This window comes from Jaculus jaculus, chromosome 4 (assembly GCF_020740685.1).
Source record: "Jaculus jaculus isolate mJacJac1 chromosome 4, mJacJac1.mat.Y.cur, whole genome shotgun sequence".
Lineage (NCBI taxonomy): Eukaryota > Metazoa > Chordata > Mammalia > Rodentia > Dipodidae > Jaculus > Jaculus jaculus.
Window position 1 is genome coordinate 65,219,509 of NC_059105.1, and position 144,179 is coordinate 65,363,687.

Here is a 144,179-nt window from a genome sequence, read left to right on the forward strand (position 1 = left end):
CTTCACAGGCAAGCGCTTAACTGCTAAGCCATCTCTCCAGCCCTAACCCTTGAGTTTTGAATGACTTATCTGTACCAGAAATCTCTTAAAATTAGATAGAGTCACCTCTACTTCTATTATTTGTTACAATTTATATATACCACACATTTTATAATATCACATGGTATATAATAAAAACAAAAATTTCTTTGCAAGTTTTTTATCTTAATCAATTAATAGTTCAGGGTTTCTTTTTATTATTATTTTCAAGGTAGGATCTCTCACTCTAGCCCATGCTGACCTGGACTTCACTATGTAGTTTCAGGCTGGCCTTGAACTCATGATGATCCTCCTACCTCTGCCTCCCAAGTGGTGGGATAAAAGGTGTGTGCCACCATACCCAGTTAGTTGAGGTTTTTAGAAAATCTTTCTATTTATTTATAAGCAGAAAGAGAGAGAGAAGAAAGACAGAGAGAATAGACGTGCCAGAGCCTCCAGCCACTGCAAACAAACTCCAGATGTATGAGTATTTTGTGTATCTGGCTTTACATGGGTCCTGGGGAATACAAACCTGGGTCTTTAAGCTTTGCAGGTAAGTGCCTTAACTGTTGAGCCATCTCGCCAGCCCCTCAGTTTGGTTTCTGAGATAGAGTCTCATTATGCAGCCCAGCCTGGCCTTGAACTTGCAATGCTCTTTCCTTAGCCTCCGTATCTTCAGAACACAGGCTTGTGCTGCCATGCCCAGCTTCTTTATAAATTGACTTGTTCAGCGGGTGATTGCTAGTTTTATAGCCCCTTTCCAATCAATAGGTCATATTACCAACAGTTTCTCCATTAAAATAGGAAGTATGAAGCTTTAATCCTAAAATAACAAACTAATGGTTCATTGAAATCATTGCCTTATTGAAAACATTGTTCAAATGTTACTTATTTATTTATTTAATTTTATTTTTGGATTTTCGAGGTAGGGTCTCATTCTAGCCCAGCCTAACCTGGAATTCACTATGGAGTCTCAGGGTGGCCTTGAACTCACGGATCCTCTTACCTCTGCCTCCCGAGTGCTGGGATTAAAGGCGTGTACCACCACGCCCTGCCCCAAATGTTATTTATTGATTATCTTTTATTTGTTCAACATTATGAAATGTTTGTGGATTTCTTTCATGATAAGGCATTTAAAACTCACATTCTTCCTTTAATATTTGAAATTCAAATAAGTTAAATGTCATAAATTAAAAAAAGTTCCAGTGGGACAAAGAAAGCTGTTTTGTTTCCCTTGAGAGTCACTGTTTAAGGATCACAGGGAGGTAAGATACGCTCATGTGCAAGATGCTTACGGCTAGGTGTGGTCAACAATGCTAAGTCATGGGTTACAAGTGCTATGGAGGAATACACTTGAAGTGTCTGGGAGTTAAAGAAGAGGGAATTACCATTAGCGGAGTTATGGAGTTATGGAAAGACTCAAATTGAGCTTACAGTCATGTCAGATCCCCAAAGGGGGAGGAAAATCCAGGTGGTGGAGAGTGAGAGGAGTTAACTCTGGTAAAAGGGATTAAAACAGAGAGGAATTGGGAGAGAGGCCCTTGTATGGGAATCACTGTTTTTTTTTTTTTTTTTTTTTAGCCAGGAAAGGAACATTAATACGGTGGCCGATGTAGAACACAAAGGGAAGCTAAATCTGGAATCTCATCCAGGGCTATAGAAGTCTGGCTAGGGCAAAGCATGCTTTGATACCTTCTAGAAGCTGCTGACGAAGACCCACTGATTTCTGAATTTGAGACAAGTTCTTTGGCAATGTATTTGGTCAATTTTATTTTACTTTATTTATTTGTGGTTTTTCAAGATAGGGTCTCACTTTAGCCCAGGCTGATCTGGAATTCACTGTGTAGCCCCAGGGGGGCCTCAAATTCATGGCGATCCTCCTACCTCTACCTCCCGGGTGCTGGGACTAAAGGTGTGCGCCCTCACACCTGGCCTTTTACTTTATTTTATGTGGCGTGGCAGAGATTGAATACAGGACCATGTGAATGCTACCACTGTGTATTTTAGACTAATTTCCCATCTCTGCTATTTGAATTTTTATATGTTTAGATTTTATTTCTTACATGGATGACGTGCTATCTGAAGGCAGGGGGCATGCAGTATATTGCAGAATGGGGTTCAGTGAATTTAGTGGTCTTAATGAACATGTCACAGAGAGAGCTTGTGCAGGAAAACTTGCCAACACCGGTAACTGCTGCCTATGGGGAAAAACATGGAGAGATGTGTCAAATGTGACTTCTGAGAGAATGATTGCATCACTGCTGGAGACAGCGCCAGAAAAGAAGGCAGAGATGGGTCTGTAGAGAAGGCAGGAGATCAACTTTGAACATCGGGTGCTTGAGACTGAAGTGAGACATTCAAGAGGAATTTATGGTGCCGGAATGGAGCAGGAACCCAGATGACAGGAGATAACCAGAGATAAGACTTGGGACTGAGCTTAGAGGTGAAGGCTAGAGTTAGAAGAATGCTGAGCTTACAGGGGAAACACCCTAAATGGAGTCGAAGAATTGAGTCTGGAGTAGTGTCCATACTTAGGGGCTGGGAGGAGGGAAAGAGACTCAAAGTGGCAGTTCCAGCAAGACAGCCACTGGCCACATGTAGTCATTTACATTCAGTCGTTAAAATAAAAAGAAAACCGAAGAACTTTTAATTCCTTAGCCATGTTAATCACATTTCAAGTGCCTAAAGGCCCCATGTGTGAGTGGCTGCTGTGATGAGCAGGGAAACAGAACATTTCCACTGTCACAGATGAATTTTTTTTTTAGGACAGCATGGCCAAGATAGAGAAATCTTCACTTGAAAAAGAAAAAAGAAAAACAAGAAAGAGAGCACATTGATGTGGGTATGGGAGAGAGCTCCGAGTGGCATTCATGCTCCCACGCCTGCAGCTCTCAAATCTCAGGGTTTTTTTTAAAAATATCTTTTTTATTTTATATTTTAATGATTTATTTATTTATTTAGAGAGAGATAGGCAGAGGGAGAATGGGCACGCCAAGGCCTCTAGCCGCTGCAAATGTACTCCTGATGCATGCGCCACCCTGTGCTTCTGGCTTACGTGGGTCCTGGGGAATTGAACCAAGGTCCTTTGGCTTTGCAGGCAAGCGCCTTAACCACTAAGCCATCTCTCCAGCCCCCAAAATATATTTTTTTAAAAAATATTTTTATTTATTTGAGAGAGAAAGAGGCAGATAGACAGAATAGGCATGCCAGGGTCCCCAGCCACTGTAAATGAACTCCAGACACATGTGCCACCATGTGCATCTGATTTATGTGAGTACTGGGGAATTGAACCTGAGTTCTTAGGCTTCCCAGGCAAATGCCTCAGCTGCTAAGCCATCTCTCCAGCCCCCAAAATATTTTTATTTATTTGAAAGAGACAGACAAGAGAGTGAGTGTGGGTGTACCAGGGCTGCCTGCCACTGCAAACTCCAGATGCATGTACTACCTTGTGCATTTGGCTTTACATGGTACTAGGTACTGGCAAATTGAACCTGGGCCATAGGATTTGCAACCAAGCACTTTTCACTGCTGAACCATCTATCTAGCCCCAAGTCTCAAGTTCTTAAAAAAAAAAAAGAATTTGGCGGGGGGGGGGGGAACGTTTCAAGGTAGGGTCTCACTCTATAGCCCAGGTGGACCTGGAATTCACTATGTAGTCTCAGGGTGGCCTTGAACTCACGGCAATCCTCCTACCTCTCCCTCCCAAGTGTTGGAATTAAAGGCATGCACCACTATGCCTGGCTTTTAAAAAAAAAATTATTTTATTTTATTTTTATTTATTTGATGGACAAAGTGGGAGAGAGAGAATGAGCCCGCCAGGTCCTCCAGCCACTGCAAATGAGCTCCAGACACATGCATCCCCTTGTGCATCTGGCTAATGTGGGTCCTGGGAAATCAAACCAGGAATCTTTGGTTTTGCAGGGAAACGCCTTAACCACTAAGCCATCAATTTTTTTTTAAGGCTGGAGAGATGGCTTAGCGGTTGAGGTGCATGCCTGCGAAACCTAAGGAGCCTGGTTTGATTGTCCAGGTTCCATGTAAGCCAGATGCACATGGTGGTGCATGCGTCTGGAGTTTGTTTGCAGTGGCTAGAGGCCCTGGCGTGCCCATTCTCTCTCTCTCTTTTTCTCTCTCTCTCTTTCTCTAATAAGTAAATAAAAATAAAAATAAAACCATTAAAAAAAATTTTGCTGCCAGGGGTGGTGGTGCATGCCTTTAATCCCAGCTCTTGGGAGGCAGAGGTAGGAGGATCACCATGAGCTCAAGGCCACCCTCGAGAATACAGAGTGAATTCCAGGTCAACCTGGGCTAGAGTGAGACCCTACCTTGAAAAAAAAATTGTTAAAGATTTTTTGAGGGTTGCTGGAGAGATGGCTTAGCGGTTAAGGCACTTGCCTGTAAAACCAAAGGGCTCAGGTTCAATTCCCAAGGACCCACATAAACCAAATGCACAAGGTAGCACACATGTCTGGGGTTCATTTGCAGTGGCTGGAGGCCCTGGCATGCCCATTCTGTTTCTGTTTCTCTCTCTCTACCTGCCTATTTCTCTATCTCTTTCCTCTCTCTCTCGAATAAATAAAATTTCTTTTTTCTTTTTTTTTTGAGGTAGGGTCTCACTCTGGCCCAGGCTGACCTGGAATTCAGGACGTAGTCACAGGGTGGCCTTGAACTCATGACGATCCTCCTAGCTCTGCCTCCCGAGCGCTGGGATTAAAGGCATGCACCCAGCTAAAATTATTTTTAAAGATTTTTTTTTTTTCCGGGTTGGAGAGATGGCTTAGTGGTTTAGGTGCTTGCCTGTGAAGCCTAAGGACTTAGGTTCAATTCCCCAACACCCATATAAGCCAGATGGATAAGGTGGTGCATACATCTGGAGATTGCAGTGACCAGAGGCCCTGGCATGGCCATTTTCTCTCTCTTGCTCTCTCTGCTTGCAAATAAACAAATAAAATATTTAAAAATTTTTCAAGTTTTTATCCACATTAACAAAGAGTTGAAAATGCAGACTCAGAGAAGGGTAAATTGTGAGATTTATTTTAGGTAGAGTTAAGATATGAGGGAAAGTGAAGCAGAAAAGCTCTGAAGCCAAAACCAGTTCTCCTCCTTTCCAGCTAGACAGGGGATATCTCCCTCCCATAGGGAAAAGCTTCTCTCTGAGGAGGAGGAAAAGAGAAGGGAAGAGGGAACTTCTGCATGGGCTTTAGGGCCCTTCATATGAATCAGACCTTCAATTCCAAGGAGCCTCACCACCAGGCTCAGGTGTATAGGGAGGGGCCTGATTAGATGGCGGGGCCCTGGAGGAACATTGACTCAGGAAGGACCCACCCATGGAGGCGGAAGCCTACTAAACTGAAGAAGAAACAGGAAGCTGTTGCCATTGCTGAGGAGGGATTAGGACTTTGTTGCTTGCAGCCATTTTGGGTGAGACTGGATCAGTCCTGCCTGGGCAGGCAAGGGACATCTGTGTTTCTCATAGCTATCAGGAAAAAGCTACCTTGCTTCTATCTGCATCAAGATGATGGCAGTAGGAAGGCTCGTTCTTGGGACCTTAGACACAAAAAAGGAAGGAACAAAGACGATTACTAGAGGCCACTGCATTGCCACATGGAGAATTTAGTTATTTATTTTACAGCACTAGTGATGTGATTACACCCAGGGGCTCTCACATGCTAGGCTAGTGCACTACAACTGTGCTACACCCCCACTTCTCTCTCTCTATATATACCTATATATAACATATCTAATATATTAATTATATAATATGTATAATATATTTTTTCTGAGATAGGGTCTCACTCTAGCTCAGGCTGACTTGGAATTCACTATATAGTCTCAGGGTGGCCTTGAGCTCATGACGATTCTTCTACATCTGCCTCTGAGTGTTGGGATTAAAGGCGTGCACCACCACACCCAGCTAAAATATTTTATTTTATTTATTTATTTGAGAAAGAGAGAGAGAGAGAGAATGTGTGTGCCAGGGCCTCTAGCCACTGCAAACTCCAGATGTATGTGCCACCTTGTGCATCTGGCTCATGTGGATACTGGGAAATCGAACCTGGGTCCTTAGGCTTCACAGGCAAGTGCCTAACTGCTAAGCCATCTCTCCAGCTCATTATTGACAGGATCTCACACTGTCGCCCGGGCTGTCCTGGAACTTGTGTTCCTTCTGCATTAGTCTGCCAAAGTGCTGGGATTACAAGCATGTACCACCATGCCTGGCCTACATGGAGGCCTTTTAAACCCAAGAGACTTGTTTACAACTGAATGGACAGAGAGGTCTGAGTAGACTGAAAAGACTCCCAAGTCTACCCTCTGTCCTTTCTTCTCATTTTTCTCTCCATGAAAAGTCCCAAGTCGGGCTTAGTGGTTAAGGCAGTTGCCTGCAAAGCCTAAGGACCCAGGTTTGATCCCCCAGGACCCATGTAAAGCCAAATGCACAAAATGGTGCATGCATCTGGTGTTCATTTGCAGTAGCTTGAGGCTCTGGTGCATCCATTCTCTCTCTCTCATAAAATAAATAAGTTTTTTTAAAAAACATGTTCCTAAGTCTATTGATCATGAGTGTTCTGATACACTGAAACCTACTCATGATTATCTCACAACCCCCACTCGCTCTGATTTTTCACATTCCGTTTTTCAGTCCAGTTACAAAGCTAGAACACAGTCATATCCAATAAACTGGCTCCCCCACTTCTACCCCTTGTCAGCCAATTGCCTGGGCACACTTGTTTTACTGTCACTATTGTATACTCTTTTGTTAAAGAAAAATAGTTTAAAGTGACTATGTAGTATTTCAGACAAAGAAGTCAGTATAAAGAACAATAGTGATAAGGGCTGGAAAGATTGCTCAGTAGTTAAAGGGACTTGCTTATAAAACCTGCTGGCTTGGGTTCAATTTTCCAGTACCCATGTAAAGCCAGATACACAAAGTGGTGCAAGAGTCTGAAGTTTAGCCGGGCACGGTGCGCATGCCTTTAATCCCAGCACTCGGGAGGCAGAGGTAGGAGGATCGCCATGAGTTCCAGGCCACTCTCAGACTACATAGTGAATTCCAGGTCAGTCTGGGCTAGAGTGAGACCCTACCTTAAAATAAATAAAAATAAAAAGAAGAAAAATAAATAAATAATAAGAAAAAAAAGCAGTAGTGATAATGTTGGCACACTCAGCCTAACAAGCAAAGCTGGTACATACAAAGGCCCTAGGAAATGCATTCACGTAGGGCGTGGTGGCGCACGCCTTTAATCCCAGCACTTGGGAAGCAGAGGTAGGAGGATCACTGTGAGTTCAAGCTTACTGTAAGAATACAGAATTCCAGGTCAGCCTAGAATAGAGTGAAATGCTACCTCAAAAAAACAAAAACAAAAACAAAAAAAAGAAAAGAAAAAAAAAAAGGAATGCATTCACACTCATTTTCCTCTCCAAACCAAAGATAATCGCCATTTAAAACTGAGTACTTAGCATTCCCTTGCAAGATATGACAGAGTGTATTACTTGTATCCATGTGTAGTTCAGAATTTGGTATGTTTTGAAACTTTGTATAAATTATATTGTTTATCCTTTGGTAACTAGTTTTTCTTACTCCTTTAAAAAAAATTAGCAGCTTAAAAGGTTCTACATAAATTATTACTGAACCAACATGTGTATATCAAGGAAAAGAAACATATTCCTAATTAAATATGTCCAACTGCCCCAAAAGTATAGACATTGTCAGTTTGCTAGGTAAGACTGACTGATGACCACGATTCCCTCTAAACAGGAGAGCCCTCCCAGTCTGTCCCTTACAGACCCAGGTTGGTTCTCCTTCAGTATCTTCTCTTAAAGTTGTACCTGATTTTGTTACCAATTTTCATCCGAATTTCCTGTTAAATGGGGTAATTTGCTTTTGTTTCTTAGCCAAGAATGGCTTGATTGTGAAATTCTTGTGAGAAGACATGGCAAGAAACTGGGCCAACTCAACTCACCATGATGGTAAAGAAAAACAGAAAGAAAAAAACGTTTCAGAACCACTTCAAGCCTGTGTTTTTTCGGCAGTTACTTAGTTTCTAGTTCTCTTGATCCTGTGTAGGTTTGAGAATAATACTTACCCACCAGCGTTGTTGAGGATTAAATAATAAAACAACAATATGTTGAAAAAGAAAAAAAATGTTCAATATTGTTTTTGTGATTTACCCATGATAGCTATCACACTTTTCATTTAAAAAATCTTTTTTAAAAAAAAAACATGAGAGAAGCCGAGCGTGGTGGTGCATGCCTTTACTCCCAGCACTTGGGAGGCAGAGGTAGAAGGATTGCCGAGAGTTCAAGGCCACCCTGAGACTACATGGTGAATTCCAGGTCAGCCTGAGCCAGAATGAGACCCTACCTCAAAAAACCAAAACCCAAAATAAAACAAAACAAAAACATGAGAGGGGGGGGGGAGGGGGAGGGAGAGGGAGGGAGGGAGAATAAGAAGATGGGCACGCCAGGGCCTCTTGCTGCTTCAGAGAAACTCCAGATGCAACACCCACTTTGTGAGTCTGGCTTTATGTAGGTACTGGAGAACTGAACCAGGACCAGCAGGCTTTGTAAGGAAGAAGTACCTTTAAGTGCTGAGACATATCACCAACACTTAAATTTCACTTAATGAACATATCAAAATTTATTAATCCATCATATATACCATGCACACCTATATGCAGTTATCTATTTTGTATATGTGCATTACATAAATATAGGTATTATGGTGTGAGTGTGTCCCCTAAAGGTTTACATGTTGGAAGCTTGATTTCTACTGTGGTAGTGTTAAGAAGCAGGTCATGGAACAATCACTCTTGGAAGAGATTGATATTCTTCAGGGACTTCAGTTTCCCCACGAGAGGATTGTTATAAGTGATACAGCCTAGCCCCTGAAATTTTCTGGCTTCTTGCCTCAGCATGTGACTCCTTCTACACAAAGCCAGCTCCCTATCTGTTCTCTGCTATGTTGTAATGCAGCCAGGGTTCCATCACCAGAGCCTGGAGAGATAAGTTGCCCAATATTGGGCTGACTATTAATCTCCAAAATTGTGGATTAAATAGACTTCTTTACAAAGTAGTCATATGAGGTGGGTTTTTGTTGTGTGTGTGTGTGTGTGACAAAATATCTGACAAGAGCAACTTAAGAAAGGAAGGGTTCATTTGGGCTTACAGTTCATCACGGTGGGGAAGGTGGAGCCATGAGAGCAGCAGGGGCATGAGCCGCAGCTGGCCATGCTGCGCCCACGTCAGGAAGCAGAGAGATGAATGCTGGTGCTCACTTTTCTCATTTCCCCTTTTATTTAGTCTGAGAATCCAGCCCTCGAGTGGTGCCACTCCCAGTCAGAATGGGTCCTCCCTCCTCAGTTAAACCTCTCTGGAAATATCACCACCGACACTCCTGCAGGTGTGTCTCCTAGGTGATTCTCTATCAGGTCAAGTTGATAATGAAGACTAAATACCACAGTACCCAATTTCAGGTATTTTGTTGTCAGTAACTATTGCAGTCGAGTTTGCATTGCTGGCAGAAAACATCCGACCAATAGCAGCTTGTGGGAAAAAAGGGTTTATTGTGGTTTACAGACTCGAGGGGAAGCTCCATGATGGCAGGGGAAACAATAGCATGAGCAGAGAGTGGACATCACCTCCTGGCCAACATCAGATGGGCAACAGCAACAGGAGAGTGTGCCAGACACTGGCAAGAGGAAGCTGGCTATAATGTCCATAAGCCTGCCCCCAGTAATACCCTGCCTCCTGTAGGCTTTAATTCCCAAATTGCCATTGGCTTGGGACCTAGCATTCAGAATACCTGAGTTTATGGGGGACACCTGAATCAAACCACTATAGTAACACAGCAGAAAGACAATATGTGTATATGCATGTGTGTACATGTCTGTGTTCATTTTTATTCCAGTTCTTGTGTTGAAATTGAGCGATAAAATGTGGTGACATAGGCTGTCCTTTCAGCACTTGGAAGGTGGAGTTACAAAGATCAGAAGTTCAAGACCAGTCTTAGCTGAATTCACATAGTGAATTCAAGGACAGCCTGGGCTACATTAGACCCCCTTTTTTTTTCGTTGTTATTATTGCTTTATTTCTTGAAATGTAGACAGAAGAACTTCAATTTGAGTAATCATTTAGGAGAGTGATATTGGAGAAATATAATTTTGAAAAGCATGCAATTCTATGCTAAGGTCATGGTCATGAGGATATCTTTTTTTAAATTTATTTTATTTATTTTTTTTTCAGCCTAAAACTTGCTTTTTTTAATTAAAAATTTTTATTAACATTTTCCATGATTATAAAATATATCCCATGGTAATTCCCTCCCTCCCCACCCCCACACTTTCCCATTTGAAATTCCATTCTCCATCATATTACCTCCCCATTACAATCATTGTAATTACATATATACAATCTGTTTTTTTTTTTTTTTTTTTTAAAGAGAGAGAGAGAGAGAGAGAAGGGAGGGTAATAAGGAGTAGGAGAGAGAGGAAGATGGACTAAGATGGAGGTCACTGGACCTCTTTATTCTTTCCAGTGTGACCACATAGAATACATCTCCTTTTCCTGCTTTACACACACACACACACACACACACACACACTACTTAGAGAGAGAGTCAGAGGGAGGGAGAGGAGAGAAATAGAATGATATGTGATGTAACATTTAAGCCATTTTAGGGGAAATTAGAAAGATTCTTTCCCTTCAAGGCAGGTAAGAAATGCCTTCAATATTTCTCAGTTTTAGCCGATCTTTCTCCTGTTATCTTACCTTCTGCCTTTTCTTTTTACTTTCTCTACCAGGGCTTCAGGCATCATGGGCTATTTTTGGACTAGTTGATGCAGCATGTGTCTGGTTTATATGACTAAAAGAAAGAAACAAATCTTCTATTTTAGCCCCCCATCCCCTGAGGAAGCTCTGGAAGTTGTTGGGACAGGGGACGTCACGTTCTTCAGTGGTGTGGCCACTGATAAGTTGCCCAGGCTCCAGTAACTAACCCCCTACCTGTCCTCATGCAAGGAACCCTACCCGAATTTAGTGAGTCACAGAAGCAGAGCAAAATGAAAGAAAACAAATGCCATACAAAAGTAGCAAGGGGACTAGTTGAAAAGGAATGGGAGTTAGATAAGAGAATAATGGGGGTGAATATGATCAAAATGCATTATGTGCAGTTATTAAATTATAAAAAAATCAAGTGCAATTTTTAAATTTATTGACAACTTCCATAATTATAGACAATAAATCATAATTCCTTTCCCCTTTGCAATTCCACTCTTCATTGTATAACCCCCCTCTCAATCAGTCTTTTATTTTAATGTCTTTATCTTTTTCTCCTACTATGGGGGGGTCTTGTGTAGGTAGTGCCAGGCACTGCAATGTCACAGATATCCAGGCCATTTTGTGTCTGCATTGTAAGGAGTCCTAGCCTCCCGTTGGTGCTTACATTATTTCTGCCACCTCTTCTACAATCAAACTACAACTTAAAAATCTCTACAGACTGAATGATAAAATATGAATATGCTGAAGATTGTTATTCATAATTTAAGGACATCCCATTTTGAGATTGTTAGATTTATTATGATTATTTGTTAAGCAAAGTAACTTTTTTTTTTTTTTTTTTTTTGAGGTAGGGTCTCACTCTAGCTAAGGCTGACCTGGAATTCACTATGTAGTCTCAGGGTGGCCTTGAACTCACAGTGATCCTCCTACCTTTGTCTCCCAAGTGCCACCACACCCAGCTTCAAAGTAACTTCTTAAATTTGCAAATAAGAGTACTTTATGGGGTTGGGGGAGATATCTCAGCTGTTAAAGGCACTTGCTTGCAAAGCCTATAGGCCCAGGGTTCAATTCCCTAGTGCCACACAAATGCTAGACATACAAAGTGGTGCACACGTCTAGAGTTTGTTTGCAGCAACAAGAGGCCCTGGCATACCATTTTCTTTCTCTCTCTCAAATAAATAAAATATTTTAAAAAGTAGTTTAGCTTTCTGTATTCTTCTAAGATATGTTACTAACAAGACAGGGAAAAAAAACACTTTTTTTTTTTTTCTTGGAAAGCTGTCCAGCTTTAGAAAGTTAGTTTCAGTGACTAAGTTTCTGGACTGACATGAAGATAATTTTAGGAGTGTTGTGGATAATGAGAAATTTCTGAGTATCAAGGAATGTCATTGGCCTGGATAAAGAAAATGGGATTCCTTAAATCATAAGAGTATCAGTCCTTTCTGTATCATAGTAATATCCTTGGTGTGGAGCATGACTGAAAATGAAGGTTTAACTCATTTGGGGGACGTGATCTTGAAAGAGGTGAACTATTATAAGGTCAAGGAAATTTTATCATACAGTATTTATCAGTTAATTTTTAATTTTCTATTCACCATTCATTTTCTCACATGGTAATAATAGTCTCAACAATTTTCTGTTTAATATTAAAATAAACATCTACAACATGTCAGGTTATTGGTCACAGCACTTGAAATATATGGTCCCTAACACAATAATCTCATATTCTGAGGAAGACTTGCTTTATGTGCTGGTTTTATCTACTTTATTGTGTCTTTGGTGGGGGGGGGGGTGCTAGAGATTAAGCCCAGGGCTTCTGTCTTATCACTGAGCTAGCTTCTAGCCCCTATTGTGTCTTCTTTTAGTTATTTTTCAGGTAGTGGATAAATGAATCTCTTAAACTGATCATTTAAAAAGCTATATTGACTGAGGAGACTGGGATGTGGGTTTGAATCTTGACTCTCACATATTTTAAAGTGACACTGATCCAGTTCATCTTGCTGAGCCTGTTTCATCTGTAAAATGATATATCCATAAGATTTATTTTGCAGGTTTGTGATGATTAAAACGAAAGGTGTGAAGGGCTCAACACAGTAAAAGCTTAAATTACTTCTACCTTTGGATAGATTTAAAAACAGTTTTCAGGGCTGGAGGGATGGCTTAGCAGTTAAGACGCTTGCCTGCAAGCCAAAGGACGCAGGTTTGATTCCCCAGGACCCACATTAGCCAGATGCACAAGGGGGCACATGTCTGGAGTTCGTTTGCAGTGGTTGGAGGCCCTAGCATGCCCATTCTCTCTCTCTCTTCCTCTTTCTCTGTCAAATGAATAAATAAATAAAAATAAGTATCAAAAAATAAAAAAGTTTTCAAAGTATTTTTGAGAGGACAGGTAAGACATATAAAAGGTAAGCATGTTGAGTTAAAGCTGAATAAACCTCATATGTGGCAGTGACTATGTAAGGACAAAGAACCAATTTAGATTCTTGAAATCCAGTGTAGCCAGGTTAGCTTATGTCCATGAATTACTGATTTAGGTTGAAATTGTACAAAATTTCCACCTTTTTGGATCAAAGCAGTTAGATACTGGCGATTTCATGTGGTCCACTTAGAAGCTGAAGAGGAGAGAAATGTAGAAATAAAAACTATGAAGGAAAGGGCATAGTCCTTCAGGTGTGGTCCATTAAACTCAGGCCATCTTGTTTTTCAAGCAAGCACCTTTAACTGCTGAGCCATCTCCCCAGGCCTGGTCTTGTTCTTAATACAGAATGGCTGTGGTCTTGCAGACAGATGTGGATCAAGCAAAATTTACTATGCTTTTCTCTTTGTAGAGTAGCAAGCATTTGAAGATCCCATGCCAGCATGTGTAGATACCTCTCAGGGTTTTCCAGTTCATCATATTTATAATGGAGTACGAAAACCCACACAGAATAGGGATACTGAAGGTAAGGTGAAATAAAATAGCACTCAGATATTTTTATGTAACACGGCCTGTGGGCAACACAGACCTTCTTCAAATAGTTTTGGAAAGTACATATAAATAATGCCCAAGCCAGGCATGGTGGTTCACACCTATAAACCCAGCCTGAGGTAGAAGGATCACTGAGTTCCAGATCAGAATGGGATAGAGTGAGATCCTGCCTCAATAAAACCAAACCAAACAAAACCCAGTGCTAAGCAATTGGGCTTCTATGCAAATGTTATAGTAGGTGCCATTGAGAGGCAGCTATTCTATGAAGAAAATAAATATCTTTCAATAAACCTCAAGATTTTTTTCATTAAACATTTTTTGTAGGTGATCAAACCCTTATGGAGGCTAAGTAAGGGCTCTACCACTACTGAGAAACACTCCCAGTCCTGCTTTTCAAGATCTGACTACAATACAGCACTAGTTAAGAAAAAATTTTTTCAAGACACTATCTTCATTTTCAGCCATTTTATGATATTCTGTGACTATCACTCAAGTGTGTTCTGAGAAGATTCCCTGAATCTGACCGTGCAGCAGTAATGCATAATACTTTTGCTACTAGAACTTCTTTGCACCAAAAGAATAAATTCAGGTATCCTCCTCCTTGACCAAGATTAGAAGTATTTTTCAAACATCACAATCATCTATGGGCCAAAGAGGGGGGAAAAAAAAAGTCCATGTGATCTTTTAATTATCATCAATGAAGACACAAATTTAATTCTTGTGGCTAAGAACTTTGCTTTCTGTGCATTTATAAAAGGGACATAAGCCCATATTTTTTCTGTCTCTTTTTATCTCTCTCTTCTTGCAAATAAGTAAGAATATTTTTATTTATTTACTTATTATTAGAAAGTCAGATAGATAGAACGGGTGTGCCAGGGTCTCCAGCCACTTCAAATTCCAAAAACATGTACCACTTAGTGCATTTGGCTTATGTGGGTATCGGGGAATTGAATCTGGGTCCTTAGGCTTTGTGGGCAAGCACGTTAGCCACAAAACCACCTCTCCAGCCCAGTAAAAAAAAAATTTTTTTTTAAAACTCTTATCTATTTGAGAGAAAGAGGGAGAGAGGAGAGGGAGAATGGGAATGCCAGGGCCTACAGCCACTGCAAACAAACTCCAAATGCATGTGCCCCCTTGTGCATCTGGCTTACATGGGTCCTGGGGAATCAAACCAAGGTTCTTTGGCATTGCAGGCAAAAGCCTTAACTGCTAAGTCATCTCTCCAGCCCTCAATAAAAACATTTTTAAAAAAGGGGCATAATAGGGCTGGAGAAATGGCTTGGTGGTTAAGTTGCTTGCCTGGAAAGCCCAAGGACCCAAGTTCTGTTCTCCAATACCACGTAACATCAGGTGTACAAGGTGGCACCTGCATCTGGAGTGAGTTTGCAGTGGCTAGAGGCCCTGGTGCACTCATTCTCTCTTAAATACTTTTATTTTTAAGGGACAAAGAACACTGCACTTCTGAAAAAGTACCTGAACTATCCTTTTTAGGGAATGAGCTTTCTACTCAACAGATCCAGGTATGGACCATGTGAGAATACTCTGTCAACCTCTTTCTCACTCTCCTTGTTTTCATCTTGTTCTTCCTTTTCAAGCCATCCATTCTTTTTCTAATTCTGCCCCATCAGCCATCTTGGTACTTTAGCACAATGTTGATACCATTTAGCTTTTAGTGTGATTCTTCTAGTGAAACGAGGGACCGTAAGGAATTACTATTGTAAGAAATGAACACGACTTTTAGACTTAGAATCTCAAATCTTGTTTTTGTATGTTTGTGTTTTTAAAGTCCCTGAAATTATCTTTTGCACAACCATCAGCCAAGTAACCACAGGTTTCCCATCCTATAGGATTATGAAGGACAAATATGTATTTGGGATCTGAGATGCAAGCTTGGTGTTTTGTAAATGGATTAAGACTTTTTTTAGTTAGTGTGAACAAAATCTAGTTCAAGTGCTAGGACTTCACAACCTCATTTATTATAAAAAATATAAGTACAATAATTGGAACATTCACTCGCTTGAAACAGAATTCTAATAAAAATATGTATTGCAACTAGTGTTTCCTCCTCTTGAATTTAACCTTCCTTGGCAACCACACCTAAAGGTAATAGGCAGTGATGGCTCTTGGCTGGCAGAATACACACATAAAACCTGAGCATTCCCCCCAGGATGACAGCTGGGCATCAAGGATGCCAAAGACAGGCTTGTTAACCTAATTTAGTAAGTGAAAAAAAAATTCAAGTGTAACCAGAATGCTCCAAGGAGGTGAGAGTCACTAAAAAAATGTTGGCAATAGTTGACTTGCTTTCTCAAGAGTGTTTGACAGTATCAAGAGGATTAAGTAGAGAACGTGTATGCAACAAAATGATTTTTAAAAAAATCTGCTCCACTGAGCACACACATATAAAATGAAATACATTTTAATTTTTGGCACCACTATCCAGATTTAAGACTTTCCTCCTCAAGTAACTGCCGAGGTTACTTGAAATTCTTTTTAGGTGCCTACTTCTAGTGTACAAGAAAGTGGGAGACAGTTGAAAACCTCGGGCAAAGGGGGATGGGAATGAGATGGATCCCACAGTGAATCAGAGAGCTGAATGTGTGTGCGTGTGAAAAAAAAAAATCCTCCTCCAGCCTCGGAGGGGGTGTCTCCCCCAATACCAGCTCCCTCCCTCCGGACTGGCGGGGCGGGTCTGGTTTGCTCAGTAGCTGCAGCGGCCGCAGCGGCAGCCCCGGGGCTGAGCGCGGTGGCCTTCCGGCAGCGCCGGGAAGCGGCTGCTCCGAGAGCCCGGAGGCCCTGGGGGAGATCCCGACGAGGCTGCTGCTGGGATGGAGGAGACGCCGAGTGGAGCCGGAACCGCCGGGGACAGAGTCCCTTCCCCAGCTCAGCTCCCCGACGAGCCCGGCGGGGCCTGCTTCAGAGGCCAAGCGAGGCGGAAGAGGCCTGCGCCGCGGCAGCCGGCGAGCGAGGCGGGCACAGCGGGGTAACGCGCGAGCCGGAGCCGCTCTCGGGAACCTACGGCGCCACGGCCGCTCATTGTCTCTCCCCCCTCCCTCCTCTCCACCAGGGGAGGGGGGGCAAACAGGAAGCGCGCCCGGCCGAGCGACCGACGGGCCTCCGGACCAATGAGCGCCGCTGACGGAGAACGTAGCGGCAAATGAGCGCGGGGAAGAGGGGCGGAACTTCCGGGCGGGCTGTCACCCTCTTCCCCCCTTTTGGGCTTGGAGGCTCCACCTTTTGTGTTTCCCGCACAGTCAATCAAAATAGGAAAAAAAAAAAATCCCCGGACCGCTCCGGCCGTGTCCGCCGCCGCTTCCCGCATCCTCACCCGCCGCCGCCGCCTTCGCTCCTCACCATGTGTAAGGCGGCGGGGAGCCCCGCCTGAGGTGCCCTAAACACACTATGACCGGTACGTAAAAGCCGAGAGTGAGAGAGAGAGCGCAACCCCCTTTGCTACCGCCGATCACAAGCCCGCCCGGGCCGCCACCGGCTCCGGGCCCCGAGCGTGCGCCCGAGCGTTTGTCTGTGAGAGGCCAGAAAAGCCGCACTCCCCCCCTCTTCGCCTTCCTCCCTTCCCCGCCAGCCGCCGAGCAACCCTCTCTCCCAAAGCAGCCACGCCGCCGTCCGCCCGCCGGGCCCGCGAGGCGGAGGCGAGGCGAGGCGGGCCTGGTCCGCCGGGAGCGCATCCCCCTGTGTGTGCGGACGCGGGCGGCGGGCGGGCGTGTGTGTGAGTGACTGACGGTGCGAGAGGAGCGAGCGGCGCGAAGGGAAAGGGGAGGAGAGGAGGAGAGGAGAGGAGAGGGGGCAGGGGCAGCGCGGGGAGGAGGAGGAGGAGGAGGAGGGTTACAGCCGCGGCGGGCGGGGGCAGCGGCAGCAGCAGGAGGGGAGGAGGGAGGAGGGAGGGAGCCGGGCGCGCCGCCGCGGCTGCGGCCGGGGGGCGGGTGGGGGAGGGGCGGGGGCCGGGGCCGGGCTCCGGAGTCACTGGGCCGCGGGCCCCCTCCCTCCCTCCCTCTTTCTCGCTCTCTCTTCCATCCGTCTTCCTCCCCACCCACCCCCACCCCCCCGCGCTGTGCCTGCAGCTCCCGAAAAGCCCGTGAAACAAGAGGAAATGGCTGCCTTGGACGTGGACAGCGGCAGCAGCAGCGGCGGCGGCGGTAGTGGCGGCGGCGGCGGCGGCCACGGCGAGTATCTGCAGCAGCAACAGCAGCAGCAGCAGCAGCAGCAGCAGCACGGAAACGGCGCGGCGGCGGCGGCCCAGGTGAGGAGCGGCTGAGCGCGGCCCGACACTCTCGCTCTGTTCCCCCCCACCCCCTCGCGCCGCTTTCTCCTCCCCTCGCCTCTCCCCTCCCTCCCGGGCTCGCTCCCTCCCCGCCCCTCCCCCGCCCCGGGAGCTGCTCGCCCGCCCGCCCGAGGCGCCAACGCTCCGACCCCGCCCGCGCTCCCCCGCCCGCCTGTCCTCCCGCGCGCCCGCCCGCCGCCTTTTTTGTGCGTGTGTGAGTGTACGAGGGTGCGCGCCCTCCCGGGGTGGGATCGGGGCGAGCGGGCGGGCGGGCGCGCGGGCGGAGGTGCAGGCCCGGCGCGTGAGCCCTCCGCCGGCGCCACGGCCGCCGCCGCCGCCGCCGCCAGGCCCGAGTGCGGGAGAGCGCGAGGAGAGCCGAGGAAGAGGAGGTGGCGGAGGAGAGCGCGGGCCGCCGGGCGAGCCGCACTTCCTGTGCGAGCGGGCCCGGCCCTAACCGCCACCCCCCTCTCCCTGTCTCCCCTCCTTCTCTGAACCCGCCCATCGGGGGTAGGACGCTCAGCCGTCACCGCTCGCTCTGCTGGCCGCTACCTGCAGCAAGATAGGGCCGCCATCGCCGGGCGACGACGACGACGAGGAGGCGGCCGCCGGAGCCGGGGCCCCCGCCGCCGCCGCCGCCGCCGCCGCCGCAGGAGCGGTAAGTCCCGCGCGCGCGCGCGCGCGCGCGGCCCGCCCCCGCCGAGGCCCGGCGCCCGCCATCCCGGGCCTACGGCGCGCCCGCCAGCCCCACAGGCCTCGCGCGCGGCCGGCCCCGTGCTCTCCGCTGCCTTCTCCGGGGCCTCTCGGGGGCTTGTCAGTGCGGCCCGTCGCCGGGAAGTGGGAGAAGGGGTCGGGCGCGGGGCTCCGCGGTGAACCGAGGGCCCTCCTGGCAAGCGCCGGCCGCCCCCAGACCGAGGCTCGGGTGCGTGCGCTCCGCGGAGCTGGGCCTCCTCCTGCGGGAAGGCGCCGGACCCGAGCGGTACGGGTCGCCTGTTGCGGAAAGAAGCCCCTTTCGTCTGCGTGCATGTAGGCGCGAACGCCGTCCAAGTCCGTTTTCTAGCATGTCGCTCAAAATCGTGGGGTGTTCCTTTTTGTGGACTACAGCTTGGTATAAATTTCCCCTAAGCAGGGTGAGGGTGAAACCTTTACGGACTCTAGGAATTTAGCAGTTACTTAGCACTTCGGCTTTTGAAGTTGACTGTGAGTATCAGTGCTACCAACAAAAGTAAATGTGTAGTTTTAGTTAGGCGCATGTGAACGCATCCTGCACTGACAATTGAATTTGATAGGCAAAACTGTTTTCATTCTATCGTGACTGGTCATCTGATAGGATGTGTTGGGAGTCTGTTGGAAGTGGTTCTAGTGTCTGGGGCAGGTGGGAGGAGGTGGTAGTGTTAGGTGACGGTTTAACACAAAATTAGGAGCGCTGTAGACCATGCATTTTAGATTTACAAGGATTGGTAGGTGTGTTCATCTACTAACAGTCCTTGGTTAACTGTTTTTGTGGTGGATTAATAGGAATTGATTTCTGTGTGTTTAGAATTGTTATTGCAGACAGAAAAGTTTGATATTTGGTACAGAAAATGCTTCATATGTTAAAAGTTAATGATTAAGTTATATTATTGGCAAATAAGTGAATTCAGTGCCTCAAGTTATCCTCTGGGGGATGTGAATAGTTTTAATGCTTTGTGTTTTTGTGAACAGATTAAAGTGTAAGAACAGTTATGTTGGAGAAGTATTGTTACTTTAAAACAAATTTAGGGATTAGTAAACCTATTAAATAAGCTATATCCCTTCAGTACCCAAGTACCAAACTAAATTAACAGGTTATTTTGCCAAACCACAAGAAAAATTAAAAACCTTTGTTACTTTCTCATTTCTTTTTGAGCAAGGTCTCACTCTAGCTCAGACTGACTTGGAACTCTGTTGCAGAGGCTGGCCTTGAACTCAACGCTCCTCCTCTCAACCTACTGAATGCTGGGATTATAGACAGGAGCCCACCAGCCCTGGTTAAATACAACGAATTTTCATGTAACTCCACGAGGTTTAAACATCAGCTTACAGTTAGGGGAAGGGAGAGGAGGAGATGAAACATACAGGGATGAAAATACTACATCTGTTAGGTTGATGCCTAGGGTTAGAGTATGGACATTTTTGTGTAGAGTTGTTTCCTCTAAGTCCTTCTCTGAACTACCAAATCACTATTGGCAACATATTGTCCACCACATGAACATGAGCTAGGATCATTTAAGAAATCTGAAATTTATCAGATAATCATAATTTGTTAATCATAATAAAATGAAAATAAAATTTTGCCAGAGGTCCGGAAAAGTGCAGTTTTTGTATGTTTGGTGTCTGATAAATCTCCTTTCACTTTGAGTCAAGTTGAAACAGGCAGAATTAACAGTTGAGTAAGTTGAAAAAAACTAAACTGACTTGTGTATGGATACTAATAGAAAGTAGTTTTTCTCATTAAAAACTGAATCAGATGTTATTTTCATATTCCAGAAAATGAGTTTGAGGGCTTTTTTTTTTTTCTTGAAACATGGTCTCCGTCTAGCCCAGGCTTGCCTGGAAATGTTGCTGAGGGGAACCTTGAACTCCTGATCCTTCTGCCTGTAACCTGAGGGCTGTAATTACAGATGTTTGCCACTACACTCGCTTTTATCTGGTGCTGGAGAATCTAACCTGAGGCTGCCTATATGCTAGGCATCACTCTACCAACTGATCTACATAGCCTCTGCCCATAATGGACATAGTTTTTCCCCTTAAAAATGTGTTTAAGGGCTGGAGAGATGGCTTAGTGGTTAAGGCACTTGCCTGTGAAGGCTAAGGACCCAGGTTTGGTTCTGCAGGACCCACTTAAGCCAGATGTACAAGGTGGCGCATGTGTCTGGAATTCTTATGTAGTGCCTAGAGACCCTGGTGTGCCCATTCTATCTGCCTCTTTATCAAATAAATAAAGCTTTTAGAAAGTGTGCTTAGATAATATTTTATTTTTTAAAAGGTTGATTCTTATTTGTTAGAGAGAATGGGTGCATTAGGGCCTCTAGTCACTGCAAACGAACAACAGACGCATGAGCCACCTTGTGCATCTAGCTTACATGGTTCCTGGAGAGTCAAACCTAGGTTCTTAGGCTTTGCAGAGCATGTACCTTAACCACTAAGCCATCTCTCCAGCCCAGATAATATTTTAATAACTCAAATTACTGGAAGTCACAAGAGGCTATATAGTTTTTTGTAGCTATGTTTTTTAAAAAAGTTTAGTAATTTTAGATTTATAGCATAGTTGGATATAAAGAATTGTTACTTTATACCCTTCACCCAACTTTCTCTAATGCATAGTTAAAATCAAGTGGAAGTGTTCAAATTCAAGCCAGTTTAGCTTGATAATTTCAAATTAAAAGGGCCTAGGATTGGAGAGATAGTTTAGTGGTTAAAGTGCTTGCTTGTGAAGCCTAAGGACCCAGGTTCTACTCCCCAGTACCCATGTAAGCCAGATGTACAAGGTGGTGCATGCATCTGGAGTTCCTTTCAAGTGGCTAGAGGCCCTAGTGTGATCATTCTCACTTTATCTGCCCCTTCCCCTCCCTCATCCCCCTCACCCCACATGGCGCACTTGCTCTCGTGCTCGCTCGCGCGCTCTCTCTCTCTCTCTCTCTCTCTCTCTCTAGTGAATAAATAAATAGGGCCTAGAAAAGTTAGTTAACTACACTAAGACTTGCTTTACATACTGCTTTGAATTTGGAATTTATTATAAAAGAAGATCCTGGCCAAGGGTGTTTGTATATATAGTGCTGAAGAGTTCCAATCACAAAATGGTTTGACCTGTAATGCCCCATAATATGATAGTGAATGATGCCTTTGTATCTTGTTATTAAAGTTGTGTGTTGTGGTTAATTTTACTATTAAGTTAGGAAATATGTTGATATTTTATGCAAATAATAACATAAAAATTGCATTGTAAACTTGTATGTTATTAATTTCCTTTGTACTTAAGTGAAGTAAATTGTACAGATAAATAGTATAAAAGTCATTTCCTGGTCTTTGGTTAAGTTGTCAATTCAATATTCATTAGTTTAGCAGATAGCTTATTTCAAGAAAAGGACATTTTTACCATTACTTAAGCCTTACATGGCTTTGATGTAGTTCAGTAGTAGACTACTTGCCTAGTATTTACAAAGTTGGATTCCAACCCTAACACTGGAGGGGGGAAGTCCTATGATGTCATTGAAACTGCTATATTGAAGTCTGTCTTAATTCAACTAATACTCCTTGAAATTTTTCTTCAGTATTTGCCTAAGAATGCTTGCTTAATTACATCTTAGCTTCACACTTTTTCTAATTTTCATTAATATGCCTTTCTTACTCATTTCTGTCTTTTATAAAGCCACCTGGGGGGTTGAGAAGTTATTTATTCTTGGAAATGCTATACAATGGTAGTGAATTTTTTCTTTTTCCCTTTCTCTTGAAATCGTATTTTCTCCTAGCCCTAGCCCCACATTTTAATGCTCAGTGGCACTGGAAAATGCCCTTGTAGTGAACTGCTATGGTAATATCATTGCTCCTGTAGGTTGTGATCTGCTTACCTTGTGTGTACATTTGTAGAGCAGAATAAAGAGGGCCTTCAGCTGCAAATTTTAGAACAATTGTCAACAGGTCAGATGATGTTTTCATTGTTAATTATTTCAATAAGAAGTAGAGTTACTGAGAAAAACACTGGTGTTTTTTTTTCTCATTTGGAAAGTTATATGGAGGGTTATCTTGCATCTCAGCCAATAGCAGTTCTCTCCTCGTTGTGTTTTTATGTTTCTTTCTTTGTTCCTAGAGTGTTTCCAGTAGTGTAATGAAATTTTTACAACTTTTTTTATACTCGACAGCTTTCTTATTTATCCTTTTTCATTAGCGTTTAGTATTATCCTTTTTCATTAGTGTTTAGTATGCCTTTCATTGGTATGTTGTTTACAAATGAATGGGCTTAAAACGATTTTAGTTTTTGAAATATTTGGAACTTGTTCATTGTGGGGAAATGGCTTAGCTGTTAAGGTGTTTGCCTGCGAAGCCTAAGGATCCATTTCCCCAAGACCCACGAAAGCCAGATGCACAAGGGGACGCATGTGTCTGGAGTGCACCCAGTCTCTCTTTTGTCTCTTCCTCTGTCTCTTAGATAAACAAAATAAAAAAATAGATTTATAGTGGGTCTTTAGCTTTTTATATTGATTTTGCTTATTTAGTTGAGAGAGAGAGAATGAATATGGGTGCGCCAGTGTCTCTAGCCACTGTAGATGAACCCCAGACACATATGTCACTAAGTGCATCTGGCTTATGTGGGTCCTGGGGTATTGAGCCTGGGTCCTTAGATGTTGCAGGCAAGTTCCTTAACTGCTAAGCCATCTCTCCAGCCCTGGTCTGTAGGATTTTTTTAAGGAGCTCTAGTATTTCAAAGTCAGTTTAATTGATTGATCTCTATCATTCCATTTCTTTCTGTAATTTTCTTTGCAGAGATTTGAAAGTAGATTTGCATATTGGTTTTACTTCATGCCAGGAATTGTTCTAGGTACTTAATGGGTATTTTTCAAATCTGTTCTTAAAGACTTAGTACTAATAATGATACCTTGGGATCACAGCGATACACATATACGTATGCTTATACGTACATACACAAATGTACACATATATTTACTTTTCTACTTTTTCTTTTTATCTTTCAGATTGGGGCTTGATATGCAGACTAGGCTGGCCTTGATCTTGAGATTCCTTTTGCCTTATGTTTAGAATTTTCTTTCCCTTCCTTTCTTTCTTAGAGAATTGGCATGCCAGGACCTTTAGCCACTGCTACCAAACTCCAGACGCATGCTCCATCTTGTGTGCATGTGCTACTACGTGCTTGCGTCACCTTGTGCATCTGGCTTATGTGGGATCTGGAGGGCTAACATGAGAGTCCTTAGGTTTCACAGGCAAGCGCTGTAGCTGCTAAGCCATCCCTCTAGTTATAGATTTTCCTTTATTGAGCTGCTTGTATTGCTTAGAAAAATGATACTATAGTTTATTTAGTTCAGCAGAGTGATGACTTGGCCAATATTTACTCAGACTTTATATTTGAGTAGTTGTATTTTCAAGAAATTTCTTGACTAGAAAGCTGGTTTCTCATGGTTGAATATTAATTGTTGTTTAGCAAAAATAAATAAAAATAAGCTTTAGACACCATAAATTTGACATATTTTTGAAGAAAGGCAAAGGTACAAAATGCCACTGTTTTAAAATTAGTTTCATAGTATGTTATATTTTTGTCTAAAAGTTGAGAATGCTTGTTAAATTAATTCAGGCCAGGAAAAGTTGATTATCCAGTTGAATAATAACCTTAAATGGTTAGTTTTTTTTTTGATATAATTTGTTTAGATTTTAACCTAAAACAGACTTCAAATCAGTCTTCAGCTTACGTAAATGCCAAAAGACTGGAATAAAACAAATTGCTATTGTAGTGTTAGGAAAGGTGTCTTTTGGTTATAATTTCAAATTGAAGTCAAAGAATAACAAGTGTTATTGCCTGGTGCTTCATTTATTTTATTTTTGTTGTACTAGGGCGTTTCTCTCTCTTTAGTCTATTCTGCCTTTATTTCAGTCTCTACTGGACTTGTTTTATATTGATACAAATACCAGTGTGTTTGTACCCTCCACTTGCTTATAAGTCTTTTATAGCTTTCATGAATGCACTATCTGCAGAATAAAGTCTAAACAACTTAGTAGGCTCTAAAAAGCCATTCACAGGCCTATTCACCATTACTTTTGTCTATGAATATGAGCCTTATCTGGATACTCTCTTGAACTCCACACTGCATATTATTCTAGTTTCTTTTTGTTTTGTGACTTTATTGTTGGTATACCTTTATAGAAATTTTATTTTTTATTCTAATTATACTTCAAGTGTTTAATGTGAAATCACTGTCCCCTCCCTCAAATCTTTCATGTTCTCATATATATGGCTGTCTGCTTGAGTAGAGGGTAACCATTTGTTGACAGGGATTGGCAGATATGTTTTAATGTTTGAATTGAGTCAAGAATGAACTGTGGATCATTCTTTGAAATATAAACTCAACTGCATGAAAATTAGTAATGTCCTTAAGAAATAGAAGACATTTAGGTATATAATCTATTCAAAATTTTGTGGAATGGTTTGTCAGGAGAACAATACTTATCTTAATGGTTTTTAGGTCACAGATCCCCTTTAAGAATATAGTGGAACCCTAGGTTATTTCTTCTGTTCTTCAAGTTGTACTTTTCTTTAAAGGTAGATATATTGGTTTGGAAGCTGCAGGGATCCCTTGGAGCCCAATCCTATGTCCTTGGTTAACAATGGTAACTATATACATAAACTATGAGGATGATACTTCAGATTCTTGTATGTTACAGAATACAAGCCATGTGTGCCTGGCATTCTATGGAATCTTAGAATGGCAGGTAAAGCAACAGTCTATATACCAGCTTTTAGGTGAGAAGGAACATTTTTCAGATGGAGCTGTTTTGCTGTGTGATCACAGGACAATTAACCTTGCTCACTTTTTTTTTTTTTTTTTAAGGCAGGGTTTCACTCCACACCTTACTCTGGCCTTGAACTCTTGGTGATCCTCCTACCTCTGCCTTTTCAGTTCTGAGATTGCAGTCATGGGCCACTATTCCTGGATGCCAGGTGTTTTTTATTTTTTAAAATTTTATTCATTTATGTGTAAGCAGAGAGAGAGGGAGAGAGAGAAAGGGAGAGAGACAGACAGACAGACAGAGATATCACCATAGCCTCTAGCTGCTATAGTTGAACTCCAAATGTATGTGTCAGTTTGTGCATCTGGCATTATGTGGGTGTTGGGAATTGAACTTGGGTTGTTAGGCTTTGCAGGCTGGTGCCTTAAATGCCATCTCTCCAGCCTCCCCTTTTGAGGTACAGTAAATTTTTTTTTTTGTAGCAGTAGTTTATGAAAAAAGTAAAGTTTAGTAGCTTGCCCTGTGAGTTTACTCTAGAGTACAGTAATACATGCCATAAAAATTGTGTCTTTCAAGCCAGGCATGGTGACGCACACCTTTAATCCCAGCACTTGGGAGGCAGAGGTAGGAGGATCACCAAGAGTTCGAGGCCACCCTGAGACTCCATAGTGAATTCCAGGTCAGCCTGGGCTAGAGTGAGACCCTACCTCGAAAAACAAAACAAAATATTGTAGCTTTCTTATATTTAAGATATAGCAATAAATTATATACAAATATACTTTCCTAACTCAGATGACTTGATAGCAATGTACTGTTTTGTATTTTTTGATGATGAATAATAGGGTGTGTGTGTGTGTGTATAGAGAGTGAGTGAGCATATACATATATTTGATTATATATGTATGTGTGTGTGTGTGTGTGTGGTCAAGTTTATTTTTTTTTTTTGAGACAGCCTTGCTGTTTTGAACTTGAGGCAGGAGTCCTCCTGCCTCAGCCTTATGAATGTTGGGATTACTGGTATATGCCACAGAGCCTGGGTTGATATATATAATTTATTTAAGAGAGAGAAAGAGGCAGATAGAGAGAAAGAGAATGGACATGTCAGGGCCTCCAGCCACTGCAAAGGAACTCCAGATGCCTGTGCCCCCTTGTGCATCTGGCTTACTTGGGCCTGGGCAATCAAATCGTAGTCCTTAGGCTTCACAAACAGATGTCTTAACTGCTAAGCCATTTATCCAGCCCTTGTTTAGATATTTTTAGTGGGTTATATACTTCATGAATTCTCCAGTAGTTGAAGTATGTTTGGCCTGAACTATTAATAATAATCATGTTTAGCTACTTCCATCTTTTTCTTTTTTAATAAACTGCACAACATTAAAGATAAGGATGAAGGACTAAGAGAACAGTTTTTGTAGCTAGACCTAGTGATGTACACTTATTGTTCGACTTCTTTGGCTGAGACAGAAGGAGCATTTTATGAGTTTAAGATCAGTCTAGGCACTTCCACCAAAATAGTAATGATGATGATTTCTGGTTGTAAAATCTAGATTGTTCTGGTTCACCCCCCCCCCCCACTTAAATAGAAGGGACTATCTTTGCAATAACTAACAACTGAAAGTGATAATTATTATAATTTGTGTAGTATTCTATACTTGAACTGTATTGTGTTATTAAAATGACTTTCATTTTCAGGTAGTAGGGTTTATACTACTTGAGAGTTTGAGAATTAAGAGTAAGCATGCCACCAGTATATCACAGCATTTTTGTTTTCTTTATCCAGACAGGTGATTTGGCTTCTGCACAGTTAGGAGCGCCAAACCGATGGGAGGTTTTGTCAGCCACACCTACAACTATAAAAGATGAAGCTGGTAATCTAGTACAGATTCCAGGTGCTACTTCCAGTGGGCAGTATGTCCTTCCCCTTCAGAACTTGCAGAATCAACAAATATTTTCAGTCACACCAGGATCAGATTCATCAAATGGTACAGTTTCCAATGTTCAATATCAAGTAATACCACAGATTCAGTCAACAGATGGTCAGCAGGTTCAGATTGGCTTCACAGGTTCTTCAGATAATGGGGGTATAAATCAAGAAAGCAGTCAGATTCAGATCATTCCTGGCTCTAATCAAACATTACTTGCTTCTGGAACACCTCCTGCTAATATCCAAAATCTCATACCACAGACTGGTCAAGTCCAGGTTCAGGGAGTTGCAATTGGTGGTTCGTCTTTTCCTGGCCAAACCCAAGTAGTAGCTAATGTGCCTCTTGGTCTGCCAGGAAATATTACCTTTGTACCAATCAATAGTGTCGATCTAGATTCTTTGGGACTCTCGGGAAGTTCTCAGACAATGACTGCAGGCATTAATGCCGATGGACATTTGATAAACACGGGACAAGCTATGGATAGCTCAGACAATTCAGAAAGGACTGGTGAACGGGTTTCTCCTGACATTAATGAAACTAATACTGATACAGATTTATTTGTGCCAACATCCTCTTCATCACAGTTGCCTGTTACGATAGATAGTACAGGTATATTACAACAAAATACAAATAGCTTGACTACTTCTAGTGGGCAAGTCCATTCTTCAGATCTTCAGGGAAATTACATCCAGTCGCCTGTTTCTGAAGAGACACAGGCTCAAAATATTCAGGTTTCTACAGCACAGCCTGTTGTCCAACATCTACAGCTTCAAGATTCTCAACAGCCAACCAGTCAAGCCCAAATTGTGCAAGGCATTACACCACAGACAATCCATGGTGTGCAAGCCAGTGGTCAAAATATATCACAACAGGCTTTGCAAAATCTTCAGTTGCAGCTGAACCCTGGAACCTTTTTAATTCAGGCACAGACAGTGACCCCTTCTGGACAGATAACCTGGCAGACATTTCAAGTACAAGGGGTCCAGAACTTGCAGAACTTGCAAATACAGAATACTGCTGCTCAACAGATAACTTTGACGCCTGTTCAGACGCTCACTCTTGGTCAAGTTGCAGCAGGTGGAGCCTTGACTTCAACTCCAGTTAGTCTAAGCACTGGTCAGTTGCCAAATCTACAGACAGTTACAGTAAATTCTATAGATTCTACTGGTATACAGCTACATCCAGGAGAAAATGCTGACAGTCCTGCAGGTGAGTCACATTGTCATTACATTCAGATACAGTGATAAGAGTAGGAATTTTTTCCTTTAGGTGTTTTATCAGCACCTGGCATTAAGAGTGATATATAATCACTTTTTTATATGTATCATATATACATATGTATCCCTGTTTATATGAATGGAGACATCAAAGTACATTTCAAATCTTTTTTAGGCTTGTAGATTTGACGCTGTTTGTTTTACTATTGTTCCAGTGATGTTCATAGTTTTTCCTTACAACTTTGTAGTTCTTTTGACATCTTACTGGTATTTCCAGACATCATATTTTTATTTGGTAGGTAGAGTGTCTTTAGTTGGCCTTGGCATGATCTAAGTTAAACTTTTTTGGGTGAGTGTGTAAGTGTGGGTGTTTGTATAAAGCAAAGGACAATTTAGGGTGTTGGTTCCACCTTCTCTTTCTAGGGTCATTGGGATTACTGATGTACTACAGCATGTGGCTTGGGTTCTGGGGATCCAAACTCAGCTAGTTAAATTTATGTGGCCAGTGCTCGGTACACTGTGCCGTCTCCCCAGACTCAAACAGTTTATTATATTCGGTTGGGAAATTAGGTGGGCATAGTGAAACATGGTATTGGAGTAAAGAATACTTAATTTAGCTCGTTATTTTTCTTTTGAAAGCTCAGTTTCCTCATTGTATGACATGTAGGTGTTGGACTTTGAAACTATATCTGCATTCTTTATGTGATAGTGGGCATTAAACTTGGCTGAGCCAGAAGTAGCTATTTATAAGTATAAATTGATATTGTAGAAGTCTACTTGAACGTTTGGTAAAAATTAGGTGATAAAGTTTAAAAGGTTAGCATCATTGTTACCCTACAAATGTTATTTCTCTAGATAACATTGAATATTTTGTTGTGCATGAAATCTTAAATTTTATTATTTTAATTCTTCTGCTTTGAGTTTCTGTGGAGATTGTATCAACCTTCTTCTGTGTACTTGATTCCAGACCCAATTGTCTTGGAGTCTCAGATCTGTACTTAGAAAATTTTGAGTTAACATTTGGGTCTTCTGAAGCTATGATTTAGAGTAGATTTATTTTTTCATGACATCTTAGGGCCTCTGTGGAGTCCTGAGATCCTTTGAGAGGTCATTTTCCTACTTAATACTAAGAACTTACTTCACTCTTGCACTGTGCTCACTTTCGCTGATGGTGGATCAAAGTAGCTGAGCACTAGTAGCTGCCGTACTGCTTTCATGATCATAAATGCGCAGTAGAGGAAGAACGTAGGTTCACTGAAAAATTACCTTAGTAAACAGTAAAAATACTAGCTACTTTAGAAAAACAATGTCTTTATTGGAATACACATACTATAAAATTTACCCTTTAAAGTATACGATTCAGTAATTTTAAGATGTAGCTACAGAATTTGTAACTATAATTTCTAATTTTAGAGCAGTTTTGTACCCCTCTCCCCCCAAAGCAACCTATACCTCTATTAGCAGTCATTGCCTTATACTACCCTCCAGTCAGTAATCACTAATCTATTTCTATCTCTGGATATGATTGTCATTTCATAGTAGGATTGTACAGTGTATATGTTCCTTTGTGCCTGGCTTTTTAGATGCAGCAAATGCAGTTCAAATACTGTAGCATGCATCAGTACTTCATTTTTTCATGTGATTGAAAAATGTTCTGTGTATGGCTGGGTATACCAAATTTTATTTTTCTGTTGGTGGATATTGGGTTGTCTATACTTTCTGACCACTATGAATAAATCTGTTTTGAACATTTTTGTATGTATATGTGTATGTATTTATCAATGAATAGAATGCTGGTTTCTGTAGTGATTGTATGTTTGTGTTGAAGGAAGTTTCAGAATTTTCTTTTCAAAGACATTGCACTGTTTCATGTTCAGTAATACATGAGGATTCCAATTTCTCTGCATCCCTACCAGTGCTTAATGGGCTGTAACTCACTGTGCTTTTGATTTGTAGTTCCTGTAGTATGTTTTATGATAATGCTTTGTGGCAAAATGGGATGTATTTTATTTTGTATGTGTGTGGTGTGCACATATGTATGGGTGCATAAGTGTTTAATGAGTGTGTATGGGGCATGTGAAGGTCAGAGGACAACCTTGGGTGTCATTCCTCAGGTTTACCATCCACCTCTTTCAGGGAAGAGTCTCTTATTGGCCTGGAACTGACCAGTTAGGCTAGACTGGCTGGCCAGCAAGCTCCGAGGGTCCTCCTTTATACCTCCCAAGTGTTGGGATTAGAGGTGTGCCACCATGCCTCGCTGTTTTACATGAGTAGCAGACATGGAACTCAGGTTCTTATGCTTATGGGGCAAGTACTTTTTATCGTGTAGAATTTATCTCCTCAGCCTGGAAAGTATGTTTTCATAAGACATTTTGCTGCATACCAAATAAGATAATTGGCTTTGAGAAAAAGTGCTCCCCTCCATGTGTGTTCCAAGATAAACTATACTGTATTTTAAATGAAATTACAGTTTTTGAGACCTCACATATGGATATAATTTTGCTAGAACAAATGAGATGAGCTTGTCACTTAAACTTGATAAAACTTGGACTTTCCAGAGGAAATTAAATTTTTTAATATTTTTGGTTTTTTGAGTTAGGGTCTCACTAGCCCAGGCTGGCCTGGAATTCACTATGTAGTCTCAGGGTAGCCTTGAACTCTTGGTGATCCTCCTACCTCTGCCTCGGAGTACTGGGATTAAAGGCATGTGCTACCACGCCAGGGATCTAGATTTTTCATAGATAAAATTCTTTATTTTTTATTTTTAAATATATTTTTAAAATTTTTGTTTTTAATTTACTTATTTATTTGAGAGAGAGAGAATGGGTACAGCCACTACTAACAAACTCTAGATGCATGCACCACCTTGTGCATCTGGTTTACATGGGTCCTGGGGAATCAAGCCTGGAACTGGGGTCCTTAGACTTCACAGGCAAATGCTTAACTGCTAAGCTATCTCTCCAGACCCATAGATAAAATTCTTGATAATTTCCTAATATTTCAAATTTTCTGATGCCATGAATGGTAAAGGGAAATTATATTTTCAACACTTGGCAGTTGTATATGAAAGCTCTGTGGACCACTTGTGTGTTTTTTTAAAAAAATACTTTATTTGAGAGAAAGTCAGATACAGGAGGGAGAGAGGGAGGGAGGGGATGTGGGTATGCCAGGGTCTCTAGCCACCACACAGGAACTCCAGATTGCATGTGTCTTGCTGTGTATCTGGCTTATGTGGGTACTGAGGACTCTTAACCTGGGTCCTTTGGCTTTGCAGGCAAGTGCTTTAACCATTAAGCCATCTCTCCAGCCCAGAACCAGTTGTTAAATGAGAAACTCATTGTGTTACAAAGTCATACACAAGTTAAAGATCCATTCAAAGTGCAAAGTGGACAAGGAGTATAAAAGTTTATTGATAGAATTTAAGATTCTCGCCTTTAAGATACTGGCCTTTAAGCTGCCTGTTATTTAACTACCAAAGAATACACACAATTAGCCAAAAGGTTCCCTTCATTTCCAGCTACATATCTTTGTGACATTATTCTTCATCTACTTCAGCCCAAGCCACACACAAATAATGCAGCATCAAATTTGAGACTCTAGCAGGCTTCTTTTTTTTTTTTTCCCCCCCCAATGACACTAAAGAGATTTGCAAAAATGTAAAATTTATTTGCCTGGGTCTTGCTGTATAGCCCTAGCTGGCTTGGAATTTGCTATGTAGACCAGACTGCATTAACATGCATATGGCCTTTTGTTTTGTTTTGGGAGGTCTGATCTCAGTCTAGCACTAGCTAACCTGGTATTCACTTTGTAGTCTCAGGCTGGCCTCAAACTCACAGTGATCTTCCTACCTCTGTGTCCCAAGTACGGGGCTTAAAAGGCATGCATCACTACGCCCAGCTGCATATGGGCTTTTAAAAGCAGCAAATTTAACTTTTTCTTTTCTTAGCAAGATCCTTTCATTTCTCCCCTTTCCTTAAAAACAGATCCTTGAGGCATAGTCAACAGAAGGCTGAAAGAGTAATAAAAGGCATGAGAGGAGAATGACTTTGGCTAAGCCACTATAAGGAAAACCTAGGGATAGGTGGGATTAAGAGGAAATTGCGTACCCTGAACTTTGTTAAATTTGAGTGTTCAGTTCTGTGTTCAAGTGTATGGTTTCAGTAAACAATTAAGTATCTGAATCTGTTACTCACATTGGACTTGGCATAAAATATAGAGTGTTTATAACACATAGATATAACCAGATGAAATAATTCAGGTCATAGCCTCTATCTTCTGCTGCCTTGTAGACTCTCACAGAGAACCCTAATATATTTTGACAAATAGTGTTTATCTTCTTTCCAATTCTAATTTAGTTGCTGTGCTTGAGGCCTAGGAAAGAAGACTAAGGAACTTTGAAGTACAGCTGACATCTCAGTTACTTAGTGGGAAAGTAATACATGAGAAAAGGTTGTAAACTAGTGTATATGAGTCATATTGCTTATCCAGATTTTTCAAATACAATGCCTAACCCAGAATCAAAGGTACTCATTCATATATTTAAGGAGATAACGCAAAAAAAGGAATCTGCAGAAACAAATAGAACTACACTAGACTATTAGAACTCCAGATAGCAACATCAAAATGATTTTGTGTCTCAAGGAGGGCCTATGAACCCTAGCTTTTGGGTCCTTATCCATTTTAACAAGGAATTGATAAGATAGACTCTGAGAAGGGTAAATTATAAATTATGGGGTTTATCATAGGTGGAATTAAGATCTAGGGATGAGGCTGACTGAAAGATTCAAACCAGAGACTTCTCCTTACCTGGCTGGAAAGGGAGAGATGGGAGATTCAGAGAAAACCCCATCACAGAAATTTCTGGGGGCAGGAAGGCTCTGGAAGCCTTCCAGAACCTTCTTATCCCCAAAGCATAAGAACCCAAAGATCCCCTTCACATAGAAGAGTGGAGAGGATTAAGAAATAGTTGGATTCTGAGCAAAGAAAAATCATACATGTAACAAAGTACCCCAAACCAAAATACATGTAGAAAACAATTAGGAAAATACCCAGACAGAAGGAAGCCCTTCCCTCCAAGTCAGGCTGGGAAGTGAAGGGGAGGGCTCTTAGACACTGGTGTTTAGGTAGAACAGTAAAGAAGAGAGCTTACACAGGTGGTTAGTTTCCTTTATTTGCATCAGACATCCAACTAGAGTGAGTCTTGTTATCTGACACAGTTAGTAAGGAGAGACCTGCTTGGTTTGTGGACTGAAGGAGCCCACAGGAGCCAGTCCACCTAGGTGTGCTGAGCTGAATATTTTTCATGTATTTAAAAGAGGATACATAAAGGGATAGTAAATGGAAGATGTGTTAGCAAGATAGTGGTTTCAGTGGTGTAATAGGTTCAAGAAAACCTGAGCAAAATGACTTTATAAAGTGGGGAAGAAAGAAAAGAGGAAGTGGTAATAATGGTTATTGTAGACAAGAGCTTTTCTGTTAGGAGGATCATTGAAATAGAAGATGGTACCTGGAGGTGGACTTAGTGCCAGAAAGGCATAATGGAGGAAAGGTTATGAGGAGACAAGCGAGAGAAAGTAGAGGACACAGTGCAGGCTTCGACATTGAAGTGGGATGATGATTCTATAACTGGGGAAGGGTATGATGGATGAAGCTTTATCTTTACAGTTGACTAGAAGCATTTGATAAGAATTATCTTACAGTTTTGTGATAAGAAACAAATTGGGTAAGAAGAGCAGGCGTTAGGAGTTTGAGAAGGGAAAGGCATGAAATGGTCATCTGTAAAAATTGGAAATCAAAAAATCATAATGTGAAATACTTTATTAGTATTGGATGTCCTCTTGATTAATTATTCATAATAGTCCTCACCTCACCTTTAGCCACTGAGGTGCAAGTATACTATTCATTCTTTTTAGTAGAAACTTTGAAGTCCTTTTTTATTTTTATTTATTTTTTTGGTTTTTTTTTTGAGGTAGGGTCTCACTCTGGCCTAGGCTGACCTGGAATTCACCATCTAGTCTCAGGGTAGCCTCGAATTCATGGTGATCCTCCTATCTCTGCCTCCTGAGTGCTGGGATTAAAGACATGCGTCACCGTGTGTGGCTGCATTTACATTTTTTAAAAGTATTCCATGCTGAGGAGATGGCTTAAAGGTTGAGTGTTTACCATGCAAGCACGAGGGCCTGGTTTACCCTGAGTTTGATTCTCTAGCATCTTCATAAACAGTTGGGCATGGCCTTGCATACCTGTAACCCTAGTCCTGTTAGAGTGGAGGAGACAGGAGAATCTGGGATTCACTGGTCAGATAGTCTGACCCCTCCCCCTCAAAAGATGGTTCTGGATTCAGTGACTATCAAGGAAACACAAGTATGAATGATAGAGGAGCATATCCAGTGTTCTCTTCTGGCTTCTGCATGTCTGCACACAGGGCACCTGTACATGCACCAAACATCCCACTTGACATGTATGCTAAAAAGTATTCATATTTTAATAGGTAGTCCCACATAAAGCACAAATTTACAAGTTATAAAAGTGTAATTAATAAAAAGGTTGTTTTTTTTTTTGTAATAGCCCTCCCCCCTTGTTTAAAACAGTCTGTAATTTTGTGGTTTAACTCCCAATCCTGTTTTTACTATAAACATCATGTGGTTATTTACAATAAAAGTTGACTCTTTGAACAGATCAGGGCTGCATTTTGAGATCCCGAACTGTGGGATGCCGACATGGTGTACCAGCTTTCTTCTTTTTCTCTTTTTACCCAATAAAACTTTGCCTTACAAATAAAAAAATAAAAGTTTATTGGCAATTTTTTCAATCTTACTTCAAATACTGCTGCATTGGCAATCTTTATATGTATAGATCTAAAAATTCCTTGGCTAAAAGATACATGGTTTTGATTTGGTAAGATAATACAAGTTGTTTGAGTATATCATCACATCACTTTGGTTTCCTAAACACAAATCATGTCCCTTCCTGCTCTTCCATTGCATTTAACAGCTTCTACTGTGGTACATCAGACACTGCAGATACAAAGTAGACATGATGTTTTATATCCTAGAGGTGCTTATAACCTGACAAGTTAGACCAGGATTCCTTAACTTCTGCATTATTGGTATTTTGGGTCTGAGGATTATTTGTGCTATACCCATCTTCTGCATTCTGGAATATTTAACAACATGCCTGATGTTGCCCACTAGATACTTGCAACACTCTTCTCATTTGTGACAATAAAAAAATGCATCTGACACGAATGTCCCCTGAAGGATACCCTCCTTCTTGACTCTTTCACAATTGGATTAGACAGAAATGCAGATGAGTCTAATTGATATAGTGTTCTAATACTACACATTAGCAACAGAAGGGTAGCCACTAGGTTGGCATCTGTAAAGGATTAGATCATATACCACCTTATTTCATAGCTTTTTCCTTCTTTAAAAATAGCTCTTCTTGGGGCTGAAGAGATTGCTCAGTGGTTTAAGGCATTTACTTGCAAAGCCTGACAGCCTGGGTTTGATTTCCCAGCACCCATGTAAAGCCAAATGTGCAAAATGACATTTGCAGGCAACAGGCCCTAGCATGCTTATTCCTTCCCTCTTTGCAAGTAAATAAATAAACGTAAATAGCACTTTATTTGTTACCAATAATGTATTTGTCCATTTTGGAATTTAGCAATATCTTAATCACTGCTCTAATTTTTTTGGGAATAACTATGTGAAGAACAAATGTCAGTAATAAAAATAAGCACAAATTTGTATGGGGATTTATAATGTACTTGCTTATAAAATAATTAACCATGAAATATGTGAGATAAATGATAATTTGCTTATTTTATGTCACTACTAATTGTGTAGCTTTGCTGGATTTGTAGCTTTCTTTTGCTGGGGTTCCAATCCAGGGAGGGCCCTTACACATGGTAAACATGCAAGGCAAGGTCTTAAATTTATAGTTGCGTCTTAGAATTGTTTCAGAGACCAACTGTTGCTGTTAGCTTCTTGTTGCTGGACAGACACACCTGACCAGAAGCAGCTTATAGGAGGAAAAGGTTTATTTGAGGCTTACAAATTTCAGGGAAACACCATCAATGGCAGAAGAAGATAACTCACTTCCATAGATCCAAGCAGAGAGATCATCAACAACCAGCACCACAAAACCGCTAAAGCTCAAACTGAACGCACCTGGCAGGGCTGGACTACAAGAACCTCCCCCAGTGACATACCTGTCCTCCAGCAGGGCTCTACCCACTGGAGACTCAAGTTGCCAGCTTAGTTGTAATAAAACGTTTGCATCTATAGGGCCATAAATTCAAGCTGCCACACCAACCTATAAACTTGTATAGTTTTTAAAAGCCAGGAGAAACCAAAGGAATTTTAGAAGATCTTACCTGTGATGTATGAGGGAACTGAATTAAATTACTGACCTCAGAGTGAGTCACTCAGTGTCTGTCTGTCTGTCTCTCTCTGTGTGTTGTATACATTTGTGTGGGCAGATATGCATGCCCTGTGTGTACATGTGCAGATGCCAGAGAACAGTTTCAGGTTCTTCCTCTATCACTCATCTATGTTTCCATGATGAAGTCTCTTATTTAACCTGGAGCTGTTGTTTCAGTCAAATTGGCTGACCAAGAAAGGATCCTCAGCGATTCTCAGGTTCCTGGGGTTACAGGTGTGTGTTGCCCAACTGTTGCTGTGGGTGCTAGGGAATTCATGTTAAATCAGTCCCTTATGCTTGAGTAATAAGCATTCTTATCTGCTGATTCATCTCTCCATCCCCTGAGTCCTTTTAATTTTCTTTTTTAAATTTATTAGAACTGGCAAGCATACCCCAGGGCTTTTGCTGCTGCCACTGAACTGCAGATGCATGTACCACACTGTACTTCTGGCTTTACATGGATACTGGGGAATCAAACTCTGCTTTATGTGGGTCCTGGGAATTGTACCTGGGTCTGCAGGCTTTGCCAGGTAAAAAATACTTTTATTTAGTTGTTGAGGAGGAAGGAGGGAGGAAGAGAGAGAAATGGAGTGGGCACATTAGGGTCTCTTGCCACTGCAAATGAAATCCAGATGCATGCACCACTTTGCATCTGGTTTTGCGTGGGTACTGGGGATTTGAACCTGGGTCTGCAGGCTTTGTCAGCTAAAAAATATTTAGTTATTTGAGAGGGAGGGATGGAGGGAGGAAGAGAGAATGGGCACATCAGGGCCTCTTGCCACTGCTAATGAAACCCAAATGCATGAGCCACTTTATATATGTGGGTATGTGCACTGGGGAATCAACTCCAGGCTACCAGGCTTTGTAAGCAAGTGCCTTTAACTGCTGAGTCATCTCCCCAGCCTGCCCCTGAGTATATTTTATGTATTCTAAGAAATGCTGAAAGATTTTTAAATGCAGTTTTATCTTTGAGCAACACATATGAAATATTTGTGGTTGAATTGTTGCATCTGGCATAAAAAAAAAAAAAGAGTAACAATACTATATAAGCAGTTTGGGTTATATATAGATGGGACAGAATTGTCCCTGAGTTGTTTTCTGAAAGCTGGGTGAAGGATAAGTCAGGGTTTGTTGCACGCCCTGAACTTTTGTACATACTTGAGATTTTATGTGACAAATAGCTTTTGAAAACATTTTGTCTTCTCACATTTTGATGGGTGAAAATTTTGATTACTCAAAAGTTATTTAAAAATTAGACATTTATTTTGTTTCCAGAAATTCCCTATGAGGCTTGAGTTAGCCTTACAAGTGAAAGCTTGGATAGTGTTAATATGACATTTTTTTCCCCTCTGCACAGCATGATGCCACCTTGCAGTAGAGAGTGCTATGTGGCCCTGCAGCCCTGGCAACTTTGAAGCAGAACAATACAATGATAGTTAGGTCTGTATGGTAATGGTAATGGTAATGGAGCTGTTGACTCTCCCTAGCAGGAGGATGTAGGGTTCAGGAGGGTCTCACCTGGGATTCCACCTGTTTTTCACCCCTGTCTGTGTTCCCCACATTCCCCATGCAAGTGATCTTGGGAGAAGCTAGAGGATATAGATGAAGGTTAACTGGAAGAGTGCCTTGTGATGCTGCTTCAGTGGAGTGGTTATCCAGGATGGGGTAGGACTTTGCTGGGTTCTGTTACAGTGCTGTCATTTGGTGCCCTAGATGCCTGTTCGCATCTCTCCAGGACAAGCTAAAGCAACAGGCAAGGGTGTGGTTATCTACTTGGCTCACAAGTAGGAAGAAGATTTTAGTGTTGGTGAAAGCCTTGAAGATGGACTTTGACTATAATTTTTGCTTATTTGTCTCTTTTATTATGAAGAAAGTTGATGAATTTCAGAGGAGGGGTAAAACATTCACAGCAGTTAAGTGTTAATGTTTTTTGCATTTTAAGGGGGAAGTTATGTTTTCATAAATACTGTTGGTTCCTTCATTTTGACTTCCTTGTTTGGGTACAGAGAAAAGGCACAACTTGGGAAAAGAGAGGTGAACAGATTTCTTAGAGTGTATCTATTTAGTCAGATCAGTAGTATCTTTTGCCTGTTAGATCATTTATAAGAAAAGAGGTACATGTTCATATTCTCAGGCTTATTGATAGGTTGAGATAAGAAAGGAAGACAGTATAAATCTATGTAATTGAAAGAATAATGTAGTACATTACTAAATTGCATGATACAAGTAATTGTATAAGGTCAAAGATGATCAAGGAGGGCTCCATCAAAGAAAAACTCTGGAGAAGGGAGAACCTGAATGAGGGAGTATAGAGTTGTATAAGTAGAAAGATGAGGGGAGATGTTTACAAGTAATGAGAGAATAGATGCAGTCTAGTGTTCATTTGTATGTTCTCTCCTCTCTCTCTGCTGTACTGAAGGGATAGCCCAGACTGACCGCAAACTCTGCATCTTCTTGTCTTTGCCTTCTGATATTGCAAGTGTGTGTCACTTTGTGTAGTCAAGCAAACAGCTTAATTAACAGCATTTCCACCCCACCTCTGGTTTGTCAGATGTTGATATATACTAACTTATGAAAATGCTCATTAGCATATTAAGGTTTCTGAGAAATCCTGGGAAAAAGACGGCAACATCTTATTTTTTATTCATATCGTACATTTAGAGATGAATACCATGTCATTGGGTTAATTATGAGGAACCACTTTGGGTAATGTTAATAGTATGAGTAGTAATTTGGGCTATTTGCTGACTAGTGGCTTATAGAACACACTTACTTTAGTAAATAGGATAAAATAGTATAAAACCCTGAACCTTAGCAGTGAGAAATTTAGCTTTAAACTTACTTAAGGAATCATTGCAAGTTTTTTTTTTTTTTTAAAGATTTTACTTATATTTATTAATTAAAGAGAGGGAGGGAAAGTGAGAATGAGCACTCCAGGGCTTCTAACCACTGCAAACGAACTCCAGACGCATGCGCCCCTTTGTGCATCTGGCTAATGTGGGACCTGGAGAATCGAACTGGGGTCCTTAGGCTTCACAGGCATGTGCCTTAACAGCTAAGCCATCTTTCCAGCCCCATTGCAAGTTTTTAAGAGGAATAGTAAGAATAAGTCAGTATTGGATTAGCTGTCAGGAGTAAATGGGACCAATCCATTGTTTAGGAAAGGAACTTCATCATTGATGTTTGTTTTGTTTGTTTATTTATTTATTAGAGACCGAGAAAGGGAGAGAGAAGAAAAGTGAGAATGGGCACACCAGGGACTCCAGCCACTGCAAACCAACTCCAGATACATGCACCACCACGTGCATCTGGCTTATGTGGGGCCTGGAGAATTGAGCTGGGTCCTTAGGCTTCACAAGCAGGTGCCTTAACCGCTAAGCCATCTCTCCAACCCCCATCTTTTTTTAGTCATTGATTTTTTCATACACTTTTTTTTGTTTTGTTTTTTTTTTTTTCTTTTCTTTTTTTTTTTTTGGTTTTTCAAGGTAGGGTTTCACTCTAGCCCAGGCTGACCTGGAATTCACTATGGAGTCTCAGGGTGGCCTCGAACTCACAGCGATCCTCCTACCTCTGCCTCCCAAGTGCTGGGATTAAAGGCGTGCGCCACCACACCCGGCTTGTTTTGTTTTTTCGAGGTAGGGTCTCACTCTGGTCCAGGCTGACCTGGAATTAACTCTGTAGTCTCAGGGTGGCCTTGAACTCACGGTGATCCTCCTACCTCTGCCTCCCAAGTGCTGGGATTAAAGGCGTGCACCACCACGCCTGGCATTAGTCATTGATTTTATTTTTATTTTTATTTATTTCTTAGAGAGTGACAGAGAGAGAGGGAGAGAATGGGAACTTCAGGGCCTCTAGCCACTGCTAACAAGCTCCAGATGCATGTACCACATTGTGCACCTGGCTTACATGGTGTGGTGGTTTGATTCAGGTGTCCCCCATAAACTTAGGTATTCTGAATGCTAGGTTCCCAGCTGATGGATATTTGGGAATTAATGCCTTCTGGAGAGAGTATATTATTGGGGGCAGGCTTAAGGGCTTTATGCCAGTGTTTGGCACACCCTCCTGTTGCTGTGGTCCATCTTATGTTGGCCAGGGGGTGATGCTCATGCCATCGTTTTCCCCTGCCATCGTGGAGCTTCCCCTCGAGCCTGTAAGCCAAAATAAACCTCTTTTTCCCAGAAGCTGCTCTTGGTTGGGTGATTTCTACCAGCAATGCGAACTGGACTGCAACACATGGGTATTGGGAAATGGAGTCTGAAACCAGGGTCCTTAAGCTTCACAGGCAAGCGCTTAACTACTAAGCCATCTCTCCAGACCCCTCATTGATATACATGCATATATATATATATATATATTTTTTTTTTCATTTATTTGAGAGAAAGAGAGAGGGGAGGGGCCGGGGCATCCAGCCACTGTAAACAAACTCCAGATGCATGTGCCCCCTTGTGCATCTGGCTTACCTGGGTCCTGGAGAATCAAAATGGGGTCCTTTGCAGGCAAGTACTTTAACTGCCAAGCCATCTCTCCAGCCTATCATTGATATTTTAAGGAGAATCTTACTTAAAGGTGATATGATTTAATAGGTTCAATTTGTAATGTGGATTGAAATGACTTGTTGGTAGTAGAGATAGAGATGGAGCTTAGAATATAAGATGAATTAAATGGATAAGGTTTATAGACACTACTGATGGGGGCGTAAACAAAAGGTATTTAGTGAATTTTGGGGGTTAGGAATTTTGACGATAGAGTTGGGACTATTGTGTTAACTACTATCAATAATAAAACAGGAAAATAATTCTGTTTTCTGTGATTTCCAAGATACTCTTTTAGGGTAATAACAGTGATACATTTCTTTGGATGGTAAGATTTCTTTTTTCCCTGACACCTGGTATTTACAAGTTGAGTTTGGGGCTGGAGAGATGGCTCAGTAGTTAAGGTGCTTACCTGCAAAGCCTAATGACCCAGATTCAATTCCCTAGTAGCCACATGAAGCCAGATGGGCAAAATGGTGCATATATCTGGAGTTCTGTTTGCAGTAGCTAGAGACTCATGTTCCCGTTGTCCCTCTGTCTTTCTCTGCTCGCAAATAAATATAATGTAATAAAAGTTGACTAGGAATCAGTAGATAGCTTTTGTTTGGGCTCTGTTTTGGACTTTTCCTCAGAAAAACACCTGCATGACTGCCTAGGTATCATCATCTCTGCTTTACCTTAAAAAACTTACATCATCTTAAACTTGTAAGTTAAGATTGAGTACCCAGCTTTTTTTTCCCCCAAGGTAGGGTCTCACTTTAGGCCAGGCTGACCTGAAATTCACTATGTAGTCTCAGGGTGGCCTCAAATTCATGGCAATCCTTCTACTTCGGCCTCCTGAGTGCTGGGATTAAAGGTGTGTGCCACTATGCTGGACAAAGAGTATCTAACTTTTTTAAAGATTGTGTAATGAGCTGGAGAAATGGCTTAATGGTTAAGGCACTTGCCTGCAATGCTAAAGACCTAGGTTCAATTCTCCAGGACCCACATAAGCCAGACGCACAAGGTAGTGCACATGTCTGGAGTTCCTTTGCATTGGCTGAAGGCCTTAGTGTGCCCATTCTCTCTCGTGATTGGCCTCTCTCTAAAATAAATAAAGTAAAATAGGGCTGGAGAGATGGCTTAGCAGTTAAGGCACATTCCTGTGAAGCCTAAGGACCCAGGTTTGATTCTCCAGGTCCCACATAAGCCAGATGCACATGGTGGCACATGCGTCTGGAGTTTGCAATGGCTAGAGGCCCTGGCACACCAATTCTCACTCACTCACTCACTCACTTTCCCTTTGTCTCAAGTAAATTTATCTTTAAAAAATTGACAGAAAAATTGTGTAATAAATTCATGGCCCAGGGGTGTCTAACCTATGGTCTACAGTGGCTCAAGATAACTATGAATGTAGCCCAATACAAAATTATAAGCCATGTCATCTTTCTAGCCTCCCTTTTTTGTCTTTGAGCAGGATATTCCTACATAGACAAGGCTGGCCTTAAGCCAGCAGTCCTCCTGTGTCAGCCTCCAAAGTATTATGTACAGGTATTTACCACCATGGTTAGCTATTTCTCTATTTTCCCTTTATCCCACTTTTGAGAAGTTAATTTGATATATTTTTTTTTGGATTTATCGAAGTAGTTGTCTTACTCTAGCCCAGGCTGACCTGGAATTCACTATGGAGTCTCAGGGTGGCCTTGAACTCATGGCAATCCACCTACCTCTGCCTCCCAAGTGCTGGGATTAAAGGCATGCGCCACCATGCCTGGCTAAATTTGATTTTTATTTAATTTTCTTTTAGCCTGCACTTGTTTTCAGCAACTACTCAAGAGTCTTGGTAGGAAAGTTCTAACGAGAACTCAAAGTACTTGTTTGCCAAATAAAGTTTAAAGAACAGGATTTGAGCTCTTTTAACATCTTTCCAGTTGCTTTTTCAAATATTCAGGAACTTTGTAGAAGGGGAAATTTATGTTACATGTTAAGAAAAAAATTGTCTTAGAGTTAGTTGCTGGTTGGTTGAAGAGTCAGTTTATTAAAAATGTAACACCTGGGCTGGAGAGATGGCTTAGCGGTTAAGCTCTTGCCTGTGAAGCCTAAGGACCCCGGTTCGAGGCTCGGTTCCCCAGGTCCCACGTTAGCCAGATGCACAATGGGGCGCACGCGTCTGGAGTTCGTTTGCAGAGGCTGGAAGCCCTGGCGTGCCCATTCTCTCTCTCTCCCTCTATCTGTCTTTCTCTCTGTGTCTGTTGCTCTCAAATAAATAAATAAATAATTAAAAAAAAAAAAAAAAAAAAAAAAAAAAAAAAAAAAAAAAAAAAAAAATGTAACACCTATCGTTCCTCCTTACAGTTTAATTTGTAGTCCTGGAGATTTGGAGATTGTATCCAGACTTGATAAGCAAGCCTTCTGCTACTAGAATGCAGGTTTATATGTTAGAAAGCGGGGGGGGGGGGGGGATCCCATTAGTTTTCTTGAAAACATGATTTGGAAGTTTCAAGTTGTTATTTAAAAAAAAAATGAGTGTGGGGGACTGGGAAAATGCCTTGGCGGTTACAGCATTTGTCTTTGAATCCTAAGGACCCAGGTTCAATTCCCCAGGACCCACATAAGCCAGATGCTCAAGGGGGCATATGTGTCTGGAGTTTGTATGCAGTGGCTAGAGGCTCAGGCATGCCAATACTCTCTTTCTATCTGTCTCATCCCTTCAAATAAATAAACAAATAAATATTTTTAAAAATGAGTGTGCTAACCACATGGGGTGTCTACCTCACATTGTGGTTTTCTTGGGCATACCTAATATAGCTAGATAGCTTGCTTTGGTCATTGAAGTGTGGCACAGTGTCTGCTTCAATATGATTGATACTGTGAAGATAGCTTGTATACCACCAGCTGACGTGATAGATATGAAAATTAAATCTTTATTTTTAGCCACTGTGATTTTTAGGAGCTATTCAAGCTGTATTGTTGTTAAGCACTTGACATGTGGCTAGATTGATTGAGGTAAACTGTAGGTATAAAATTCAAGCTGAAGTTTTGAGATTAGTATAAAAATAGAATGTAACACTTGGGAGTTTGAGGTAGGAGGATCACAGTGAGTTTGAGGCCATCCTGGGCTGAGACCCTGCCTCAAAAATAGTTAAATAAATAGAAAATAAAATATCTCTACTTTTTTCTTTTTTTTTTGAGACAGTCTCATAGTGAGCTCAGGCTGTCCCTAAAAACAGTCTGTAGCAGAGGATGACCCCTGGTCTCTTGTCTCTCCTTCCAACTGCTAGGATTATAGTCCTGAGCCACTATGCCTGGCTCTCAGTTTTTATAGTGATTGTCTTGTTTTGTTTTGTTTTTAATTTTATTTCTTTTTAAAATTTTGTTTATTTGCAATCAGAGAAAGAGTGCTAGGGCGCCTCCAGCCACTGCAAACAAATTCCAGACACATGCGCCACTTGTGCGTCTGTATGTTCTGGGGAATCGAACCTGGGTCCTTTGACTTCGCAAGTAAACGCCTTAACCACTAAGCCATTTCTCCAGCCCAGTATTTTATTGCTTTATTTGAGAGAGAGAGCACGAGAGCAAGAGGAAGAGGCAGAGAGAGAGAGAGAATGGGCACGTCAGGGCTTCCAGCCACTACAAATGAGCTCCAAACGCATGTACCCTTTTGTACATCTGGTTTACATTGGTCCTGAAGAATCAAAGAGTGGTCCTTAGGCTTCATAGGCCAATCAGTGCCTTAATCACTAAGCCATTTCTCCAGCTCCTCTCCCCCTTTTTTATTTTTTTGAGGTAGTGTCTTGCTCTCGCCCAGGCTGACCTGGAATTGGTTTCACATTGGCCTTGAATTCACAGCAGCCCTCCTACCTCTGCTTCCTGAGTACTGGGATTAAAGGTATGTGCCAACATGCCTGCCACTGCCCCCCTTTTTTTAGTGATTGTCATTTGAAACTAATACTTTGGATATTAGATTACATCTAATATAGTATTAAAGTTTACTGCTTATTTTTACCTTTCTTACATGGCTACTTCAAAATTTGAACTTGGATATGTGACTTTCAGTTTGTTTCTATTGGGCTCTCTGTAGTTACAGTTTATTCTGATTGAAATAGTTTGCTTTGGGCTAGAGAGATGGCTTAGCAGTTAAGCACTTGCCTATGAAGCCTAAGGACCTTGGTTTGAGGCTCAATTCCCCAGGACCCATGTTAGCCAGATGCACAAAGGGGTGTACACATCTGAAGTTCGTTTGCAGTGGCTGGTGGCACTGGCATGCCCATTCTCTCTCTCTCTCTCTCTCTCTCTTTCTCTCTGCCTCCTTCTCTGTCTGTTGCTCTCAAATAAATAAATAAAAATAAACAAAAAATTTTTAAAAAATTATTCTTTGGTTTTTCAAGGTGGGGTCTCACTCTAGCCTAGGCTGACCTTAAATTCCCTATGTAGTCTCAGGGTGACCTTGAACTCAACAACATTCCACCTACCTCTGTCTCTCGAGTGCTGGGATGAAAGAGCATGTACTACCACATCCAACTTAAAATAAATTTTGATAACAAGGAATGTGTGCTCTTAATAGAAAACCTTAACCTATAGTATAGTCATTTTCTCAAGATTCAAGCATCATAGAAGTTTCTTTTTTTTCTCAATTTTTATTAACATTTTCCATGATTATAAAAAATATCCCATGGTATTACCCCTCCTCCCAAGTTCCCCTTTGAAATTCCATTCTCCATCATATCCCCTCCCCATCTCACTCAGTCTCTCTTTTATTTTGATGTCATGATCTTTCCCTCCTATTATGATGGTCTTGTGTAGGTAGTGTCAGGCACTGTGAGGTCATGGATATGCAGGCCATTTTATATCTGGAGAATCATGTTGTAAGGAGTCCTACCCTTCCTTTTGCTCTTAACATTCTTTCCACCACCTCTTTCACATTAGACCCTGAGCCTTGGAAGGTGTGATCGAGATGTTACTCAGTACTCCAGTCACTTCTTTCCAGCACTATGATACCCTCTGAGTCATCCCAAGGTCACTGCCATCTGAAAAGAGAAGATTCTCTACCCAAAGTGAGAGTAGCGTTAATATAAGGGTATGAATATTAAGAGAAGTGCTTACTGGGCTGTTTGATATATACACTTACCCAGACATCAGCAGATGTCATCACCCCTAGGGCTCATGACTACCCCTGTTTAAAGTTTTCAGTATCAGGGATGTATTCTCCCCTATGGAGCAGGCCTCCAGTCCAGTTGGAGGGCAGCTGGTTTCCACCATGACAGATGTGCCACTGTTGCACCCGTTGGCTCATTTGGCCTGGCTGGCCAATTATAAGGCTTGCAGTGTCCACTGTTGAGTATCTTCACTGGTGGTATCTCTCTCTCCCATTGAACTACATGTAGAACGGCTTCTTCCAGCGTTCTTTCTTTCTTTTTTTTTTTTTTTTTTGGTTTTTCGAGGTAGGGTCTCACTCTGGCTCAGGCTGACCTGGAATTCACTATGTAGTCTCATGGTGGTCTCGAATTCACGGCGATCCTCCTACCTCTGCCTCCCGAGTGCTGGGATTAAAGGCGTGTGCCACCACGCCCGGCTTTCTTCCAGCTTTTTGTCAGCTGGTCTACATGGAGGAGGTTATCAGCTCAGTTCCAGCAGGATTTTTCAGTGGGCTTGCAGCCCAAGTATGTAGTCTTCAGCAATAGGGTCTTACCATCTATTCCTGGTGGGAAACCAAGGACCTCGGACATCATAGAAGTTTCGTGAGTGTGTGTGTGTGTTTTCAGGTGTGTGAGGGGACATGTGTGCCCCAGGGTATGCTTTTGGGGGGTCAGAGAACATTGGGGGGGGTGTAGGTCCTCAATTTGCACCTCATTTTGAGGCTGTATTTCTCATTCTCATTGTTCACTGTATTCAGCAGTTTAGCTCTGGTCAGTTCCATCTCCCATCTTTTCACTGGCATGCTGGGATTACAGATGCCCACTGTAGCTTTCAGCTCTTTACATGGTGCCTGAGAATCTGAACTTTGGTACTCAGGTTTGTTGGTTAAGCATTTTATCCATTAAGTCATTCATCTCCTTGTCCCTCAGCATTGAAATTTCTGTAGAGGCTGAGAATATGGAAGCAGAGGTAACACCTTTCCTGTAGAAGGAAAGTAACATACCTAATGTCTTTGTATCTTTAGGGGACCAAACTGGAAAACAAACTGTATTTTAGCTGCTATTGGCTCCACTTACCAACATTTTTTGTTTTTTTGCGGGGGAGGGGGGCGGTTTCAAGGTAGGTCTCACTCTACTTCATACTGACCTGGAATTCACTGTGTAGTCTCAGAGTGGCATTGAACTCACAGTGATCCTCCTACCTCTGCTTCTCAAGTACTGGGATTAAAGATTTGCACCACCACACCTGGCTGATGTTTTGTTGTTGTTTTTTTTTTGTTTTTTTTTTTTTTTTTTGAAAAAGAGATTTATTTTGGCTTACAGGCTTAGGGGGGAAGCTCCATGATGGCAGGGAAAAAAAGTGGCATGAACAGAGGGTGGACATCACCCCCAGGCTTCCATAAGGTGGACAATAGCAACAGGAGAGTGTGCCAAACACTGGCGTAGGGAAATTGGTTATAACACCCATAAGCCTGCCCCCAACAATACACTCCCTCCAGGAGGCATTCATTCCCAAATCTCCATCAGCTGGGAACCTAGCATTCAGAACACCTAAGTTTATGGGGGCACCTGAATCAAACCACCACAACTGTCCCCTGGCCCCCATAAACTGATATCCATACATGGTGTAAAATGCAATGCATTCACCTAACTTTACAAGTCCCCATAGTTTTTTTTTTTAATATCAATTCCAATGATGTTATACATCCTTACAGTTCAAGATCTTTTAACTGAGCCATATACCAAAAAATAACCTCAAAAAACCCATAATGGCCCAGAATAAACATTCACACTGCAGAAGATGGCATTGGGCATAGCAAAGAAATGTTCAGCCAATACAAGATTTAAAACAACCAGGGCAAACATCAAACTCTGTAGCTTCAAGTATAGCAACTCTAGCCAGTGACAAATCTCCAAGTCTGATCATTCTAACCAGCAACAAGTCTCTGGCATTCCAGTTCCTCCCCTCCAGCTAGGCTACTCAGTCCTGGAAAATTGCATTGGGGCCTGAGTAGCCATGTTGTGCTCCCAGCGTCTCCACTGGGTCTGCACTGCAATCCTTGGTTCGTCCTCATGGCCCCATGGGGTCTCCATGCAGGCAGCCAGCAAACCTGCTTCACACTGCCCATGGCCATTTCCAAAACAGAAGACCGTGTTGCAAACTCAACTCACAACCCTCTCTTTCCTGCATTTCTTATATTTCACAATACCAGGTAGGGTGCCAATATGTTAATCCAGCGGAGAATAAAGCAGACTTTGAAGATCAGGACACTTCTTGAGTACTCAGGTCCCTTCAAAAAAGTCTACATTCTTTTGTTGCCCAAGTACAGATCAGCTGGCCCAATCTCAAAGGTTGTAATCTCCCAATTGCAGCTGAACGGGCAACAGTTCACCCAAAGATTTTTCTTCCTGTGCCATATCCCTCTGCTTACACCAGTTCATTTCTACACAAAGCAAACCTGCACTACATCTCAGGACATAGGCATAAGAGCAAGCTTCTCACACAAACTGCTAGCCCAGTCCAGGCAAAGCTCTTTCTCACCCTCATAAGCCAAACCTCACAGTCCATAGTTCTTATACATTCAGGTCTTCCAACTCTGACCAGAATAATCCATCAAACTGTACTTACTGCACTGCAATGATTTTTTTTTTTAATGTGCTATGTTACTTGTGTGGAGGTCAGATGACAGTTTTTCAGGTCAGTCTTTGCTTTTCACCTTGTTATTTAAATTTTTTATTTTAATATATTTTATTTATTTTTTTATTTAAGAGAGAGAATGGGTGCTCCTGGGCCTCTGGCCACTGCATATGAATTCCAGGCACATGCATCCCCTTGTACATCTGGCTTACATGGGTCTGGGGTCCTTTGGCTTTGCAGGCAGGTGCCTCAACCACTAAGCCATCTCTCCAGCCCCCACCTTGTATTTTGAGACAATTTGCTCCCTTTGCAAACACCTCGGAATTTCTCCTGTCTCTGCCTCCTCTTTTTTTTTTTTTTTTTTAATGTAGGTCTTCTAAGATTACAGAGGCATGCCATAGTTGCAGCTTTTACAGGGGTCTGATCTGAATTCAGGTACTCAGAGTTGCACTGTAAGCGTTTCATTCACTGACCCATCTCCCCAACCCCCTCAGCAATATCTTATAATAAAGAAATGAGTTAGAAAATGATTGGATTGGTTTCTAAGTAGGGATGAAGAGGAATAGGCCAAGAAATTCGGGCATTTGTATGATTAGAAGCAACAGCTGCTTCTCAGGGAACTAGTCAGTAAGATAGCTGAAAAGACATTTTAGCAAATAATGGAAAGTTAGTCTTTTGGCAAAGATCCTTGTAAGGTTATGAAGTTGTTTTCATTGTTAAAATTGGGAAAGGCAAGCTTGGCCTTGTGGCTCATGTCTTTTAGTCCTGGGAGGCTGAAGTAGGAGGATCATTGTGGTTTGAGGCCAGCCTGGGCTACAGAGTGAGACCCTGCCTCGAAATTTTTTTTTCTTTTTAAGGAAAGGATTAAGGTACTCAGAGTAGAGGTCTGCCAAGAGTTGTTAGTACCTTTCAGATGGGTTGAAGAAAAGACACTAAAAGATATTTCCTCTTAAATCTATGTAAGCTTTACGTACCCACAATTAAATAGAAATAAACACATTCTCATGGGGCAAGAAAGCAAAGAAATGTGGTAAAACTAAGACATAGCTGATGAAAAAATCCAACTGGTTCTAAGGTACTGGCTGGCACTTGGAACTTGCTGGAATCCAATAGATGTTCTAGTTTTTTTGTTCGTTGTTTTGCTTTTTCAAGGTAGGGTTTCACTCTAACTCAGGCTTACCTGGAATTCACTGTGCATTCTCAGGCTGGCCTTGAACTCATGGCAGTCCTACCTCTGCCTCCCAAGTGCTGAGATTAAAGGTGTGCACCACCATGCCCGGCTAGTATTGTCTTTTTAAGATGTATTTACTTGTGCGCTGGTGTGCATGGCTATGGATAATCTTGAGTTGTCTGTGCTCTTCTAGAGACTCTTGAAGCTGCAAAGGAACCCAGTGTAGCTAGTCCCAACACTTCTATTCTTGCTCCATCTCCTGTTGTCCTTGGTGCATTAGGATTACTCTGTGTCCAGCTTTATGTGGGTGCTGGAGAATGTGGGGAGTGGTCTGCAGACTTTGCCAGCAAGCACTTTTAACTGCTGAGCCATCTCCCCAACCCTTCATCCTCCTTTAACCTAGTTGTGTGCTCAGAATTTGACTCAGCAGAAGAGGCACTCTGGTGTTTACTAGTGTTGGAAGAGGACCATATGGGGAAAACCTCCCAGAAGAGGTATAGAAAACAGCAGCAAGAAACCCCTTCCAGCTATACAGAGCAGAGAGACCTTCCTTTCGAACTGTTTTAGCTGGTTTTGTGAATTCCTTATTAATTAGGGATTATTTTGTCTTTTGAATAGTGGTTCTGTCTTTATGCATTTTACAGTATGTATATGTATTTATAAACAGGTAGGTTTGTAATTTAGTTATTAGGTTTCTGAAGAAGGGACTGCATCTCGGCCTGATTCAAGGATATGTCCACGACACCTACATCCTAGCTTGATTCTCTGACTAGGTAGTATTTGATTCCCTTCTGCAATGAGAGAAAACATTTTGCATATGAACGGAGTGAGTTGAATATTAGACCAGCTTAAGAGACAAGATCCTTCATAGTCTACTTCTCTTTGTCCAGCACATTGCTCTTTCCTGTCTGTAATCATGAGTGTTGGGTATGACACCTTCCATTTTATGACCATTAAAATGAGTGAAAAATTTAAGAATGGGGTGACTTGCCATATAGACCCCTTTAGTTTCTTGGCAAGTAGAAACATTCTCAAGTGGAGCCTGTTGCAGGGAAAGAGAGCTTCTCTGTTAACGTGAATTGGATTTGTAAAATTGGTGAGAATTGAACCTTTGAGATTTTGAGATGCTTTCTCATAGAACAATCTCACTAGTGCTTATTTGATGTTTCATCATATAATTTTGAGTTCTCAAAAATGGTTGAATTAAATACTTTGAAATTTGAGGGCAAAAGAAACATGTACAAATTCTAAAACTACCAAGATTAGATTCTGGTTATATTCCTTCTAATAGCCATCCCCACTCATTCACTAAGTGCTCCCTTATTTAGCTAGAAAACACAGGGAGAAACAGCAACTACAAAAAATCCCAAAGACACACACAAAAAAGTGAAACTAATAACCAGAGTAACTACTCAAATCTGTACAGAGGTGTGGTTTAGTGCATTGTTTTCTAACTCTTAAGTCAGATGAAACTGAACTAAGGTTGTTTTCAATCTACAGAAAGTTCTTTAAGTAATCCTGGGAAAAATAATATGCCTTGTAACAAAAGTTTGAGGAAAGGGAATCTTCAGTTTTTTAGGCAGGTTTTTCTTTCACTTAAAATATTTTGATACTTTCACTTTCATACATGTATACAATGTATTTTTATTATACTCACACCCCTATTCCATCTGATTTTTCCCCTTTCACTCCTGTTAAACTCTTTCTCCCAAACTATTTCTCTCTCTCTAGTGTATGTGTGACCCACCAAGTTTAATTATTTTTTTTTTTTTTTTTGCATTAGTAGGGGTGTGGAGTTACTTACTAGAGCAATCTACCAATGAATCCACTGTTAAGACCACTGAAGAAAATGAGTCTGCCTACTTTGGCAACTCTGCATAGCTCCTCAAGGAGTGATTGGGTCTTGTGAACACCTCCCCTGTTTATGATAGAGCATGGATGGGCCCAGTTTTGTACAGGTCTTTGTGAGGAGAAGATAGTGTTTAACCACACTCTTCTTCATCTTTCTTGTAGCTCTTAACATTCTTTCCATTCCCTCTTCCATAGCTTCACCTGGACCTTGGAGGGGGTGATGGAGATATCCCTTAAGACTGAGCATTCAGTAGTTAACTTACTGTCAGCACTTTGACCAGTTGTGAGTCTCTGCATTAATAACTGCTCACTGCAGAAAGAAGCTTCTCTGACCAGGTTGAGAGCATCACTACTAGTCTGTAGTATATTAGCATAAATGTTTAGAAGGTAGTTTTGATAACATGTTCAGTTTGCAAAAACAATAATGGAGCCCCTGTCCTCCCAGGGCCATTGACCTGCCCTCCGATTCAGCCATGGCCTTTTGACCAGGTTTATACTACCAAGCATGAATATAGTGGGCCTCAAATCCAATAAGAAAATGGTCAGTTACTGTCAAAACATTCATACCTACTAATGCTGAATAGTAGGCATATCTTGTGAAGGCATTACTGTTTAGTGTGTAATGGGTGTGCATATGCTGCTGCAGGGGCACATGGAGATGTCACAGGACAGCTACCAGAAGATGGGCCTCACCTTTCTCTTCGAGGCAGGGTCTCGGGTTTACAGCTACTTTTGCCTGGCTGCCTGTCTGCCTCTCTCAGCTTCTTGGGCAGTCTTCATTTTGGTTGGTTAAGTGAAGATTTGGTTCACCTAGTGTTTGTATTTACCTTTAACAGTTCTGGCTGATTGATACCAAGTGTAGAACTGATTAAGAAGTTGTAGATTGAAAGGGGTAGTAATAGGTTTGGTAGCCTGGAAGAGTTGATGTCACTGGAATTGGACAAGAAGACAGAAAAACATGTAAGATATATCAAAAACTCAAGAATTTTAAAAGTTTATGTTGGTGGCTTGGGAATTGAACCTGGGCTGTCAGGCTTGTGGTTTTTTTTTTTTTTTTTTTTTGGTTTTTGTTTTTCGAGGTAGGGTCTCACTTTAGCCCAGGCTGACCTGGAATTCACTATGGAGTCTCAAGGTGGCCTCGAACTCACAGCGATCCTCCTACCTCTGCCTCCCAGTGCTGGGATCAAAGGTGTGCTTCACCATGCCCCTTGGCTGTCAGGCTTTGTAAGCAAGCACCTTTAACTCACCTCCCCAGTCCTGAATTCCAGAAGCTTTTAGTGCAAAGTCTTAAGTCTTGTGCAGTACCATAACAAACTTTTGTTTGTTTGTTTTATTTTGTTTTTTGAGGTAGGATCTCGTTCCGGCCCAGACTGACCTGAATGGAATTTATTATGTAGTCTCAGGGTGGCCTCGAACATATGTGATCCTCCTACCTCTGCCTCCTGAGTGCTGAGTTTAAAGGTGTGCGCCACCACGCTTGGCTTATAACTAACTTTTAGTAATAAGTTAGGGCTGTTATTCAAAGATTAAATAAGATTTTGAGTTGCTTGCTATAGAAGGTAGGTAATACTTGTTTAACTGATTTTGGTGATAAATGTTTGTTCAAAATATTCTAAGCAACCCATGCCTTGAGGATTTTGAATTTGAGAAAAGGATTGCTGTGAGTTCCAGGTCAATCTGGGCTACAGTGAGACCCTGCCTAAAAATTAAAAAAATCCTGGTCATGTGTAATTTGAATTGAGTAGAGGTAATCTAGAATACTTATGAAACAAACAGATTAGTAAAGAATTAGTTTTTGTTGGTAAAAAGAAAGCAGTCATAGAATAATAATCTATATTCAAAGATGGGATTTGGGGAAAGATGCACTAATGTTAAAGCCAAGGTAATATGGCATATGTTTCTATGGTAATGTTTGGAAGTAACAAAATAGAAATTAGTTTGAAAATTTGTCCCCTGGTGCTAGATGGTGGTTGCTCACACCTGAATTTTACCACTTGGAAGGCTGAGGCAGGAGGATTGCTAAGAGTTCAAGGCCAACTCAGGCTTTAGACTGTTAAGAAAACTAAATAAAAATCTGTCCTACAAAACGTTAATTTCTTTTTTAATTTTATATATTTTCAAGCAAAGAGAGAGAGCATGCACACATGTGTGTGCCAGGGCCTCCAGCACTGCAAGTAGAATTCAGATGCGTGGGCCACTTTGTGCATCTGGCTTTATACATGGGTACTGGGGAATCAAACCCAGGTCATTAGGCTTGCGCCGTAACTGCTAAGCCATCTCTCTAGCCCATATTAACTTCTTCTGATTATGCTAGTGAAATATTTTCCTCTTCTAAGAATCGATATCTATAATTTAAAAACTTACCTCCTTAAAAGAAAAACTGAAAAAAATCTTAGCACCGAAATGTCCAATTGAATCTGAATAGTTATAAAAACCTAATTAAACAATGTAAGCTCTTCTAAGACTATACTGTAATTTTATTGAAGTGGTTGTTATGGCAGGTGAAACTGATTAAATGTAAGATGAAAAACCTATCAAATGAAATAATTTCATCAGTGCTTTAAAAAGCTGAAGGCAGAGATATGAAAGACTTTGATAAGAACAACAAAATCCTAATGAAAGAGTATTGCTAAAGGAGAATGCCTCATTTTATCAATAGTGCTATAATTTATATTTATCTTAGTGTTAGCTACTTATATTAAATATGCATATTCTAGGTTTATGAGACAATTAAGAATTTACTGTAAATATTCTGAATGTTATCTCTGCTGATAAATAATAGCTAGTTTTAGGAAAAGATACTAGTTGTTTTTTTTCTGTTACCTTTTGTTTTTGCCTTTTTTTTTTTTAAATGCGAGAGAGTAAGAGAGAATTGGCGTGCCAGGGCCTCCAGCTGCTGCAAATGAACTCCAGATGTGTGTGTATATCACCTATACACATAGGTGACCTTGCACACTTACATCACTTTTTAACATCTGGCTTACGTGGATCCTGGAGAGTCAAACATGGGTCCCTAGGCTTTGCAGGCAAGCACCTTAACTGCTCAGCCATCTCTCCAACCCCGTTTTTGTTTCTTTTGAAACCGAGTCTGACTCTCGCTCAGGCTGACCTGGAACTCACTTTTCTAGCCCAGGTGTCCTTGAACTCATAGTGCTCCTTCTAAATAGAAATTTAGTCAAGCCCTAGGTTATTAATGCTTAATTTATGTTGAAAATTAGTTTTATCTCTAAATCATGTTGTAATGTCTCTTGGTAAGTTTCATCACTTGAATTTTCTGCTTCCTTTTATAAAATTTTCAGTTGTTACCCATACCCAGGAGTGAATGTTTTTACACATGTATACACACACACACATTTCACATTTATTTATTTATTTGCAAAGGGAGCAAGAGGGGGAGAGAGAGAATTTGAATCAGAATGGGTACTCCAGGGCCTCTTGCCACTGCATATGAACTCCAAATACATGTGCAGTTGTGCATCTTGCTTGTATTTGGGTACTGGGGCATTGAACCTAGGCTTTGCAAGCTTCTGAACCATCTCTCCAGGCCCACAAACTTGTGATTTGGATAGACCTTAAAAACAACCATAGTCATAGGACAAAGATTCTATCAATGTTCTGTCACTAGGCCAGATGAAAAGAAGAAAACTTAGGACTTTGAGAAAGAAGATAGAATAAAAAAAACACAGTGCTGTTACTTTAAGTTCTTAAATGCATATAACCTCAAATTTCTCTTTTTTTTATTTAAACTTGTTTTTCCTCAGATACCAAAAGTCAAATTAAATTAGCTTATTTTTATGCAGTTAGTGTATATAGTAAAGATGTTAGTAGTCAATATAATGACTAGTTTTATAGTACTTCAGGAGCTGCTATTTGTTAACTCTTACTTTTGTGGGCTAACCTATAGAATTTACTATCATTTTATGATGTTTCTGAGTCATCTTTTAGTCACTGTGTAATACCTGAGATAATTAACTTTGCAAAGGTTTGTTTGGATTTTAGTTGTGGAGGATTTATTCCTGTGATCAGCATTCTCTGTTGCTTTTGCATTGCCAGTGTGTGGCACACCAAGACTGCTTACTTTATCTTGGTTCTGAGAGGTAAAAAGAAAGAAGTGGTAGCTGGGTTAAACCCCTTCAATGGTATGCCCTCAATGACCTAGACTTGTTTTGTCTTTTGGGACAGAATCTCCTGTAGTCCTGGCTGGCCTTGAACCTCTTGGTTGTTCTGCCTCCCACTTCCCAAGGTCTAGAATGATAGGCGTTTACCATCACACTGACCTTAACCTAAAGACCTTCTGGGTAAGCCTTTCTTCTGACAAGCTTCTCTGCTTCACATTTGTGCCAACTTGTGAGCTAGATTTCACTACATGGACTTTTGAGGGACAAGCACTATATTATTGCTGTGTGTCACCTGTCTGAGAGATCAAGACTATAGTGCCTGCTTTCACATCAAAACTTTTGGAAAGAGTTGGTATACTTTCCATTCTCTTGAATCTGCTCTAGACAGTTTTGCCCTTAATTAATTCATGGAGACCGCTTTTCTCAAGGTAGCTAGTGATTAATTGCTACATCATTACATCTAAGGGTCTTTTTGTTGTTGTTGTTATTGTCGTATTTGACTTATCAAGCATTTGATAGGGCTTAAAATGTTTTGGAGGCTAGGTCTCATTCTAACTAGGCTTACTGGATACCCATTCTATAGCCAGGCTGGCCTATCTCAGCTATGCAAATACAAAGATTATAGGTTTGAGCCCAGCCTAAAATGGTTTCTTCATTTGGCTTCTGGGTACCTGTTTATTCCTCAATGACTGCTTTTGTTTCTGCAAATTAGATTAAACCCAGAGACATTGAATATACTAGGCAAATTCTCTTTACTACTGAATTACATTTGTCAAATACTCACTGGCTAATCATAATATATTAATTTTGCTTTTGGTTTTTCAAGATTGGGTCTCTCTCTAGCCCAGGATGACCTGGAATTCACTATGTAGTCTCAGGCTGGCCTTGAACTCACAGAGATTCTCCAATCTCAGCCTCCCAAATGCTGGGATTAAAGGTGTGTGCCACAATGCCTGGTTTAATCTGTTAATTTTACTTATTTATTTGTCTATTTTTAATTTTTTTATTAACTTCTATGATTATAAAAAATACCCCATGGTAATACCCTCCTCCCTTCCCCTACGTATCCCTTTGAAACTTCACTCTCCATCATACCCTGTTCCCATTTCAATCAGTCTGTCTTTTGCTTTTCTTTTTTTCTTTTTTTTTTTGGTTTTTCGAGGTAGGGTTTCACTCTAGCCCAGGCTGACCTGGAATTCACCATGGAGTCTCAGGGTGGCCTTGAACTCACAGTGATCTTCCTACCTGTGCCTCCCAAGTGCTGGGATTAAAGGCGTGCACCACCACGCCCGGCTGTCTTTTGCTTTTGATGTCATGATCTCTTCCTCCTCTTATGATGGTCTTATGCAGGTAGTGTCAGGCATTGTAAGGCCATGGATATCCAGGCCATTTTGTGTCTGGAAGCAGCATGTATGGAGTCCTGCCCTTCCTTTGGCTCTTACATTCTTTCCGCCACCTCTTCCGCATTAGACCCTGAGCCTTGGAAGGTGTGATAGAGATATTGCAGTACTGAGCACTGTGGCCATTTCTTTTCATCACCATGATACTTTCTGACTCATCCCAAGGTCACTGCCATCTGAGAAGAGAAGATTCTCTACCAAAAGTGAGAGTAGCATTATTATAAGGGTATGAACATTAACAGAAGTGCTTACTGGGCAGTTTGATAAGCATAGCCATAATCTGTTAATTTTTGAGTGCTGTTAAAGATTCCTTCTTGTTGCTAGGACAGCATCTGACCAAAAGCAGCTGATGAGAGGAATGTTTTTTATTTGGGTTTACCATCTCCAGAGGAAACTTCATGGTGGCAAGGAGCATTATAGCATTAGCAGAGGCTGGACACACTTTTGCCAAAGTAGGTGGAAAACAGCAATATGAGAGTAAGCCAGCTAACACTGGCAAGCTAGGGGCTAATAAACCTCAAGGCCCACTCCCAACAACACCTCTTGTAGCAAGGCTCCACTTCCCAAATTGCCATCAGCTGTGAGCCAAGCATTCAAAACAGGAGTTCATGGGGGATACATAATGCTAACCACCACAGTCTACCCCTGGCCCCCATAAACTGATAACTATCCATGATGTAAAGTACAATGCATTCAGTCCAATTTAAAAGTCTCCATCATATTTTCAGTCCCATTACTGTTTAAATATCCCCATCGTCCAAGGTCTCTTTTTTTAAAATTTTTTAATTTTTATTAACATTATCCACGATTATAAAAAAAATCCCATGATAATTCCCTCCCTCCCCCTGACACTTTCCCCTTTGAAACTCCATTCCAAGGTCTCTTAACTATGAATTGTAAAACCAAGACATAATGGCCTGATAAATATTCTCACTGCAAAAGATGGCATTGGGCACAGCAAGGAAAAATTGAACCAATGCAAGATCTAAAACAAACAAGACAAGCATCAAATCCTGTAGCGCCAAGTCTGACATGTGTAACCAGTGACAAAGTCTCAGGGTTTCCACTTCTACCCCTGTAGTTAGGCTGTTTACAGTCCAAGGACCAGTTCATTCCGGGCCACCAGCTCTCCTTGATAGTTGTCTCATAACCCTGGTATCTCCTGAGGTCTCTACTGTAACCCACAGTTACCGCTTCATCAGGTCTCCATACAGAGAACCCTGCCTCACATTACCCAGTGGTCATTTGCAAAATACAAATTGCATTGCAAATCTAATGACCCTTTATTTCCTGCATTTGTTGTACTTCGTAATACTAGGTTGGCTACCAAATTTGTTAATCCAAAGGGGAATAAGGTTGACTTTAAAGAGCAGGACATTCATTTAGTATTCAGGTCCCTTACTCTCAAAAGAGTCAGCACTTTTTCTGCTTTCCCAGTGCAGATCAGCTATCTAATCTCAATGATGGTAATCTCTGAAACTTCCATTTCTTTCTGTGCCATATTGTTCTGCTCGCACCAGTCCTCCCCCCCCCCCCCCCCCCCGAGGTAGGGTCTCACTCTGGTCCAGGCTGACATGTAATTAACTATGTAGTCTCAGGGTGGCCTCGAACTCATCGTGATCCTCCTACCTCTGCCCCCCCACCCTGAGTGCTGGGATTAAAGGTGTGTAGTGTACCACCAGGTGCGGTTTACACCAGTTCATTTCTATGCAGTGCAACCCTGCACAAGTTCTTGGGACACAGGAAGAATGTTGTAAGTCTCTTACATATTTCAAAGCTCCTTCTTATCACTCAAGTCTGCATTGTCTAGTTCTTTATACATTTAGGTTTTTCAGCTTTGGTCAGAATAGTCCATCATACTGTGCTTAGAGTACTATAAGGCATTTTAGATAAGGTTTCAAATCCTTCTACATTCTTCCTACAAATCAGTTCCAAAAGCCAAAAGTTACACAGTCAAATTTCTATCAACAACAACCCCACTCTGCTGGCACCAAATGCTGGGATAGAACATCAAAAGCTGCTGATGGGAGGAAAGTTTATTTGACTTACAGTCTAGAGGAGAAGCTTCTTGATGACAGGGAAAAGATGGCAGAGCATCACCTCCCTGCCAACATGAAAAACAGCAGCAGGAGAGTGAGTCAGCTAACACTTGCAAGCTAGGGGCTAATAAACCTCAAGGTCTGTCTCCCGCAATACACCTCCTTTAGCAAGGCTTCACCTTCCAAACTGCCATCAGCTGGGAGCCAAACATTCAAAACACATGAACTTAGCTGGCGTAGGTGGTGCATGTCTTTAATCCCACCACTGGGGAGGCAGAGGTGGTAAGATCACGGAATTTGAGGCCACCCTGAGACTACATAGTGAATTCCAGGTCAGCATGGGCTAAAGTGAAACCCTACCTTGAAAACAAACAAAACAAAAAATACATGAATTTATAGAGGACACCCAATACAAACTACCACAAGTGTCTTGGCGTTTCTGTCTAAATTGCATTCCATGTAACTCTCAATATAACTGTATATGTTGATGATCAAACAATGGCAAGCTAGCATTCTCCCTTAATTCCACATCTATCACCTTATCACATCTATTTGACTACTTAATAGGTATCTAAACTTTTACCTCTTAGTTTGCTACCTCGAGTTAATGACAACTGTTCATTTTTCTAGTTACTAGTGTAAAAACTTTCAGTATTGTCTACTTTATGTTCTCAATTCCTCATAAAAATAACCTGTTATCAAACCTGTTGATAGCCATCTTTGGCCTTACTTAAAATATTTGACTTGCCGGGTGTGGTGGCGCACACCTTTAATCCCAGCATTTGGGAGGTAGAGGTAGGAGGATTGCCGTGAGTTCGAGGCCACCCTGAGACTCCATACTGAATTACAAGTCAGCCTGGGCTAGAGTGAGACCCTACCTAGAAAAATCAAAAAAGGAAAAAAAAAATTGACACATTCTATAACCCACAACCTCCTCACTAACACTAATTAAAACCATCCTTTTCCTCTTTTTTTTTGGGGGGGGGCGGTTCTCTGAGACAGGCTCTTACTATGTAACACAACTTACTGTGTAGCCCAAGCTGGTTGTGAATGTGGGGTTCTCCTGTTTCAGCCTCTTGAGTGCTAGGATTATAGCTATATATCACCAAAACCAATGACCACTATCATCTTTGTTGTAGTAACTTATATACTATTATTAATGTCTTATTTTCGTTTGTCTCCCAGAAAACTATATAAGACATCCAGGACAATCTTGTTTTAATAAAATGCAATTCAAATTATCTCACTCTTTCATTGCCTTTCAGAATAAGATGTGACGTTCTTATGATGTACTGCAAAGTAATATATATTATTTGTGATTTCTTACCTTTGGTCTCCTCCATTCTTTTATTTTTTTATTTTTTTTCTTCTCGAGGTGGGGTCTCACTGTATCCTAGGGTGGCCTTGAACTCATGGTGATCCTTCTACCTCTGCCTCTCTAGGGCTGTGTTTAAAGGCGTGTGCCACGATGCCCGGCTCTCCTGCATTCTTTAAAACCTCTTTACTTACTCTTCCTCCATATTCATTCTACTCTATCCACTCATGCCCCTTACTTTCTCCTGACCACTCCAGGTACATATTAATTGGTGTTTTTGTTACCTGCCTTTAAGTCTTTTTTTAAAAAACAATATTTTATTGACAACTTCCATACTTATAAACAATATCCCATGGTAATGCTGCCCCCCAACTTTCCCCTTTGAAACTCCACTGTCCATCATATCCCCTCCCCCTCTCACCCAGTCTCTTTTATTTTGATGTCATCATCTTTTCCTCCTATTACGATGGTCTTGTGTAGGTAGTATCAGGCATTGTGAGGTCATGGATATCCAGGCCATTTTGTGTCTGAAGGAGCTTGTTGTAAGGACTCCTACCTTTCCTTTGGGTCTTACATTCTTCCCACTACCTCTTCTGCATGGACCCTGAGCCATGAAAGAAAGGTGTGATTGAGATTTCATTGCTGAGCACTCTTCTGTCAATTCTTCTCAGCACAGTGGTGCCTCCTGAGTCATTCCAAAGTCACTGCCATCTGAAAAGAGAAGGTTCTCTACCAAAAGTCAGAGTAGCATTAATGTATGGGTATGAACATTAAGAGAAGTGCTTACTGGGCAGTTTGTTGAGCATAGTATATACTTTTAGCCAGACAGCAGCAAATGTTAAACCCCTGGTGCTCATGACTACCCCTGTGGTAGGTTATCATTATCATTATATTATTATTATTCCCTCCCATTGAGTGGGCCTCCAGTCAAATTAGGGCTGTTGGTTTCCCCCATAGTAGATGTACCACTGTTGTACCCGTTGGCTCATTTGGCCTGGCTGGCCAGTTATAAGGCTTAAAGTGTCCACTGTTGGTTATCTTCACTGGTGATTTCTCTCTCTCCCATTGAACTGCGTGCAGCATGGCTTTTTTTTTTCCAGCTTTCTATCAGTTGGTCTACATGGAGGAGGTTTTCAGCTCAGTTTCAGCAGGGTTTCTCAGTGACCTTGCAGCCCAAGTATGTGGAGTCTTCAGCAATAGGGTCTTACCATCTATTTCTAGTGGGTAACCAAGGGCCTCAGCAATGGCATGTAAAGTTTGGGGGGCATCAGGGGCCTCCCTGGCCAACAACTCATGGAAGGTATCCCATATCTGGCACTGAAAATTTTCTAGTAACAATCTATGGCTCCTGTGTGTTCCATTGTCTAAAAAAGTAGGTTTCCATATGACTTAATTGATATCCTCTTAGATTTTGATTAGTCTTCCCTCCACCTTTCCTTACTCAAGTCTCTTCCCCTGACCTCACTTAGACCTTTTCACCCACATTAATCTATTCTTCTATTTACATATATAGATTAGTCTTAATAGTTTTTATGTAGATATCTTTCTTCCCTACTCTGCCCCTCTCCTTCCCTTTCTTTCCGACTAGAGACTCAGGGACTCATAAAGCAGTCCTGGCTGGGATGGAACTACTAGTGATCCTTCTGCCTTTGTCTCTGAATGCTGAGATTATAGATGTGTAATTTTCATCTTTTCTTGTTAGTGTCTTGTCACCACTCTCCCCCCACCAACTTACCACATATTAAATAAGTACTCAGAAGTTAAAGAATTAAAAGAAAATGTGGCTCACTTACAAAGGCTTATAAAATTCCTCATGTTGTGTAGTTAAAATTTATCCAGATCTGTGTATGTGACATCCATATACTGTTCTTATTGTGCAGTATTTGTGCTATGTAGAGATTGGTAACTGATTGATAATAAAGGAATGGAAGCTAACAATTACATAATATCTGGAAAGATTGCATTCATATCTGATTCTCACTTCAGTCTCTTTACTGAGAATATAGACACAACAGACTGGATTTCCTGATTTCCTTCAACTTTTCCTGGACATTTGATGAAACTCAGTGCATCTGGCCCATGATAGTGTTTTTTTTTTTTTTTTTTTTTGGTTTTTTTTTGAGGTAGGGTCTTACTCTGGTCCAGGCTGGCCTGAAATTAACTATGTAGTCTCAGGGTAGCCTTGAACTCTTGGTGATACTCCTACCTGTGCCTCCTGAGTGCTGGGATTAAAGGCATGTGCCACTACGCCTGGCCATGATAGTCAATTTTGAAATACCTATTGAATAAGACACCTTGTCCTTCAAGGTGTTTTGGTTTATCAGCTAAACCTCTTAAGTGCTTTGGGTGATTTGTTACTCCTTCCCACATTGTACCTTGTCATAGCATTTAAACATATTTTTTTTAAATGTTGATTGTTTCTTGTAGCTTCTGCTGTCATGTTTGTATCTCTCAATTCCACTTGTTTTTCTATTTTCTTTCCTCCCTTCCCCTCTGCCCTCCCATCTTAATAGTAGTACATTCTTCTGCTTGTTGTCTTCTCAGAGTGCTTTTGTGATTCTCACAGGTAGGCTACCTTCTCTGCTCGTTCTGCTTATAGTCCCTGAGTGGCATAGCCTACTCTTTGGATGGGTGCCGGTACTATGTGTATTCTGAGAATTCCCACTTCTCTGTGTAGCACACCTCATTTCAGAGATTTTGTACTTACGCATCTTAGACTGGTCATGCTCAGTCACTGACCCTGACCACAATAGCGTTCTTTCTCCTTCACCTGGACATTCTTTAGTAGTAGTTCTTATATAATTGAATGGTACTAACATCCACCCTATTGCCCTGGCCAGAAATCTAATCATTTTCCTTGCTTAATTTTTAATGTATGTGATTATTCTGTAAACTACTGTTGACTGAGGTAGTTTTGTTGATTGTTGATTTTAACTTTTGGGTTGTATTACTATAAATTCAAGAACTACTGAGTACATTTTAATTTTTTTCATGGTCCTAGGGATTGAATCTAGGATTTCAACATGCTAAATCTGCACTTCTATTGAGCTATACCCAACACATACTTTAATATTATCTTTGCCCCAAGTATTAGTGACTACTATAAATTTAAAGTAAAATGTTTAGTTTGTTGTCTGTGAAGACAAAGGGCCCAGGTTTGAAATCCCCAGGGCCCACATAAGTCAGATGGACAAGGTGGTACATGCATCTAGAGTTCATTTGCAGTGGCTGGAGACTGTGACACATCCATTCTTTCTCTAATAAAAATGAAATATTTTTTAAAATTAAAAATTTAGTTTGCATTTTTAAAAATTTATTTGCAGAGAGAGAGGGAGGGAGAGAGAGATGAATGAATGAATGAGTGAGAAAGGATGATTGCACCAGGATCTCTAGCCAGTGAAAACCCTAGATACATACAGCACTTTGCATCTACATCTGCCTTTTTATGTGAGTACCAGGGCATTGAACCCAGGTCATCAGGCATTGTTGGAAAGCCCTTAACCACTGTACTATCTCTTTAGCCCTGCATCTATATTTATTCTAAGAGTTTACCATATAGGATTCTGTTCATCATGGCCTATTTTTTCATTTATTATTTTTTAAAATCAGTTTTTTGGATGAGAAAAGTTCTATTCTTTTCCTTTGAAAATGACATATTACTAATATCTATTTAAATAAAAATATTTGTCTCTGCCAAGAAAATGGAACCACTTATCTACTCTTTCATCATTGCATGCTCATTTTGTTTTCCTAGTCTGGTTTATAATAAAACTTCTCAAAAATAGAAGCTGTTTCCTACTTCTTTATGTTCTTCTGCAGTTATGTTGTAGCCATTGCAGGTAATGCTTGGCTTTGAAGCTTAAGTTCGTGAACCGTTTCAACTGAGTGCATTCTTTTATTTTCATGTAGTTACTGCAGGTAGATTGCTTGGTTGGAGATGAAAGATGTTAGAATTTGTTCCTCTGTGAATTAATTGATCACTAGATTTATGGATCAGTTGGCCAAGCCTGATGGCACAGGCTTGTAATCTCAGCTACTTGGGAGTCTGAAGCAGGAGGATTGCAAGTTCAAGGCCAGCCTGGACAATTTAATTAGTTGAGTCTTTCTCAAAATAATAAGTTTAAAACAAGGGATAAGGGACTGGGAATGTATATAGTTCACAGTATAGTGGTGGTTTACCATTTGTGAGGTCCCAGGTTTAATCCTCAGTACCACAATTGACTAATTAAACAGTTGAAATTGTAGCTTCACTTTTGTTATTGAAATCTAAAGTTATAAAGTAAGTCCGTTATTCCTTGTTTTACTTAATCTCAATAATTGTGTTAAAAAGAAAAAGGTACAATAAATAATAATAATTATGTACTGCAAGCAGGTGATTTTCTGACCTACATTACATTCACTTTACCTTAGAAACGTTTGGGTCTCGTGTTGTCTCTCTGGGCCAGTGGGCTGCTTCTCATCTGCACTTTATCTTCTCCTTCTATAGATATTAGGATCAAGGAAGAAGAACCTGATCCTGAAGAGTGGCAGCTCAGTGGTGATTCTACATTGAATACCAATGATCTAACACACTTAAGAGTACAAGTGGTAGATGAAGAAGGGGACCAACAACACCAAGAAGGAAAAAGACTTCGGAGGGTAGCTTGTACCTGTCCCAACTGTAAAGAAGGTGGTGGGAGGTATGCACACACCAACAATGTGCTGTTATGTTTTCTTAAGAGCGCTAATTTCATCACCCTAGCTTTTAAAATACCACATGCCATGTCACTTAATTATGGGAAAATATTCACCACATGATCATTTTGGGTATGTGAGTAGAGGAAGAAACATACAACCAAAATTTGGGATCTGAATGTATTTTTTAAACTAAAATGACTTAGTTTAAAAAAAAAACAAACATAATGCGTTTTATTGGCCCATGTCAAAATTAGCCTGTTTACAAACCAGCCATGCATTTGATCAACAGAAAATTGTTAGCTTGGGAATAAGTGATAAAAACAGTAAGTTGAGAAATAGTTAAGCAATAAGCACTAAATGGACAGGTAGGGTTTTTTTTTTTTTTTAAATTGATAACAGTTAAGTTTCCTTCAAGATTTAATCGTCAGGATACTTTTTTTTTTTTATAGCTTTAAAATACATAGAGCAAAAACAAATGCTAAAGCCATGCTAATCAAATTCCCAGTCATGATGAAAAGTCTAGACACCTTTCTCATATGTACTGTTTAAGTACACAAAACATGCTAAATAATATTAACTGTGTTTATAAATACATAGTTTATAAGCAATCATCTTTCTGTCTTCTGGTTGGTCTTACTAGTTGATTAACATGTTGACTGGCCCATTTGCAATAATAAGTATGGCTAGGGCTATAGCTCTGAGGATCTAGACCACAAAAGGGAGAAGAAAGGGAGAGGCTAATAACTTCTAGTATTTGAAAACTTAACTATTGTTCATTCTCACAAGTGACAAATAGAAGGTGAATGACTTAAGAAAACACATGGACTCAGCTGAATCAGGAGGGTTGCTGTGAGTTTGATACCAGCCTGAATTACAGTGTGAGACCCTGTCTCATACAGAACAAACAGAGTATACATCATTGAGTTTTGGACCCATCTACATACTCTAGAGCTTTAACTATTATGTTGCCACCCAGTTGATTGCTTCTACAGCTTTACAAAGTTGTATTCATTTTAGTTATGTTGTTTAAAGTTTCATTAAATGTGATTCTGAGTAGGCCCTAACTTTTCTGAGATTTACTCCATTTTAGAGGAGCTCTTAAGATAAATTATTTATATAAGTCAAACCTGTTTGGAGGCCCAGGGCCTGACCTTTGTTTTATTTATTCTTTAAAGTAAAAAATAATTAAACATGCTCCTGAAAGTTCAGAGGTAAAGAAAGGGACTAAGGACGTGGCTTTGCGAGTAAGAAGAAAGCTTGCTATGTGAGCATGAGGACCTGAGGAGTTTGATCTCCAGCCCCCACATAAAAAGCTGAGTATGGCTGTGAATGCTGGTAACCCAAGTGCTGGGAAGGGAGCGACACAGAAGGGATGGCTGGGGCTCACTGGTCAGCCACACAAATGCATGGAGCACACACATGTGCATGCACCACACAAATTACACACACTCCCCCCAAAAGTACTTTTTTGAAAACAACAAAATCCTACCCTACTTCACTGTAACATTTTTGTTCCTATGTTTTCTAGACTCTACATACATATTATAAAGTAGACCATCTGTTTGCATGTCTCTTGTTTTGGAATTTTTCATGACCATATTCTTGAGTCTGATCTGCATCATTTTTTGAGTCTCTGTGTAGTATTCTATTGTGTATAGGTCTCTAACTTACCATCTCCCTGTGTTTGGGGTTTGTTGTCATAGTCCTCACACGCATGTTGCACATTGACTTCATTTTCTTGCCAGTATAAGTTGAGAGAAGTAGACTTGCTGGATAAAAGCTATTGTCTGCTAGAGAAGCTATGTGTCTCTTTCCACTTGTACCACAGTGTTTGAGAGAATCTGCTTTTCTATGTGCTGATCAATAATGAATTCTTAACATTTTTTAACCTTCTAAAGTTTTAACAGGCAAGAAATAAAAACAGTTATTTTAGTTAGTGTATGCTTTAATTGCTTGGTGAGTTTGGGTACTTTTACCATTTTGAAATTTACTTTGTGAAATGTTTCTTTGTCTTGTGAATCTGTTACTTTATATGTGAACTGTCTGTAATGTGCAAATACTTTTTCTCACTTCCACATTACCTTTAACTCTGTCAGGGGTTTGCAAAATGTATTGTTGGATAAGTAAAGAAGTTCCATCACTTACAGTTTGCAAACTTTTTCAAGCACAAAAAACTTAAGTTGATCTCTCTTATTAAATACCTTATTATCATACTTTTAATAGTTATCCCATACCAAGAATTATAAAAATAGTTTTCTGCCAGAGTGAAAGTATTCTTTAACTTAGATTTTAAAAAAATAGAGTGTGGCCTCTTTTCTTAACCATTTTCTTTATATTTTGCTTTTTAAAGCAAGGTATAAAAATGTTCCAAAGTTGTATTGAGCTACCCTGTATTTACTGAAAAGAACCAACCTTTAGAGATTTTGCTTTAGAGGAAGAAGCCATTGTAATAAACTAAATGTAAAGGCATTGTTCTGTGGATTTTGTTTAAATTAAATATCAATCAATTTAAAAAATTATTTTGCAAAAATCTATTCTGTTAACATTTCAGCTTCTGTCTTGTTTCTGCCACCCTAAACAAGAGACAAATTTAGTTAACTTCTTAATTCCTCTATCTTGAATTTGCCTTTATTTATTTGATGTTGCTATTTTGTCATTATTAAATTATTGGGAGTAAGTTTAGGCACTTGGTACAAAGGACGTTAGTGGTACGATTATGTGTTAAGAAGAAAACATGATTAAGTATTTCCCTCTCTGAAGTTTGTTGAGCAATTCACTTTAGTTCTTTTCCTCCTTAATTAGGACATGCCATAAATCCACATCTGGCATATCCAGATCTTACCTGGAATCAAGTTTCCTTACTAAATAACAAACTTTTGAACTTCACGAAGTTGAGCATTTTCTTTAAATTATAATAGTATTTGTGTGCACATTTACCTCCATTTTTTTCTTTCTGAGATGCATAGTCCATTTTCAATGAGCATTTCTCTTTTAGCTTATAATTCAATTGAATAAAATCTTTCCCTAATAGTTTTCTTGGTTCTTTGAGAACTCAGGTTTGTTGCTGTTATTTGTTGCAATCTTGTGCTATGTTAGTGCTCTTGGGCTAAAGTTTGCTAAGTTTTTGAAGTAGCACTTTTAAGTTTATAAAAGCACATTATTTCACATGGGTGGTAGTCTTAGAGGATTACTTCTTAGAAGATATGAAGTCATGAGTATATGAGTGATTTAATTGGGTTTCCTGTGAAATTGCTATGGTGAACACAATATTGTAATACCAAGTCACAAACATTGCTCTGTTTCTTAGGGCTATTTAAGAATAAACCAAATTTTCAAAGGCTAAATTAAATGGAAACATGACTTGGTCATTGCAAGTGAGCCAGAAAAACCTGTTTCATTCAACTCAGCTCTTTAAAGAGACTAGTAGAAAATGGGGGTGGATTGGAGCAGAAACTAGAATTGTGTTAGATTATGACATCCATGCCCTTGAGACAACAGCATGACTCCTCCTTGTCTTTACTTATGCTATTCCTCTGCCTGGAATGCCTTCCCTCCTTTCTATCTAAATCCTACCCACCTCCTCCACGAAGCCTTCTCTAACTACTGGAGCCCACATTGATGTCTCCCTGTTCAGAACACCTATGGCATCTAACAGCCCGCACTGCACCGTTTAGCACTGTTTGTCCTATGGCAATTTCACATGCTACTGAGTGTGAGTACATTAAAATATAAATGTGGGGGAATATGCATTTTTCCAGTAAAAATTGAAAAACAATAGGTGTATTATATACAGGAGGATATAGAGGATATGAAGGGTTTATAGGCTACACATGGTTTGTGAGGCTGGGGGAGGAGGGGAATTGGGGCGGGGGCTAATTGTACGCTAATTGTACTTGATTTTAACCTCAGAAACATTGCAAAGCTTATTCAATGTGATTTTGATAATTGTGTCTTAAAATGTCATGCTTTAAAAAAAGTTTCATTCAGTAATGAACTTAATTTTGTTCTCAGAAAAATGTTTTTGTAGTGTTGAGTACTATTCACATCAGTTCTGGAATCAAAAAGTTTTCTTCTTGCTTAAGATGCCTCTGTTCACTCATCTAAGCACGTTTCCCAGACTCTGTCCTTCATATCAAATATTTAAATGTAATATAAATTTAGCAATGTTGTATCTTATGAATAATTTGGTATATTTTGTATGGTTTGTAGCAGAAGTTTAACTGTAATATATAATTTTGATTTGTATTTGTCTCATGGAATGCTAAGGGAGTTAAAACATAGCTTCAGGTAGAGTTTTTAAAACCTCCGAGTCAGTGTATGTTATATGGTGTTACCATTAAAGTATTTGAATAAATATTCTTAAATCATGTTAAAGTCTACTTAAGCTTCCTATCTACCTTTTAATTGCTGCTGTGATGAATTATTTGTGCATTCTTTAGATAATAGTTTTAGCATCTGACATCTTGACTTTGAGTACAACTAGTTTCCAATACTATTAATTGAATTGGTTATATGCCTAGAATTCGAATGGTTCTGATGGAATAGTAAATAGATTTACTGTTTATTCTTTGTGAATTGTCCTTTTAATTACAAAATTCTTGATCATATTTACATCTGGACAGTAATAAATTCTGTAATAAAATTAATATGCAAAAACTTAACGTGTTGGAAATACATAAATTTTCATTTAAATAGAATTAAAATGGTCTTGATTTCTGTTTTCTTCATGGTGACAGTATCTTCTATTTGAAACTCAGATGAGGATGGGTATATGCTATAAATGATTTTGAATACTTTCATATAAGTGTATTCTGTGTGTTTTTTAGAGGTACCAATCTTGGGAAAAAGAAGCAACACATTTGTCATATACCAGGATGTGGTAAAGTCTATGGGAAAACTTCACACCTGAGAGCGCATCTGCGTTGGCATTCTGGAGAGCGCCCTTTTATTTGTAACTGGATGTTCTGTGGTAAAAGATTTACTCGAAGTGATGAGTTGCAGAGGCACAGAAGAACACATACAGGTTACTCATATTTTTATGTTTGACCCCCCCTTCCCTCCCCTCTTTTTGTACTGGTTTATTATCTGTGAGGCAAGAGAGAGATTTTCACTAGGAATTCACTTTGATGTCAGGATTGTATTTTGTTTTTACATAGTGTTACATGATAGTTATATGAGATGGTGTGTGACTGTCCCAAACTACAGTCTAACAATATAATTGATAGAGATACCTTTCTCCTAAAATTTCATGATCAAAGTGTTCATCAGTCTATACTTAAGGCTGAAGACTTGAAAGATGCTGTGTCTAAAAGGGGAGTACTGGATTGGAGAGATGGCTGAGTGGTTAAGGTGCTTGCCTGCAAAGCCTAAGGACCCAGGTTCAATTTCCCCAGTGCCCATGCAAGATGCATAAGGTGACACATGCATCTGGATTTTGTTTGCAGTGGCTGGAGGCCCTGGCATGCCCGATATCTCTCTCTGTTTCTTCTCCTCCTCCTCTGTTTGTCAAATAAAAATTTAAATATGTATGTGTGCATGTGCACATGCTTAGAAGGAAGATGTGAAGGGAGAGCAGCATGGAATATGGAGTCTGATACGTCTGGATTCCAGTCGAAATGTTCTATTTGATGAAGCGATTAAGTTCTCTCTGACAGTATTTGTCACCTCTACTTTGGCTCTGAATACTGTGTATAATAACCTGTGTAGCAACATTAGGCCTGTCTCATAGCTAAAAGGTGAGATTATATAAAACTGCAATAAACAGTATAAAACCTGTAAAAGGTAAAATAAGGTAAAATAAAACTTTGTGTTACAGTTTGTGTTGAATGTGCTGGTGAGAGAGTTTTGCTAAGATGATAGACAGTAAGGCATCACTGGGTGACGAACTAAAGTGTAGAGCCTCAGATGACCCCCTAACAGAATTTTCCTTAGTGGAGTTTGATGTGAAAGGAAATGATGCTTGGAGAAAATAGTCTCTGATCCAGTAAGCATGGGTTATTGGATAGCCTAAATGAGCAATGAGTTAAAGAGGCACAAGAACTTACAAGGCATGCTAAGTGAACATGATGCATCTTTAGGTCAGGAGGTAGCATTTCCCAATATCACTGTAGATCGTGTCATTTGCTGTGGAGCATCTCTAATGGTTGATGCTCCAAGATAAACTTTGGGTAATACTTTTGTAGAAAAAGTGGTATATTGGTAGAAATGTGAACAATTTTGTGGTAATGACATAAGACAAGGTTAGACTTTTCCATTACCCTTATAGGTTAAGTAGAACTGAGGCATTATAGAAGTCCTTGTAAGTTAGATACCACAGCATCAGAGTCATCTGTTCCATTATTTGTAAGCCATCCTTATATCCCAGAATTATTTAATACAATGACAAAGTTTTGTGGTATAATAAAATCTGACTTTAGAAAGATGAGTCTGAAATTGATTTGATAAAATGGAGAAGGGCAATACTTTAAGATGTCCCTAGAGTGAGTGTAGGCATAAGATCTGATATTTACCTGCTTAGTATAAAGGTGTTATAATGAAATAATATTAAAATTAAAATTAGGAGAAAGAAAGAAAATGTTTACTAGGCTTACTGCTATATTTCTCTCTGGATTTCTTTAGTTTGACTTTCTGCCTTCCAGGAATAATCTTGTATATAGTAGGTCTTTATTACATATAGTTGGAAGTTCATTTTGTCTCATTTAAGAGGCAGAGAGAGAAGGTATGTGCCATGGCCTCCAGCTATTGCAAATTAACTCCAGATGCATGCATTACCTTGTACATCTGGCTTATGTTGGTACTTGGGGAATCAAACCTGGGTCCCTATGCTTCACAGGCAAGCACCTTATTCACTAAGCCATCTTTCTAGCCCCTCATATTTTTTAAATGATTTTAAAGCTAAATTATAAACATAGCTATCATGTGTCGGCATTAATATTTTGAGAACCAAATTGAACATTGGGCTTTGATACTATTCTTGCTCATGATTTCCAACTGAAATCAGCTCAGTTAGTTCTCTCCAATATTCTTGAAACTAATAAATTAAGCCTCAAGTTTATGTCTTTGCTTTAGTATAGATGGTATACTGTTATTTGAATTCAGATTTAAGTATTGAAGGCTTATTTTATAAACATGACATGGTAATATCTTTATTAAAAGAGTGTACTTGAATTGTTTAGGCATTTAAAAATGTTACAGATACTTACACTTTTAGAATCTTATAGCAAGTGTTTTAGGTCAGTGCTTCTTGGCACGAAATACTAAAATCTTGTTTGAATAATGTTAGTCCATTGTATAATGTATTTGATGATTGTCATTAAGCCATAAGAATGACAGATATATTTTGAATAGAAGTATTCTGTTAGGGAAATTTTATAGGAGCAGCTCATGAAACCAATTCAATTAAATTTTTTTTTGTTTGTTTGTTTTTACTTATTTGAGAGTGAGAGAGAGAAAGAGGCAGGTAGAGAGAGAATGGGTGTGCCAGGGCCTCCAGCCACTGCAAACTGAACTCCAAATGCGTGCTCCCCTTTGTGCATCTGGCTAATGTGGGTCCTGGAGAATCGAGACTCGAACCAGGGTCCTTAGGCTTCACAGGCAAGGGCTTAACCACTAAGCCCATCTCTCCAGCCCCCAATTCAATTTTAATAGACCCCTGCTCCCCATTCTCAGCTGTTACTATTTGCTTTTTTGTGTGTGTGTGTGGTTGCTGTTGTTTGTTTGTTTTGAGAGAGCTCATCAGTCTCTCTTAAAGCTGAATTTTAAAAACTAAATTTAATGTTTTTTTAACAGGTGAGAAGAAATTTGTTTGTCCAGAATGTTCAAAACGCTTTATGAGGAGTGACCACCTTGCCAAACATATTAAAACACATCAAAATAAAAAAGTTATCCACTCTAGCAGTACAGTGCTAGCATCTGTGGAAGCTGGGCGAGATGATACTTTGATTACTGCAGGAGGAACAACACTTATCCTTGCAAATATCCAACAAGGTTCTGTTTCAGGGATAGGAACTGTTAATACTTCTGCCACCAGCAATCAAGATATCCTTACCAACACTGAAATACCGTTACAGCTTGTCACAGTTTCTGGAAATGAGACAATGGAGTAAATATTACACAAATACTTATTCATTGTGGTTATTTTTATACAGTAGTGAGAAGAATATTGTTCCTAAGTTCTTAGATATCTTTTTATTGATGTGCAAAAATTTTTGGATTGACAGTAACTTGGTTATACATGACACTGAAATGCCTTACTTTGTATGATATTCCATAGTATATTAAAAATGGTAAAATTGCATGGGTTTTGTAGGTACTTTTGGAATCTAGAAGAAATGAAATTTTACCAAGTTATATAAAGAGAAAATTGAATTTAACAATGCGAATGGTAGTCTAACCAAATGCATCAATCCTGTGTGGTTTAGTGTAAAAATGAGAAACTGTTGGTATTTATCTATTGTAAGATAAAAAAAAAGTTGGTGGGTGAAAGAAATCATGTTATGATAAAAAATTTTTGTAATTTTCTTGATGACTGGAATTTTTATTATGCATAACTGACAAATCAAGTTTCCAAGCAAATGTTACATAGTGTAGGCTTTACTTAGCTTATCAATTTGTCATTTTGAAGCTAATTATTTTAATTAGGTTAACTATGTACAATATTTTAAGCATTACTCTTGTAAGATTTTGAAAACTACATTTTAACATGGAACTTTAGGGATAGTCACCTTTTAAATCCTGTTGAAAAGCCATGTTTAAGATTTAATTTGCCAAAACGATGTCTTGTTAATATTATTTCAATAATGAAGTTGGGCAATATTACCAATGTCTAAAAAGTTTAAAATGTATAGGTTGAGGCATTTGGGTGGTAAGAGAATGTTCTAGTGAATTATCCCTTTTCTTGAATTTTGGAGGACCAAAAACAAACAAAAAAGGTGTATTGCGTCTTAGCAGTGATTTTTATCCGATCTTGTTTCCAAAAACATGTCTGCCAGGGCCTTAAAAGCCATCATGTAAATTACCAGTAAAGTATAACATATGCAAACATAACAAAATCACTTCCATAGTGACAATACTCCAACCATATGGATATTAGTCATAGAAACTAGAGGTTTTATGATATTTTTTTAAGGTTTTTTTTTTTTTTTTTTTTTGGTCTAGGTAGTCAGTCTGCACTTAAATATCAACCATTCTCCTCTTTCGCTTCTTCCCTTAAAATTTATATGTATCCAGTACATTTAATTGAGAATTGTATGTTTTTTATTATGCTGTATTTTCTTTTTATTTTTTAATTATTGTTTATATTTTCAATTAAAAATGTACAAAATACAGTTACGTTGCTGGTCTTGTAAGAACTATTCAATTTTCATAAATGTATACCTATAACTGCAGCAGTTCACCAATTTCAAAAATTTGGAATTTTGTTCATTTGTTATCTTTAAGACCACCTCAAATTTAAAGGCTACCTTATTGTACGTTTAAAGTGTATTATAACAGTGTGGTAGTTAATAAAACACTATTTTTTTTCTTTTGAGTTTGTTGTAGTTTTGTGCATTTGAAATATTAGAGTTATATGGATAGAAAGTCTGTGGTTTTATTTTCCTTCATTTAGCCTTTCAGTTTTCATCTTCTTGATCCAGACACTGAACACTGAAATTGTGTGTGTGTGTGTGTGTATTTTAAAAGAAGTAAATAGGGGCACTGGCAATTTTTCCACTAAGAATAAATTTGTTAACTATTACTCCTTATCCTACATTGATTTCCACCAGTCTTATCAAACTATTTTGCAAAAACCGGTTTTTGTTTTTATCCCTTTAAAGCAGTGCAAAATATTTTGATTTATGAATAATAATTTACATAAGCACTCCTAAAGATGTTAAGACAATCATGTAATCATGGCAAGCAGGAGCTATTCAGAAAGGTTGTTTTGAATATGTTTGTGTCTGATCATGATAGAGGCAAATGTTAAGAATGGAAAGAATAGAATATTTGTTTACATGTATATATAGTAGTTGTAAATGTATAGATAACTCAAAGCATATTGAATGGATGATTCTAAAAATATGACACTTAGGTTTATGTAAAAAAGGAATTGTTCCTTAGAATTATAGAAACTATCAGATGTATGATGCACAAATATAAATGCATGATGCTAGGATTAGAACTTGAAATAATTCTTAGCATTATTTTCAGTTAAGATTGTGCAAGGAGGATAATGTAAGGATGTTCTTGCTTGAGCAAAATATCTATTAAGGAGATGGAACTTTTGGTTTTTGGAGTTAGGCTGACCTGGAATTCACCTGTAGTCTCGGAGTGGCCTCCAACTCAAAGCAGTCCTTCTGCCTTAGCCTCCCAAGTGCTGGGATTAAAGGTGTGAACTACCACACCTGGCTCCAAACCTTTTTGGAGTAATAGTAGAGAAGTTTTTAAGTAATTCAAGTTTTACAGTAAGATTTTAAAGAAGTTTTGATCCAAGAACTTTCATGCATATTTTAGAGTTTAAATGTAATGAAAAACAAATGAGAGGTTTTGTAAATGAAGTTTTTAGTGAACTTTAAATCTGTAACAAAAGTATTCAAGTGTAAATGACTTTAAATATTTATATTTTTGTAGTCTTTAAATGTTGAATATATTCTATAAGTGTGATATTTAAAATATACCCTGAAGTTGTTTTATAATTACAAAATAGGTATTTATGTATAGGTGTTTAACTGTAATATTTAATATATTTCTCAGTATATACCCTATAGTAGCTGTGTCAAGTGTAATGGCCAGATTTTTTTTTGTTGTCTAGTTAATTAATTAATGTATTCATTTATTTTTTTGGTTTTCAAGGATTTCGCTTTAGCCCAGGTTGACCTGACATTTACTATATAGTCTCTGGCTGGCCTTGAACTCATGATGATCTTCCTACCTCTGCCTCCTGAGTGCTGGGATTAAAGGTGTGCACCACCACACCCAGCTCATCATATATAGTAATTGCTATTGTAGTATTTATCTAGTGGACTAGACGTCTATGCCTCAAAGAGTATGTTACTTAAACTTTAAAGGAGCTATGCTTATTGTAGAGTCAAATGTGCCTCAAAAATAAGTCTGGCCTTTAAAACTGAAAATTCCTAATGTATTTAAAAATAACATGTGCTGATAAGCTTAAGGCATGTCAGACATTTTTAGTAAGCGGTTCCTTTTTTAAAAATTTGTTTGGTTTATTTTTATTTATTTATTTGAGAGTGACAGAGAGAGAAAAGAGGCAGAGAGAAAGAGAGAGAATGGGCACGCCAGGGCTTCCAGCCACTGAGGACGAATTCCAGATGTGTGCGCCCCCTTGTGCATCTGGCTAATGTGGAATCGAGCCTTGAACTGGGGTCCTTAGGCTTCACAGGTAAGCACTTAACCACTAAGCCATCTCACCAGCCCTAGTAAGCGGTTCTTAATTTGTATTATTCATCAGAAATCCTAAAAAGCATATTTTCAAAGTCATATGCTTAGCCTCATCCTTGACTGCTACTCTGTGTGTGTGTGTGTGTGTGTGTGTGTGTTTTGGGGGGGGGGGGGGCTTTTATGTTTAGTTTGAATCTCAAGTGACTGATAATACATCTTTGTTAGTATCATGTAGAATTTAGCAAGTCTTCCTATTTGGGACTTAGAGTAAACACTGCTTCAAGTTTTCTGGGCTATATAGTAATTCTTATGTATGTGTATATAAACATACATATATTACATATATATATATTTATATTTATTTGCAAACAGGGAGTGAATGAACACACCAGGGTCTCTTGCCACTTTAATCTTGTTTTATGTGGGTACTAGAGAATTGAACCTAGACCATCAGGAGTTGGAAGTAATCACTTTTAACTGCTGAGCCATCTCTATAGCCCTAAACATTAATTTTTAAAATTAATTTATTATAGAGAGGGAGGAGGAGAGAGAGAATGGGAGTGTCAGGGCCTGTAGCCACTGCAAATGTATTCCAGATGCATGTGCCACCTTATGCATCTATCTGGCTTATGTGGGACCTGGAGAATTGAACTTGGATCCTTAGGCTTCTCAGGAAAGCACCTTAACCACTAAGCCATCTCTCCAGCCTGCCCTAAAAATTCTTTTTTGTTTGCTTTTGCTTTTTGAGGTAGGGTCTCGCTTTAGCTCAGGCTGACCTAGAATTCACTATGTAGTCTCAAGGTGGCCTTGAACTCACAGCAATCCTCCTACCTCTGCCTCCCGAGTGCTGGGATTAAAGGTGTGGACCACCACGCCTGGCTCCTAAAAATTCTTATATTCAATATTTGAAATTTGAGATCATAAGTAATTGTGAAATAGTGTTTGGTTGTCAAAGTATTTTTTTAAATTTTTTTTTTCAAGGTTGGGTCATTTTCTAGCCCAGGCTGACCTAGACTTCACTATGTATTCTCAGGCTGGCCTTGAATTCTTAGTGATCCCTCTAGATCTGCCTCCCTAGTGTTGGGATTAAAGGTGTGCATCACCATTCCTGGCTTAAAATTTACTTATTTGAGAGAAAGAGGCAGGTAAAGGGAGAATGGGTATGCCAGGGCCTGTACCCACTGCAAATGAACTCCAGATAGATGTGTGATCTTGTGTGTTTGGCTTTACATGGGTCCTGGAGAATCAGATACTGAATCTGGGACTGTTGGCTTTGCCAGCCAAGCACCTTAACCACTAAGCCTTCTCCCCAGCCCTTCAATACTGTTTTGAACCTTGAGTACTACATCTAAGTGTTGTTTGTGAGCATTAAAAGTTGATTGTTATCTTGGGAACAGAATCTGACAATATTGATTGGCCTTTCACCTTGTTCATGTTTGCATATGCTCAGATATGTGTTAATACATATTTGTAGCATTTGCAGAGTGTTGGAGAGAAAAAGAATTCTGAGCAACAGCAGAGGAAATGACATTAACAAATGGACAGGAAGTGATAGGGAGAATAGAAAAGTTTTTGGAAAACACTGTCAAATTGAAAAAGACTTGAGAATTTAATTTTTATCAGGGATAAGTATTTTTGAGGCATCATGAGCCTTTTCCACAGAAGACTTAAATTTAGTCAAGTCAGAGTTTTCAAATACTGGAACTCATTTTAGCAAAGAACTATGTCTTGGGAAACAGCCACAATTTCCGCAACTAATACTGGACTCAGCGGAGCAAAGGAGACTGCTGTAGAAATCATGGAAAGTGTCTAGGTGATGTACATAAATTGTAATGAGTTAAGTGCAGAGCAAGAAAATTGCTTGGTTTTGGCTAGACTGTTACCTATTGATCTTTGTGAGTGGTTGGAGAATGGGCAAAGACTCGTTAGTTTAGGAAGTGGGAATGGAGTTCAGAAATAACAAGGACAGAACAATGGTATGTTGTGAAAAGATTAATAAGAGGTGATTAGTGAATCAGTGAAAAGATTTTTTAATACTTGTTTATTTGAGTATCCAGAAAGTCATTAAAAATTAAATGACAGCACCTGAGAGATACAGGTTCTCAGAGTACTGTAGTTTGAATTAGTTGGTGACTTGTTCCTATAGAAAACCACCTACAGGGCTGGAGAGATGGTTAGCGGTTAAGTGCTTGCCTCGTTTGCAGTGGCTAGAGGCCCTGGTGTGCCCATTCTCTCTCTCTCTCTCTGTGCCTCTTTCTCTCTGTTGCTCTCAAATAAAAAATTTAAAAAAAAAAACCTACAAAGCCTGGTTAGTGCCAGGTGAGTGAAGATTAGGTGAAGGAGAACTTAGAGCTTAGATGATGAATTAGAAAGAGTAGTTCTTCAAGGGTAGATAGGAAAACTTGATTAAATGACTTTTAAAGATCCCTCTAGTCTTGGTACAGCCTTTTGTTCATGTGTCAGGAATGTTAGCTTTTGTTCACCATCATGATTTTCCTCAAATGTTTTCATTCTGTGGACTCAGTTTGCACATCACTTTAGATTGTATGAACCCACTTATTTAGTCTTGCTGTGATTTTAAAAGAAACCCTAGTATTAGTTGTATCTTCAATTTTACTCTTGCTAACAGTCTTTCATCTTGATTTATAGGAATAGTATAACCTTTCACAGAAAAAAAAAGTTAAGTCCACAGGGTTTTGGATTTTTACACACCTGGACTTGGATCTTGGCTCTGTTGTTTACTAGCTATGTGACCTTGGGCTCTGCCTTTCCACTGTGAGCCTGTTTTCTAATGTGTAGGATGCAGCAGCATCGTTGTAAGCTGATTGTGAAGGTAGATGATACAGTGGTTAACACATGGGCCTGCAATATGTAAAGTAAGTATAAACCTTGGAGAGAGAGTGGTCTTCCTGCATTTGGAAGTACTTGTCCTTATGTGTCAAGTAGTTCACCTTGATAAGCAAACATTAATGAAACGGATAGTTGAGCTGCACTAAATCTCTGCCCATCTTTTATTATTTGTGTATAGGTGTGTGGGTGCCATGCTTCTGGAAGATCAGATGAGCTGTCTACAGGGTTCAGGATTCTCTTGACTATACCTATTGCCATAGGCATGTTAGAATTGCAGGCACATGTGACACTTTGTGTCTGGTTTTAGTGTGTGTTAGGACCTTTAACTACTGAGCCATCTTCCCAATCCCCAGTTTGGCTTTTTAAAAGGTAAATTTCAAATGAGACAGGAGGGAGAACAATGGTGTTAAGCAGCTTTTATAATCTTAACAGTTTTAGATTTGTTTGTAGTTTTGAAAAAGATTATAGCTGTGGTTTAGATCTTTATAGCCCACCTCATTCCCTTTGAGTTCACTTGCCCAGAGGTAAACTGTTCCTCTGAATTTGGTGTTTGTCAGAATAATAGCATAAATAATTTCATATACTTATATATGTGTGTATATTAGTACTTTTCATGTTTTTCAAATCTTCATGTACAAATATCCTGTACATAGCCTTCTGGGACTCCCCCCCCCCTTCAAGGTAGGGTCTTACTGTAGCTCTGGCTGACCTGGAATTAACTCTGTATTCTCATGGTGGCCTCAAACTCACAGCAATCCTCCTATCTCTGCTTCCTTGAGTGCTGGGATTAAAGGTGTGCGCCACCACGCCCGGCTTCTGGGACTTGTTTTATCACTTGTCAGATTTTCTTTTGAGAGAAGGTCTTGCTGTCTTGCCTAAGCTTGCTTTGAGTTTGTTATATGTTCCAAGGTGTCCTCGGGCTTGCAGCAGTCTTCCTGCCTCGGCATCCTAGGTTCTGGGATAACAGGTGTGTGCCACCACACTTGGATACCATGCGTGGTTTTAAGGCATAGCTGTGCTAAAATGTTTCTCTAAATCATTTAATGCTATAGGTCATTGTTCATTAACCATTTTCTTAGTGGCAGGTACTTGAGTTATTCCCAATTTATATCTTACAAACAGCACTATAGGTTTAAAAAAAAAAAAGGCACATGTGTGAGCATTTCTGAGTTACATATCTAAAGTTTAGTCACTGTCCAATAGGATACTTTGAATTTTACAAGATACTACCAAGTTGGTCATTGTACATACCAGGTTATACTACTACCAGTAATTTATGGGAATACACACTTCTTATGTTCTTGCCAATCTAGCCTTGGCAGATAATTTTTCCCAATGAAAAACAATGCAACTTTATTTTGAAGTTTGGCAAAATGATTCTGGAAAAACAAGTTTATTGTAAGAATTTTTAAAGAATCGGAAAAAATCAATAGATATATTAGGCACCACAAAATATTGTAGCAGAAACACGTATTTTTCCACTAGTTTTATCTTTAGCTCATTTAACCACTGCCCAGGGACGGTATTCCCCAGGCTCAGTTGTAGGGATCTTCTTACGTAGTAGACAACCTAGTGGGGTTGAAATTGTGAAGACGACTCAGGCCCAACTAGCTATTTTCCAGAATGGTAATTTCATGGAAGGACTGGAAATGTAGGATACTGCACACTGTGACTTGATGGATGGGAAACAGCTTAGGATTTTAGTTCTCATGTCCCTACGTTCAGTGAGGCTGAGTTTATACAAATTCATAGTCCACATCTCTGAAGGGAAACACTAGCTTGAGTCCTTGACCCTTTTACTATTTTGTGTTTGTAAGTTTGAACTTTTAAGTCGTCTTAATAAATTCTAGAGATAATAGTACAGGTAATCTCCCAGCTTGAGGTTTGTCTTAACACAGTGTTTTGCATGTGTTGTTTGGCAGTTTTATTGCATGTATGTGTGGTGACTTTGATCTTTCCAGAGTTTATTTTGTATGTTTGTTTGCTTTTGCCAGGCAAGCACTGTACCCCTGCCCCAACTTTTTTGTCTATCTTAAAACATTCTCTGATATCGTAGCATTTTCCTCAAAAAAAATTTTTTTTGTGATGTTTGTCTTTCAATTTAGCAGGCTACTTTGAAATGATTTTTATGATGAAATGCACACTTTCTATGAAGAATGAGTTTTCTTAGCATATAATGCCACATCTGACATTTGTCATGATTCCCTTTGTGTGTGAGTCTGTCCTTGCCATCTTTCTGTCCGTCCCTGTGTTGAAACCATATTTTATTTATTTTTTTTTATTTTTTTTTCTTTCTTTGAAACCATATTTTAAATGGCATGATTATAAAGTGTTAACCTGGTAAAGAAGTTTACCCCTTGCTTCTTGTCTGTCCTACAAGATAGTTTTGACTGTTCTCGATCCTCTTTCCGTGAATTTTAGAATTAAATTACAAAGTTCCATTAAGCAATTGTCAGTATTTTTACTAGAATTAAATTCTATTTTTACACTAATTTTCAGGCAGAATGTTATCTTCCTGTCCATGGACATTCTTTTCAAGTTTTTTTAAATATTTAGTGTTCTCTTAATAAATCATGTTTTTTCTTCCAAAGGCTTTATTCCTTCCTTTCCCTCCACCCCCATTTGCTATTCTAACTGTTTTTTGGTCATAGACTTTCTTTTTAAACCCCAGAACCTAGAGCCTTGTTTACCACTAAATAATTTTCCCAACCTTTTTTAAAAAATTTTTATCTTTTTGAGAGCATATCGCTAAGTTGCCTGGGCTGGTCTTGAACTTTCTCTGTAGTCCAGTCTGCTTTGAATTTATAATCCTCTCTTGCTCAGCCTCAATTTGCTGAGGTTATAGGCCTGTACCACCAGGCAAGGCTGTGTAACCTTTATTTTGTTATAGCTACAGAGAATAGGCTTTAAAGTTAAAACGTTTAAATTGATTAATGCTATTGTATGTAATTTTTTTTTCTTTTTTGAGATGGGGTTTCATATAGCCCAGGCTGATCTCAAACTTCCTATGTAGTCGAGGATGACCTTGAACTGACCCTCCTGCATCACCCTCCTGAGTTCTGGGATTCCAGGCCTGCTCTACCATACCAATTACATGTGGTGCTGAAGATCAAACCCCAGAGTTTTGTGCATGCTACACAAGCACTCTACAACTGAATTATATCCCAGCCCAATGCTATTGATTTTTGTAAGGTGATTTTGGTCTCACAATTTTGTGCAATTCTCTTGCTAGTTTTATATCTTTGTCTATAAATTCTCTTGAGATTTTTCCTTATACACAGTCACGCTGTCTTCAAATAAGAAGTTTTCTCAGCTGGACATGGTGGTACATGCCTCTAATTCCAGTACTTTGGAGGTTAAGTCTTAGAGTAATATGAGCTTGAGGCCAGCCTGAGTTAAGAAAAGAAAATGGGGAGAGGGAGTAGGAAGGATAAAAATGTTTGCTCCTCTTCTGAAATATTAGCAGCTTAATCTTAAGTAGAAGTAGTGGCTCTGAGCATTTCTGTCCTGATTCTGACTAACATCTACTTTCCCATATGTAACATTACTTGATTCTCCTAGTACTGTGAGATAAGTGGGCCCAGCATTGTCTCCATTTATAGGTCAGGTGTAGGTACAGCATCATTCAGTCACATAGGTAATGAATGTGGAGTCCAGATTTTCTGACGTCAAGTTCTGAATGATTATTCCAAATATCACAGCTCTCTTCATAGTAGTTGTAAGATTGTTGACATTGATCTTTTTCAGTGGCATCTGAGAACATGTCCACTCGGCATTTGGGATAAAATTATTATTTCAAGATATCTATCCTGTTACTGGTAGAAGGACTAATAACGGCTACAGTTATCTGATTTTCACACAGTTCTCTCTAGTTTCATGTACTTTTCCCATTGTAGCAACATACTCCATTTATTTTAAAGTCAGGAAAAGAGTGGCTTCCTCCTTCTTAAACATGATCCTTTAAGAGCTATAGCATAACCTTGCTAAATGTTCACAGAAGTGGCATTTGTTACATCCTACCCCCAAGCGTGGGAGAGCCTAAGCATAGTCTTTGGCTTCTTTACACAGTTGTCTTTGTTCATGAGGGTACCTAAACATCATTTCATGATGTTCAAAGGAAGCAGACTGCCTGCCTTACTTGTGTTCTAGGATTAAACTTGAGGCTTACTTGATAGGCCAAATTCAGGTAGGAAGAAAGTGCATATGAGATTTATTTTGCTGGCATGCATTTGTTTGTTTATTGAGGCAGCGTCTCACTGTAGCCCAGGCTGACCTGGAACTAATGGTGATCTTCCAGTTTAAGCTTCCTGAGTTCTGGGATTACAGGTATGTGCCACCATCCTTGGTTCCAAAAAATAGACACAGAGTATGCAGCCAGAGCCTCCATCTGCTACAAATGAACTGCAGATGTATGTGCCACTTTGTGCATCTGGTTTTACATAGGTACTGGGAAATTAAACCCTGGGTCACTAGGCTTTGCAAGTCTTACCTGCTGAGCCAGCCCTCCAGAGTCTTTGTAAATCTAACATTGGAGACAACAAATCCAAGCCTGAAGTGGAAAGTAGAAACTACAAAGCTATTGCCATATACACAAAACCAACTTTATTTTTTTGGGGGGGGGAGGCGGGAGGATTTGAGGTAGGGTTTCACTCTAGCCCACGCTGACCTGGAATTCACTACTCTCAGGGTGGCCTCAAACTCATAGCAATCCTCCCACCTCTGCCTCCTGAGTGCTGGGATTAAAGGCACGCGCCACTATGTCTGACTAAACCCAACGTGTTTTTTTGTTTTTTTTTGAGGTAGGGTCTCAACTAGCCCAGGCTGGCCTGAAATTCACTATGTAGTCTCAGGCTGGCCTCAAACAGCAACCCTCCTGCCTCTGCCTCCCTAGTGCTGGGATTAAAGGCGTGTGCCACCACACCCAGCTAAACCCAATTTTTTTAAATTTTAATTTTTTTCTTTATTTTTTTATTAATTAGTTTTGTACTCAGTGAATACAGTCAAGTTGGTACCATTGTTAGGCTCATCCATGTCCTACCCCTTCCCCCTGGCCCCTCCTTGTTGAGGTATATAGGTTATGCATTGTGGAGTTAGCCCACAGCTATGGGTAAGAGAAAATGTCTCTGCGTATCATGACTCAGTGTGTTTTTTCTTTTTTTCTTTTTTCCTTCGAGGTAGCATCTCACTCTGGCCCAGACTGACCTGGAATTCACTATGGAGTCTCAGGGTGGCCTTGAACTCACGGTGATCCTCCTACCTCTGCCTCCTGAGTGCTGGGATTAAAGGTGTGTGCCACCATGCCCGGCCCAGTGGTTTTTTTTTTTTTTTTTAGTAGCACTTTTATTTATTTTTAAAATTTTTATTAGCATTTTCCATGATTATAAAAAAAATCCCATGTTAATTCCCTCCCTCTGCCCCACACTTTGCCCTTTGAAATTCCATTCTCCATCATTCAGTGTGTTTTTTAATCACAGTTGCTAAGGAGGAAGATAATCTACCTTGCACATTACTTAGCTGATGATGCACAGTACAAGGGGATGACTCCTTTCCAGTTGGCAGAGGGCAAAGGGAAAGGTTTGAAGATATTTCTTATGTTCCATACCCTAATCTTAGGATGGGGAGCAGAGCTTGGGAGAAAAGAAGTGAGCAGTTACCAGTGTCTGGAGGAGGCCAGTGGCATAGAAAGTGCTGGAGCTGGGGCTAAGCATGAATGTGGTAGCTGCAAAAGGACCTAGGTCATGCTCATCATTGATTTCTCAGCATCAGCTGTACTAGGTTGCCAATCCTCTGTTTTTAGGCAAGTTTCTTCTCTCTCAGTCTCCATATTGCCCCACCAGAAGTCAGCTAAGTGAGCAGAATCGAGGTTTGGCTTGTCATCTATGCTAATGCCTTCATAACCAGTTCTTGGAAGCATTGCCCATGCTCTCCAGTTCCTCATCTTCCACTCTTTTCCGTCTTCCCATCTGAGTTCTGCCTCAATGAGCAGCCAGCTCAGCAGTGCTCTTATTATTAAACCACGAACCACTTAAACCTCCATATCCTGTTATAGTTCAGGGTGCCCTGGTCAGATAGCTGTTCACCTCTTGGAATAGTCTCTTCCCTTGACATCCAAGACCCACCTGGGGTTCCTTCTACCTCTTTCTGCCTATTTCCTAGGTTTTCTTACGACTGACATTTTAATGTTGGGTTCTTCAAAGCTTGATTCTGAGCTGACTTAACTGCTTGTTTTCACTTAATGACCTAATTCAAATATTCAGGGGCTTCTTTTTACTTGAGATAGAGAGAGAGCCCAACTTTTCCACCTCTTTGCCAGTCCTTTAAGTTGTAGGGAAGATAATTACCTGTTTGCCCCTCTATTAGAAATGTCTGGGCTAGCTGGGTGTGGTGGCACATGCCTTTAATTAACCCCAGCACTTGGGAGGCAGAGGTAGGAGGATCACTGTGAGTTCGAGGCCACCCTGAGACTACAGAGTGAATTCCAGGTCAGCCTGGACTAGAGTGAAACCCTACCTTGAAAAACAATGAAATGTCTGGGCTAGGTATGTACCTCGCTAGTAGAGCACTTGCCTAGCATGTGCAAGATCCTCGGTTTGTTCCCCCCCCCCCACAAAACAATTTCTGAAAGTCTGCTCCTGAATGTGGACCTTTAGTGTTTATCTCCATAAATAGCATCTTTTGCATCTCAAGGCTCAGGTTAGAAATGTGAAAGCTAACATCAACACCCCTTTTTTTTTCTTTTCCTTTACATGGGGTCTGTTGATAGCTTAAGCGTCTCAAAGCCATGCTTCTCTACATCTGTGTGTTCATTTTATTTGCACATGTGTGCACCAGGGTCTCATTTGGGTGACCAGAAAGTTGAACCCCAAGCTGGCAGCCTTTGCAAGCAAGTGCCTTTAACCACTGTGCCATCTCCCCTGCACCTGCATCTTTTTTTTTTTTTAATCTTTTTTAAGCCGGGCATGGTGGCGCATGCCTTAAATTCCAGCACTTGAGGCAGAGGTAGGAGGATCGCCTTGAGTACAAGGCTATCCTGAGACTACATAGTGAATTCCAGGTCAGTCTGAGCTAGAGTGAGACTCTACCTTGGGAAAAAAAAAATTTTTTTTAAACAATTATTTATTTGAGAAAGAGAAAGAGGTAGATAGAGCTGCAAACGAACTACAGACACATGTGCCATCTTCTGCATCTGGCTTACATGAGTACTGGGAAATAGAACCTGGATCCTTAGGCTTCACAGGCAAATTTCCCCAGCCCCTCCATCTTTTCTTTTTTTAATTATTTATTTGCAGAGAAAGAGACAGAGAAAATGGGTGTGCCAGGACCTCTAGCTACTGCACATGAACTCCAAATGCATGCACCACTTTGTGAATCTGGCTTTACATGGGAACTGGGGAATCGAAACCAGGTTGTTAGGCATTGAAGGCAAGTACCTTAACCACTGAGCCATCTCTCCAGCCCTTTGCCTACATCTTAACCAGCAGTCATCACTGCCTGGATTGTAGTTCTGCCCTACAATTTGTTCTCTCTGTACTTATTCCTCTTGATCCCAAGTACTCTTCTCCAAAGAACTGCCTCAGCCAGACGTGGTGGTACACTTTTTTTTAATTTGAGAGTGACAGACACAGAGAGAAAGACAGATAGAGGGAGAGAGAGAATGGGCGCGCCAGGGCTTCCAGCCTCTGCAAACGAACTCCAGACACGTGCACCCCCTTGTGCATCTGGCTAACGTGGGGCCTGGGGAACCGAGCCTCAAACCGGGGTCCTTAGGCTTCACAGGCAAGCACTTAACCACTAAGCCATCTCTCCAGCCCGTGGTACACACTTTTAATCCCAGCACTCCAGAGACAGAGGTAGGAGGATCACTGTGAGTTCGAGGCTATCCTGAGAATACAGAGTGAATTCCAGGTCAGCCTGGACTAAAACGAGACCCTACCTGGAAAAAAACCAAAAAATAAATAACAGCCTATAATCTCTGAAAATCTCCCTAAAACTCTATAGAATTTCATATAAAATCTATGCCATGTTCTGCTTGTGCCTCTGCGGACTTTGTAACATCTCAAGTGGTTAGCCCTCACTTGCTGGACTGAGACACACTGCTGTTCTTACTCCTTGGCTCATGGTCCTTTTTTTTTTTTTTTTTTTTTTTTTTTTTTTGAGGCAGGGTCTCACTCTAGCCCAGGCTGACCTGGAATTCACTATGTAGTGTCAGGGTGGCCTCGAACTCACGGCGGTCCTCCTACCTCTGCCTCCCGAGTGCTACAATTAAAGGCGTGCGCCACCATACCCGGCTCATGGTCCTTCTATCTTACCCTTTGTGTTCTGTGCCTTAGGTCAGGGCTGCAATATGGCTTTTGTGGATGCTAAACACTTTGGCCTTATGGAGTCCATAAATTTTTTTTTTTTTTTTATTAACATTTTCCATGATTATAAAATATATCCCATGGTAATTCCCTCCCTCCCCACCCCCACACTTTCCCGTTTGAAATTCCATTCTCAATCATATTACCTCCCCATTACAATCATTGTAATTACATATATACAATATCAATCTATTAAGTGTCCTCTTCCCTTCCTTTCTCCACCCTTTATGTCTCCTTTTCAACTTACTGGCCTCTGCTACTAAGTATTTTCATTCTCACACAGAAGCCCAGTCATCTGTAGCTAGGATCCCCATATGAGGGAGAACATGTGGCGCTTGGCTTTCTGGGCCTGGGTTACCTGACTTAGTATAATACTTTCCAGGTCCATCCATTTTTCTGCAAATTTCATAACTTCATTTTTCTTTACCGCTGAGTAGAACCTTATGGAGTCCATAAATTTTAAGATACAGTGTATGACTGCATTGGTACAAGGTGAGTATATTCTGGATTGGTTTCATTTATCTTTGTTTTTTTTTGAGATAGGCTCTCTCTAACCCAGGCTGACCTGGAATTCACTATGTAGTCTCAGGCTGGCCACAAACTCACAGTGATCTTCCTACCTTGGCCTCTGAAATGCTAGGATTAAAGGTATGCACGACCATGCCCAGCATAGCGAGAGAGAATTGAGCATGCCAGGACCTCCAGCTGCTGCAAACAAGTTTCAGACACATGTGCCACCTTTTGCATCTGTCTTTATATGGATACTGGGGAATTGAAGTTGGATCATTAGGCTTTGCAGGGAAGCCCTTAACTGCTGAACCATCTCTCTAGCCCTTATATACATAGATATGGTTTTTTGTTTTGTTTTGTTTTGTTGTTTTGAGGTAGGTTCTCACTGTAGCTCAGGATGACCTGGAATTCTCAGGCTGGCCTCAAATTCAGAGATTCTCCTCCCTCAGCTTCCTGAGAGGATTTAAAGGTATGCACTATCACATCTGGTCCTAATTTTTAACTGATAAAAACTATGTGTTTATGGTGAGCTACACTACATTTTGAAATATACATAGATAATATCCTTGCTAAAGGCAATTAACATGCATGATCTCACATTTTTTGTGGTGTGAGCACTTAAAATCTCAACAGTTTCTAAATATACAATATGTTGTCATTATTAACTAAAGTCACCGTGTTATACCATTAGCCTTCTTTTTTCTTTTTTTTCTCCTCCCCCTTTCTGCCCCCCACCCCCAGGTAGGGTCTCACTCTAGCTCAGGCTGACCTGGAATTCACTATGTAGTCTCAGGGTAGCCTTTAACTCTCTGAGCCTCCAACCTCTGCCTCCCAAGTGCTGGGATTAAAGGTGTGCTCCACCATGCCCGGCTCTGTTAGCTATTTTAAAGTATATAATTCAGTGACACTGAATGCATTCAGTGTTGTATACCTATTCCTTGTATCTAATTCCAAAGCAGGATTCCCAAAGAAAACCTGTAAGCATTAAGATTATGTCACCAGCCTTTCTTTCTAGTCCCTGAGAACCACTAACCTGCTTTTTTTTCTTTAGTGCATTTGCCCACTTTGTATATTTCATGATTAGAATCATAAAATGAGGACTGTTATGTCTGGCTTTTTTAAGCTTTGTTTTTGAAATACATTCTTGTTATAACATGTATCAGTAATTCACTTTTATGGTTGAATAAAGAATATATATTAGTAACTTTTCATCATTATGACAAATATCTGACATGAACAACTTAGAGGAATTTTTTATTTGATGATTTCAAAAGGTTTATTTCATGGTCACTTGGCCCATGAATTTGGGCAAAACATCATGGTGGTGAGAACAGATGCTGTTCATATCATGGTAGATAGAAAGCAGAGTGAGGCAGGTAGAGGTTAAGAACAATATAACCTGCAGTGGCCTATCTCCTCCAGTTAAGCTTCGCTTCCTCTCCAAGCATTCAAAATATGAGCCTGGTCGGGCGTGGTGGTGCATGCCTTTAATCCCAGCACTTGGGAGGCAGAGGTAGGAGGATCACCATGAGTTCAAGGCCACCCTGAGACTACATAGTTAATTCCAGGTCAGCCTGGACTACAGTAAGACTGTACCTCAAAAAAAAAAAAAAAAAAGGGCTGGAGAGATGGGTAAGCAGTTAAGTGCTTGCCTATGAAGCCTAAGGACCCTGGTTCGAGGCTTGATTCCCCAGGACCCCACATTAGCCAGATGCACAAGGGGGCGCACGTGTCTGGAGTTCGTTTGCAGTGGCTGGAGGCCCGGCGTGCCCATTCTCCCTCTCTATCTATCTGCCTTTTTCTCTGTCACTCTCAAATATTTTTTTAAAAAAATCAAAGTACAAGCCTGTGGGAGAAATTTCATATTCAAACTATGCTAGAATATATAGTGCATTTTGCTTATTCTTGCTTTAGTTGATGGACAGTTGGATTTTTTTGGGAGCCTTTTTGCTACTCTAAGTTATTTAAACTCATGGGTGTTACTCCTAGGAGTAGAATTACTGGGTTCATTCTTTTCTTGATTTTTTTAAATATTTTTTGTTCATTATTTATTTATTTATTTGAGAGCTACAGACACAGAGAGAAAGACAGATAGAGGAAGAGAGAGAGAATAGGCACGCCAGGGCTTCCTGCCACTGCAAACGAACTCCAGATGCGTGTGCCCCCTTGTGCATCTGGCTAACGTGGGTCCTGGGGAACCGAGCCTCGAACCGGGGTCCTTAGGCTTCACAGGCAAGCGCTTAACCGCTAAGCCATCTCTCCAGCCCCTTTTCTTGATTTTTTTTTTAATAAAAAATCAAGAACCAGGCATAATGGTTTGTGCCTATAATTCTAGTACTCTGGAGGCTGAGATAGGAGAATTGCTGTGAGTTTGAAGCCAGCCTGGATTATAGAGTAAATTCCAGGTCAGCCTGGGATAGAGTGAGACCATGCCTCAAAACATCAACATAACAACAAGTCCAAACCTTTTCCTGGATGTGTTAGGAGTCTAGGCTCTGCACCTGCTATGTCTGCATTGTATTCCTCCCACATGAACTGTTTCTAATTTCACCAGGTGATGGGAGCCCCAGTCAGCAAAATGTCTTGGAAAGATTACTGTGCCTCATTGAGCAGATGAGACTTACTGCTAGGCTAGAGATCAGATGAGTTGCAGTTCCCACTTCAGGAAGAAACATGAATGGATTACAATAGCCTCTGACCTCATAGCGAAAGCTGTTGGGTATGTCTACTCAATCAGCTCAGCCTCTGGTTTGCCCAGCTGGAAAAGGAGGTGCAGGGCCTTACCATCATGTGAGTAGCCAGGGTCTTTTTGGTTCTCACACGCTGTCATGTCACCTCAGCTACTTCTCTTTGGGGAGGCCGATCTTGTACAGAAAAGAACAGTTCTTGAGTACAGCACTTGTGGTGTTAGGAGAGTAAATACAACCAAGTCGTGCTGACAGCTTTTTGTCAAGACTTTGAGATTATATTCTTATGTTCACTGGAGGGTTTCAAGAAAATTCTGAACATTATAATAAAACAAATTCCAAGTAGAATAAATGATAATGAGCATGGAGATTTCCCTAGCATGTTGTATTTCTCTGGCATTTTTTGCAGCCAACCCTATGGTTGGAAAAGGAAGCCCATGTTTATTTTATGTTAATAAGAAATTTCTTTCCCTTTTTGTCGGTTACATGCACGTTAATTCAACTAAAAGACTAAGAGAAAGAGATAATGGGCGTGCCAGGGCCTCCTGCAAACGAACTCGGGCTGCTGCATGTGCCCCCTTATGCATCTGGCTTATTACATGGGTCCTAAAGAGTCGTACGTACCAGGATCCTTTGGCTTTGCAGGCAGATGCCTTAACCACTAAACCATCTCTCCAGCCCTCTTTGTGTTTTTAAGTAGGGTTCTTATCAAAGGAGCTGAAGCAGCTGAATGAACCAGCTGTATGTTCTAGACTTGCCTCTGGCTTTCTCACTATGAGTCTGCCATCCTAGGGGCTAAGGGGAGTGATCTGAACAGATCTGCCTTCGTTTCCGCTTCTTTGTAGCCATGCTTCTCTAGGCTGACATTTGTAACAAGAGAAGGTTATAGTCAGGAAAAGCACTTACTCTTTTTTGGGGGGAGGAGGGGTGGCGTAGAACCCACAATATTTTCCGTTCCCCCTTTTAATTACATTTTCCTTGTGGTTTGGGTTAGCAGACCACAGTGCTTGCTGCCTAAATTATTTTCCAACTGCCAAATTGCTATGTGCCTGATGATGTCCTCAAATCATCTCCTACAGGTTTTTTAGGCAAGCTGTCTTTTATGATGGCATATAATTACAACACCAGTGTCTGTACGCTTTTTTTTTTTTTTTTTTTTTTTTTTTTTTTTCATTTTGAAGTAGGGTCTCACTCTGGCTCAGGCTGACCTGGAATTCACTATGTAGTCCTGCTTCAAGATTATTAATATAAGTGCACGCTTTTAATCCCAGCACTCGGGAGGCAGAGGTATGAGGATCGCTGTGAGTTGGAGGCCACCCTGAGAATGCAGAGTAAATTCCAGGTCAGCCTGGGCTAGAGTGAGACTCTACCTCAAAAAACAAAAACAAACAAAGAAAGATTATTAATATAGTCCTTCAGCATTAAGAGATCTAATCGTCAGAGTCAGTATTGAACAAATTGGGAGAAAATAGAGACAAAGGAAAGTAACCATACGTTGGACACTCACTCTACGCTGCTAAGATGCCTCTTTCTAAGTTTTTGACAATTAGTAGCTACTGACTTGAATTACTTTGTAAAATCGAATGGATAGTTACAAAGCCTAGATATTCAGTAATTTTATTATAGCTTGTCAAAAATCAGCTCTATTTGGAAGAATGTAAATGGTCTTTGTCATTACTTGGCAAATGTTTTGTTGTCTTGGGAAAACTACCTCTCTCCTTTCTGTCATGAGCTCACAATGATAATGAGTGGCATAGTAATACAGAATGGCTAATGAAATGGGAAACCTAAGAGCTTGGCTACTTATTAGGACTGTGTGTTAGGAGTCGGGGTGCTTTGTGAATCCAAAATACTGTGATACCCCCCCCACACACAAGCTTCCATATTTTATGAGAGAAACTAGACAGGAAATTTTTTTTTTTTTTTTTAGCCAGGTTGTTAGTTTCTCTCCTCTAGTTTTATGTCTTTCGTTATGACGTTTACAAGTCTAATTTTCATTTCAAATTTTAAACACAACACTTGAGCCCTTAACAGTCTTTCTCAGTGATGGGATCTACCTATCACTTTCATCTTGTGGCCTGGGAACGTGCAGGGTGACATAAGAAGGTACATCATGAGGCTCAGAGATGGCTCAAAAGGGAGGAGTGCTTGCTGTACAAGCACGGGTACCTGAGCTAGGCATGGCCACCAACGCCTGTAGCCCTGGTGCTGAGTGGGTGGAGATGGCACAATCGCTGGGGCTGCCTAGTCAGCCAGTGTAACTGAAAGACGGTGAGCTCCAGGTTCTGTCTCAGGACAAGGTGAAGAGGGCATCCATACTCCTCTGTTGTTCACATGCATATGCACAGGGCACACACTTGTGTACACACGCATACACTGTACCCGTGCTGTGCACATACGCAGAAGGTACATTGTGAAACTCTAGGGTGAAATCTGGGCTGTTAGTCAGGTGGCAGAAAGAGGTGGCTCCTTGCCCATCAGGACTGGAAAGCTGGAGAAAAAGGCATGTGTCCGGGAGGACGTTGTTCATGTCTGCCTAGTTAAGATAATAAGGCGTTGCCAGAGTTAATTGGCTTTCCCACTTATCTGCTGTTTCATTGCCATCTAAAGTTTTTTTTATGGAAAGTCTTGCAAAAAGTGTTTTATGAACAAATTATAACTCCTTATGGGGTTTTTAGTGATTTAGACCAGATTCATGACCAACAGCCACATTTACCATTAAGAGTGGTAGATTTTACTGGGCGTGGTGGCGCACGCCTTTAATCCCAGCACTCGGGAGGCAGAGGTAGGAGGATCGTCGAGAGTTCGAGGCCACCCTGAGAATACATAGTGAATTTCAGGTCAGCCTAATCTAGAGTGAGACCCTACCTTAGAAAACCAAAAAAAAAAAAAAAAAAAAAAAAAAGAGAGAGAGAGAGAGAGAGTGGTAGACTTTATTTTTCCACATTTTTAAAAAGATTTTTAAAAAATTTATTTGAGAGAGAAAAAGAGACAGAGAGAAAGAATGCAACAGGGCCTCTAGTCACTGCAAACAAACTCCAGATGCATGCACCTGGTTTATGTGAGTACTGGGGAATTGAACCTGGGTCCTTAGGCTTTACAGGCAAGTGCCTTAATCACTAAGCAATCTCTCCAGTCCCACAATTTTTAAAAAACACTATTTATTTATTTACTTATTTGAGAGAGAGAGAGGAAGAGGCAGAGAAAAAGAGAATGGGCACACCAGGGCTTCCAGCAACTGCAAACGAACTCCAGACACATGCTCCCCCTTGTGTATCTGGCTTATGTGGGTCCTGGTGAATTGAACCAGGGTCCTTGGGCTTTGCAGGAAAACACCTTAACCACTAAGCTGTTTCCCCAGCTCCCAATTTTTTTTTTTGAGACAGGTTCACACAGTACAGCCCAGGCTGACCTTGAACTTACTGCAATTCTCCCTCCTGAGCACTAAGATTATATAGACATAAACCATCATACCCCACTTATTTTTTCCAGATTTTTCTTTCCTTGAATAGGGTTTAACCATGGTATTATTTTATGTGCCCTTCAGAGCTGAGCATGGTGGCTCACATCTATAATCCCAGCACTTGGGAGGCTGAGGTAGGTGGATTACCAAGTTCAAGGCCAGCCTGCTCAACATAGTGAATTCAGGACAACCTAGGCTACAGATTGAGATTCTGTCTTAAAAATATTTTTTAAATGTCCTTTAGGGCTGGAGAGATGGCCCTAGCAGCTAAGGCATATGCCTGTGAAGCCTAAGGACCCAAGTTCGATTTCCCAGGTCCCACGTAAGCCATATGCACAAGGTGACATATGCATCTGGAGTTTGTTTGCAGTGGCTAGAGGCCCTGATGTGCCCATTCTCTCCTCCCCGCGCCGTCTCTAATAAATAAACATAAACATAAAAATCTTTTTTTAAAAAAGTCCTTTATGGGCTGGAGAGATGGCTTAGTGGTAAAGCACTTGCCTGTGAAGCCTAAGGATCCCGGTTCAAGGCTCGATTCCCCAGGTCCCACGTTAGCCAGATGCACAGGGGGGCGCACGTGTCTAGAGTTCGTTTGCAGTGGCTGGAGGCCCTGGCGTGCCCATTCTCTCTATATATATATATCTGCCTCTTTCTCTCTCTGTCTGTTGCTCTCAAATAAATAAATAAATAATAAAAAAAAAGTCCTTTACAACGGAATTGAAAAATGACAGGAAATTTTGAGACATAGAAATAAATTTGCCCCCTGTGAAATTCTGAGGACCAGGAGTTCCCTCCCCCCTGCAAAGTACTCTAGGGCATGCACAGATTGTTAAGGACACTAGGAAAGGGGCTCATAGAAGGCTTCCTGGAGCAGTGGTGGAAGCTGAAAGTTAGACAGTGTTGGATAGAGGGCTGGGCATGGTGGCTCACTTGGGTAGCTGAGGCAGGACATTTCAAGCTTAAATTTTAGCACTGTTTTCTCAGGCGTGGTAGAAAACCTATTTCACTATAGAAGCCATCAATAAATACTTGTTGTGTGACTGAGGAAAGAGCTACTGATGTGCTGTTCTTCCAAAGTAACATGCTTGCATCAGGATATTTGGAGACTCATAATGCCTTGGCCCAAAGCAGATATCTTGGGCATCCAGACACTACTGGGAGGCATGTGATGCCTTAAGTTGAAACTCCCTCTGTCTCCAGCACCTCCATCCCATTACTGATTAGAAATACTGAAAAAAGGGTTGGGGAAATGGCTTAGTGGTTAAGGTGCTTGTCTGTGAAGCCTAAGGACCCTGGTTTGATTCCCCTTTTTATCTTTTTATTGTGAATGATCTTGACACTTTGACAGAGCCAGCTATTTTGTGGTGTGTCCTTTAATGCAAGATTATCTAATATTTTCTCAGGATTTGATTGTGGTCATTCATTTGCAGTAAAATGCTACAGAAATACTCCTCAGGGGCTGGAGAGATGGCTCAGTAGTTAAGGCACTTGCCTGCAAAGCCTAAAGACCAGAGTTTGATTCCCTAGTACCCACATAAAGCCAGATGCACAAAATGGCACATGTGTCCGGAGTTTGTTTGCAATGGCTGGAGGCTCTTACATGCCCATTCTCTCTCTACCTGCCTTTCTCTCTCTCTCTCAAATAAATAAAATAAAACATTAAAAAAGAGAAATGCTCCTCATTCTTATGTTGGTGGGACATGATATCAATATGTCATATCACTGGTAATTTACCTTACATGGCATCTGCTGGGTTTTGCTAATTGAAAACAAATAGGGGGGCTGGAGAAATGGCTTAGTGGTTAAGCGCTTACCTGTGAAGCCTAAGGACCCCGGTTCAAGGCTCGATTCCCCAGGACCCACATAAGCCAAATGCACATGGTGGCACATGCATCTGGAATTTGTTTTCAGTGGCTGGAGGCCCTGGCGTGCCTATTCTCTCTCTACCTATCTGCCTCTTTCTCTCTATCACTCTCAAATAAATAAATAAATATTTTAAAACATAAATAGTTCTTTTAATTGATAGGGAATATACTTTGAGATTATCCAGATATCCTGAAGCTTGTCCACTATTTTAGAAATCATTTGTGGACAATGCCTGCAACAATTACTGCTCTATCACTCTTAACAGTCATTTTTTATTTTCCTCATTTCTTCTACATTTATTCATTCGGAGTTTTCTGTATGAAAAAGCTTGCCCTTCCCTAGTGATTCGTCTATTTGATGACTTCCTTAAAAATCTGTATGTATGTGTGTGTACACACACACGCATGCATGCACTATGGTGTGGTGTGTTTGAGCGGTCTATCACGTGTACGTTCCCATGAGGCTCCACTTGCACTCACCTGCGATGGGGTACACTTGCCTGTGGTTGCCAGAGTCGAAATTCAGGTGTGCTGCTCCATCACTCTTCTGCCTCTTCTTACGTGAGCTGGAGTCTCTTACTGATCCTGGAGACTGTTGGTTTTGGGGGGGCTCCAGAGATTCCTGGGTCTCTGCTCCCCTAAGGAATTGGGCTATAGGCATGTGTGGCTATGTCCAACTGTTTCATGTGGGTTCTAGAGGTTTGCAGTCTGGTGGTGTCAGGCCCCTCAGGTCCTTGCGCTCATGCACATAACAGCTCAGTGATCTCTCCAGTGCTCAGTTACTGCTCAGATGAGTCTAGTTCTGGCCACTGGGAGGTTGTTTGGGCCCTTCATTGGGTTGCTTTTTATTTCCCCCCTTCCTATCTTTCCAGCACCACAAGATGCTACAAATCCACCTGGTATTTGCTCTCTACCATCCACGGAGTCATTCACTTCTCTCCCTGATGCCTTTTACTAGAGAACTGTATTAGAGCCCAGAATCTGGGTGCTGGGAAGCTCATTACTGCTGGGTGTCATCAAATGTTCTCAGCAGACAGGGCTCAGAAATATACATATGCTAATTCATGTGTACCTTCACATCTATTTATATCTGTTTATCTAACTGGGCAGGTATTAAAAAAATATATTCCTATGGGCTGGAGAGATTGCTTAGTGGTTAAGCACTTGATTGTGAAGCCTAAGGATCCCGGTTCGAGGCTTGATTCCCCAGGACCCACGTTAGCCAGATGCACAAGGGAGCGCATGCATCTGGAGTTCGTTTGCAGTGGTTGGAGGCCCTGGCGTGCCCATTCTTTCTCTATATATATCTGCCTCTTTCTGTCTCTCTGTCTGTCGCTCTCAAATAAATAAATAAAAATAAAACAGGGCTGGAGAGATGGCTTAGTGGTTAACCTCTTGCCTGTGAAGCCTAAGGACCCTGGCTCGAGGCTCGGTTCCCCAGGTCCCATGTTAGCCAGATGTACAAGGGGGCGCACGCGTCTGGAGTTCCTTAGCAGTGGCTGGAAGCCCTGGCACGCCCATTCTCTCTCTCTCTCCCTCTATCTGTCTTTCTCTCTATGTCTGTCGCTCTCAAATAAATAAATAAAAAATGAACAAAAAAAAAACATATTTAAAAAGTTTTCCCAAAGAACCTCAAATTCCAGTACCCAAATCTCAAGATTCATTCTTGCTTTCAGTCTCCATATCGTAAGCATCCTGACTCTTACCTAGACTATATTTTACTGACACCTATTTTTCTCAACCCTACTATAAAAATGTATAGTTGCAAATCCTAGGCTCCTCCATCTTCACTCCATTTCCCACCCCATCACCGTGTGCTTGTGTGTGTGTGTGTGTGTGTGTGTGTGTGTGTTTCTCTGTATGTGATTGCCCCAGCATCTGTCTCTGAGCTTATATTCCCCTTACCTAATAGCCCCTGAAGAAAGAGAACCTCTTTTTTCCTTTCCCAGGAATGCCAGAAAAAGTTTTAAGGCGGGTTCACTTCGGACTAATTGGGTTTCATACTCATCCCTGATCCATTTGCTGTGACCAGGGCTGGATAGGCCCAAAGTGCTACTCACCCTGGAGTCTGGGAGGTGGTGGTGACTGTTTCACCCAAACCACAAGGAAGAGTGTAGCTCAGAGCTGGTTGTCTAAAGAAAAATTTCTGTGTCAGCAGGAAGGAAGGCTGTTCTGTGAGGTTAGGCCAACTTATGTCCACTGTGCTGCACAGAGGGCCAGTTGGGCAGCTAAGCTAGCCGGAAGTAGAGCGAGATTTTGGGGAGCAGGGAAAGGAGAGGCAGTGTTTAAATATGTACATACCAGCTAAGTTTGGTTGTTCATTCCTGTAATCCCAGTATCTGAGAGCCTAAGGCGGAATGATGAGTAAGCGTCTGAGCCCATCCCGAGCTTACACAGGGAGGTCAAGGCCAGTGAGGGCTGTGGAGTGAGATCCTGGAGGCATATGAAAAAGAATGTTGGCCGGGCATAGTGGCTCACTTCTTCAGTCTCAGCACTTGGGAGGCAGAGGTAGGAGGATTGCTGAGTTCTAGGACACCCTGAGACTACATAGTGAATTTCAGGGCATCCTGGGCTAGAGTGAGACGCTTCCTCAAAAAATAAAACAAAAACAAAATGTTGCTCCAATTTCACAATTACTGGCAGGCTTGTTAGTTTGAAGGAACAAGAGAGATGTGGAGATGTTCTGGTCACATGTGTTATGTCCATGCTCATGTGAAAGCTCTGTGACATGCCTACTTCACTCAGTTAATTACTTGCAGCTGGTCTCTCTGCCCAAGATTTGAGCAGCTGCCACCTTGTGGCCAGGACTGTCCCACCAGAAGGAAGGGCCAGTGGAGCCTGACCCCAGATGCCCAAGATCACACTTATCTTTTACCTGACACCAACCAATAACAATGATTTAACACTTCCAGAGTAGAAAAGCTGAGAAATTCAGTCTGTTTTTGCAAGATATAAAAGCCATAGATTGGGTTGGATTTCAATGGTATATTGATAGTCCCAGCTATTCATGAGGTTAGGGGCAGGAGGACTTCTTGAGTCTTGACATTTGAGACCAATCTAGGCAACAATAGCCAGAAGTTGTCTTGATTTTTTTTAGAAACAATAAATTTTGCTTTTAAAAAAATTATTATTTTAGAGAGAGAGAATGGGCACACCAGGGCCTCAGCCACTGCAAGTGAATTCCAGATGGATGCACTACCTAGTGGGCATGTGCAAATTTGCGCTTGCCTCACCTTTGTGTGTCTGGCTAACATGGGATCTGGAGCATTGAACATGGGTCCTTAGGCTTCGCAGGCAAATACCTTAACTGTTAATCCATCTTTCCAGCTTAGTGGTTAAGGCGGTTGCCTGTAAAGCCAAAGGGCCCAGGTTCAATTCCCTAGGACCCACGTGAGCCAGATGCACAAGGTGGTGCATGTGTTTGGAGTTCCTTCATAGAGGATAGAGGACCTGGTGTGCCCATTCTCTGTATCTTCCTCTTTTTCTCAAGTAAATAAATTTTTAAAATATTTAAAAAGTCATATGGCACCTTTGAGTAAGACTTTTAAGATGTATAGTATATGTAAATGTATGCATATTTGTTTTTAATTCAGGCTGACCTGGAACTCGTGATCCTCCTGACTTCATTTTCCAAGTGCTTGTCCTAAGTTTGAATCCCAGCACCACCAAAAAAAAAAAAAAAAAAAAAAAAAAATCAAAAATAAATACCTAAAAATAAAGACACAGCATTAACAAATGCTGTTTAGTCTTGGGCTGTGAATTTATTCTAACTCTTTCAAACCAGATTCCTTTGGGCATTTTACTTGCTCTCATCTCCAATCCTAGAAAGAAACCAGCTGTATCCTTTATTTCACTACCTGTTTTGAGTTTGAGAGTCCCAGGGATGAAGCTGGGTGTCTGTGAGCCTCGTTCTCTGTAGGAATAATCTTTTCTTTAATGTGCTCAGTAGCCTTGCTGCTGATTGTCCCTCCCTCCTAATTAATGCTTTACTTAGATGAAAGGAAATTTACTGAACTATTGTATTTCATTAATATAGCATTATGCTAAAGATTATGTTTGAACAAGACTTTGTAACTGCCAGTTTCTTTTGAGTCAACTGTATCTTTAAGGCGGGCTGGACCCTTTTCTCTTCTGAGATGTTAGAATGTCTCTATAATAGAATACAATAGTTTTTATGTAGCTACCCAGTGGTTTAATCACAATGCTAAAACAACATTGCTAATCTGAACACTCTACATGGATGACAACTCATTGAAATAACTATCAATTAACAACATAATTGTCAGTTCTAAGTTGCCAACATTAAAACAAGCAATTGTTACTTCTATCAGGCTTTTGTGAGTCCCCCCCCCCTTCTTTATAGGGTGTGGATATAGGACAGGGGCCTGTGTTGAAAAGTTTAAACCAATGACCAAGCTAATTGTTGTTTTAATTGCTGGATCATCTTTCTTATAGGTTGTTCTGGAATGAAAACAGTGGTACTCATCATAAAAGTGCACCCCAGGCTTGGCAGGTCAGCCCTGCCTGGGCTCTGGCTATAACACCAATTACAAAGCCAGGTCTACATTTTCTTTAATCAGAGCTGTTGTGGACAGCATGACAGCAAGTTCTTTCCTATTTTGTTTGGTCAGGACCATGCCAAAGAAAACTCAGCCTTTGTGCTAAAGCAGTCTACTTTTGACAAAGCAATTGGAAAATGCTTAACCTCTGGTTGAAACAGAGGTCTCAGTTTCTCCTCTCTTCACTAGTTAGTCTAGATGCTCCTCCTTTTAAGCTGCTATCAATGAGCAGGCCAAATGACAGAAGAGAAGAATCAGCACTGGTGGGAGAAAGGCATCATGAAAAATCAAAAAGTGCCCATCCACACTTTTTTAAGTTTGTTTCGCTCTCATTTAGTCCATGGGACAGGTGAAATCCAGACCCTTGGGCATTCAGGAACTCTCAGGAAGAGCTTTCTGAAGCCAACTCCCACTAAGTGCTTGGGCACAAAACACTCCATGCATAAAATCATGGTTCACTGGCCAAGACCTGAGGCGGCTAAAGTCGGAGTTAAGATTGCAATACAATTGGTTCTTTGACATCTGCTCAATATGGGTGGTACATGGCCATTTGAAGGCAAAGTTATTAGACTTGGAACTTGGAACCCATAGCCACCTTTGTGCTTGGGGGCATTGTAATCAGACTCCTGGATTGGGAAATGTGTTACTGTCAGAACGTAGATTGTCCTTTATTTAATGTTTTACCTTTAAAATAATGAGAATAATTCTATCTGGCAGGGTTTTAAAGGAATTAAGTGAATTGATACATGCAGTGTTTGGTGTGTTGTTGGTGCTTGCAAGTGACTGGTTGTTAATTTGAAGAGGTTATGATTTGAATCTAAAATGTCTCCCACAGACCCACTTAAACATATATATATATTTAGGTCTGCACCACCACTCCCAGCTGGACTTTTTAAAAAATTTATGCTATTTAATTTATTTCAGAGATAGAGAGAGAATGGGCATGCCAGGGTCTTTGATCGTTGGAAAGGAACTTCAGATGCATGTACTACCTTTTGCATCTGGCTTATGTGGGTCCTGGGCAATCGAATCCGGTTCCAACATAGTTAATTATGTTGAAGACAGAACCTCTGACCTGGAAGATAAGACAGAAAAAGTTGATTGGGAGGCCAAAAATGTTGCTAAATTCAAAAAATCAAGTGAAAAGAATATGAGGGAACAGTGGGATACCCTAAAACAACCAAACATCCAGATCATGGGTATACCCGAAGGAGAGGAAATAAAGGCCAGAGGCATAGAGAACATATTTAACAAGATTATTAAAGAAATTTTTCAAATCTCTCAAAAGAGAGGCCCATCCAGATACAAGAAGCCCACAGAACATTAAACAGACAGGACCAAAGAAGAAAGTCTCCAAGACACATCATAGTTAAAACTCTTAATAACAAAAACAAAGAGAGAGTGTTAAAAGCAGAAGAGAGAAGCAACTCACAACATACAAAGGCAATCCCATTAGAACATCAGATTTTTCAATGGAAAACCTGAAAGCCAGAAGGGCCTGGAATGGAACACTTCAAGGTCTGAAAAATTATGGCTTCCAACTCAAGCTACTTTATTCTGCAAAAGTATCCCTCATAATAGATGGTGAAAGAAAAACTTTCCATAAAAAAGTCAACTCTATGATTCTGTAAACACAAAGCCAAACCTACAGAGGATGCTTGAGGGAATACTCCACACAGAACAGTCAAGCAACCAATCTCAAGAGCCAATAAGAAGAAGATCACAATAACCAATATTGACCAGGCTCAAAACAGTACATAACATAAGAAAGCACCCAACCCTATAAAACACCTCACCATGGCAGGGATTAATTCAAACCTTACAGTAATGACCTTAAATACTAATGGTCTTAACTCATCCATCGAAAGACACAGGTCATCAGAATGAATCAAAAACTGGACCCTTCTATCTGCTATCTTCAAGAAACCCACCTTACCACTAAAGACAGACACCTCTTCAAGGTGAAAGGTTGGAAAATGATATTCCAAGCAAATGGAAATAAAAAACAAGTGGGTGTTGCTATATTAATATCTGATAAAATAGACTTCAAACCAAAAGTAATCCAAAAGGACAAAGAAGGCCTCTTCTTACTCAGCAAGGGAATGATCCAACATGAACGCGTCACAATCATAAATATATATGCCCCAAACACAGGTGCACCACAGTTTATAAAACAAAATCTATTTGACAATAAAACAGAAATAAACACCAACATCATCATAGTCGGAGATTTTAATACTCTACTATCATCAATAGACAAATCATCCAAGCAGAAAATCAACAGGGAAATAATAGAGTTCAACAAAATCATAGATCAACTAGACCTAACAGATCATTCTAAGTGAACTCACACAATCAATCACAAAAAGACAACCATTGCATGGTCTCACTCACCTGCAGTTCCTAACCTGGATCAACCCAAGTTGCTGACATACCTGAATGGCATCTCAAGGTTTGTACAATAGGCAAGGTAGGACTTGGTGGAAGGGAAAGGGTGGGGGTCATAAAACTGAACCCAAATTGAACTGGTACTGTAGAATCCTATATCCTGGAAGTCAGACTAAAAGGTGGAACCCTCAAGAGGACCTTAGGGGGAGCACCTGAGTGAAGGGCCCTGGAGAGAGTGAGACAAAACCTAACCTCAAATTTCTCTTGTTTCTGTTTCTTTGCTGTCTTTTTATTTTTTCTTTTCCCTTAGTGTGGGCCTGTAATTCCCTGTACCAGGATGTGGTCTATATCCACAATGAGCTGTTGATCAGAGAGACCTACGAGAGCTCCCAAAACAAACAAGGCAGACTTCCACCGGAGCACTTGATTACTCACCAGAGGTTCATGGTAAGACCCTACTGCTAAAGACACCATACGCTGTTGGCACGGACCATGGAGAGGCGTGGTTGGAATCTGGAGAAGAGCCAGTCCCCAGACAATTAGTGTACATAGTGCTGGAAGGTGCTACATGTGCTACCAGGGGAAAGTGGCCAGCATCTATCCAAGCAACTCAAAGTCTAAGTGACTCAGAAGCAAACAACACGATGTGATGCTCACACAAGTGCAATAGTGGCACACAGCTATGGTGGGTAACCAACTGCTCATGGAGCCCACTCAGTGGAAAGGAAACCGTATCTGGAACTGGGAAACAAGTCAGAAACTTATCCAGATAATGATTCTGCTTTCCATTGTCAAGCTCCCACTAACCTTAGACTATTAGAAGGTCTACACCCTTTTTATTCTCTCTAAATTAATAATGGTCATCTCATTTAACTCCATTGGAGGATCTGCTTCTCTTTTTCAGACTGGAGCTGGACCTGAGGAGATAAATGACACAGTGTACTCCACCCTGGCCTCAACTAAAACCACAGAGGAATTGGGGAAATGAGCAAGAGTGCTGCTTTCTTAGTGAATCTGATATCAGTACAAGGGTGATGGACATAGACACTGAGAACACTCAAGATCTACCAAACCAGAGTGCTCATCACTGAAGTAAACTTAAAATTCTCCTAGCATGGTTCAGGGAATTTTGCAGAAGAGGGTTAGAAAGATTGTTAGAGCCACAAGTTGGGACATTTTGCACAAAGACATTGCCTCTCCCCACCCCCCAAAATGCATGACCTACGATCCCCATGGAGTCGACCTGCATCCCCAGCAAGGAAGGCCTCCTCAGGAAAAGGGGAAGGGAGGAGAGACAGGGTGGCACCAACGTGTGTTGTTTGCATACTAAATATGTCCATATCTAATAAAAAAAAAAGGTTGCTTAAATTAAAAAAAATTAGATATGTGCCAACACACCCTGCTGGACTCTTTTTGTTTTTTAAAACGTATTTTTTATTTACTTGTTTGAGAGATAGAAAAAGGGAGACAGAAACAGAGAGAATGGGCTTGCCAGGGTCTTCGGTCACTGTAAAGGAACTCCAGATGTACGTGCCACCTTTTGCCTCTGGCTTATGTGGGTCTTGGGCAATTGAACCTGGGTCCTTTGGTTTTGCAGGCAAATACCTTAACTGCTAAACCATCTTTCCAGCTCTCACGTGTGTGTGTGTGTGTGTGTGTGTGTGTGTGTTTTTCTCAATTTTTATTAACATTTTCCATGATTATAAAAAATATCCCATGATAATACTCTCCCCCCCACACTTTTCAAGTATACTGGCTGGCCATCAGGTGGGCAGGTTACAACAAAGCCGGCGGGGGGCGGGGGAGGAGGAGAAATACCCGCCATAGGCTTCAGAGGTTATCTGATGACGTCCTTAGCCCTTGGGTTGGTGGGAACTGGGAGTCTGCTAGTACATTCCAGAAAGGTCACATCTGATCAATTGATATAGTCATGCAGAAGTTAGGTCAGCCACGGAGGTGGGCAATAAATCAGCCCTCACTTTTTAATTAATTAATTTATTTGGGGGGAGACAGAATGGCACTCCAGGGCCTCTAACCACTGCAAAAGAAGTCTAGATGCATGTATTCCCTTTTTGTTCATGTGGCTTTACATGGGTACTGTACTGGAGAACGGAACTCTAATCACTAGGTTTTGTAGGAAAGCGCCTTAACTGCTGAGCCATCTTTCCAGCCCTTTGCTTTTCTTGTTTTGTTGAGGCAGTGTCTCACTATAGCCCAGCCTGACTTGGAACTCACTCTTAAAAATATTTTTATTTGACAGAGAGAAAGAGAAGAAGAGAGAAAGAATATGGGCATACCAGGGCCTCCTGCTACAGCAAACAAATTCCAGATGCATTGGCCACTTTGTGTGTCTGGCTTTATGTGGGTGCTAGAGAGTTGAACCCAGGCTATTAGACTTTGCAACAAGGCACTTTAACCACTGAGCCATCTCCTCAGCCCTTCCACAGACTCACTTTTTGAATGCCTGTTCTCCAGCTTGTATTTGGCGGAGATGTGGAACTGTTAGGAGGTGGAGCTCGGTGAGAGGAAGTAGGGCACTGGGGATGGCCTTTGAAGGTTATACCTGGTCCCTGTTGCATTCTCGTTGCTCACTGGTCTTCAGTGATGTGAAAAGCCTCTGCTGCTGCTAGGAACTAAGGGGTACCACCATGCCACTCTCCTGCCATGGTGAGATAAAGCCTTTGAAACTGAGCCAAATAAAGTCCTTCCCACCTCATGGTATTCCTATAGGGTATTTTGATCAGAGCGATGCACAAGTAATGGTTGCAGTCAGGTTCGCATTGCTGGTAGAAATCACCAACTATGAGCAGTTTATGGGGCAAAGGGGTTTATTTTGGCTTATAGGCTCGAGGGGAAGCTCCACGATGGCAGGGGAAAGTGATGGCATGAGCAGAGGGTGGACATCACCCACTGGCCAACATAAGGCAGACAATAGGAACAGGAGAGTGTGCCAAACACTGGCAAGGGGAAACTGGCTATAACACCCATAAGCCCGCCTCCCAAAATACACTGCCTCTAGGAGACGTTAATTCCCAAATCTCTATCAGTTGGGAACCTAGCATTCAGAACACCTAAGTTGGGCTGGAGAGATGGCTTAGTGGTTAAGCACTTGCCTGTGAAGCCTAAGGACCCTGGTTCGAGGCTCTCCATTCCCCAGGACCCCACGTTAGCCCGATGCACAAGGGGGCACCCGCGTCTGGAGTTCGTGTGTAGTGGCTGGAGGTCCTGGCGCGCCCATTCTCTCTCTCTCTGTATCTGCCTCTTTCTCTCTCTGTCTGTTGCTCTCAAATAAATAAATAAAAATAAAAACCAAAAACAGAACACCTAAGTTTATGGGGACCCCTGAATCAAACCACCACAGTAACTAATACCAAAAGAGGTAGCTAGAAAGTTTTATTTTTTTTTTGTTTGTTTTTTTTTTTTTTTTTTCCAGGTAGAGTCTCACTCTAGCCCAGTGTTGCAGTCAAGTTTGCATTGTTGGCAGAAAATACCTGACCAAGAGTGGCTTTTGGGAAGAAAGGTTTATTTTGTCTTACAGACTCGAGGGGAAGCTCCATGCTGGCAGGGGAAGACAATGGCATGAGCAGAGGGCGGACATCACCTCCTGGCTGACATCAGGTGGGCAATGGCAATAGGAGAGTGTGCCAAACACTGGCAAGAGGAAGCTGGCTAAAACACCCATAAGCCTGCCCTCAACAATACGCTGCCTCCAGGAGGGTTTAATTCCCAAATTGCCATCAGCTGGGGACATGGCATTCAGAACATCTAAGTTTATGGGGGACACCTGAATCACACCACCACACTCAGGCTGACCTTGAACTCACAGCGACCCTCCTACTGTCTCTGAGTATCACACCCAGCAACAAAGACATTGTTATTGATCTTAAAATATTCTAGAGTTAATGAGATATTTTGTTTTTCTTTTTTGATCTTAAAAAACAGGGATTTAAGTTTTTAAAATAGCTTTAAAAATCTATCAAGAAGTGTTTCCATTTTAAAATTCACTTTTAAAATCCAGTGGGCAGTTATTAGTACATGTAATAACTTTATTAACTATCAATTCCTGAATTGAAGTTTAATTTTTTAGTTAATTTGAGAGACAGAAAGAGGGACAGAGAGAGAGAGAGAGAGAGAGAGAGAGAGAGAGAGAGACAGACAGACAGACAGAATGGGCATACCTTCAGCTGCTGCAAATGAACCCCAGACACATGTGCCACCTTGTACATCTGGCTTACATGGGCCCTGGGGAATTGAACCTGGGTCCTTTGGCTTTGCAGGCAAGCGCCTTAACTGTTAAACCATCTCTCCAGCCTGAATTAAGCTTTTCATGCAATTGGGTTGGTGCCAAGCTTTGCAGATAGACTATGATGTATACAGGTGACATTTAATGATATATTATAGCACAAATCTTTTGTGATTCCCCCTATGTCAGTTGGCTGTATGTGGTATAGTCTGCATTCCAAAGACAGCAAGTACTCTCTGATATCCTAATTCAAACAATCATGTCATGCTTGGAGAAGATATGACTCTGTTTTCTATGCTCATCCAGCTATGGTGTGGGGGGAGGGGCTTTTTGGATGCCAAAGAACAAGGTTTCCAGTTATTTGTTTCTTTTTCTTCTTTAAATACTTCCTGAAAGGCAGACTATGGTGCTTGTCATGTCTACTGGTGCGTCTGAACATCTGCATGCTCCTCCAGCTGTGTGGGCGATGCTCATCACCTTGTGGCTCAGCTCTTCAAAGGTTACATTCGCTGCATGGATGTTTCACTGCCTTCCTCTTCCATGCCATCTGTCTGACCTGGACCCATTCCAAACACTCTGGCTCCGCTGGTAGAATAGTCTTCCTGCTACAGAAGTTTTGTAATCTGCTAATTGACAGGGTAAGGAAAATTTATATTTGGGTTACAGCTGAAAAGTTGGATGTTTCTTTGATGGGGCTTTAAATAGTGACATATGCTGCATTAGTTTTTGATTTTAGGCATCCCTGTTTGTATGTGATCACACACTCTCCCCTGAGTTCTCTGCCTCATTGAGAATATGGTATCCTTTGGAGAAGAACACCAATATGACCTACCAGGGAATTATCCTCTACTTAGTTTACTCATTAGCAATGATTTTATTATCATAATCTCTCTGCAGCAGGAGACAGATGGCAAAGAAAGAGTTGGCTTTACTGAGCAAGAGGCAGGATTGGGCACGGCATGTCTCACCAAACAGCTAATGTCCTTAGTGGTCACTCTGCCTGGTTAGCATCTTTACATTTGTACGGGGCCTGGTCCTACATTCAGCACTTAATGGACACGCAGAGCTGTTCCCAGTTCTTATGCGTATGGGGCGAAGGCCAAAGAATCCTAGGGAGAGAGGTGCCATTACAGTATTTGCTGTTCAAGTTGACATTGGCAGTTGGCCCCATCTTGAACGATGCTTTAAAACTCAGTGTGAGTCACCACCCTCCACTTGGGTGAGGGTGGTCACACCTACTGATCCAGACCCATGTCCCCAAAGTGCTGTCGTCTCTGCCCAGAAGCCACACATACACGTTGCCGGTCCTGCACAAGTGTGGTGTGATGCTCTGCCCCTGGAGTCTGTGGGCTCTTCTCTCGGCTGCAGCCTTGCAACCTGTACTTGAACAAGGAAAGAAAGATGAGAATGGAAGGGGATTTCTTCCATACCTTTGAAAACTTCAAAGTTGTGCCCAATCTGGTTCTGATGATCTTTGTCTCAGTGCAAAGCATACATAAAGGTCTGAAATCTGTACACTGATCGGAAATAGTTTTTTTGGAAAGTCAGATTTAATCCCATGAGCCAAATGATCACTACCAACAGCGATCAGGAGAAACCAAAGTCCACAGCAAATTCTAATTTGGCAAATGCATGAAAGGTTCAAAAGAGCAGAGGTCTCATTTACATTCCTCACTCTTATATGGGATTTTCTTCTATATTAGTAATTAAAGGGTGCAGGCTGTGGAGCGCAACTATATCACATAATAGCCATCGGGAACACACTAACAACTTCCTTGAAGTAACGCACACTAGGGTGTTTATGGTTCGGTGTCACATAGACTCTCTTTGATCTAAATTAGGATTCATTGGCAAACTCACAATAGGCTCCACATGTACCCCTCTCAACCTCTTTCTTTTAATCATGGAAATTAGAGATGGAAAATATCCATTAAGTCACTTAGTCCATTTCCCTGCCAGGGTGAAATTGTTGCCTGTGATTCGTGGGCAGTGTTCAGTCCGGCTTAAATGTAAATGTCTCAGGGGATATGAAGGCTCCTGATTTTATAATTTTCTTCTTCTTTGCCTTAACATTCAGAAGGGGGAAAAAAATATAAAACAGAGAAAGAAGTTCCCGCCCCTCTTTAGGGGTTGAAGGGAATGATGGTGGGGTGGGCCAGTGGTTTCCATGGTATCAGCTTTCTGGAAACCACACCTCTCACTAAGGCTCACCATGACTCATAAAGTACACAGTTAAAAGCAACCCATCCCCAACTTGTTTTCCTCTTCAGCTCATGGAATGATCTAGATTCCTGACTTTTTCCTGTCAATTTGAGCAAGCAAACACTCCAGATTTGGTGAGGGAGATGAGGTCCTGGAGGGGAGAAGCTGCCTCTTTTTTTTTTTAACTCTCTCCTTGGCCACTTAGGGAGTGCACAGCCCCATTGGGAGGGTGAAGTCACTGACGCAGTGTAAGCTCGTGATTGGATTACTGCCTAGTTTATTCTGTGAGTGGCCTGTTGCAGTATTTTTATACTTTGAACATTTGGCATCTGAACGATAAATGTTTGTCACTGCACAATGAATTCCTTCCAAGTCATGTCCAGCAACTGAAGGAAGATTGTCACGCCGCACTGCCTGCATCTCCAGCTGTGGAGGTCAGCTCTGTGGCAACGTCTTTAAGCCCTGTTGACCATCTCTGCCGTGGGATCTCTGCAGTGGCCCAGATGAGCTTTCTAAAGGGAAATAATGACCCACTATGAGATTTGCATTTTGAGTTTGTTGGGGAGGCTTTCTTTTAGTTTGCTGAAGTCGGAGAAGTGAAAAATTTCAAATTCTGACTCAGATGCGTAGAGGGAGACTATTCACATTATAAGGTGGAAGTCTTCACTGTGGGCTTCATTAAATAGCTGACTTCCCTCAAGCATTTGAAGAAGGATCAGAATTGCAAAACCTAAGTGCTTAGTGGGGAGGTTACTTACTGTACGATGCCACACAGGTTTCCATTAGAAAAGTTCTTTCAGTGTGTCCAAACATGAAGCTTCTACAGCATACAATGTCTTCCTAAGATAATTCTTATTTTAAGCCCCCTTCTAAAGGAGATAAAAAATGAGTCTTGGAATGCACAAAACACAAAACAAACAAATGGAGAATCAGTTAAAACTAGAATTAGAATGTACTGAATACATTTCTGAGTCCTGAACTTTCTTTGCTAATGAAAAATCTCAATTTTTAAAAATATTTTAATCTATTTGAGAGAGAGGAAGAGTATGGGCACACCAGGTCCTCTAGCCACTGCAAACAAACTCTAGACACATATGCCACTTGGTGCATCTGGCTTTCTGTGGGACCTGGGGAATTGAACCTGGACAGGCAGGCTTTTTTGCAAGTAAATACCATTAACTGCTGAGCCATCTTTCTAACCTGAAAAGTCTCAAGTTTTAAAGCAGAGTTGCAGAGACTGCTGTTTTCCTGGGGCCATTCTTCATGATTTTTTAGTACAACCCAAATGTGGGGTAACTATACTGTGACCAATGAGATGTAGGGGAGGGGATGTGGAGAATTCCTGTGGTGGGGGCCACTTTCCATTCCTTTCTCCTCCCCTGCTGCGAGCCTGGAAAGTGCACGTGGTGTCTGGAGCGCCTCCATCTTAGCTGACTGAGTGAGGGTCAAATGCTAGGTGGCGGGAAGCGGCTCTTGTCCCAGGTGATTTCATGGAGCTTCCAGACTAACCTGGAGAATCTTCCTTTTCTCCTCACTTACAAATAAAACAATGTTGTCACTGTTGTGAAGGTTTCAGTCATATATATATATATATATATATATATATATATATATATATATTTTGTTTGTTTGTTTGTTTGTTTTTGAGGCAGGGTCTCACTGTAGCCCAGGCTGACCTGGATGGAATTCATTCTCAGGGTGGCCTCAAACTCGTACCTCTGTCTCCCTAGCGCTGGGACTAAAGGCATGCGCCACCACATCTGGCCCCATCCTAATAGTATTAAACAATAAAAGGGATATTAAAAAAAGGAGGGACAATTAAGACTTAACTCATGCTCAGAAATGATAAAATATACTGCTTCCTCAAGGGAAGGAAAGCTTTTCTTAGCTTAAAAAGAAAATGGGGCTGGAGAGATGGCTTAGCAGTTAAGGCGCTTGCCTGTGATACTCAGTAGCCATGTCAGCCAGATACACGAGGCGACGCATGCATGGGGAGTTCAGTGGCTAGAGCCCGGATGCACCCATTTTCCCTCCCTCCTTCCCCCTCCCTCCCTCCCTCCCTCTCTGTCTCTCAAAGAAATAATAAAAAGACAATGCATGGGTGTGTGCTGCATGGACCTGGGCAGTACAGTGGTAGGTACAGTAGGGTCCCTTTGACTGCTTCACAGACGGTTTTTGGGCAAACCACACGTGTGGGCTGGTATTACTGTAAATGCTGTGCCAATCATTGGGATCTCTGCAGTGCTGACCTTTGCTTTTAGGTGAGTTTTATATCCAAGTGGCTGAGTTTTCACCATTCCTCTGTAATGACGGGCAGATGTTGGATGCTTGGCTTGAAATTCAAATCAGGGTCCCTCATCCTTTTGACTGACTTAGGTGATGCCCCTTGGGTCCTGCCTTTTCCTTTCTGTACTCTGCTTTCTCTAAACGCGTGCCGAATGGTCACCGTAGTTTGGCACGACAAAACATATCAGTACCTATTTTCCTAATGAACTTTTATTCCGCAAAAACAAACTTAAAAAATATTTTACTTACTTAGTTATTTGAGAGAGAAAAAGGGAGAGAGAGCGAGGGAGGGAAGGAGAGAGAATGAGCACACCAGGGCCCCTAGCCACTGCAAATGGACTCCAGGCCCATGTGCCACCTTTACATGGGTACCAGGAAATTGAACCTGAGTCCTTTGGTTTTTCAGGCAAGCATCTCAACCGGTAAGCCCTCTCTCCAGCCTATATAGGCTTTGTATAGCCCAGTTTGGCCTCTAACTCACGCTGTAGCCCAGCCTGACTTTGAACTTGAGATTCCTTTGCCTCTGTCTACCAAGTGCTGGGAGCGCCAGCCTATGCTACCACACCCCAGTTTTATTCTCTCCTTGATGTAAGGCGCAGTGGCAGCGACCTGGTGATTTGTCTCTTCTGCGTTCTCCTGACAACCGGGTTGTCCCAGTCCTCTTACCTCCTTGTGCGCCTCCCCCAGCTTGCTCTGCATTTCACATTGCTCTGAAGCTTCTGCAGCTAAGATGTCCTTTCCTAGCAATCAGCTGCTCCTGTTAGTTACATTTGGGGTGTTTTTTCCACCTGAAGTGGATTTTTTTTTTTTTTTTTTTTTCCGAGGCAGGGTCTCACTGTAGCCCAGGCTGACCTGGCATTCACTATGTAGTCTCACAGTGACCTTGAACTCAAGGTGGTCCTCCTACCTCTGCCTCCCGAGTGCTGGGATTAAAGGCGTGCGCCACCACGCCCGGCTTTAAGTGGGAAATTTGGGATAATTTGTGTACTGTGTTAGGAACTTCTCCCCAACTCCCACCAGCACCACTCGCCCTCTCACCTTCTTCCCATGGAGTTTTTGCACCAGTTTCCACTGGGAGCCTCTGGGATGGGCCTTCTGGGGGAGGCATTGGAGAGCTGTGTCTTCAGGGATCCGGCATGATCCTTGGCCTTGGGGCTCAGTAGGGACTTGTGGGACCTCACTGAGGATGGACTACGGAAGGTCCCACTGGGCTTACCGCAAATTAAATCCCCTAAACCACAAAACCCTGGTGCTCTCAGCCAGGGCTTGGTGGTTCCCTGCTGCTCGGTGAAGTTGCTGAACTGGCTGTTTGTAAGTGAGGCAGCTCTTTGGGCTAGGGACTTGCTCTAGACCAAGCTGACCTGGAACTCACTAAGTAGTCTTAGGGTGGCCTCGAACTCATGGCCATCCCCCTACCTCTGCCTCCCGAGTGCTGGGATTAAAGGCGTGAACCACCACACCCGGCCTGGTACAGTGATTTTTGATATGTGTTGCCCTGCCCTGGATCTGGCAAGCAAGCTCCAAGTTTCCTCCGGTCTTGCCTCTCAGAATCTTTCAGTTCCCTGGCATCTTTGATCCAAATAAGCCTTTGAATCCTGATTGGTGGGTACTTCTGTCACTCATAAATATGCTTTGGGGGCTGATTAACCTATTCTGGCCTCAGATCATTTGCCACAAAATGTAGTTGCTCTGTTATATTGGCATGTGGGCACCTCTTTAGAAGGTTAGCTCTCTACTTCTTCCTCTTTCCTTTCCTTCTTCCTTTGTTTCCACCTTCACCTTCTCTTTCATGATGCACCCAAGAATCCAGCCCTGTCTCCCGGCCTTACTATGGATCAAGTCATTTCAGGGTGGCAGATTTTTTCCCTAGAAAAAAAAAATATTTTTTAAAATTTTATTTATTTGCAAGCAGAGATAGAGATAGAAGAGAGACAGAGAGATAGATAGATAGATAGATAGAGAGAGAGAGAGAGAGAGAGAGAGAAAATGGGTATGCCGGGGCCTCTAGCCACTGCAAATGAACTCCAGATGCATGTGCCCCTTGTGCATCTGGCTTATGTGGGTCCTAGGGAATTGAACCTGTGTCCTTTGGCTTCGCAGGCAAACACCTTAACCACTAAGCCATTTTTTCCCAGCCCCAAATTTTCTTTTAGATACTGAATTTTCACATATTGTATATGAAGTCACTGTGGTTTAATATGATGTAGTATATATTGAAATATATAACCTTTGATTTTTCAAAATGAGGGAGACAGTGAAGGAGAGGGGCTCATGAAGCCTCTGAGAAGCTATTGACAGTTAATGGTTGCTGGGGTAGGGCAGAAAACCTTAGTGATGTAGGTACCAGTAAGTGGTCCAATCTCTAGTAACTCCTCACTTGTGCACATGCAATCAACCCTAACTAAATTCATTGCAATGGGCCACTAAAATATATATATGGGTGTGGTGGCACTCACCTCTAATCTTAGTACACAGGAGCCCAAGGTAGGAGAGCTACTGACAGTGGTTCAAGACCACTCTGAGAATACACAGTCTAGTCAGCCTGGGCTAGAGCAAGATCCTATCTCAAAAACGAAAAACAGTATCAAAGTAGAAGGGGGGCTGGAGAGATGACTTAGTGGTTAAGCACTTGCCTGTGAAGCCTAAGGACCCCGGTTCGAGGCTCGCTTCCCCAGGTCCCACGTTAGCCAGATGCACAAGGGGGCACATGCATCTGGAGTTCGTTTGCAGTGGCTGGAAGCCCTGGCGTGCCCATTTTCTCTCACTCTCTCTTCCTCTTTCTCTCTCTGTCTTTCTTAAATAAATAAATTAATAAACAAACAATTTTTTTTTTAAAGTAGAAGGGGTTGGGAAAGAAAAAGGGGTTCAGCGGGGGTGAGAACAAAAGGAGGTAATGAGGGTGAATGTGACCAAGATACACTATATACTTGTATAAAATTGCCAATAAATAAATAAATTTTTATTTTAAAAATATTTTATTTATTTACTCATTCAACGGAGAAAGAGAGAGAGAGAATGGGCGGGCCAGGGCCTCCAGCCACTGCAAAGGAACTCCAGATGCGTGTGCCCCCTTGTGCATCTGGCTAACATGGGTCCTGGGTAATCGAACCTGGGTCCTTTGTCTTTGCAGGCAAACGACTTAAGTGGAAAGCCATCCCTCCAGCCCTGAATCAATTTTAAAAAGGAATAAAAAGGCCAACAACACACATACAAGATACTGGTAGAGAGAGGACTGTGTTAGTAGAACTCAGGTTCCACACATTTGTGCTTGTTGGAAACATATAGCCTGTTTCCTTCTTTTTCTTTCTGGTTTTAATTTTATTTTATGTATGTTTTTAAAAGGCCAGGTGTGGTGGCACAAGCCTTATTTAAAAAATTATTATTTTTTTCTTTTCAAAAATTTTTATTAACAACTTTCATGATTATAAACAATATCCCATGGTAATCCCCTCCCTTCCCCCACTTTCCCCTTTGAAACTCCGTTCTCCATCATGTCCCCTCCATCTTACTCAGTCTCTTTCTTATTTTGATGTCATGATCTTTCCCTCCTATTATGATGGCCTTGTGTAGGTAGTGTCAGGCACTGTGAGGTCATGGATATCCAGGCCATTTTGTGTCTGGAGGAGCATGTTGTAAGGAGTCCTACCCTAACTTTGGCTCTTACATTCTTTCCACCACCTCTTCTGCAATAGACCCTGAGCCTTGGAAGGTGCGATAGATATTGCAGTGCTGAGCACTCCTGTCACTTCCTTCCAGCACCATGAGTCATCCCAAGGTCACTACCATCTGAAAAGAGAAGATTCTCTACCAAAAGTGAGAATAGCATTAATATGAGGGTATGAACATTAACAGAAGAGCTTACTGGGCAGTTTGATAAGCATAATATATACATTTAGCCAGACAGCAGCAGAAGTTACATTCCTAGGGCTTATGACTACCCCTGTTTTAAGTTTTCAGTATCAGGGATGTATTCCCTCCCATGGAGCAGGCCTCCAGTCCAATTAGAGGGCAGTTGGTTTCCATCATGTCAGATATGCCACTATTGCACCCGTTGGCTCATTTGGCCTAGCTGACCAAATATAAGACTTGCAATGTCCACTGTTGAGTATCTTCAGTGGTGTTTTCTCTCTCTCCCATTGAACTGCATGTAGAATGGCTTCTTCCAGCTTTCTGTCAGCTGGTCTACATGGAGGAGGTTTTCAGCTCAGCACCAGCAGGATTTTTCAGTGGCTTTGCAGGCCAAGTATGTGGAGTCTTCAGCAATAGGGTCTTACCATTTATTCCTGGTGGAAAACCAAGGGCTTTGGCAATGGCCTGTAATGTTTGGGGGGCATCAGGGTCCTCCCTGGCCAACAAGTCACTGGAAGTTATCCCAACCCTGGCACTGAAAATTTTCTAGCAATGATCTATGGCTCCTGAGTATTCCATTGTCCAAAAAAGTAGGTTTCTATATAATTTATTTATAACCTCTTAGATTTTGATTAGCCCACCCTCCACCTTTCCTTTACTCAATCTCTTCCTCTGACCTCACTTAGGACTTTTCACCCCCATTAATCTATTCTTCTACTTACATATATATAATACCATCCTATTAAGTACCTGCCTCCCTTCCTTTCTCATTGCTTTATATCTCTTTTCTAGCTGACTGGCCTCTGCTACTGAGTTTTCTTCCTACTCACACAGAAGTCCAATCATCTGTAGCTAGGATCCACATATGAGAGAGAACATGTGATGCTTGGCTTTCTGGTCCTGGGTTACCTCACTTAGTATAATCCTTTCCAGATCCATCCATTTTCCCGCAAATTTCATAACTTCATTTTTTCTTTACCACTGAGTAGAACTCCATTGTATGAATGTGCTATATCTTCATTATCCACTCATCAGTTGAGGGACATCTAGGCTGGTTCCATTTCCCAGCTATTGTGAATTGAGCAGCAATAAACATGGTTGAGCACATATTTCTAAGGTAATGAGATGAGTCCTTAGGATATATGCCTATGAGTGCTATAGCTGGGTCCTATGGTAAATCTACTTTTAGCTGTCTTAGGAACCTCCACACTGATTTCCACAATGGCTGGACCAGATTGCATTCCCACCAACAGTGTAGAAGGGTTCCTCTTTTTCCACATCCTTGCCAGCATTTATGGTCATTTATTTTCATGATGGTAGCCAATTTGACATGAGTGAAATGGAATCTCAATGTAGCTTTAATCTGCATTTCCCTGATGACTAGGGATGTAGAACATTTTTTAGATGCTTATATGCCACCCATATTTCTTCTTTTGAGAACTCTATTTAGTTCCATAGCCCATCTTTTAATTGGCTCATTTGATTTCTTATTATTTATTTCTTTTTAGTTCTTTATATATCCTAGATATTAATCCTCTATCAGATATATAACTGGCAAAGATTTTTTTCCCATTTTGCAGGTTGCCTCTTTGCTTTTATTCACAGTGTCCTTTGTAATTTCACGAGATCCCAGCAGTTAATCTGTGGTTTTATTACCTGAGTGATTGGGGTTATATTCTTTGCCAAGACCTTTAATTATTTTTTTAAATTTTTATTTATTTACGTGAGAGAAAGAGAGGCAGACAGAGGGAACAAGAGACTGGGAATGCCAGACCTTCTAGCCACTGCAAACAAACTTTGGACACATATGCTACCTTGTGCTTCTGGCTTACATGGGACCTGGGGAATCAAACCTGGGTCCTTTGGCTTTGCATGCAAATGCCTTAACCGCTAAGCCATCCCTCCAGCTCATTATGTATTATTATTTTTTTTTTGGAGATAGGTTATCACTTTGTAGTTCAGGTTCAACTAACTCTGTAGCTCAGGCTGGCCTCAAACTTGAGTGATCCTCCTGTTTCTACCTCCATAGTGCTGGGAATATAGGCATGAGTTATCATACTTGGCTTTATTTTATTTAATTTTTGGTGCTGGAGATTGAACCCAAAGCCTCCTGTGCTTTGGGCAAATCCTCATGAACTATATCCTCAGCTCTTTTAAATAAAGTTCATTCATTTATTGTCTATAATGGATATCCCATTTCAATGACAGAAAACCTATGATCCTCAAAAATAACATTTGGAGCTGGGCGTGGTGGTACATGCCTTTAATTCTAGCACATAGGATGCAGAGATAGGAGGATTGCCAAGAATTGAGGCCACCATGAGACTACAGAGTGGATTTCAGGTCAGCCTGAGCTAGAGGGAGACTCTACCTTGAAAAATCAAAATAAATAAAAATACAATAACCATTCAGGTGGGAGAAATGGCTTAGTGGTTAAGGTGCTTGTCTGCAAAGTCTAAGGACCCAGGTTCAATTGCCCAGTACCCAGTAAGCCAGACACACAGGTGGTGCATGCGTCTGGAGTTTGTTTGCAGTGGCTAGAGGCTCTGGTGCACCTGTTCTCTCTCTCAAGTAAATTTAAAAAAAAATTGACATGTTTGTGGGGCATGGTGGTGCCCATCTTTAATCCCGGCACTTGGGAGGCAGAGAGGAGATGTTAAAGTGCTGCTGGGGCTCAGAGTGGTTAGAAAGGGAAAGGGGAAAGGAGAAAGGGGAGATGTCCTTCCTGCTCTGACCTATCCACTTCTTGAGGTAGGGGAGCATCCTTAGAGAATATAAGTCTGCCCTGAACTCTCCAAATGATGGCTGTGAAACATTTCCTGAGAACTTCTGATGGTCTCCTAAGTCTGGCTCCTAAACACTTCTGTGACGGCTCCTAAGTGAGGAAGCTCCCTTCCTGGTGCTCTCTATGCTATTACCTCGGAAAACAAAAACAACAACAAAAAATCAGGCCCACAAGTTGATGTTTCACGGCCATCATCTTTGGAAGGTTTGCTCTCAGGAGCTAGTAAGTGCTGACAGTGACGCCCATGCCTCCTGTGCACTGGGCTAGACCCCCACCCTGTCTACCCTGCCCCTGTCCCCCCGCCTGTTCCCTGCACCCTCTCCATATGCTGACACCTGCCCTGGCCGTCTGAGGTGGTTCTGATGTGGTTACTGTGTTACCATGACAACTAGCACTGTACCAGTTCCCTGTGTGACCATCCTGCAGCCATGTCTGGAACCTTGGCCACGACAACCTCCCCCATGGGGTGCTGAGATATTGGACAGGAGGTTGGCTGACTTGGGGGTGTGGGTGCGCTGTGAATGATGAGTGTTGTTGATTTGTACTGTGAAACTTTCTTCTTCTTCTTCTTCTTCTTTTTGTTTTTTTGAGGCAGGGTCTTGCTCTAACCCAGGCTGGCTGACCTGGAATTCACTACGCATTCTCAGGGTGGCCTTGAACTCACAGCGGTTCTTCCTCTGCCTCCCCAAGTGTTGAGATTAAAGGTGTGAGCCACCACATCTGGCTATACTTTGAAACTTTTTAACAAAAATTTTTCTTGTTTATTTTTATTTATTTATTTGAGAGCGACAGACAGAGAGAGAAAGAGGCAGAGAGAGAGAGAATGGGCACGCCAGGGCCTCCAGCCACTGCAAATGAACTCCAGATGTGTGCGCCCCCTTGTGCATCTGGCTAAGTGGGTCCTGGGGAATCAAGCCTAGAACCGGGGTCCTTAGGCTTCACAGGCAAGTGCTTAACCGCTAAGCCATCTCTCCAGCCCCACTTTGAAACTTTCATTAATGCATGGTATCATTTCCTGGGGGAGCTGTTCTCAAATTTTAATGTGCACCATAATCTCCTACAGGGTTCCTTAAAACCCTTTCCTCAGGAGCCTAAGGTAGATTGCTGTGAGTTTCAGGTCAGCCTGGGCTAGAGTGAGACCCAAACAATAACACAAGTAAAAAATCAGAGCCTGGCGTGGTGGCACACTCCTTTGATCCCAGCACTTGGGAGGCAGAGGTAGGAGGATTGCCGTGAGTTTGAGGCCACCCTGATACTACATAGTGAATTCTAGGTCAGCCTGAGCTAGAGTGAGACCCTAGCTCGGAAAACAAAAACAACAACAAAAAATCAGGTCCACAAGTTGATGTTAAAATTTTAAAAAATGGGCTGGAGAGATGGTTTAGCGGTTAAGCGCTTGCCTGTGAAGCCTAAGGACCCCGGTTCGAGGCTCGGTTCCCCATGTCCCACGTTAGCCAGATGCACAAGGGGGCGCACGCGTCTGGAGTTCATTTGCAGAGGCTGGAGGCCCTGGCGCTCCCATTCTCTCTCTCTCCCTCTATCTGTCTTTCTCTCTGTGTCTGTCACTCTCAAATAAATAAATAAATTTAAAAAAAAAATTTAAAAAAATGCTTGAGTTCAGAGCTGCTAATACTTGTTTGTTTGTTTGTTTCTTTTTGTATTTTTTAAAGTGAAAGTGAACTTAAAGTGTTCTTTTCTCATTTCGCCTCCCTTCACCCCAAACTCAGCCTTAGGACATTAGTACTGGCTCTTCAAGAAGATATGTGAACTGAAAGTTTAAACAACTTCATTGGCTTTATTCCAAGTTCTAGGACTGAACACTATCTAAAGCTGAATAAAATGGCTGAAGAAAACAGAGATTAAGAATTGAAAACAGATTGGTCACTTTAAAAGTACTTTCCACGCAGGATGAGGACACAGAAGCAGACAGCAGAAACATACTAAGGGGTTACCTCCCTTGGTTGCTTTTTTGGTAAAGACAACACCACGGGAAGCTTATTATCATGCAGATTGAACTGGCCTGTTTGGAAAATCTGGCTGTCCTCTCTCGCACACACATTTCTCCCCAGGCCACATCAGGGCTCAGTTCTGGTTTGGTTGTTTTCATGCTGTGACACCCCAGCACCAGTGGCCCCATTTTGATTTCAGTCGGGTCTCCTGGGTGGGTCCTAGTATACAGGAGTTCGGTTCAAAATAGTGATTCCTGCATTTCTTATTTCACAAACCAGAACTTTCATAATAGGTAACTGATCTCAGATTGTTTTTGAACTATTGGATAGATGACTTAGAGGCTGGAGAAACGTTTGAATCTGAAAAGCTAAAGATAGATACCTCAGTATTTTCTGGTTTTGAACAATACACACTTATTGGTCAATGCCCAGTCTTTCAGAGTTTTTCTCTTTTTATTTTCCTCAACCACACTCCTTTCTGGCATAAGGGAATGGCTGAGTGTCCTGTGTATCAAGGGATTGGGGATACCTGGTCCTATTCCTTTCCTTTCCTTTCCTTTCCTTTCCTTTCCTTTCCTTTCCTTTCCTTTCCTTTCCTTTCCTTTCCTTTCCTTTCCTTTCCTTTCCTTTCCTTTCCTTTCCTTTCCTTTCCTTTCCTTTCCTTTCCTTTCCTTTCCCTTCCCTTCCCTTCCCTTCCCTTCCCTTCCCTTTCCTTCCTTTTCCTTTTCCTTTTCCTTTTCCTTTTCCCTTTCCCTTTCCCTTTTCCCTTCCCTTCCTTCCTTTCCCTTTTCCCTTTTCCCTTTTCCCTTTCCCCTTTCCCCTTTCCCCTTTCCCCTTTCCCCTTTCCCCTTTCCCCTTTCCCCTTTCCCCTTTCCCCTTTCCCCTTTCCCCTTCCCTTCCCTTTCCTTTCCTTTCCTTTCCTTTCCCTTCCCTTCCCTTCCCTTCCCTTTCCTTTCCTTCCTTTTCCTTTTCCTTTTCCTTTTCCCTTTCCCTTTCCCTTTTCCCTTCCCTTCCTTCCTTCCCCTTTCCCCTTTCCCCTTTCCCCTTTCCCCTTCCTTTCCTTCCCTTTCCTTTCCTTTCCTTTCCTTTCCTTTCCTTTCCTTTCCTTTCCTTTCCTTTCCTTTCCTTTCCTTTCCTTTCCTTTCCTTTCCTTTCCTTTCCTTTCCTTTCCTTTCCCTTCCCTTCCCTTCCCTTCCCTTCCCTTCCCTTCCCTTCCCTTCCCTTCCCTTCCCTTCCCTTCCCTTCCCTTCCCTTCCCTTCCCTTCCCTTCCCTTCCCTTTCCTTTCCTTCCTTTTCCTTTTCCTTTTCCTTTTCCCTTTCCCTTCCCTTCCTTCCTTTCCCTTTTCCCTTTTCCCTTTTCCCTTTTCCCTTTTCCCTTTTCCCTTTCCCCTTTCCCCTTCCTTTCCTTTCCTTTCCTTTCCTTTCCTTTCCTTTCCTTTCCTTTCCTTTCCTTTCCTTTCCTTTCCTTTCCTTTCCTTTCCTTTCCTTTCCTTTCCTTTCCTTTCCTTTCCTTTCCTTTCCTTTCCCTTCCCTTCCCTTCCCTTCCCTTCCCTTCCCTTCCCTTCCCTTCCCTTCCCTTCCCTTCCCTTTCCTTCCTTTTCCTTTTCCTTTTCCCTTTCCCTTTTCCCTTCCCTTCCTTCCTTTCCCTTTTCCCTTTTCCCTTTTCCCTTTCCCCTTTCCCCTTTCCCCTTTCCCCTTTCCCCTTTCCCCTTTCCCCTTTCCCCTTTCCCCTTTCCCCTTTCCCCTTTCCCCTTTCCCCTTTCCCCTTTCCCCTTTCCCCTTTCCCCTTCCCTTCCCTTCCTTTCCTTTCCTTTCCTTTCCTTTCCTTTCCCTTCCTTTCCTCTTTATTTTCCCCTGTCCCTTCTCCTTTCCCCTTCCCTTTCCTTTTTTGAGGCAAGCCCAACAGATTGCCTTTTTTTCATGAGAGAGAGAGAGTTGGAGTGCCAGTTCCTCAGCCACTGAAACCAAACTCCAGACGTGTGTGTGTCCCCTTGTGCACATGTGCAATCCTGCACACTTGTATCACTGTGTGTTCGGCTTAAGCAGACCTGGAGAGTCAAACGTGAGAACTTAGGATTCATCAGGCAAGCGCCTTAACCACTAAGCCATCTCTTTAGCTTCCTGGTCCTAATTTTTAGGGTCACCTGTCCATGGTTGTGGTGGTCCTGTCTAACTTGTGTTTATCCCACCAACCTTAAGACTGCAAAAGTTTTTCTCATGGGGTGGCAAGCTTTATGCTAACTGGACAATGACCTCATGACTTAAAAGGTCACACGGACATGTCTGAGTCCTGTAGGAATTGGTTCTACTGATGAAAAGAGGGGATCTATATATGTGTTAGTGGGTGTCTGCATTGTCTTGGGTTCAGAAAGAGGAGATTACTGGCTGTGGAACATAGATCTTGCTTTTTGCTGATTGATCAGAGACACAATGCAGTTCCTGAACCAGCATGTGAGATGACCACAGCTCAATACCATCTCTTTGTTTTTGTTTTTTTGAAGCAAGCTTTCACTGTTGCCCAGCTGACCTGTAATTCACTCTGTAGTCCAGGCTGGCAAATTCACAGCAATCCTCTGAGCATCAGGATTACAGGTGTGAGCCACCACGCTTGGCAGCTCAGCACTCTGTCTTTGGCACGTGACCATCAGGTCAGTGCCGTCTCTTAATGGTACTCAGTCTCCATCTATCGACATATATTCATCTTAGTTTCTCCACAGCCATGACAATTTGATATAAAAGTAATTGACAAGGTTGAACCAAAATCTGCTGTTTTTAAAACTCAGGTCAGACAGAGAGAGAAAAAAAAAGAAAAGAAAATTAAGGTCTATTTTTCTCTCTTTTTTGGGAGGGGTTGAGTTAGGGTCTCACTGTAGCCCAGGCTGACCTAGAATTCACTATATAGTCTCAGGCTGGCCTCAAATTCACAGCAATCCTCTTACCTCTGCCTCCTGAGTGCTGGGATTAAAGGCGTGCGCCACCACGCCCGGCTCTAGACTTTAGTTTTCTAAAGGTTAAAAATGCCTACCTGTGAGGAAAGACATTCACTGATATGTACACACGTGGTGCTGTGTGGTGTGCTAGACACTGTGCCGGTTACTGCTGAACAGACAGACACAGGCATGTCAAAACTCAGTTGTTGTACCAGGTAGCCTTGGATTAAGATTGAAGTACTAGGCTGGAGAGATGGCTTAGCAGTTAAGGCGTTTGTCTGCAAAGCATAGGGACCAAGGTTTGATTCCCAGGACCCACATAAGCCAGATGCACAAAGTGGCGCATGCATCGGGGGTTTGTTTATAGTGGCTGAAGGCCCTGGTGCACCCATTCTCTCTCTCTCTCTGTCTCTCTCTCTGTCTCTCAAATAACATAAAATAAAAATATATCTTCTGGGAATTTGTAGAAGAGGAGGCAGAAAGACTGTAAGAGCTACAGGTTGAGACATCATGCCCAGAGGCATTCCCTCCCCCCAAAAATAACTGACTGCTGCTCCCACAGTGCATAAACCACAACCTCATGGGGATTACCTGCAACTCTACTGAGAAGCGTCCCCAATGGAATGAGGGCAGGGATGAGGGAAAAGAGGGTACCGACACATGATAGAGCCACACAAAATATCTTGTTAATAGTAATAAATTAATTTAAAAAAAAAAGATTAGGGCTGGGGAAATGGCTTAGCAGTTAAGGCATTTTACTGCAAAGGCTAAGGACCCTGGTTCGATTCCCCAGGACGTACGTAAGCCAGATGCACAAGAAGTGCATGCTTCTGGAGTTTGTTTGCAGTGGCTGGAGGCCCTGGTGTGCTCATTGTCTCTTTCTCTGTATCTGCCTCTTCCTCTCTCTCTCTCTCTCTCTCTCTCAAATAAATAAATAAAATATTTTTTTAAAAATGACTGAACTGCTGATGCCTCAGCAAGAGGAGAAGGTGACTGTACTATAAGAGGCTTTGTGGAAGGATCGGGCCTCGGGTCTGGGCTCACTCAAAGCTCCAGGGGTGTACCCAATCTGACTAGTCATGAGTTCAGCTGTGGAAGACTATATACCACCATGCTGGAGAATGTGGCCATTGCCATAAGTAGCTCATGTTTTCGAAATGGGAACCTGGGGCAGGAAAGGTCTGGTGACTTGCTCGATGCCATGGTCTTTTACAAAGTGCAGATGACAGGGGTATACTAGAGAAAGGGACAAGGAGCAAAGGAGTGGCGGTTAAGTTCAACTTTCTGTCTACATTTCGTATTAGTCAACAAGATCGGCTGCTGGAGTTAGTTACATTGTCTTGATGTGAAAACACTGGGCCGTACTTAGATGAGCTAAGCTCTTAAAGCTTTGGGAGAAGTGGACATTTTACAGTCTAAAGATTTTTGTGCTCCATGGGTGTAGTAATTTTACCTAAGAAATGTGTAATATGAAGTCTATTTTTCCTATCATAAAACTTAAGGATGAAATGTATGAGGGAAGACAACACAGGGAGCAGTTTGGGAGAAGTGGTAGTAAATTCAGGTTATCTGGCTGCCCAGCTGGGTATGGCCACTGGCCTGATTCCAAAGTGTTATAAAGGGAATAGAGCAGATGCAGCTTTCGTTCCCAGTGTTCATCAGAATCCACATCTTTTACAATCCTTTTTATATTGGCCTTAAAATGTTATTTGACTAAAATAATCTTTCCCTCGATAGAAAGAATGTCTCACTGGCTACAGATTAATTGATCAACTTGACATTCAAGGTTTTCAATAGCTGATACTCACCCCCCTTTTTTCTAGAACACAGATCTTGTGGGTGATTTATAGGTGGGAATGATTTAAGGCTCAATTACCTTCCTTTTAACCACTCCTGTAGTGCGTCTTAGTCTGAATTGTATAGCATTTCCCATCCGGTTCCCTGCACTTCAAGTAATTTTCCTCTCCATTTTTTTCTGTGCTGACTTCTACCTTGACTTTAAGACTCACCTTGGAAGAAAAATGAACATTTATTGATGGTTCACATACAGCAGACTCTGCATCAGCCTTTGACATTGGTTATGCATATGAAATGATCAACAGCTCTTTGAAGAAGGGATTACATCCCCCCCAACCCCACTAGCTATTTCGGAGGACAATGAAGAACCCAAAACTCATCTTTCCATTGTTACCTGTGGTGGTTGATGGGAATTGAGGTGTCGGTGACTGTGAGGGGTTCAACGAATGAGAGTCATGTAGGTATTCAACTCTCATTATGCTAGCCAGGTAGGTGTTTGGGGAATTTGCAGGTGGGATTGGGGAAAAAGAGGTACTTTTCCTTTTGTTTAAGCTGGGGAACAAAGATGAGTTCATGGTTTCACTGCATGGATGAAGCCAGTTTGGGGAAATAAAAGCAGATCATGGAAGTGTGTGTGTGTGTGTGTGTGTGTGTGTGTGTGTGAGAGAGAGAGAGAGAGAGAGAGAGAGAGAGAGAGAGAGAGAGAGAGAGAGAAATATGAATGAATGAGAGATTATAAATGAAGGCTGGAGCTGTGAGTATCTGGTCCCAGCTGTCATTTAAAACATATTTAATAATTTATTTATTTGAGAGAGAGAGAGAGAGGGAGGTGGGAGACAGAGAGAGGGTGGGCACACCAGGGCTGGTAGCCACTACACATGAACTCCAGACGCATGCATCACCTTGTACATCTGGCTTTATGTGGCTACTGGGGAATTGAACCTATGTTCTTTGGCTTTGCAGGCAAGTGCCTTAACTGCTAAACCATCTCTCCAGCCATCTTTGATGTTTGGTGGCAACTCTACTCTTCCCAAATGGTCTGCAAGCCTTCTAATAGTCATATTAGTTAGGGGGTGGATTTCTACCACTGCAATCAAAAAGTCTAATTTTCTTAGTGAACGGGGCAGAGCTCTCAGGACAAACCCTCTGCCTGTGACATAATGTGGATTGAGCTTGTCCTCAGGCTGAGCCTAGCTGATAATCTATGCAGTGCATAGGTCACTCCTACACCATAGCCTTCTTCCTACACTTTAGAGGACTAGGAAGAAAGGCAGGAGCTCAACAGTACAAATGTGAGTTCTGTGTTCTTACTACAATGAATGCTATGCATGTGCAATTCTGTGTGAATTGCCTGGGAGCAGAGAACAGAACTTTTGACTTTTTATATAGGATTGGAGAACAACTGAACTGTAAACACATTTGAAAATGGCATTTTAGAGGCTGAGCCTAATGAGGAATTGTAAGAAAATGTGGAATTAGCTATTTCTTTTGGAGTTAACAAGCCGCCATGAAAGAAAGTGTCCAGGCTAGGAGAGCATGCTCATGGTAGATTGAGTTGAAGGAAAGAAAAACAAACAACAAGAGCTTGCAAAGGAGGCAACAATGTTCGGATTATACAGGAGAATGAGTAAGAGCTCATTCTCTGGGTCTACAATACCCTCTTGTTCTCAAGGAGTCAAGGAGCAGAACACACAGGGCAGGGTTGCCTACCTAAGGGAGCTCTTGGTGCAGCTGAATATTAGGGCAGCTGAGAAGCTGGTCTGGTGGGCAGTTGGAGGGTGAGCCACCCTCCGTCACCTCCTGACCCCCCTTGGCCCTGGGCGCTCCGTGTTAATGTGAAGCACATCATAGGAATCCCCTTCTGGCTCCGAACCACTCTTGTTCTGTGAGGGTCACTGGCAAGGCAAGAGTAACACATGGGATTTCCTAGTGTGGAACCCTTTAGACATCTTAGTCAACACGTGTGTTCTAGAAACGGCGTGGGAGACTTGGCTACAATCCATGCTGCTCTACAGAGTCGTGGCCAATGAAGGAAATGCTCCGATTATCTTTCATGACTGAGTAGTCTTTGTCATCTGCTTTTAATTGCAAAAGAAAAAAAAATCTTATTCCTACCCAAACTCCTTACTTCTGGCCTTTTCCAAGGCATAAAAATCAAATCTAAAAATATCAGGAAGGGGGCAGGCTGAAACTGAAGACAAAGAACCCTGGAAAATGTGAGTGGAGCCAGCGAGCGTTTCAGCTGGAAGCATCTGCTCAGGGGCTGATGACATAATATATGAGCTCATCCTTGTAAGCTGGGATGAATTTCAGAACTAAGCGTGTCTCTCTTCTCCGTCGGTGGACAGGGGGCTGAGCTCCCTTCACGGGCAGGGAGAGAGGGAATGCAGAACTGTGTTGACTTAGGAGCAGTGGGAGAAAGTAGCATCTCTGATGGGCCCTGAGGCAAATCTTTGATATTTGGAAAAATGGGGAGTGAATGAATTCAGTGGCAGAGGGCTGTGAGCATTCTGAGGGACCTGGTGCCTGAGCGTCCTGATAGGAAAGTTCTGGCAGCATGTCCCAGGTACCTGTGACTTATCACCTACTGTCTTCCAAGATGCCTGATACCTGGGAAGGTATTTGAAGGAACAGGCCAGGCTTACTGAGAGGACCTAAAGGGAGTGGTGCCTTAAAGGGGAGGGCACACCGGAAGAGGAGTTCTGGTCTGTGTGGCTAAATGACTGTCTATTTCTAGAGTTGGAAAGCAAGCTTGCTTAAGAATGAGAAGAATGTTGTTGTTTTTTAACTGCATGAGTGTGCGTAGGTATATGCATGTGAATGTATGTGCACATGTGTTTGTGTGTGTTATGTGTCGGGTAGAGGTCAAGCTTGGGTGTCATCCTCAGGTTTTACTTGAGATAGGGTATCTTATGAGCCTGGAGCACACCAATTAAACTAGATGGCCAGAGAGCCCCAGGGATCTCTCTATCACTGCCTTTCCAGCTCTTGGATTACAGACATGCCACTGTATTAGCTATCTTCTTGTTGCTGAGACCAAATATATGACTCGATTTCAGCCAACAGTTTGAGGTTACAGTCCATCTTGGCTAGGATGGCGTGGTGGCAGGGGCCAGCCATAGTACATCTGCAATCAGGAAGCAGAGAGTGATGCCTGCTGATGCTCAGCTCACTTTCTTCTACTTAATTCGGGACTCCCAGCCCATGAAGTGATGCCACCCATAGGGAGAGTCTTCCCATCTCACTTAACATAATCTAGAAACTCCATCACAGATAAACTTAAGAGTTTTGTTTTCATTGTGTTGACCGATCCCATCCACCTGACAAGATTAACTATCCCATCATCATCCCTTGAAATTTGACACTCAAATATTATCACTTTTAGGCCACAACCTTCACCCCTGTTGCCATAGACTCAAGGGAGTTTCATAATGCAAAATGCATTCAATCCAACTTCAAAAATCCCCATAGTCTTTATAACAATTTATAACAGTGCTCAAAAGTATAAGCGAAGAGTCCCTTCTGAGATTCAGGCAACCAAACCATGACCCCCCTGGACAATCGAACACAAGTTACGTTTGTCCAGCATTACATGGCACAGAGTAAACATTCCCCCTTTAAAAGGAAGGGTTGATGACATAGCAAAAAACAACCACAACAAAACCCACCAAAAACCAAACTGGAAGCCAGCAAGGCAAACTGCAAACCTTGATCTCTATGTCCCATATCTGGGGCTTGTGGTGGCATCACCCAGGTTCCCAAGGGCGCCCCACCCCTTCAGCTTTGCTGTTTGTAGTGCATAGAGACTCTTTCTTGGAGCAGCTGCCTTCTGGGGCTGCAGCTTTTCTTGGTCGACACCCCGTGGTCTTGATATAATCTTAACATTCTGCGGTCTCCACTGCAATTGAGGGAGTTCGCCGTTATAACATCCCATGGTGGTCTTTCTAAGCCTTCTTGAAGGAACTCTGCCCACCTTTGCCTGGCCTCGGGGGCTCTCTGGAACTGCAGAACAAGACTCCATGATATCCCCAATCTTGCATCTTTTATCCTTCCAAAACAGTACCACGTTCTGCTGCCAGCTTGGGCTAGACCAAGTCCGCCTTTGGACCACAGCTATAGTTCCTCTTTCTCTAGGTGGATGTGTTCGGGCAGGAATTCCTTCAGTTTAGAGTCTTTTCTTTCAAATGGATCTGGGTTTCATAGGATGGAGCCTCTGATGCCTGGCATTCACCCTTAAGACATCTTTCCTACTGTCCCAGTGCTGTACGTGAACTTCGTCTTTAGTGATTCTGGTCTCTTTAACAACTATAGCTGCTTTCTTGGTACCAGCCTGAATGCTACCCTGTCTTGAGATTTCCTCTGCCAGACAAATCAGTCCATTACTTTTGAGTTCACTCAAGTGGCATTCAAGTTCTCAGACATGGAATGTAGCTAGTTTCTTTGACAGCAGCTGGGCTGTAGGCAGCTAATGTTGTCCTTTATGCCAATCTCACACGCATTTCTTTTCTTTTTTTCCCCTTGTGTTTTATCGAGGTAGGGTCTCACTCTAGCTCAGGCTGACCTGGAATTCACTACATAGTCTCAGGATGGCCTTGAACTCATGGCAATCCTCCTACCTCTGCCTCCTGAGTGCTGGGATTAAAGGTGTGCGCCACCACACCAGCTCACAGGCATTTTTATTTCTAAGAAGATTGTTGAAACTTGCATCAGGGGGTGGGGGGTGCTCTGTGGTTAAGGGTGCTTGCTTGCAAAACCTGCTGGCCCAGGTTCAATTCCCCAAGACCCACATGAAGCCAGATGAAAACTGGTACATGAGTCTGTGATCCCAGCACGCTGTAATGATGGGAGTGGAATCAGGAGAAACTGGCCTGACATTCACTTGCAGTGGCCAGAGACCCTGCCTGAACGAAGATGGAGCACAGATGCTTCGAGGCTGCCCTCTGATCACCACATGCATACAAATAATTTTTTTTTTTTTTTTTCTGAGATAGAGTCTCACTCTAGCCTATGGTGACCTGGAACTCACTCTGTAGCCCAGGCTGGCATCAAACTCATGGTGATCCTCCTACCTCAGTCTCCTGAGTGCTGGGATTAAAGTCTTGCATCACCACATTACGCTTAGAACTGAACTTTAAAAAATTGGATCTAGGGTCTGGAGAGATTGTTATGCCCAGTTCTCGGCACCCCCAGTGACCACCAAGGAGAACCAAATACGTATGCAAGGACAAGGAGCTTTAATTCGGGCTTAAGCTCGGTCTCTTGACTTCACCAATGCAGTGGATCTGTACAAGAGCCCCGAGTAGTGGGAGGGGAGGGTTTTTATAGGGATTTGAACATAGAAGAAGGGGATGGGTACATGATTGGTTGATTTAAACAGTATATTCTTCTGGTTGGCTTAGGATTTTGGCAGGCAAAGTTGGTGGGCTGGAGCTAGGGGAATTGAGTTCATCCATGACTATGGGAATGTCTCATGACTTCAGGACTGTATGGCATAATGTATGGTATAACCGGTTTAACTGTTAAGCCTACCTGTACAGCAAGGTCAGTGGGCTGGAGCTAGGAGAATTGAACTTTAGGACTTCAGGAATGTATGGCATGATCAGAAGATAAAAAACTTAGATCTTGCTGGGAAACAGAAACTTAGGCCTACTGGGGACTCTGAAGCCTGTCATGGCGTCCATATGGTTCCTGGGTCCTTCAGACATGACTCATCAGTTAAAGCTGCTTGCTTGCAAAGCCTCGCAGCCTGGGTTTGATTCCCCAGCACCCATAATACAGCCAGATGCGCAAAGTAGCATATGTCTCTGGAGTTCATTTGCAGAGGCAGGAGGCCCTTACTCGCCACTTCTCTTTCTTTCTTTCCTTTCCTCTCTCCCTCTGTCTCTCAAATAAATGAATAAATAAATATTTAACAACAACAACAAAAAAACTGGATCTAGAAGATGAAAAAAATTGAACTCGAAGCAAGGGAAGGCTTTGAGAAACAATACCAAATGTCAAAGTTCAGAGAGACTTGACTGGTCACAGCCCGCAGGTGCGCAGTTGCCACCTCCTCTCCGAGCCGGAGTAGCGATGGCGAGGCTGCGCCCAGTGCAGGCAGGATGCCCATGCTTCCCATAGAGAACATTCTCTTGCCTCTGCCTGCCTCACAGAGCATCTTTCCTATGGTATTGAAGTAGAGCTTGGCTAATGCCAAGATGATGTTCAGCCTACCTCTAAGAGGCAAGAAAGATGGTCAGGGTGGAAGGACCGGCAAGTAGAGGATGTTATCTTTTTTTTTTTTTCTAATTTATTTATTAGAGACAGAAGGAGAGAGAGAGAGAGAGAATAGGCACACCAGGTCCTTTAGCTACTGCAAACAAACTCCAGATGCATGTGCCACCATGTGCATCTGGCTTACATGGGACCTGGAGAATTGAGCCTGGGTCCTTAGGCTTCACAGGCAAGCACCTTAACTACTAAGCCATCTATCCAGCCCAGAGGACCGCTATCTTGATGTGCTTTCAGGCTATGTTAAGAGGAACATATCGCAGGAAGTACCCTGGACTATCTGACATCATGTCGTAATCCACAGACTGCATTTGAGAGGCTCAAAGGGGCTGGGGTATGAAGTGTCATGTCCCAGCCCAGAGGCTAAACTCAAGTCTCATGGGTGACAATCATAATTGGGAGCTTGGGATGTTCCTGAAATGAGCCATACAAATCCTGATCACATCTAATGTCAATTACTCCTATTTCAGAAAGTTTCAGGATTGTCATCTTTTTTTTTTTTTTTCGGTTTTTCAAGGTAGGGTCTCACTCTAGCCCAGGCTGACCTGGAATTACTCACTATGAAGTCTCAGGGTGGCCTCGCACTCACGGCGATCCTCCTACCTCTGCTCCCTAGTGCTGGGATGAAAGGCGTGCGCCACCACGCCCGGCTATGGATTGTCACCTTTGTTAACAATAGGAGGGTTGTTGCCCACCTTTGGCATGCTGGTGTCGCACTCCTAATCTAAGGAAGCCCTGCACCACGTGGATCTGGAAGCTGCTCCGGTGGGGTCATTGTTCCCATTCTGTCCTCAACCCACACTAATCTCCAGACTCTTTTTCACCACATGTAAAATGACTAAACTGATTTTTTAAGTATCCCTGCACAGAATCACTGCATGATAGATGCTTTTCACAGGGCTATAGATACATTTGCTTATTTATTTATTTACCATTTCTTGAAGCAACTGGTAGTCTTGTCATATTCTTCATTGATTTTCACAAAGGTTAATATTAGTCCATTTTCTGTTACTATAACAAAATACCAGACACCAGGTAGGTACGTTATGAAGAAAAAGAGGTTTATTTAGCTCATGGCACTTAGCATTTGCTTGGCACCTGGTGAAGACTTTCTTGCTATGTCATCAGGCATCCACGGCAAGTCTCAGCAGGTATGAGAGAGACAGAGAGAGAGAGAGAGAGAGAGAGCTGACTTTCATAACAAAGGAATTCCCACAACAACTCACTAATCCATGAATGAACTACTCCATCTCTGATGAGGGACACCTCATGACCCAGTCATCTCTAACTACCACGAACATATTAATTTGGGGATTAAGTTTCAGTGCATGCAACTGAAGGAGATGATCAAACCATAGCAGGTAGATGAGGGGCTGGAGACTGAGCCTGCAAGCTCCCTCTCCATGTTCCCATGTTGCGCATCGCATGGGCCTCCTCCTGGCCATTTTGGTGACCGTGTAGGAAGGGAGAAGCCAGACAGCACGCAGCAGGAACAAAAGGTCATTCTTAGAGAACTGGGACAGAAGAGTCAAAGAGAGCTGACAGGGAGGGTCTGTTAAATCCACGCCTTGGGGACACTGGCCGAGGAACTAGCTAGATGGATGGATGCCATGCCTGTTCCCTGGTGCATCTAGCAAGGCCTCGTAATCTGAGAGTTTAGTTGATCCTTTTCGGTAGGGGAGGAGGAATTCCACCGCTTCTCAAAGCCAGTTGCTTCCCTAACACGTGAAATGAACACATGACACACAGTGTCCTTGAGTGCTTTGAAACATCCTCCTTCCTTGCGTCACACTGCTGGCCTGCCTCCCCAACATCCAGCTGGAGGCCATTGCATCTTCCCAGTGACTGAGGCGATAAATCCCCGGGTCTTCCCATGTTTAGCCAGCCAGGAAAGCCTTTTGGCTCTGTGGACTCACTAGCATCCAGCATCCTCTCGGGCGCCTCTGCTCCCACCTGCTTCAGGTTCTCTTGGCTGCTTGTGCTCTTCCTGCCCTTGGCCCAGCAGCCAAAGGGACCCTCTTCTGGCGTGAGCAGGCCTTGTCACTCTTGCTCAGGACGCTCTTTGTGTACTCTGTCATCCATGGAAAAATGAAAATCCTGACTGTGATCTGTGAGGCTTAACGCGGTCTTGGCCCTGTTGCAGCTCTCCGAGGCTTGTTGTTTCGTCAATATCGGACTTCCCCTTCCTCACGCACGCCAGGCACCTGCGCCCCACGTCAGCTGCAATGCTGTGCCCAAGATTCCTTGTCTAGCTTTCCTCCTTCCTTCCTTTGAGACTTGCCTTTGCTCCACTTCCTGTTCACAGTCTGTGTCCTGATCGTGGATGCAATGTGACCAGCTGGGCTCCTAATGGACTGTACCACCTGGACCTGGAATCTTCCTTAAGCTTGTCTTATCAGAGAATTAGCCATTATCAATGAGTAAAGTAACTAATTCGTGGGGTTACAGGGGTGTTCATCATTATGGATTCAGACAATGGTAATTTATTCTGGGGAAACAAGCTTTGATATAGAACAACCTAGATTGTTCCCTAGGATCTTAAATGTCAAACCAGGGAAAATCCTACTGGGATTGTTACAGTGAAGTTATGATTGTCACACAAATGGGGCGAACATTTCTTATCTTATTTGCTAAGCGTTCTCCCCTCTGAAACTATGTATTGGGAAATTGCAGGTCTGGTATATGATGAAAAAGGGAATTGCATTTTTAAAATCTGAACTCAACTCTGTGGGAATGCAGTCAGTGTCAGGTAGAAAGATGACACAAACTAGAAAAGTCCCAGTACCATACTCCCTGGCCATGGTGATTTTGCCCTGAGGATGGGATGTGTTCTGCTCTAAGCCAAGCAGAATCTTCTGGCATTTTTTTTTTTTTTTTTTTTTTTGATACAAACTGGCAGGAGGGAAGAAGGATTTCTTCACTTTCGTGCTTTGGTTCTGGGAAGGTGCAAATGAATCATGAATGGTTCTGGCTCTGGCCTTGGGTAGAAAAAGTGGTTGCAAGAAAGAAGTCCAGAGCTGGAGAGATGGTTTAGTGATTAAGGCGCTTGACTGAAAAGCCAAAGGAGCCAGGTTCTATTCCCCAATACCCACATAAGCCAGATATGAAAGGTGGTGCATGTGTCTGGAGTGTTTTTTTTTTTTTTTTTTTTTTTTAGTGGCTGGAGGCCCTGGTGTACCCATTCTCTCTCTCTCTCTTTCTCTCTCTCTCTCTCTCTCTCTGCCTCTTTTTTACTCACTCCCTCTCTCTAAAATAAATAAATAAATATTTTACAAAAGAAAGAAATCAGTCAGAGATGCAGAGAAAATGGGATGAGAAAGGAAAGGAGAGAGAGGTCTTGGATGCTGTTGGAGGCCTTGGCTCCTCTCTTCCAGTGATCTGCTGTCAGCCAGTGGCGCAGCTTGAAGAGAGTTCTAGTACAGAGAGATTTTGTTTGCTTTGTTGGCTAAGTAACTTCAGTGACTGTGTCTTCTCTGTCCCAGGATGTATGTCATATTGTCAGTGTGAGGTAAATATTAATAAGCAGGTTATATATATTTTCCCCAAGTTCTGCTTTGACATTTACTCTATATACTTAGATAATAGTAACTTAGAAAAATAGAGTTCAAGAGATATATCCAGCAATATGGCTAACCTCATCCAAGCCTCAGGCAGTCTTTAATTGGGAAAATTTCTTTAATTTTTTTTTTGTTGTTGTTTATTTATTTGAGAGCAAGAGTGAGAGTGAGAGCAAGAGAGAGAGAGAGAGAGAATGGGCGTGCCAGGGCCTCCAGCCACTGCAAATGAACTCCAGACGTGTGCGCCCCCTGGTGCATCTGGCTAATGTGGGTCCTGGGGAATTGAGCCTCAAACTGGGGTTCTTAGGGTTCACAGGCAAGCGCTTAACTGCTAAGCCACCTCTCCAGCCCGGGAAAATTTCTTTTAAAACCTAGCCAGTTAGCCAGATGTGGTGGCTCACACCTATAATTCCAGCATTTGGAAGGATGAAGCAGGAGGATTGAAAGTTTGAAGTCGACCTAGCCAAATAACAACTTGAAGGCAAGCCTGGGCTACATACAGAGTGAGATTCTGTCTCAAAAATTATACCAAACAAATTCAGCACAAGGCTTTTGTTGAGATGGTTTGTAGTTCCACACGGACTTGGCTCTCTCACGGAATGGCTTATTTATAGCAGTCTGTCCTTTGAACAACATTTTCATGTACTGAGCACATGGGGAAAGCAACAGCACAATCCTGAATAGATATATGGATCAAATACAACACTCACATTTGCATTATATTCTAGAAATTTTGAAGGCAGGACAAGTGAATGGGCTTTCCTCAGTGTAGTGTAAACCATAGTTCCTGATTGGTATGCTTGCGTGTGTGTGTGTGTGTGTGTGTGTGTGTGTGTGTGCATACTCACAGGTGCGCATGTGTAAGGAGCCCAGAGGAGAACTTGGGCCCTGCTCAACAGCTCATCTGCATAGTTCCTTGAGTTGGGCTCTCTCCCTCAACTCAGAGCTGCTATTTTCTGTCAGCGAGTCCCAGAGATTCTCTGGTCTGTTTCCCCCACCCCATTTGCATGACCTTGTCCAGCTTGTTCAATGGATTCTGGTATTCTGGGGAGTCAAACTCAGGTGTCTCAGGGCTGCCCAGGCCCTCATGCTTAAGGAGTAAGTGCTCTTAATCGCTGAGCCATTTCCTCAGCCCCAGAGACCTTCTTTGGGGAGAGGGACTGCAAGCTAAAATTGTGTGGCTTCAGCATATTTGGGACTTTCCTGCAGGACAGTGTTGGTCCTGGTGAGTAGGTCAAGAAAACGCACAGAAAGACACCATGAAGAATGACAGGAATGGCACGTTATACCTGGATGTCCAAGGCTGACAGGGCAAGAATAAAACACTTTCCTCAAATAGCATCTGCCAGCCTGGGAGATTTTCTTGCCTGAAATGTTTGTTTCGTAGGCAAAGGAAAACAGAAGAAAATGAAGACCTTTGTATTGAATTCTATACAGCTCACTTCCTCGACTCTGTTATTCCAAAGTTTGTCAGAAATGAACTTGTGTTTAAAGTATTTATACAAATTTGAAGGCAAACGAATGAGGACATAGAACTAACCTTAAACTCTGTTTGCAGCCATTCCCTTTCCCAGAATTTGGCAGATGCATGCTGAGATAGCTGGCGTAAAGTCACCAAGAGAACTCATGATTTAAGTCTGTTTTGGCAGTCAATCTATTGCTGTTATGTAGGAATAAAATTAATGAAGAGTTCTGGGTTAATGCCATTTCTGATTTTTTGAAAGAGCTGCTGTAGAGTTTTTTTTTTTTGTTTTGTTTTGTTTTTTTTGTGGTCTTAACTAAATACAGTGGAGACTGGGACCCAGGAAAGCTTGGGGCAATGACATCCATTGCTTTGCTAAAGGTATTAAAGGAAGTGAATGTGCTACAGGAAGACACAATCCACTGGGAAATAGGCTTAGGAGGCAGAGGAAATGACAGACCTTTGGATAATGCTTTCATTTGTGAATATTAAAAATACTTTGTAACTGGAAATTGTGTTTTAAATAGAAACCTGCAATTTTCTTGGTAATGATCCTTATTTGTGTGTGTGTGTTTCTGCTCATGGTAACAGTCAACTTACCAATATTTCTTAACTATCTGCAACCTGTCTGAGAAGCAGAACCTGAGGGGGAAAAATGCTGAATTAGATGCCCTTACATTTTTATCAACAGATCTTCTTAGGGGTCTTCCAGTATTTTCTCCGTTGAGCAAACAACAAACTTAATATACATGTGCCACTTGGTACATCTGGCTTTATGTCAGTACTGGGGAATCAAACCCAGACAGTCAGCCTTTGCAAGCAGCTTTCAATCACTGAGCAATCCCTCCAGCCCTCTTTTTCAGAATACAGTTTAAAAACCACAGGACTGCAAAGGAAACCCATTATGTTGCAATACAGTGATGACAATATTAATACTATATGTACTTCTTTGTCAGTGCATTGTACAACATGATATCGTGGCAAGTTGGACGACTACAGTGATTTCTGAGTTGTGCTAATGATAACCAATATCTTCACGTACCCGCAGCAGCCGTAGCTCCTTCTGAGCACGTCTGTGACGTCTCTTGGCGACAAGGTCACAGGTGCTGCTGATAGCACTGTGGTTTGTTTTCACCGTTGGTGGGAAAAGAAACTCAGCCTCAATTAGAGGTTGGTGAGAGTTAAGAGGTGCCTATTTCTATCTAAGTTCCAGAAATCTATGGAACCCAGACTGTGAACTTCAGTCAAGGCCAGGGCTTCTGATTTTTTTTTTTTCCACTTGTAAACCTTTTTTGCCTGAGAAACTTTTATGTCATCCTGGATATACAAAATAGGTATGCAAATCAGACATTTACTGATAATAAGACACAAGCCATTTAGTTGTAAACAATTCTTTGCTATACATATATTTTTACCATTTATTAAATACTAAAGCAAGTTTGCATACTAATGAAGTGCTTATTTTTATTTTATTTTTTTTAGGAGGTCTTTATTTATTTCGGAGAGAGAAAGAGAGGTAGATAGAGAGAGGACAGGGTTCCAGGGCCTCTAGTCACTGCAAATGAACTCCAGATGCATGCGCCACTTTGTGCATTTGGCTTTTTACATGGGTACTGCTTTGCAGGCAAGCACCTTAACCACTAAGCCATCTCTCCTGCCCAGCGCTTGTTTATTTTTACATAAATAATTAAACGTTTTGTTGTTGTTTTTGTTGTTGTTGTTTTGTTTTTCGAGGTATGGTCTTGCTATAGCTCAGGCTCACCTGGAATTTGCTATGGAGTCTCAGGGTGGCTTCAAACTCACAGCGATCCTCCTACCTCTGCCTCCCGAGTGCTGGGATTAAAGGTGTGCGCCACCACGCCCAGCAAGAATCATATATATATATGGGTGGAAGTACTCTGCCTGAACTGAAGAAGAGTTTGTTCCCGCTAACAGTCCCGAGGGGCATTACATCACGGCAGGGAAAGGGTGGCATAGCAGAGGCTGGGCGGTACATCTTGCCACAGCCAGTGGCAGAAAGCAGCAAGAGTGAGCTGGGCTCTTACTGGTGGGGAGAGTTAGCTATGGCACCCCTAAGCGTGCCCCAGCAACACACCTCTCCAGTAAGGCTCGTGTTGCAGGAAACTGTTCCCCTGGAGGGACACAAACCTAGTCACCTCAGATAGGGCTCAGACGACAGACCAAAGCATGACTGCAACAAAACCAGCTCTGGTGAGCCAATGCATTTATCGGGCAACCTACAGAGCAGGGTGAGGGGTTGATCCCCCAAAGCAGCCAAACCACCGAATAGGCTCATTGCATCCTGGGTGACGACCTCCCCATAGGGGCTCAGGTGGAGCTCCCCGTGTTTGAATTACCCATCTTCCACTGATGCCCTCCCCTGAGCCTCAGGGTGGAGGCTCACCTACAGAGTACAGAGACCCCAGAGCCGCCTCACCACCAAGAAGTCTTATCTCGTCCCCATAGCTGCTTCAATGGAGCAACCTGTCCAAGATTATCTCCTCGGGTGCTCCTCCCTCAGGCTCAGGGTGAGGGCTTACTTACAGAGCACGGATGGCTCAAAAGCAGCGCTCTCACTGACAAAGCCCACCCCAAAGGCCACCCCAGCACAGCTGGCCACTCGCAGAAGCTTTCTGCAGAGCTCGCCGCCCAACCTGCAGGCAGCTCGGCTGATCCGAGAGTCTCAAAGCGCACCACAGGCCGTAGCTTCTGAGGCTACAGTAAAAACACTGCAAATCCATAGCATGCACTAGTCTGGAATTTGAGCCAAGGTGTTGCGGGCCATGATAACTGGTGTTTCTTCCAAAGTGCTCCTCCCAGAGTGCAGAAGCATGGCTGTCCTGAACCTGTGTCATGCAACCTGGGAAGTACTGCCATAGGCTCTTCATACTCAGCATGAGTTTGACATTGGAGACATTTTTGGTTGCTGTGCAGAAACCTTTTCCTCTTGCCATTTTCTTTTTGCCATTCAGTTATGCATCCCCTGAAACAGGGTGCCAGGGGGCTCAGGAAAGTCCTTGAACCCTAAACCCTGGGTTCGTGTTTAACTTTGACCCAAGAAATGGATAAGACTGAGAGGGATAATCATTAAATTATGATATTTATTTAGAGAAGTACAGAACCAAAGGAAGGAAAATGAATGCACCCCACGTGGCTTGACAGCCTACGTGGTGGGCCTGGAAAAACCATAGACAAGTGCTCCTGCCATGTGGGGGGCAGGAGGGGTGAAGAGCATGCGCCATGTGGGAAGTAGGGGTCAGGGGGTTCTCCCCTCATCTGGGCCCAGCTGGACCCAGCTAGGGGAAACTCACCAGAACCTGGAGGTTGGGGAGTAGTCAGGCCATCCAGAAAGCCTGGCCTCCCCTCACAAAGCTGTTTATTACCCTATGGTTATGTTCCCCTTGCTACTCAGGTAAGCAAGGAGGACAGCTGATTGGAAGAGGTCAGCCAAGCTCTGGGGTCTAAGCTTGACCAACAACCACAATGTTAGGATTAGATTTAAATCCTAGGAAAGACCTCCCTACCAGGAGGGTCCAGGTTGCTCGTGGAAAATCAGATCTCATTTGGGCAAGAGACAAAGAGTCAGGTTATCCTTTGAGCTCTAGCAAAGTGGAGACTGCAAAGATAGGTCCAAAGACAGTTTTGCTTCTTTCATTAAGGGGTCCAGTCACCCCAACTGCCTAACAAAGCTTCCTCCCTCCCTCTCATTCCCATATGGATTTGTGACCCACAGATTAAACAGATGGGGTCTAGGCCAACTCCAGTTTTTACTGTCGTTGGTTTTTTTCTTCTTTTTCTTTCTATTTCTATTGGATTCATGTGCTTGTCCTTGTTCAGGCTGTTCACTCTGCAGCCAGGGTAGGGTGGTATCTACAAAATACAAGTGTGCTCTTACCTGTCCCCGACTCACTCCTCCATTGTCTTCCATTGCTCTGAGAATAGAGACCAGACCAAAAGATCTGGGTCTTGGCACCAGAGGTCCTCTTCCTGTTTTGTGAGTTCCCTGTTTTTCTCCACAGGGTTTTGCACTGTGCTCTCCTCTGCTCTCCACACTTCTTTACCAGTCAACAAGTCACCATTCAGGAGGTCAGCTCAGCCATCACTTCCTTAAGGAAGTCTCCTCTAACCTCCCTGCCACCTCCCCTCCCTCCCTCCCTTCCTTCTTGCCTTCCCTCCTTCCCCACTTCCCTCTTTAGGGTGTGTTGTGTATGTATATATGTGTGTGTTCATATGTGTGTGGGTGCATGTGTACATGGGTGCACATGTGTGTAGAGGCCAGAGGTTGACTCTGGGTATCTTCCCCAGTTGCTCTCCACTCTATTTAGCGACAAGGTCTTTCTCTGAGCCAAGAGTACTCCAGTTCTAGAATTGGCTAGCCAGCAAGCCCCAGAGATTCTCCTGTCTCCACCTCCCCAGAACTGGGATTATAGGTGCATGATGGCATGCCTGGCTTTCATGTGGGTTCTGGGGAGCAGAACTCAGGTCCTCAAGCTGGTAAAGCAATCACTTTCCTAGCTGGGCCATTACCCCATCCCCTTCCTTGACATTTCTCCTCAGTGCCAGGTTCTTTCTTGCTCCATATTCCTCTCAAGTTCCTCAGAGGTACATTCATTTGTGTGATTCTTTGCCTAAGGTCTATCCACCCACAAGCTGCAGTGTGCTCAAAAAGGGAATCCATGAGATCCCCAGGACAGTGACTAGCATATAGTAGACACTCACTAAACACTCATAAAATGAAGTAATGAAAATGAATGCATGAATGAACAAATTAGTTCCAGCACACATTTTAGAAACACAAAAGTCAGTGATGTGCTAGGGATTAGGAGAAAGAATATTGGAGGCTGTGGGGTTAATCTTGGTTGTCAGTGTAACTGGATTGAGGAACATGTAGACAAATGGTAAAGCATATTCTAGGTGTGTGGGTGAGGGGGTTTTCAGAGACAATTAGCATTGGGTCAGGGAACTGAATGAAGGCCCATTCTGAAATGGGGATCACTCTCCAGCAGGGAGAACCTAGATAATCAGGAGAAGGGGAAACCAGAGGGGACAGTTTTTCAGCTGTTTCATAGACTCTAGACTCCAGGCTTTTCAGCCTCTGAACAGGGGCTAACACCTAGGTATTTCCACACCTTCAGCATCTGACTGGGGTTGCATCTGTTTCCTCTTGTTGTGAACCTTCTGGCTTCTTCCACTGAGTAAAACATTAACTTACCTTTCCAAGGTCAACCCTAAATATGAAGAAAAGGTTATGTTATATGATTGGCACTCACAGATTAAAAAGAAAAAAATGTTATGTAAATGATGAAGATCAGAATTTACTCTTGAAAAGGCTATTTGGAAAGTAAACTAATATATGAAGTCCTATGACGGTGCTGTGTATGTATATTTGTGCATACGTGCACACATATGTTTATTTCCTGGAAGTATATTTTCTGCTGCCAACAGACATTTAATTTTATCACAAGAGTTAAACATAGCCTTTCAACAACATAAGAAGCGGTTGATGGTATCCATAGAGAATGACATTAATTGTGCCAAATTATGGGTAATTAGCTCACAGACTGTTTTGTTCTCTGATGAGGTTGTGCTCTGGGACTTGGACTTCATTCCCACTTCCATCCAGACACGGTGGAAATGGAGGCCTTGCAAGTAGGGTGAAAGCATGTGCACAGATGAGGCAGGTAAGAAATGCCCCAAGATCAACATGTATTACAAGATCCTGAGTACTGACCACAGCTGAGTTTTGGTGAGCGTCCCGTCCCAGCTACACAGCATTGGCTCTATTTCCCTCCATGAATAGGTGCTTTCTGGAGTCTAACTATTATATGAGGACTCTTTTTGGGGGGAAAGATATACAGATATTAATCTTGGCCTAGGACAAAATGAAATGCTTTTTCCCTAATTCACATAGGGAAAGATGAATTACTCAGCAGTAGCTCCACATACCTTTTGTATAGGAGGCAAGGTTTGGAGGGAGTCACAATTCTTGCGAAACTGTTGCCCCATCATGCTGTAGGGCAATGCCTGTCTGCTTGGTGAGCACCCAGAAACCTTACCCAGAGTTTGGATTTGAACACCAAGGGAACTGGCTGGCTTCTTTCCACATTGGGTTGCTTATTATCCTCTTAAAGCCAAACCACATAAAACCCTCCCCCCACTGTGGGTTGAGTTGGCAAACCCAATGTGGAAAAGCCATCGCTGAGCCAGCTGGGGCGAAGGGCCTGGGCTGCAGCCACCAGCGACTCACTGGGCCATTTTCATTTGCTCTTTTCCATTGGGCTGGGACCCAGCAGCCTGAAACAAGGCCTGTGAAGCTGTTACACGCTGTTGTGTCAAAGTGACTCAAGCACCTTTGGGCTGGGGTCATTGAAATGATGGACTGCTACCATCTTCCTTGGTAATGCTCATGTAATGCCTGTTCAGGGAGCACTTCATTTCCATGCTAGACTTCTGTCATTTTGGGTGAAAACTAAGTATTGCTCTTGCATAAGAGCCTCGGTTTTGTTTAAACAAGACCAGCCCTTTGTCCCATATATACAGGCCTGCAATTTTACTTCTAATCTATGTGCATGCAGTATGATTTGTCATGGAAGTACGTTAAAAAATTTTTTTTTAATGAAAACAGCATCCAGATTTCAAAAGGAAAACAAAAGCAGATAGAAATAAGAAAACGTCCATATTTTGCATGTGGTGGTTCATAGGAAAACCTGAGAAGATTGCCATCTGTATTATAAGTTTTAGACTGGATGTCTATTACTTTGCCTAGGTCCTTAGGTTTGATATTAGTCAGAATAGCAATACCAATGCAAAACAAATGTTGGAGCAATCAGTCAAATCATTATGCTTCATATTTCCT

General features: G+C 41.8%; 1 protein-coding gene and 1 pseudogene across 2 annotated transcripts; one reads left to right on the forward strand and one right to left on the reverse strand.

The window, feature by feature from the left end:
- Positions 1-7,796: 7,796 nt before the first annotated feature.
- Positions 7,797-7,951, reverse strand: LOC105944134 (annotated as a pseudogene).
- Positions 7,952-16,800: 8,849 nt separating this feature from the next.
- Positions 16,801-75,464, forward strand: Sp3 (Sp3 transcription factor). 2 transcript variants are annotated; one of them, XM_045146980.1, is made up of 7 exons: positions 16,801-17,171; positions 17,842-18,020; positions 18,553-18,696; positions 27,295-28,648; positions 65,745-65,937; positions 70,762-70,958; positions 73,724-75,464. In XM_045146980.1, exons 1-7 carry the CDS (start codon positions 17,165-17,167, stop codon positions 74,038-74,040), a joined length of 2,391 nt encoding a protein of 796 aa, XP_045002915.1. In that variant the 5' UTR covers positions 16,801-17,164; the 3' UTR covers positions 74,041-75,464. The 2 variants fall into 2 exon arrangements, with proteins under 2 accessions (XP_045002915.1, XP_045002914.1); XM_045146979.1 differs by lacking the exon at positions 18,553-18,696 and having other exon boundaries at positions 16,804-17,171.
- Positions 75,465-144,179: the final 68,715 nt, after the last annotated feature.

Coding starts and splice junctions, on each gene's coding strand:
- Sp3 (XM_045146980.1), top strand. Junction 18,697..27,294: donor CCGCCGCCGCCGCAGGAGCG/GTAAGTCCCGCG, acceptor TTCTTTATCCAG/ACAGGTGATTTGGCTTCTGC. Junction 70,959..73,723: donor GCACAGAAGAACACATACAG/GTTACTCATATT, acceptor TTTTTTTAACAG/GTGAGAAGAAATTTGTTTGT.